Source organism: Camelus ferus, chromosome 12 (genome assembly GCF_009834535.1).
Source record: "Camelus ferus isolate YT-003-E chromosome 12, BCGSAC_Cfer_1.0, whole genome shotgun sequence".
Taxonomy (NCBI): domain Eukaryota; kingdom Metazoa; phylum Chordata; class Mammalia; order Artiodactyla; family Camelidae; genus Camelus; species Camelus ferus.
In genome coordinates, this window is record NC_045707.1 from 37,873,301 (window position 1) to 38,016,396 (window position 143,096).

General features: G+C 46.7%; 2 protein-coding genes and 1 long non-coding RNA gene across 6 annotated transcripts; all 3 read left to right on the plus strand.

Moving 5' to 3' along the window:
• The first annotated feature begins 4,698 nt into the window (after positions 1 to 4,698).
• LOC116667811 lies at positions 4,699 to 8,066 on the plus strand. Its single transcript, XR_004324889.1, has 3 exons — positions 4,699 to 4,846; positions 6,248 to 7,142; positions 8,019 to 8,066. It is a non-coding gene; the product is annotated as an uncharacterized LOC116667811 (long non-coding RNA).
• Positions 8,067 to 37,870: 29,804 nt separating this feature from the next.
• LOC116667684 (basic proline-rich protein-like) lies at positions 37,871 to 39,638 on the plus strand. Its single transcript, XM_032493433.1, has 2 exons — positions 37,871 to 38,515; positions 38,768 to 39,638. The coding sequence occupies exons 1-2, from the start codon at positions 38,485 to 38,487 to the stop codon at positions 39,577 to 39,579; spliced, it is 843 nt and encodes a 280-aa protein (XP_032349324.1). The 5' UTR covers positions 37,871 to 38,484; the 3' UTR covers positions 39,580 to 39,638.
• Positions 39,391 to 106,495, plus strand: NUAK1 (NUAK family kinase 1). Of its 4 annotated transcripts, XM_032493428.1 has the most exons (8): positions 39,391 to 39,926; positions 70,255 to 70,375; positions 85,560 to 85,613; positions 86,424 to 86,575; positions 89,108 to 89,173; positions 97,104 to 97,223; positions 99,031 to 99,163; positions 101,926 to 106,495. In XM_032493428.1, the coding sequence occupies exons 1-8, from the start codon at positions 39,672 to 39,674 to the stop codon at positions 103,077 to 103,079; spliced, it is 2,055 nt and encodes a 684-aa protein (XP_032349319.1). In that variant the 5' UTR covers positions 39,391 to 39,671; the 3' UTR covers positions 103,080 to 106,495. The 4 variants fall into 4 exon arrangements, with proteins under 4 accessions (XP_032349319.1, XP_032349320.1, XP_032349322.1 ...); XM_032493429.1 differs by lacking the exon at positions 85,560 to 85,613 and having other exon boundaries at positions 39,396 to 39,926; XM_032493431.1 differs by lacking the exons at positions 39,391 to 39,926; positions 70,255 to 70,375 and adding an exon at positions 71,237 to 71,240 and having other exon boundaries at positions 85,578 to 85,613.
• Positions 106,496 to 143,096: the final 36,601 nt, after the last annotated feature.

Genomic DNA, 143,096 nt, shown 5'->3' on the forward strand with positions numbered 1-143,096 from the left:
AGACAAATGTCCAATCTCACAAGGTGATATGATCTATCGTGAATGAAGGGTTATGGAAACATAGAGAAGAGAACAATCAGTTTTTCTGATGGAGCAAGAAGAAGTTTCATGTGAAAGGGATTTTTCAGGGGCGGGAGTCAGGAGTAGGAGGGAGTCGGGAGGGACACTCAGCAAAGGGAACAACATGAACAAAGACACAGATGTTTGGGAACTCAAGATGTGATCAAGAAGATCAAGAATACTTGAGAAGGAGTGATAGGAGGGGAGACAGGACCAGCTTGGAGGAAATAATGTGCACTCTGGAGCCAGGCAGACCTGCGTTCAAATCCCAGTTCTGCCATTTACCACCTTGATGCCTTTGGTTAAGTGACTGAAACTTTTGGGGTCCCTGCAAAAGGGTAATTCTTCTGCCTGGATTGTACAACCCATGTGTTCCAAGCCATTTCAATGCGGGAGAAAAACGACGTCACCAAGTTGTCCCAAAGGATATCTGTCTACTCCTTCCCCCTTGTATTTTGTGGAACCACAGACCAGTTCTGAGTTATCCACAATGGTTTCTGAATAGCTCGCCCCAAATCAAGCCTGTGTTCATGCAGTCCTTGCAGCTAGCTGCCCACAGATGTTCCCCATGTTCTGCTTTTCTCTCCATTCTCGGTGGCTTGTCTACTTCCGTCTGAGCTGCTGCGTCAATGCCACTGTGGACTCTCAGAGTCTTGCAATTATTTCAGTAAAACAGCTCCTTTAATGACTTTCAATGCAGCCCCCTTGTTTCTGGGGCTCAGGCATGAGTCAGAGATGGTTTGGGAATAGAAGCTAATGCTCAGAATCAACCTTCCCCCAGAACACTGGCCCATCGCCCTGGACCCTCTCTGCTGTGTTTTCACTCTGTTCTTCAGCATCGTGTGTGTGTATGTGTGTGCGTGTGTGTGTATGTGTGTGCGTGTCTGTCCGTGCGCTGACACGTGTACACGTACACACACCCTGATTCCATTTGCCAGATCTGATGGTAAGTGCATTACTGGCTCATCACATTTAACTTAGTCTTTGCCAAGTCTATGAAGCAAGTGTTCTTGTTTCCTCCTCTTTCAGAGGTGGAAACTGAGGTTCAGAGACATTAAATTATTTGTCCAAGATCACACAGTGATCAGTAATAGAGATGAGATTTGAACCCAGACACTGAGTTTTAACCACCATAATATTTTAGTTATCTATTGCTGTGTCACAAATTACCCCAAAACTTATCAGCTTAAAATGATAATGAATATTTATTATCTCACACAGTTTCTATAAGTAAGGAGTTCAGGGTGCTAAAGGTCTCTCATAAGGTCAAAGTGAAAGTTTCAGCTGGGGCTGCACTCATCTGAAGCCTTCCTGGAAGCTGGACAACTCAATTCTCAGATGGCCTGAGAACATGGCTGACAAGTTGGTGCTGGCTATTGGCAAGAGGCCTTAATTCCTTGCCATGTGGACCTCTCCCATATGCTGCTTGAGGGTCCTCACAACATGGCAGCTGACTTTCTATTGCGTGAATGTTCAAAGAGAGATCAAGGCAGAAACTGCAGTTTAAAAAGATGACTTAGCCTCAAAAGTCACACATCATTTCCACAATGTTCTTTTGGTAACATAGGTCAGCCCCACTCAGGGTGGACATGGATGGGAACTGCACAAAGGTGTGAATACCAGAAGATGAAGGTCACTGGGGACTGTCTTGGAGGCTGGCTACTACAATGTACTCTAACACACAGGGAGTACTCAATAAAATATTTTACATTTTTGGAACAGTATTGACGGAAGGGATTGATTTTTGGGTTGTACCTAGAAGGCTAGAAAATATATGAATAGTTAGAAAAGATAAAAGATATGAGCCAATCATTTCTCTTTGCTCCTTCACCCCTAATCATTATCATCATTGTTAAAGGACATAATCAATGTCACTGTTGTCATCATCATCATCATTATTCTAGTGATGTCCTAGACTATCTCATAGGTAAACTCATAGGAATTTACCATCCATGATTTTAAAGATAGGGACAGAAGTACATAGAGTCCATGTGTGTATAAAGTTAAATGCATAGCAGTGGTTATTTTGGGGAGTGAGATGGATGAATCATGAACTATAGCAAAGACCTACTCATTTGTTCTCTGGAAAGCCAGTCTCTATTGAGGCCTAGAGAAGGAGAGACTTGGTGCCTTAGCTGAGGGCTGTGAGGGAAAGATCGCAATAAACTAGTGAGCTGGCCCCAAACATCCTTGCTGTATGCCCCCTTGGCACTTTGAATTTGCAATTTCTTGTGTAACAGGATGTTAAATTTGACTTTTGGTTTTTTGGCCAAGTACTCAAGGGTTGAGACCATCTGTGTAGTACACGCTAAGAGATTGTGAAATCCAGTTTTTATTTAAAAAAACTCTTAGCTCATCACCCACATAAGCTAAGACACATGGGGGACAAACAGTGGAGTGGGAGTGGGGAGCAATCTAGAGAGACTGGAGAGTGAGTAGCCAAAGTTGGGAAAGGGAGGGGCGTGCTCCTCTCTCCTTCCTCCAAATCAGATGAGGAGGGCTTCCGAGAATCGCTTGGAAAAATCCCTGGCATTGAAGGGACTCAGTGACTGCTGCACAAGTACGCCTGGAGGACTCTAAAGAGAGTCAGACTGGAATTGCCCTGGTGAGAAAGAGAGGAAGGACCATGCTGGTCTGAAAGTTCTTCCCAATGGCAATGGGAGCCTGGATATGTTCCCCCTAGAAGGAGAAGCCAGACTTGAGTCATTTTGAGAGGGGTCCTCATCCAAGAGATATCTTGTGAGGCACAAGGTGACTGTCTGAATAGGATAGAAGGCTGGAAGCGAGGGGTTGAGAGGTCACCGGGGGAGGCATGGCCCTTATCAGGGAATGACAGGAGGCCATTTCCATCACTGGCAGAAGGGAGTAGAGAGGAAGTCCCCAGGGGAGAAAGAAGCCGTGTTTGAACATCTGCGTTAGTGAGGACATTCAGCTAGTGCAGAAGACCCTGGCTCCATAAGACCTTCTCACCTTCTTTACCTTGGCCATCTCTCCTTCCTGCTAATGAAGCAGTGGGTGGGGGAGAAGCGCAGGAATCAGCAAAGCAGCCCATACAATCCCTTTCTCCACTGCAGCCTCCGAACCTGAGCCAGTCCCAAGACGAGGCTAGGGGAGAACTTTGTAACTGGATGAAAGACTGGCACTTTGCCATTAGACTAAATGGGTCTTTACAAATTACCTTTGGAATGGTATTGATGGAAGGGATAGAAAGGTGAGGTTATTCTTTAATACCTAAGTGTGGCCAGAATAAATAGAGGATCCATCTAAGATACCTAAGCTTTCCAAGGAATAGGAAGATAGAGCAGGTCTGAAGAAGCAGCGGTGAGAAAAGAAAATTGCTACTGATTCCAGTTCATTCAGGAGCTGGTTACGTTTTAAAAGATGGTTCTTTTCTGCTGCACTTTAAGCTCTTAAGAGCACAAGGGTGCATGTTAGTCTTGCTTGCCATGGGATTCCTAGCACCAAGTACAGTGTGTAGCTCACAGCAGGTGTTCAGCAAAATTTTATTTAATGGCACTGAGTTGGGTTGAAGGGTTTGGGCAAGAGTTGGGTGAATGTGATGCCAAATCTAGTGATTTAGTGGGAGAGAAAGAAACCACCTTTCCAGCATTCAGGAGCCCGTGAGGAGTGTGTGATCGGATGGCTATATTGCAAGCCCAGCGTTCTGGTCTCGGTTTGGCTGTACATGAGGATCATTTGGGGTGCTCTGTAAACACAGATTCCTGGACCCACTCCTCTCCCTGTTCTGATTGAGGCTGGTGAATAAGGCCCCAGATTCTTAGAGTTTCCTAGATAATTCCGATGTACAAATCAGCCTTGGAACCACTGGTTAAGATAATTACTAAGGCCTGCTCAAGCTTTAACAGGCACGAATTGCTTTCCTTATCTAAAAAAACAAAGAATATTCTTAGTGCCTGCCCCATAGGTGGGTGTGAGGATTAGATGAGCTAGTACATAGGGTTGAGAGCAGCTTCTGGCACATGGTACCTACTCAGTAAATACTATCTCCTAAATTATAAACTCAGTATTTGCCAGTAGAGAAGAACTGTCAACCTCAAAATTGGTTTTAAACCCACAAATCTAATGTCAAATTTTTTCTTGTTTTCGTTTTCTTTTCTTACACATTTCTAGCCTGGGCCATACCCTTTCTCCTTCTCATGTGTTTGTAATTATTTTCTTTTTAAAATATTTTCTTATCCCATCCACCCACAACCCACGCCTGTAGCTGTGTTTCTCCTTGCACTGAAATCATGGACATTTCTTAACGAATTTTCCAGTTCTCAGGGCAAACGTCCACCAGTACCTCCACCCCAGTGTCCCTGAGAAGTAATGTCTTAGAAAGTCCCTGGCCTGCAAGACAAGCTTTCTGTAAGTTGCAGAGCAAGTTGAACAAGAACTTGGGGCACTGGCTAACTTAGCTTTCACGGTCAAGGCCTGACGGACAGAGGGGTTGCTGTCGTCCTGGTGAATGTTGATCTTCGTCGTGCTCAGCTTCCCGGCTGGTTTTCATTGCATCTTGACTTGGCCCAAGCCAGATATTTTGTGCTGGGCCAGCAGTTGTGAAATCCACAGCAGATCCAGTGGTATTGTGTATCTATTTTTAGATGCTGTATTCTCGGGGCCACAGAGAATGGGAGTTCTGTGGTATTTCGCTACTTCTCTTGGTCCTGCTGTCGGGGAGCTGACCTCATTTTTCACTCACCATCAGTAATTGACTGCAGAGCCATCTCCGGATTTCTCCAGACCCATCTCAGGCTTTCTCCTCACACCCTCCTGTTACTGAGCTGTAAGTATACGGCCTGGCTTTGTGGAGGGAAATTAATTCTCTCCTAAGGCACTGCTCCAGTACATTTTTCTATAGCTCAAAGGATAGGCCAAAGGCCAGTATGTCCTAAACCCTTGCAGGTCCTTGCTTTTGATGAGCTGCTAAGTAAGGGGATGATTAGAATTAGAGAGAGTGGGGTGAGTAGGCTTATTCCAAGGTTTGTCAAACCCAGTATGAAGCAAGTGGTAGAGAAGGTGACGCTCACTCACTACCCCTTGATTTACCATCATGGTAGCACTTAGCCAGTTGCACTGTTAGTTGCTTGGGAATTATCCACATTTGCTAGTAGTTTATAAACCATTATGGCCCAGGCACTTGGTGGGAGCTCAGACAATATCATTTGAGTGAATTTGGAATAAACTACATGAGGATGGGGTCTTGTCTACCATTTATTTCCAGTTTCACACAGGACTTGGAGATGGTAGACACACTATCCTATTTGTGAATGAATGAATCTCAGCAGCTATGGCTTTGGGGTCTGCCAGATATGGTTTCAAATGCTGGCTCCACAACCATGTGACCCAAATCGATCAGTTTCCTTTCTGAGCCTCACTTACTCATCTGCATAGTGGAGATAATAGTATCAATCACACAGAGCTTATCTTGAGGGTTCGATGAGCTAATGTACTAGTTGATGAAAAAATTCAGTAAAGAGAGACGCTCAGAGAATCGATGGTGACTCTGGGAGAAATTAAAATGAGACAACAGAACTGTAGAGGAGATACTGGGAAGAGAGGCAAAGATATGCTGAGGGCCAGTGAAGGGTACAGAATGTATCCATTTCCCTTAACTAGTAACCATTACTGGCTGCCCAGTCCCCCCTCTCTTTCCCAACTGGAGACTTAGAGGTCCAGCTGGGGAGGCTGGAGAAGGTTCCTGCCTGGCTCTAGTATTCAGTCTGGGGTACAAGGGCTCCTCAGCTCTGCTAAGGGCATCTCTGCTGGAAGTGGCTTCGGGGCCAATAGAATCCCAGGGCATGGAAGTCTCGGCACAAACCCAAATGCCCTGCCCAGACCTGGAAGACCAGTCCTGGTGGCACTGAGGTTAATGGGTGTTTCAGACTGTGACTTCTCCAAGCTCTTAATGTCTACAGTCAGTTTATACACTTAGGTGTTTGAAATATTTTATGTTGAATGTTTGTACCATGTGATGACAGGCCTTCTCTTTTATTTTGTGTATCCTCAGGAGTGCTACAAAAAGAGGGTAGGGAGAGGAGAGAGACACGTCACTTGAGAAATATTTTTAAAAATTTCTAATGACCCAGGGAAACTCATGTAATAAAGGTTACATATATATCCAGTCTCTCAGTGTCTGACACCTTCTACATGGTCAAGAGTCATCACTTTTTCTTCTCCTCTGCAGGATGAAAAAGTGGTAAAAAAAAATCCAAATCAGAATAAAAGGAAGGAGCCCCAGGCCCCCAATTCCAAATCTAAATGCATTTTAAAGTCCAAAAATGCTGCAGAATTCTATTTCCTTAGGCTCTGTTTGAGCACCCCTAACTGGCTCTCTGTTCTTACTGAATGACTGGGAGAAACCAGCTCAAATAACAATTCTGGAGAATTCTCTCTTTTGCCCTGACCATCATCCAGCAATCAGTGTGGGGAGACATACTGTGTGAGTAAATGGAAGAGGAAAAACAGAGGACCGTGAACATCTCTCCTCACTTGCCAAAGTGCAACTGCAGGGGACCAGCTGGGGCACAGGAAGAACTCTGAACTGGGAGCCAGGAAACCTGGGTCCTTGCCCTCTCCCTGCCACTGATGACCCATATGACTGTGAGCAAGTTCCTTTAACCAGGACTCAGTTTCTCCATCTGTTAAATGAAGTGCTTGAACCAGATCACCTCCAAAGTCTTGGCAGTGGATCCTGTTATCGTTCTGATTAGTTGCTGCCTTTCTCATGAGAAGATTATATATGCCTGCTCATTGCCACGTGGCTTTTGATACTTCCATCGATGTTGGGCTTGGCCAATGACTTGGTTTGGCAAATGGAATGTGGGCAGATGTGACAGAACCACCATTGTGCAGAAGCTTTAAGAGCCCCTGTGCAGTTCAGTTCCTGCTCTGTTACTTTCTGCGATGAGACTAAGGAGCAGCTCCTCAGCCTGGGTCCTGGAATGGGTAAGACATTTGGAGTGGAGCCACAGAGCCAGAGCTAACCTGCAGCCAACAAGCAGGGGGAGTGAGAAATGAATCGTTGCTGTTGGCCACTGGCAGCGTGTGGCTGTCCGTTATTGCAGCCCTACTTATGGAAGGTGGGTTAGTCCAGTCTCCAACTCTGAAGTTCTGGGGCTTCCTGCCTCCAGTGCAGGATCCCCTTGACCATGCCCCTCCCAGCAGATGGCATGCCCATCCTAAAGCCGGATCTGATCGTATCCACTAGGGCTCCCTTGGTTGCAAGTTCCAGAAAACCAACTCAACAAATGCAAGATCAAAAAAAAAATAAAAAAATAAAAATAAAAATAAATGGTGGGGGGCAGTTTAATAGTTTAACTGAAAAGTCCAGGATAAATTTGGTCCAGCTTTCCCCAGAGGTAAAGTGTTACCATCAGGGCTCTATCTCTCTCCATCTCTTGACACTGCTTTCTTGCTTTCCCATTTTATTTGCATTATTCTCAGGCTTTATATGGCTATTTTAGCCATCTTCTCTAGGCTTAAACCCTTCTAGGTCCAATCTAGCCTAAAAAAGACCCTCTTTTACCAACAGTGCTTACAAAAATCCCAAGAGTCACTCTGATTGGACCAACTTGGGTGAACATCCATTCCTGAAACAATCCCTGTGAAGTCAGAAGGATAGAGTTACTGTGATAGGCTTACTTCTAAATCAGTCACTGTGGGTTGGGGGAATTCTGTGCCCTGACTGACTGGGTGAGGGTCATACTTCCTACCCCTATCTCTACGAGATGTACAGAGGTGGTACTCCAAAAGAAATCTGAGCTACCATTGCCGGGAGAAAGGGGGTGTCTGTTGGCAGGGAAATTAGCAAATGAGCATTATACTGACTAGGTCACTTGCATGACAGTGAAAAAAAAACTTTCAAAAAAAAAAATCCTGTAATTTTCAGGATCAAGTCACAACTCTGATCTGGCCCTTGTTTACTTCACTGACCGCGTCTTCTTCTCCACCTCCAGTAAATCCTTTCCTCGTGGCCAGCCTCACTTCACAGAGGTGCATTGAAGCAAAATGAAGACATTAAAATAGGGTAAGGGAAATTGGGGTTTTAAAAAATGTTTTGGTTAACTAACACTTTTCAATACATACATGAAAAGTTCAGTGGTGATACAATCTCATCTGATGATTTGGATCAGAAGCCTGAATCTGGGGCCCTCTGTAATGGGGAGGCCCAAGGTGAACAGACTTCCAGATTCATTTCCAACCTTTGAACCCCCTCAGTTCTCCCCAGTTTAAGACACCCTCTGCAGCCTCACCTAACAGTTACAGTGCCTGAAAAGCATGCAATTTTCCAAATGCTGCTCCCCAGTCTGAAATGCCTTTCCCCTGCCCCTTTTCTTGGCCTACTTTAAACACGCCCTTTAAATTTAAGCAACAGGTCACACTTATATCCCCTAGTCCAGGGGCCATTCATCTTTTTATGCCTTGGACCCCACTGAAAAAAATGAGTTAATGGTAAAGTACTGTAAGTGCTTCTTTATTCATGCCTTAGATAACAGGATCCAGCAGCGAGTCTAATAACTACCACGGTTCTGATGCCATGATGCGTGTAAATGTTCTTTCAAGGTTTCCGCCACAAATGAAATGTGATATGAGAATATCTATGGTCATAATTTGTGGCAAAATCAGAGGTACCATTCATGCCCCTGGGGTTTGTTGCCTACACTCCCCATAGAAGGGCCTTCTTCATTTCGGTTAGAGGTTGGTGAAAATTAAGATAAAATTATTTTCTTGTCCAAGTTCAGGGAGCCCCTGGAAGATTCGATCTACTGACTGCAAGTTGATAACTCTGCCCTTGCTTGATTTAGATAGCCCTGACTTAAGCTCGGGAAGCGCTTTGCCTCTGTGTCTGTATCATGTCTCTGTATCATGTCTCTGTATCTTCTGCTTTCCAGGCTGGACTGAGACATGTGGGCAGCCTCAGCCAGCCCACATTCTGGCCTTCCATCATCTCCTTACAGGAGGGATGGGGCAATGCGGGAATGTGGAAAGGAGGTTGGACCTCTGCTGGCAGCCCTCAGCCTCAGCTCCAGCCTCCAGCTTCTTCAGTGCCAACCCAAACTGGCATACTTCACCTGATAAAGTCCCCTTCCTTCTTAGAGAGCAATCTAGTGTTTCTAAAGTACAGGTTTTTGAGCTTGACCCTTGACCCTTGACCCTCGAAGGAAGGGCTAGAAGCCGGTCTCAACAGACAATGTCTCTACTTTCCTGGTATTCATAAAATCTTCCCTAAGGAACCCAAGGCCCACCTTTCCTTCCCGACTAGGGGAGTGGATAGGGAAGGTGGGTGGTTAATAAGATGCCAAGCCAGTCACATTTTTCTTTGTTGTCTTTGTAACACATGTTTTACCACATAGAGCAAGGGCTTCGCTGCATCTCTCGCTTAATCTGAAGGTACAGTAATAACCAATTGCTTGACTAAGTTACCTGAGGATAAGGCCCAGGGCTCTGTGTCCCAGTTCTTAGTATACATTCAATATTTTTAGAAGAAAAATTTCTATGAAAAAACAATGGTTAATGAAGGTTACAATCTCAAGAATGAGAACCTCAAATACCCGATTCTCGCTCAGTTGTAAGGTTTTCATTCCCGTGTTTTTATTCATCAAACCAGTCTTTACTCTTCACGTCCTCTCCTGCTCGTCCACCCAATGCTGTGTCCTAATTTAGTGGTTTTGCTTTATAACCTGGCACCAGGAAATGACAGGAACCACAGGACCCCCCTCCCCCAAATGAACACCTGTTCCTTATATTTTTGGGCTGAACAGACTGATGGACTCTGTGGAGGGGCTGAGAATACATTCATTTAACAACCTCAGAGTGAAGAGAATACTGGTTTTCACATGTATTTTTTCTTACCACCAAAAGGTTAAAAAAGAAAAATAAAAGGGTGGTGCAGCTTGCGCATACTTTCATCACTGGGCCCTTTTACTCAGGCCCTGAGGGCCTCTAGCTTGCTTGTGTAGCCATTTGGATCAGATTTAATTTGGTGACTCCTGATGTGCCACTTTGGTTCTAGGAAATACACTGATTTTTTCCTGGAGCCACCTGGCTCACCAGGTGAGGTGGCTTTAGTTACAGACTTTGGTTTATGGAAGTTTGGGGAGTCACAGATTGTGGGATTTTCCAGAAGTCCTGGCAGGTGCTTGGGTTGACCCTCAAGATATTAAAATGTTTGGGAGTAAGAGGCCTAATTTTAAAAGTTAGAAGATTTTCATTAAAAAAAATCTGAATTTCCTGTCTCTTTTGGAAAATTGGAAGGCCTGGCGATACTGGATTTACTGTCCCACATTCCACAGCCTGGATGGTGTTGAGTAGTGGTGGCTGCTGCCTTCGGATGGCTGGGATGCTCCACTGCCCAGTCACCCTCTGCCCTCCGTGTTTAAAACCCTTCAGGCTTCCCATAGCTCTTGGGTTACAGACCAACATTCTTTCCATGGCCCACCAGGCATGCAGAGTCTGACTCCCGCCTGCCTCTCCATCTTCATCTTATGCCAGGAGAAAAACAGCAAACTTCCATACAGGGCACAACTTGTGCCAGGCTCTGCTGATACTCAACCCTGGGAGGAAGGTACTATTATCCTCACTTTACAGGTGAGGAAAGTGAGGCACAGAGAAGTCCAGTAACTTGTCTAATAGCACACAGCTGGGATTCAGACCCAGGCAGCCGGCTCCTCAGAGATTCCACTCCTAACCACTCCATCTCTTTGCATTCTAGTCACAGGGTTCCTTCCCATCACAGGCTTTTAAGGGTCTGGTTCCCCTGCTTGGTGTTCTTTCCTGCCTTTCCCCAACCTTCTTTACCACTGGATTTTTTTCATCCTTTGGTTTCAGCTCAAATGCCCCTTCTTCAGGGAAACCTCTTGGTGTCCTAACCCCTGCAACCCATAGTTCTGGTTCCTTTCCTCTCGAGCACGGCTCTCCAGTAGAAGCTTCTGTGATGATGGAAATGCTCTGTATTTGTGCTGAGCGGGAGGGTAGCCACTAGCCCTACCAGTTGCTGGGCACTTGGCTGATGTGACTGAGGAACTGAATTATTCATCTTATTTAATTTTAATTAATTCAAAATTGAATTAAAATAGCCACATGTGGCAAGTGGCTACCATTTTGGACAGCACAGCTTTGGAGCGTTCACCTCATGTAGAAATTACACTTTCTCGCCCCTGCTGGCTTGATCTGTATGTCTCAGTCACAGACCAAGAGCTCCACAAGGGTAGATGTGACTTCTGCTGCTGCCCACTGCATCCTGAACCCTGTAATCAGTGCCTGGCACATCCCAGATACTCCCCGAGTAGACAAACTTTACAGCTTTTGTCTCTTCCCGAGAAGAATGTGCTAAAGAGGGGCAGTCTGAAACCCCAGGGCAGAAGGTGACTTTGCAACGGCGTGGACGCTGGGGACAGAGCTGCATCTGAACTCAGGCTCCAAAACTTATGTGCTCTGTGAAAATGGAAATGGTAATAATTTCTCTCTCAGAGGATTGTGAGGCATAAATGAAGAATTGCTGATAGTAACAGTTGAGATTTATTGCGAGTTTATTGCCATGTCTGCTAAGTGTTTTCCATGTGTCCTTTTACTTAGTCCTTTCAGTGAGCTGAGGCACGGAGCACCTGGGTGACATGGGGATGCAGTAAGCTGGCACAGCAGTGCAGCTGTGTTTGAGGTCACCTGCTTCCCAGCACTCGCTCTTAACTGTCATGTAAAAAGCCCCAGCTCCTGGTGAAAATCCCAGCGTGTTTAACTGTTGCCCACTTCCCCACCCCCATCTCTATCCCCTCCTCCTGCTCCCCACCCGCCCCCCAGCTTCTCCCTGGTCCAGCTGCAGCAGTGAAACCCTCCCTCCCTGCCCCCGCCGTTGGTGTGAGTCCCTTCTGGAGGCAGCTCTGGGCGGCCAGCGCCTTTGTGGGGTCCAGGTGGCTGAGCCTCGCAGAGCAGGAGGGCTCCTCTCTCACAATAGCCCTGGAGCCCCCGAGGCTGGCGGACAGGCAGGTGCCAGGTGTTAGTGAATGCGTTGGCGACCCGGCCAATCTCTCTGCTGACCCTGCTGCAGCCCCCGACCTTGCGTGGCTCCACTGGTCACTGTGAGCCTGGTCCTGCTGTGAGAGGTCAGCCTTTCTATCCTCAGGCAGGGTGGTGTCCATTTAGGCTTATTGGAGACTCCTCTTTGAGGGATTCAGACTCTAAGGCTGAGAAGGGGGTGGAGGTGGAGTTGGAGGGAGTCAGGAGGAGGGAGGAGAGAAGGGGAGGAGGGAATGACCTTGGTGGGTGAGAAGTCAGCTCTGTCTAGAAACCAGGGAATTGGGGGATTTGTAAGCTCTTGGGCAGCACTTTGCAACAAGACTAATGCTAAGTATAATATCTAACACTTACCAAGGGCTTAAAATGTGCATGACATTTTTCTAATCACTTTACCCTTCAAAGCAGTTCTCTGATTTAATCCCATTTGACAGATGCGGGAACTGAGGAACAGAGAGGTTAAGTAACTTGCTCAAGGTCACACAGTAAGCGGTATAGCAAGATTCCAACCCAAGCAGGTGGACTTCAGAATCTAAGTCTTTACAAAATAATAAACCCAGATTATCTCATGTGCATGTTGATACTCAAAGATTAGCTGGCAGGAGGGTATACCCTGTTCATTGCATAGCCAGTACATCAGAAATCTAGAGAGGATAGTCTTGAGGATTTGCTCAAGGTCATACCCATGACTGGAGATGGAGCTGGGTAAGAACCTAGTCCCTGACTTCTACTTCAATCACATGTTTAAAAAATTTCAGGACTCAACTGTGCTAAAACAACCAGAATTCCCTCTCCACTGTGACTTCTAATAGAGGCTCCAATGAAATATTTCTGGAAGCATGGACCATGAGATGTTCTGTGAAAGAAGGATCCAGAGGTAGGTGAAATCTGGGCAGTGTATATTTGCTTACCAAAGGCAAACTGTCTCCATTGCTTGATCATGGAGTTTTGGTAAAATGTTTGATTTAGCAGAACTTAAAGAGAGAGAAGGGCTAGCTGCAGCTCGGGTTGGGAAGAAGGAGGTAGAAATCAGTTAGAAGTGGGAGGGCCTATGGAAACAGGGAAAGGCCACGGACTTCAGCATTGGGCAGACTTGGGTGCACATTCTTCCTATATTGCCTCTGTAATGCTGGGCAACTCCTTAGAGACTGCTGCCTCACATGGGCAACAGTGGCTCTTAGGTATGTGTGAGCGCGAAGTCATTGAAACACGTAACGCATAGGGGTCAACTTGACCAGTGATACCCATTAATACTCTTAAAATAGTTCACAACAATTCCAAAAATGTGTTAAGAAAATGCAGGGTTTTACGGGGTGGGGTGAGAGAAATAATAGGTATTACTTGACAAAAGCTTCTTGGCCAAATAAGTAAGAAAATGCTTAGTTAAGCAAGGGACACAGATTTCTTTCTACAGGACTTCTCAGTGCCTTGAGTTCTTATCCAACTCCATCTCCATTTCTGTTTCTGAGGATTACCAATTCTGATTTTTTTTTAAAAAGGAAGATGACTTTCCTATTTATTTTTTGATAACTAATTCTCCTTTGTGTCCTCTAAGTCTTAGTGTACCTGGCATCTTTTACGGTACTCTGAATGTTAACTAGTCGGGTATCCTGAGCTAAAGGATGATTGATACATGTGTCATGTGGACTAAAACCAGCATTTACCGAGCGAGGGCTTACTATATGCCGGTCACTTTATACGCATAATCTTATTTATTTCTCACAAAAGTCATGTGTAATTTTATTATCCTCATTTTATAGACTGGGAAACTGAGGCTAAGAGACTTCAAATATTCCAGGCAACCTGTAGAATTTATGACTCAGCTGGGCCTAAAACCCAACTTCAGGCTGACTCCAAAGTCCACATGCTTGGCGTGGTGGCATGAGCACAGACTTCAGGGATTTCAGGACATAAAAAGTAACCAAATAGAGAAAGGAGAAGCTCCTTGGGCAATGAAGTGTAAACAGAGGAACCCCAGTGGGAAAATAAGTTAGCTGGACCACATGCTTTTCTCTGGCTAAGTGCTGAGGCTGGGGAGATAATTGAATAAAGAACAAGGTCAAGTTTCCCAAAGGTTGACAAGCCAATAAAATGACAGTCTCCTACTTTAGGGGATGGAAAATGGGGGTAATTGAAAGAAATTGGCTATTTCTGCCTCTTTTGGCTGAGTGCTGGACCTTTCATGTGTTCAGTTTGGATCAATTGTGATTTTCCTGCCCAGTTCTTGTCTCCCCTCCCTACCCCACCAAATTTCTGAAGGACGACTTTGGAGCCAGTTTCTGAGAGATGACATTTTTATTTTTCATGGGGTTGCTTTAATAACTTGATATTACTTATTGTCATTTGCAATAATCCCTTGAATACTGGAAATAAAATCTTTCAGGAACAGAAAAGCTTGCCTTCTTTCCCATGTGGGACTAATTCTTCTTCTTCTTGGAAGAATGAAATGGAACTTGGGAGACTTAAGCCTAGAGAGGAAAAATGGAAAGGGGACAGGAAGCCAAAGCATTTGGGTTCTAGCTCTAGCAGAGCTAAGTCAGAGTTAGGACTAGAGGCACCATGTAGCTGTGTGACCCTGGGAAAGTCCTTTTACTTCTCTGGGTGTCAATTTCCTCATTCGTCAAGGAGAGAGCTGAATCAGGTCCTCTCTAAGACGACTTTTGACTCTAATATTCCGTAACTATGAGTTTACTGTGTGTGCATGGGGTAAATAAATACACAATACAAATTCAGGACTGCTGGTGAGAGTAGGCTTGGGTGCTGGGTCTGGGGTCACTGGGGGTGGGGGTCTGTGGGAAGGCAAGGTCTTCTCCATCAACCTAGAGAAGTAGAGGTGCTGCCCCAACTCTGGATGCTGTGCCATACCTTGAGAAGACCGTATGGCTTAGTGGTACAAGGTTTGAATCAGCCTGGCCACTTTGCTAGCTGAGTGACCGGGTCAAGTGATGTCACCATACTTTAAAAAAGTATCCCAGAGTTTGTGATATACAGTTAGGACTGGAAATCCCTAGTGCCAATCAACTCTTTGGTATTTTCCACCTCTAAAATGGTTTCCAATCAGTTATTTTTTTTTTCATGGAAATAATAAAACTTACAGCCTGTCAGTGAGGGTTAAGAGGTAATGTGAATTATGCCCTGTACATAGTAAATGCTTGATAAGAGAACAGTAGCATGAGGTAGGTGCCCAATTCACACCTGTCTGCTTACTCTGTGTGGTTAGTGCAGCTGCCCATTCCTGTTTAACCTCAGGTCCTTTCTGTACCGCATTTCCCAGAAAAACAGCCTTCTCCCTTGCTGCTGCTGCCTGTGTTGTCCACTGTGCTTTTTCCTTGGAGCCTTTGTCCCAGAGCAGCTCCCCCTGCCCCTCCATCACCAGCGCCTGCCTTTTGGCCTGGCCATTCAGCTGGGCCCCTTTTCCAGTTTTCCCAGTGTGCTCCATTTCCATGTCCTCATTGTCTGAGACTGGAATTCTGAAAGTCAGGTTTTCTTTAAACAAAATAAAGTGTGGTATGCCCTAAATATATACAATTTTTATTTGTAAGTTGTGCCTTAATAGATCTTGAGGGGGGAAAATTAAGTAAGGTCCTAAAAAATCAAGATGTGCACCTTGAATCTATAGAATTTTGTCAATTATATTTCAATAAAGCTGTTAAAAATAACAAAAAATTAAACAAAGTGTTTCCTCTTTATTATAAAAGCAATTAAACTTTTAACTGATCATCTGGAAAATGAGGAAAGAAGAAAAAATTAAATCTTCACTAGTCTAAAACTAACAGCCAAGTACAGTGGCTGTAATATCATATTTTCTCATGTTCTTTTTGTCTACATGAAATGTGTTTGAACATAATTGGGATCATAGAACACATAATTGTGTACCCTTATTTTTCCTATAACCTTATAATAAGCACTTAAGCTATTATCACAAACTCTCCTTAAATGCACTTAGTAAAGGGCATCTAATACTCTGTCAAGAAGGGTCCCCCATAATTTCTTTAACTATTTCCTTTTGTTCATTTGAAAGATGTTTGTTGAGGGTTTAGGCTGGGTAAGGCACGATGTGATCCATTAGACACTTAGGTTGTGCTCATTTCTCTAATAGTGTACCTAGTTCTGGGGTGAACAATTTTGTATGTAATAAATTTTTTTCCAAGTTTGAGATTATCTTCTTAGTCTAGGTCTCTAGAATTTGGAAGCAGTTGACTATAGTTAGTGGACAAAACGATAGATCTCTGAGTCAGACAACTGGGGCCGTATCCCAGTTCCACCTCTTAGTAGCTGGGTGACTGGACAAATCTCACCCCCCTCAGCACTTTGGTTTCTCACCTCTACAATAAGGGTTAGAAAGCATAAGCCATCCTTACTCTAAGGATTCAGAAGTAAGTGCTGAAATGAGGCCATTTGCATGTCTTCACTGGAGAATTGCTTGTTTATGTCTTCTGCCCATTTTTGGATTGGGTTGTTTGGTTTTTTTTGTTATTAAGTTGTCTGAGCTGTCCGTATACTCTGGAAATCAAGCTCTTGTCTGTCTCATCATTTGCAAATATTTTCTCCCATTCTGTAGGTTATCTTTTTGTATTGCTTATAGGGCAATGTCATTTTCAACAATAAATAAAAATGAGAAAAAATCATTTTACTTTTCTACGTCCAATCCTTGTTCTGTTAGATATCAGGATGAGAGGCCTAAAATGTCAGTTTTGGGGACCAGACTATCCTAGCAGGCATCACTTGGAAGAGCGGGGTTCTTAGACTAGAAGATGCTGCATGGGGCAGTGTGATATGTTCCATGGGATTAAACGTGTCCAGTGCAACCCGAGAAATGATGACATACTCAAAGTTTACAACAGGGTGGGTACTTTATATACACAGACTCATTCAATCTTTCCAGAAGACTGTGAGGAAAGTATTTCATACTCATTTTACAGAAGAGGAAGCTGAGGCTTACAGAAGTGACGAGCTATTCCAGCCTACTCTGTTAGCAAGCACAGCTGGATCTGAACCCAGGTCTGTCTGCCTTCAGCGCCCACACAGATGACCGCTGAGCGACACGGGCTGCAAACGGATCCAGGCCGACCGGCCCGGGTTCTTGTTCTCATGAGATCGAACTCCCACTTGGTGCTGTTTCCTTTTACTCACTCAGAATTCTTCTGAAAATTTCTCTCCTTAGGGCAACAATTTCCATCACAAAAGGTGATTTGTTTTGGAAAAATTTGAGTAAAAACAGCTCTGTATTTCTTGCTTTCCAGAGAATGGAAAAACACATGCTATTCACTTGTGTTTTTAATAGCTACTTTAAGAAACAACACACAGACAGTCACATAAATTATTTCTCCTTTGTTAATCACCCCAAATGCCATCCACGGTGTTTCCAAAGAACATCTGGGAACGTGAGTGAAGAAATTGAGTAATTTCTTAGCATATTTACTTTCCTTATGAAATCTGTATCCTCTGCTTTAGAAAAATAAACGTTTGTGATTTCTCAGCTTGGAGTTAACATTTTCCGAGAACCAGCAGACTTCAGGTGCTTTTGGGGGCATTCAAGTAGACATGGGATCTTCAAGTTAAAAATCTCCTAAGACAGGCACAGATACAGAAAATATGTGAATAAATAAGTGGCTAGTATTTTGCAGTGCTTTGCAGTTTAAAAAGTGTGTTCACATAGAGTATTTCATGCACACCCCTGGAGGGCTGAGGAGGAGACATTGCTATTCCCATTTCAGAGAACAGGCAGGTGGGATGCTCAGAGACTGAGTGGCTGGATTAGGTCTTGTGGCTGGTGAGGGGCTGAACTACCCTTCCACCCAAGGTCTCCTGACTCCTGGAGCCATGCTCATTCCCCAGGGAGACAGAGTGATCAGGGTTGAGTCCTGACTCTCATGCTTACGAGATGTGTGCTCTAAACTTCACGTCTTCACCTGTAGAAGGAAGACCTAGGATGCCTATAACCAGAGGGATGGGAGAAGAGTTGATGAGCTAAGGGAGACTTGAAAGAAGATGTCTTAGATCAGGCTCACCAAGAAGTCTAAGCAAAAGGGATGTTCGGTGGAAGGATTCTGGAGTGTCTCATGAAAACCAAGTATGTGCTCTCTTTCTCTCCCTACTCCTCCTTTGATTTTCCCCAAACCCCCACCCCTACCCTCTCAATGGCTTCTAGTCTCTGCTTCTCCCTCTGCTGAATCTTTTCTTCTTTCCCTCTTCCCATAGACATTCTCGGCTTCTCTGGACACGGGATGTACAGGAGCTGCCTCAGCTCTTACCTGTCTTCTTAGTTCAAACACCAACAGAGAAGGACCTGAATTTCTGAGTACCACTTACAAATTTTAAAAAGACAAAATCCAGTTGGCTTTGCTTGGGTCAGCGTTTTTGGAGAGAGATCATGGGGCCCACAGGTCAAGCGGTCAATAGCATTTAATAATCCCTTAAGTACAGGCAGTGTGCTTACTGCCATGATCTGATCAGATTTTTTAAAACCACTGTGCCTGGCACTCATTTCATTTCATCTTCACAGCAACCCTTTGAAGGAGGCATTATTACCCCCATTTTTTAAATATGAGGAGACTGAGGCTTAGAGAGATTAAACCATTTCCTCAAGACATTAGTGATAAGAGCCAGGGCCGAGATCAGACTCCGGTCTAGCTGACCCAGAGTAGGCAAGTGTAACCGCTAGGCACTATTGCCTGTAAGACATTTGTTGCCTCTCTGAATATTAAGGAATGGATGAAGGAATGAGTGATTCAATCACTGTTATTTGAAAGATGTATGAGAAGAGGGGAAGGTTATGTTTCCTTCCCCAGCTTTTATGGGGGCTAGAATGCTCTGGTTTTCATAAGGGTCATTCTTGGGTCCCACTTTAAAGCACTTTTTGAGCCTGTCTTGGAACTTCATCTGTTGGTTCTCCAACTCTCTCTTCGTTCAATCCCAGCCCCAATTCAAATGACAGCCAAACCCCTTCACCCCCAAACGCACCCTGCCCTCCAGCCTGCACTGAAGTTCCAACTTGTGTCTTTATGCCTCTCAGTACAAGAGAATCGGCAAGATCAGTCTCATCAAACAGGATTGTGCCTTTTCCAGACCCTTGTATGATGGGGAGTCTTCAGGTGAGACAGCTGTTCCCTGACCACAGGGCAGTCTAGACAGGCCTGGGTGTTCATGACACAGCCCCCTTTATGGAACTTTGCTTGGGGCAGTGGAGGTGACCTAGTTAAAATGGTAATAAAACCTGGAGAAAACTGTTGTCCTAGTGGCTGACAGGAGAAGAATTCCTTTTGGGAGGAGAACCTGTTAATTTGTGAGAACTGATGAAACTGATGGGGGTGAGACCCCTTGGATATCATACTAAGAATATTAGGAATTCACCAGACTTAAGGGTGGCTCCCTTTTCTAGGCTTGGCACGACTTTTTGATCTTTTCAAATAAGCAACAAAGAAGCTTCTGGACACTAGGAGATGTAACAACCACTCAAAGACACTTTTCCAGCCCTTTAGTATTAAATGGACCAACATTCAGCTATTACCACGCCATGTCTGTCCTCAGCTTGGGACATGTATTCCTTTTTGGTCTGTCTGAAGGGATCTCCCACCTTAGATGGGGGCATAGCTAGAGAGTTTTGTCTGCAGATGGGTATCTGCTTCAAAGAGGGAGATGACATTTTTATAAAGCCTCCTGGGGAAAATACTATTGGAGGGATGCCATCAGATCATAACTCCAAAACTTCAACTGAGGTAGCTCTAATGGGTCTCTCTGAGGTTTTTAAAATTAATATTAAACAAGAATGGCCCCATTATTGGATGACTATTACTTATAGGAATGTTCCAAGTAGTTTATGTTCCATTTGTTTTAACAATACAAATCTTTCTGAGAAACATGTACGCAGATCTTAGTGTGACTCACTGGAGGCAAAGGGAAATCGTCAAATATATTTTCATTTTTTTCCCCAAAAGATAAAGGGAAAAAAATCTTAAAATGTATGTTGAGCTTGAAGAGGTTCAGTCAGGAAATTTTTTTTATAAAATTAGGTATTTCTGATAGAGGGAATTTAATGCAGGGCATTTTTGTAAAGATCTAGAAAGGGCTTGAAAAACAAAAATGAGAAGGAGGAGGTAGTGGGGAGAACAGAAGGGAAGACAGCTGGGCACCCCGAGTTGCTGGCACCTCTGGCAGGAGCCACTGCACTGTTGGGGAGGTTGTTGCGGTGAGATATGAGTCACTTTATGAAGTGCCACCTCAGTCTGGGCTGGGACTGCTGAAATAGAGCTGCTTCTGCCAGAGTGGCTGGAGTCCAGATCACCTAACCGCTGCTGTCCCCACAGCAGGCCCCAGCAATTCCACCCTTCCCAGTGCCAGAGCCTGAAACTTCTCAATTCCTCCCACCTGCCCTCTGATTTCCCACCAGCACCTCCTATTGGTGGAACTGAGCAGGAAGCCAGCTGGCAAAGAGGCCTGGGAAATGTAGTTTGCAAACATCTCACTCCAGGTGTACAGAATGGAGAGCTGCAAGGCTAAGAATAAGACACTAAATTATGGGCCTGCCCTGTCAATGGGAGATTTGAACAGGGGTTTACTGGCTCACCAGAACTTCAAAGAAAGTGGTGGAACTTGAAAGAGAGCTAGGTGGTGAGAACATTGGGGAAAACTAAGAGATGGTCATGGAGAAGTGGTTTGTCCCTTACCCCCAGCTTCTCCAAGCTGAACATTTTACTTGCTTATGAAGGAAACAGGTGAAGGGTTTAAATCCAGTTTGATGCCAGGATGGGTCAAGACCACTCACAAAGGCCCAGGACTTCTGAGGCAGAGACAGGAGACCATGGATGAATGAATCCCTGGGAATGTGCCCACAATTTGGACAGGATTAGTGTTCTTAGCTGTGTCTGTGCCTCCCAACAGCAGTCCTATATAGAGCTCAAGGGTTGGGGCCCCAGTTCACATCCTGGGTTACAGATAAAGCCATTGCTTGGAATTGGAAGACCTAGGTTTGTGTCCCTGCTCTCCTAGTCACACTAGTTGTGTGACCTTTGCCAAGAGACCTGTCAAAGTTACTTAACCTCTCTATTTAGGCTCTCAGATTCCTCCTCTGTGACATGGAGAGAAGAGAGGCTGCTTTGCAGGGTTGTTTTGAGGATGAAATGAAGTAATGGATGTACAGTTCCTCGTACACTGCCCGCTGAGCATGCTTTCATCTTTCCTGCAATCCCCTTCTCTTCTGGCTACACTGTGTGAATGTCTTCTCTGTCCCTCAGGGCCCAGCTCCTGTGTCAGCTCCTTCAGGAAGCCTGCCCAGCTTTCAGGCAGAGTGAGGCCAAATTGCTCCTGTGCTCCCACTGTCCGTTGTTCTTTCCTTTCTTGGAGACCTTTTGGTAAGGCAGTCTAAGAGAAGTGTTTGTTTTTACGTATGGCTCCCTAAGCTCACTTGAGCTCCTTGAAGGGATTAACTTCACTTTATTTGTGGTCTAATTCTTCTTTTAATAGAGTTTTTACCTGGCACTTGGCTGTCCAGAATAAAGACTTCATTTCCCAGCTTTCCCTGCAGCAAATGTGGCCATATGATCCAGTTATGACCAATGGGATGTGACGGGATATGACAGAGGAGGTCTGCCTGCCTTCCCCTTCCTCTTTATCCTTTTCACTGGCTGAAATGTAGACATGGCGGTAAACCATTTTGGACCATGTAGATGAAGGCAACATCTCCATGTTAGTTTTCTGGGGCTGCCATAACAAGGTACCAAAAACTTAGTGGCTTGAAAAACCGAAATTTACTGCCTTGCTATTCTGGAGGCTAGAAGTCCAAAATCAAGGTGTCAGCAGAGTTAGTCTCTCCTGGGGGACATGAGAGAGGATCTGCTCCGTGCCTCCAGCCTGGATTCTGATGGTTTGCTGGCAGTCTTCAGCATTCCTTGGCTTTAGAAGCATCGCCCCAGTCTTTGCCTTAGTGGTGTTCTCCCTGTGTGCATTTCTGGGTCCAAATTCCCCCTTTTTATAAGGACACCAGTTATACTGGATTAGGGGCCCACTCTGCTTCAGGATGATCTCATCTAAACTTAACAGATTACATCTGCAATGACGCTATTTTCAAATAAAGTCACATCCTGAGGTACTGGGGGTTAGGACTTCCACATATGAATTTGTGGAGTTGGGGGAAGGGGGGCACAATTCCAACACATAACCACCTCATAGTGGATGCTGTGCTGTGATTATCTTTTCAGGACCGAGGGGCTTATTCTCATAGCTGCCAGCCCTCAGCTATCAGCCCTTGCAGAGACTTGCCCTCAGCTGAAGAGAGTCTTCTGCTCCGAAGTCACACGCCTTCCAGGGATGGAGGGGTGGGACGCACAGATCATATCCAATGACCAGTCTCTGTGTGTGTGTGTGTGCGTGTGCGTGTGCGTGTGCGTGTGTGTGTGTGTGTGTGTCTAAAGGCCCAACTCCATGACCTCAGTTTGGACAACTCCGAAAAGCCGTTGCAGCTACAGGGCACCACAAGGCATTGGCTGAGGCCTTGGCCGTGACTGCATCACAGCCTAACTCCTCCCTCTGCCCAGCTGAGCGTGTACCCTTTTCCACAAGTGTCATCCTGCCTGCTTACCTCCATTTCTGAGTCTCTTTCCAGGGAGGTCCAAACTGCCACACACCCTAAAGAACCCAAAGCAGAGAAGAATCCTGTGTCCCCGACCCCAGGGAGCTGCCCTCTCAGCCCTCTTTTGTATGCTGTGACCTGAGAAAGAAGCTCCCCCTCCACTCAAGCCCATGCTGTTTGTGGCCTCTCTCACTGCGGCAGAAGCTGTCTCCTGAGCATGTGTTGAGGTGCAGGGGGTTTTGCACTGAGCTGGTGTTTATGTTCAAGGAGCTCTGACGACCTCTCCAGCCTGGGGTTTCCAGGATCCCCAGATTCTGTGAACACTGCATAGTGTTTGTGGCAGTGGTCCCCCAAGTCTGTGCATCACTAGGGAAACTAAAAAAATACTTGTTTGGGGGTTACATCCAGGACCTCTAAGGTCTTCGTGGTGGGGCCCAGATGGTTGTGATGCTGCCAGCTGGGCAGCTGTCTGCAAATGGCATTTGGGATGCACTAGAGTGGGGGAAATTCACTGAGCTTTGCTTAGGGGCTTAGTTCCAGCTCTGAATGTCTCTTTTCCCAGCTCTGTTGTTTTTTGGGCTTCAATTTCTCTGCTGTAACACAGGACTGAGTTGTTTGCAAGTCCCTTGCTCTGCCTACTTTCAAAAGTTGCGTGAGGCCAAATTGAACCCAGATGAAGGGCTTTGAAAGGTCAGTAGTGCTGTCTAAATATGCAAGGTGCGATGATCTTGATTGGTATTGACACTAAAAGTCTGTTTTTGGTCACAGGTTGTGCGAACCAGTGCTTGACAGATGGTGTTCCCATAATGCTCCCAGGAGGCTTGTTACTGGGGGATTTTCCACTGAATGTAGTTCTCTTTCAAAAGTTTTGTTTTGAAACCAGAGAGCCAGAGAGGAGCCCTGCTTAATCCCGGAGATGGGCTGCAACGCTGAGTGTGGGGCAGGCCCTTTATCTCAGCCAGGACCTTTGGGTGACCCGGGAAGAGAAGCTCTTTCAGCCCCTAAGACAGCTGGCCAGGGCTCACCAAATGTGAGCCGCAGGCTTACTGCGGTTCCCAGAAGCCTCTCTGCCTCTGTCTTGATTTGTATTCTTTTGGGGCAGGGGTGTGTGAAGGACAGGGGGAGGGGAAGGGAGGGAAGGGAGAGGGAGATCACAGCACACTGGAGCTGGAGGGGAACTTGGAGCCATCTAATCCAGCCTCTTCCTATTGCCAGTTATGACACAAGGCTCAGAGAGATTTGTCTTGCCTAACATCACACAGCAAATCAGGAGACAGCTGGGTGCAGAACACAGGATTTTAAACTTTCAAGCCTGGGGCTGTTTACCACCCACAGAGGCTGTTGACTGCTGCTTTCTGGAAGGTTCAGCAGACTTGGGGAGTGGGGTGGAGGGTGGACTCATTTGCTGGGACCCAATTTCCCATCTAATAGCTGGTTCCTCCCTCTGAGTGTTGCTAGATCTTCTCAGAAGCAGCCATGGGCAGTGACCCGACAGGCCCTGGTTGACCCTACTTTGACATGCAGAAGAAAGTTGATTATGGTCTAGTGCAAGGGCAGGGTGACACTCGCTGCCTGACACGCCATTAAAGGCACTCTTCGGGGCTGCCTTTCTACAATGCCTCTATTTGGAATGTAAATACCCCTGGGAGCGGCAACACTTTTCCACACCTGACCTGCTGTTGTTGCCAGAGAGCGCCTCCGATGTCAGAGCAGGTCCTGAGAGAGGGGACCGAACTGGACACATGTAGGGTGGGGGTGGGGTGGCAGGGAGAATACGGAAGTGAGGACCTGGGTCATAGGAAACTCCTTTTTCTCACTGCATGACTCCAGGGAGGGCTGGTGGGCTCTGTGGGCGCAGCCCCTCCTGGCATTTGCCCTTCTTGCCCAAAGATCTTGACCTGACTCCTAGGTTGCCTGGGAAGTCCGGGCTGTCCTCAGAATTGGGTCCCTCTTTGACTCTTCTCACAGATGGGGAGCAAGAGATTTGGGGGAGGCACCACACCTGAGCTCAAGGGCTACTTGGGGGGCAAGGGCCCTGGGAGAGGGCTAGCTGGTGCTTCTGGCCATTTTGGGGGCATAGAAGGGCTCTTAAGGGCCTTTACTGTGCTCATGGCCTCATAGTAGCCTTGGTGGGAAAGGAGGGGTGGGTTCAGAGCTCCCTGATGGCCATGAGAGGGCTTGAGGAAGTGTCTTTGCAAAGGTGGGGGAGGCCCCCCTCTTGCTAGTGTGATTTCAGGGGAAAGAGAGGAAGCCTTGACTCAAGTATATCTCCCCGCCCTCATCGGCTCTGCCTTCTCACCAATGGAGTCAAGACTTGATGAGACAACAGCAAGGTTCTCATTCCCTTCTAGAAATGCTGAGTCCTTAATCACTAACCAGAAAAACAGACAAATATCCTTACCAAGATTCAAGTCACTTCCAAAGAGACTGGCTTCATTCCCTCAAGAAGAATAAGAGGCTTCCCTGGCACTTTGTTGTAGTCATTGAACACTTCTTTGAAACGTTCTAATTTGGGGATACACAGTAGTCATTTCTTGGCAGAGCATGATTTATCTCAGGGTTTGAGAGCTAGTAGGTTAAATCCCTGGGAGACTGGAATGAAATACCTGTTTGCCTATTTGGCTTATTTTCATAAAGTATTTGGAGCCATCGTGGTCTCTTCTCATCTTGCAGACCATATGACCAGTCTTTGGCATGAGAACAAAAAGGAAAAGGCAGTACTGGGGTCTTTGACTTAATTGATGAGGTTGTTGCCTCACTCTGTTCTTATGAGAGTCTGTGCATGGTTCTTGCAATTTTCACTACCATCCTATGCATGTCAGTGTTGCCAATTGTATTAGTTAGCCTTTGCTGTGTAATAAATGACTCTAAAACTTAGTGCCTTAAAACAACAGCCATTTATTTAGCTCATTACACTGTGTGTGACTGACTGTTTCTCTGATCTGGACCAGGTATGACTTATGCCTACTGGATTCATACATCTGTGGTCAGCTGCAAGATGGCTGGGTGGCTGGCTGGTCTAGGATGGCCTCATGTGGGTTGGCTTATCTCTGCTCCATGTGGCCTCCCACCCTCCAACAGGCTGACCCAGTCTAGGCTTGTTCTGTGGCAACTGTCCAAGGCCTCAAGAGACAGAGTAGAAGTAGATAAAGGTCCATTGAGGTCCAGACTTGGAACTGGTTGGATGTCACTTCCACTGCATTTTATTGGTCACACTGAGCCCAGGTTCAAAGATTGGGGAAACTGATACAAGGAGGAGAATGATGGTAGGCCATTTTTTGCACAATCTATCATTCTAACTTTACAAGTTTGCTATCATCTGGGACATCGTGTGAATGGGAGAAATAAAGAAACAGCACATAGTACAGTGCTTGCCATCAGTCATGCTCAGGAAATGTTGAATAAATAAATAAAAGCATTTTATTAGGCAGAGAACATAAAAGTAAGAATAAGATGCAGTCCTCACCCTCAAGAATCTCAGTGCCAAGAGGGAAGACAGATGCATAAACAGATCACCCTAATACAGCATGGTGAAGGTGGCCTTAGCAGTTTAGATGGAGTATTGCAGACAGTAAGAAGACACAGACTCCCCTCGTCCAGCCTAGGAGTAGGGTGGAGTGTAGGGAAGCCAAAGGCAGGAAATAAACACGATTTATTTTGGATTTATGTGTTTTAATGTATTAAAAAATAGTCTCATTCCTTTATAGTTACACACCTGGGCTTTAGCTCAGCTTAGTTCAATATTTACTTAGCACCAACTGCATCAAGCACAGTAATAGCAGTAGTGATGCACAGTGAAAAGGAGACCCAGACCCTGCCCAGTCTAGAGGGGAGAACAAATAGATGAACAGGTAACTCTGACAGGGTGCTTGTTAATGGGGACTATTCCGGATACTGCTAAAGCAGCGCGGATGTATTTTGTGGGGTCCACCGTTTCTGCAACTCTGTTGTCTGTAGGTTTCACACAGGAGGCCAGAACCACGGTGAAGGCTGGGCTCTACAAATCCAGGAAGACACCCTTAGAGCACGAGCTCACCCCGCCAACATCGCCACATGGCACGCATTTGTGAAAGTGATGGGAAGTTCTTCACATGCACTGATGTTTCTTAAGCTCATCTGGGTGTGCTTGAAATTCTATAATTAGAGTTTCATCCTTTTGACTAAAGTCAAACAATCTGTGCCTTGTTAAGTATTTTCCTTGGAGAGTGAACCTTTACACTTACTGGCTGCAAAAGTGATGTTCTCATATTCCTTCCTCTGACTGGCTGCCTTTGGTAACCCAGTGAGACAGGTTTGATGATTATAGCTGTTTAATTGATGAGGAAACAGAGGCCCAAACAGAAGCCAAAATTTAAACCCTTGGCTTAAACTCCAGATTTCTATGGGTGATGTGGGCTCTTGGGTCTCACGCTGCTCATGTGAAAACTGACAAAATATTGCAATAGCACCTCTCTTGGATGTTTTCAGGAAGACTGTATGAAGCATGCTGCTCTTTGCTTGTTAGTTCCTTCACTCACATTTAGCAAGTGGTTCTTCATAGTTCTCATCTGAAGGGCAAGGGGCTACCAAGATGTATGAGGAGAAATTACTACTCCAACAGTAAAACGTAAAAATACCTCCCTTTAATTGAGCCCTTGTTATGTGTCAGATGCAAGACATACTTCAATATAATCCTCCCCAAGTTTTATTTGTTAGGTATTGTTCCCATTTTCTAGATGCAGAAACTGAGGCCCAGAGAAATCAAGCAGTTTGCCCAAGGTCACACAGCTAGCAACAGAGGGAGCTGGGATTTAACTCAAATGCAGAGCTTTTGCTCTCCATATACGTGGCTTCTGCTATGTTGGACTTCCTCTGTGCTTTGTTCCCTTTGACTTTGGCTGGGCTTGTTTTAGGTAGATGCAGCTGGCTACTAAGGAGCTACACGGTTAAGTGAAGTGCTGAGCCAGCAGAAAGGTCCAGGACCCAAGTAATTTGGTGAGAGCTGCTGGGACATTTTAGGAGATCCAAACTCTCTGGATAATTGCTATATCTTGCTGTGGGTGCTTGTAGGTGGAGCAGGCAGCTCACTGGCTCCTGCCTCACAGCAGACCTTGTCTCTCTTCCCTAACGGCCTGGGGGACTGCCCACGGTCCATTCTTTGTCAATGTGGGGACAAGTCCCTTGGGCCAGAGTCCACTCATTACCCACCATGTCTGATGGGAGAGGCTGGCTCTGCCGCTGAAGAGAAAGCCCGCTGTTATGGGAGAAGGCTGGTGAGAAGCAGAGGGCGAGGCTGGAAGGGGGGCTGACTGCTGGGTGAAAACACCCCAGGGACATATTAATTTGCCCAAATGCCCTTCCAGCACAATGAAGATGCAGAGAATCCAGTCAGCTGCCCTTTTAAAAGAACATCGAGGTGGCTGCTCTTCTCGAAAGAGCAGGAGGCCAAGCTGAAGCCAGACCCAGGTTCCTGGTCCTGTCCTTTCTCTGGCTCCTTCTACTCCAATCTGGAGGCTGAAAGCTCCGTGCAGTCCATCCCATTATAAAAAAGGACCTCAAGACCCTGCAACTGACCACATAGGAAGTATTTTACAAGTGGCTTTCACAAACTTGCTTCCCCCCCCCAGGGCCTTTTTTTTTTTTTTCTATTTTGACAATGTATCTATGATAAAGAGTATTGTTATCTCCCATTTTACAGATCACACAGTTAGTGGCAGACCTGGTCCCCTGACTCTGTGTTCTATTCTCTTTCCATCACATCACTTCTCCCTGGGTTCCTCAAGTTCTCCGAGTCTCTGTCTTAGGAGCTGGTCATTTTTCCTGCCAGACAGTAAATATTTTAGGCTTTGATGATCATACGGTCTCTGTTAAAATTACTCAGTTCTGCTCTTGTAGCTCAAAAGCAGCCACACACATACATAAATAAATGGGCATGGCTGTGTTTCAATTAGTCTTTATGGCATTTATCAGAATTCCATATAAGTTGCAGATATCATAAAATATTATTCTTATTTGATTTTCCCAATTACTTAATAACATGGAAACCAGTCTTAGCTTGTGTAAGGCACAAAAACAGGTGGTGGGCCACAGTGTTCGGGCCCCTGCTCTACCTTTGTTTGTGAAACTGGGGAGCAGTCATGCCTCTGAGACTTGGAGTGGATTAAATGATGTCATACAGGTAATGCGCTGTGCACAGACGGCATCATCACCCTTACATCACGCTGGAAGAGTCTGGCCTTCCCTAGGCTTCAGCTTCCCTGTCTGTAACAAGGGAAGGGTTGGCCACTTGCAGCCCTTCCCATGGATTTCTGCCAACCTGCTTCTTGATAAAGAGCTTTGACTGCCTGGCTCCTCCTGGTCCTGAGGACATCCATGTCCTTGGATCTTCCCCGAATTTCTCCACGCCACTTCCATTTTTGCCATTTTTTTCCTCTCAGTCCCGGTCATCAGATATTTTGTGCCTTGGCTCGCTCGGAAGGGGACTAGATTCTTATGCCTGTTTCATAGAGATTTTAGTGGGCACAGAACCAGCCACTTGGTGGTGCTGTGAGAAAAGGCTTTTTCTCATAAAGCCACCTGGAAGCTTCTCCCAGAGAACTTCAGGTTTAAAGGGAGAAATGGCGCTTCGGGGTTGGGGGAGAAGAGGTGTGGCTCATAGCTGTGCATGTGTTTCCTCCAAATGCATGTGCATTTGTCCACGTTCTGGTAATTTCGGCACTTGGGGCTCTGAGTTCAGGGGTTTCAGGAATCCTGAGTGGGATGCTTGCATGGGAGAAGCCAGGGACAGACTTGGCGAGGCTCCCAACTCATCCAAATTTCTGGAAGTTTCCCAGATGCCCCCTTCTGTCTTGCTGGGGAGAGTCAGTCTTGCTTCTCCCCATACATAACATGCAATTCTTTTTGGAGCCATTAGACATGCAGTCAAATGGCCTTTATCTTTCAGTGAGCTGACTTTGTGACTTTCATAGAACTGCTGTTTGCGCGATGTGACGTTGCTTGGATACTAGCCGCGGTGTAGCCAGAATACCTGAGCTTGAGTCCTGGCTCCCTGTTTGTGAGCCGTGAGAGCTTAGATAAAGTACTCAATCTCTTAGGACGGCGAATGAAAGGTGGGGAAAATAAAAATCTCTAGTCCCAAGTAAAACATCATTATGAGAATGAAAAGAAACCTTTTGTGTGAAGGCATTGTGTAAACTGTAAAGCAAGATACCAGTGGAAGGTATTAGAAACTTCCTGAGGGCAGAGGACTCTATTCTGTTACTCTGTATCCCCAGTCCTGGCACAATGACTGCCTCTTATGGATGCTCAAGTAACATTTGTTGCATGAATGAATGAATCAGGTGGAGGCAGAGCATCATGAAGGGAAGGGGAGATTGGAAATCTGTCTGGTAAATTAAGTGTTTCAAAGGATGAGCCTGGGCAGGGAGTGGGAGTAGCAGACCCTTGAGAAGAATGTGGGGCGCATGCCTCATCTGGGAAGGCAGCTAATGCATCCCTCACCAGCTGGCTGCCTTGGCAGCCTGGCTCCAGTGGGGACCGGCTGCCAGGCGCTGGGCCATCTGAGGCCTGGGTGACTGCTCTAGTGCAGGTGGGCCAAATGCTTCTGTTGTCACAGGCAGGCTGGTGACACGCCTGGAATGCTCTCCCTCTTGTGCCTGCTTTTAAAGCCCAAGTCCCTGGTGACAGTAAACATAAAGGATGCAGGGGCCTGACACTGAGCTGTCCTGGATCTTGCCAGGGCAGGGTCGAGGGACCCGTATCCCATAGTTAGAAATACTAATAAAAACAGGACAGGTAAATATAGGCAATTATGTAGGATATCTAGATCTCAAGACTACTTTTCCCTGATCTAATTTTTTTGTTATTGTTGTTTGGGACAGAATTCCTTGGGAAATTGTAATTGCTTTACATGGTTGTTACAACTTATAAAATAAGTCTAATAATATTTTTTCGAGTGCCTATCACAAGCCTATGTAGGTACTATGTTAAACACTTAATAGACATTATCTTCTTTAGTCCTAGAAGGTAAGGATGAACCTTGTAGGATCATATCACACAATTCTGTAAGGTAAGTATTAATACAGTTCCCATTTTACAGATTAGAGAACTGAAGTTTAATCTCTAATTACTTACTGGGGTCAGAGACCTAGCAGATGGAAGAGCTAGAATGCAAACTACTTATCCACATATTCATTCAGCCAACAAATAATTATTGAGCACTTATTTTCTACCAGGTACTGGGGATTCATGAGTGAATAATTACAGATAAGAATCTCTGCCTTGTCCAGACAGACACAACAAAGTAGACTATCTATTACACGATAGTTAATGCAATAGTGAAGAAAAAAGGGGGTCAGGAGCACTGGTGGTGAGATGGGGGAGGAGAAGGTGGGCTGCAATTTTAAACAGGATGGTCAGGAAAGACCCCACTGGCAAGGTGACATCTGAGCAAAGAGTTAAAGGGGCTAGGTTGCTGAGCTGCATGGACATGGGGGAGAGAGTAGAACTTGAATGCTTTGAACTTTGCCCAGTGGGGCAGATTGAAAAAGTGGAGTCCAAGGAAGATTTCAATGGATTCATCTTTACCTTAAGTTCATTCTTTCTTTCCTGGAGTGTGCATTTCCAGAGTAAGAAACAGAAGGGTAAACTAGAGAGGAAGTAAAGGTAGTAAAATCCATCCATCCATCCGTCCATCCGTCCACCCGTCCATCTGTCCAATGTTTATATGGCAACCATTACAAGCCAGATCTATACTTCCATTAGAAAGAAGACTAAGCTCCATCTCTGTACGGCTGGGGACATGTGGCTGGGGAAGTAAAATTTTAATATTATGCAATAAACTGAAACTTAAATTTGAAAACCTTGGAGCAGTGGAAAATATTTTCTCGTCAAATACAACTTTATTGTTTTGCTAGGGTTGCATTTCAGTTTAACCACTGAAAACTTAGCTCCGAATTGAGATTTACTCTAAGTGTAAATTGCACAAGAGGTTTTTTGAAGACTTAGTACAAAAAGAATGTAAAATTGCTTAGCAATGAGTTTTTATATTGATTACATATTGATTGCACATTGAAATGATAATATTTTGGATATACTAGGTTAAGTAAAATACGTTATTAACATTAATTTCTCTTATTTTTTAGCTCATTTTTAATGTGGCTGCTAGAGAAATTTAAATGATATACATGGCTCACATTATATTTCTATTGGATGGTGTTGTTCTAGACTGACTATTCTGGAGCTCTCAGGGAACTGGGCAGAGCTGGGCACATAATCAAACAATTGTGATGCCACGAAGTAAGTGCTATGATAGACCCAGGAAGTGAGTGCTCTGAGGACAGAGAACTGAGCCTTTGGTTCCGTCTGGCACAGGATCAGAGGTGGGGTGATGTCATAAGCTAGGTCTCTGAGGGGAGGAGGAGTTTGCCATCTGGAGGACAGGGAAGGGGGTGTCCTGGGTATTGGGCATAGCACATGCAAAGGTGGAGAGACATGAAACAATGAGAACTGTCCCTGGCACGATGAGCCCTTAGTGGGAGGAGGTGGTGTGGATACCAATCAGAGAGTTAGACCACGCAGAGAAAGGAAAGCAGAGCCTTACTTAACAAGAGAAAGATGCATTTGCTGGGCAGCTGTGTGCCAGCCACTATGCCAGATGCTTTTCCCTCTATCAGCTCATTCGTTGACCCCACATACACTTGTCGAGTATCAACTATGTGCTGGGTATTATTCTGGGCGCTGAATATACAGAGGGAACAAGACAAAGTACCTGCCCTCAAGGAACTGACATGCAGGTAGTAATATCCAGGGCAAGAAGGAAAGAGAAGAAACCAAGTTCAGAGAGATCAAGTCACTTGGGTAAAGTCACACAGCTGGTGATCAGTAGGACCAGGATTCTAATCCAGTTCTTGCTGATGCTAATTCTCATTACCGTATCAAGCTGCTCTGTGTGTCAGGCTAAGGAGTTTAAACTTGGTTCCAAAGGCCACAGGAGATCAGTAGAATCTTGGAGGAGGGAGATACAGGGTCAGGTAGATGTATGTTTTAGGAATGAAGTATGGTGACCACGTGGAGGAAAGATGGCACTGAGACTGTAATTCTTGTAGGTGCCTCTCCTCAGCCTTTGTCAGAGACCCCTCCCCTCCCCTCCGCAGATCACTTCCCTCTTTCCTCAATTCTATTTTCAGTACGGTGGTTAGAGGGAGACTTTCAAACCAAAGTCTGATTATTCACTGCTGTAATCAGAATTGGCCAGTGATTTCCTGCCTGACTCAGAATAAAACCCACCCAATGTTCTCACATCACTCTACACAGTCCTGCAGGGTTGGGCCCCCTGTTAACTCTCTGGCCTCAACTCATACTACTCTCCTATTTCATTCCACTCACAGTGACCTCCTCATCATTTCATCAACATGCCAAGAATATTGCTGCCTCGGGGCCTTTGCACTTACTAGACCCTATGCCTTGGAGGCTCGTCCCCCAGGTATCCATATTGTCCCCCAGATTCCAGGACTGTAGATTCTCTCGCTTCCTTGGAGCCACTGCTTAAATGTCACTTTATCAGAAAGTCTTTTCCTTACCATCATTCTCCACCTCCTTAGCCTGCCTTAATCTTCCTGGAACCCTTACCATTACCTAACCTTTATTTGTCTCTCTGTAAACCTAATGAGGGTAGGAACTTTGTTTTTGTTCACTTCTGTATCTCCAGTACCTAGAATCATGATCGGTAAGCACTTAGCTAATACGACTGAGTACATTCAGCCATACAGGGAGCGAAATGTAGAGAAGAGCTCTTAATATCTCCCCCTTCCCCCTGCTGCCCAGAACCACCCCCTCCAACACTCATTTAACCTCAATGAAACCCAAAGGCTCTTCCACTGTAGCCAGCCAGAGCTATTCCCACATGACATCCCTGTACGTGACATGGGTACTCTCTCGACTTTCTGGCAGCCACTCTTTCCAGGGTGGTACGGTGTTGTTTTCTGCTTCTGGAGTCCTGCCAGTGCTCTCCCTGTTGATGGGGAATTTATCACATTTCAGTTTCTTTTCTCGATAACAGAACCTTCCAACGAATCCCCACTGTTGTATTCCCACAGGAGGAAGCTATCTTATTTTTCAGTATAAAGTTTAGGACAGAGAAAACAAAGCAAGTGGAACTGCTACCAACTGTCTGCTTGCGCCATTCACTTCACACCTGCACGAAGAAGGGAGCAAAAGAGGGAGTGTGCAGGGAACATAAAACTGAAATCCCCCAAAGGGCCTGCAAATTGTCAGTGCCAAGGAGCATCTCACCTGATGACATGATTCCACAGAGAGGCGAAGGCACCTGCCCAAAGTACCATCTCTGGGTACAGAGGGGGCTGGGAGCCCTGTCTCTTGTCCCATTTGGTTGTCCCCATACTACAGTGGATACCCAAAGTGATGCTTTTCCCAACAGGAAACTTCTGCCCCCTCAATCACCAAACAGTTGAGAAGAATTCAAAGTAGGATCTTAATCTGGGTTATTTTGCTTAAATCCTTGTAACATCAACTGATTCTATTGATAATTGTGTTTCCTGGTGTCTTCTGTCAGCCCTCATGAAAAGGACTTCTCTTGTATGCTTTTATGCACAAAATGTAACACCAATGGGAAGGTGGCAAAAATATTAACAGCCAACATTAATTGGGTGCTATCTTGTGCCATCTCGTGTTATTCTTAGTGTTTTTTTTTTTTTTGCATTAACTCAATTAATTAATCCTCAACAAAAACCCTTTGAGCTAGATATTATTAGTGTCCACATTTTAAAGATGAGGAAACTGAGAAGCAAAACAGACACAAAGATCACACAGCCTGAAAGTGGTAGAGCCAGGATTTGAATTCAGCTGGTTTTGACTCTGGAGTCTATGCTCTTAACCACTGTTTTTACTGCTTCTCTAGCCATTTATCAGGGGAAGAAATACAGCTTTCTGCTTTGATTTATGAGTAATTTTTTTTCTTTTTAGGGGGGTGTGGGGGAGGTGATTAGGTTTATTTCTTCATTTAATGGCAGTACTGGGGATTGAACCCAGGACCCTGTGCATGCTAAGTATGTGCTCTACCACTGAGCTACATCCATGAGTAATTTTAATTTATTTATGTTTATTGAAGTATAGTTGATTTACAATGTTGTATTAATTTCTGGTGTATAGCACAGTGATTCATTTGTACATATATATTTTCCTTTTCATATTCTTTTCAGATTTTTGATAAAAAACGGACTCAGATATTTTTACTTTTTAAGTATATATTACACATTCCAATAGCCTGGACTCTTCTAAGAAGTTTGGTGACTGGAGGTCAGCTGAATGCTGTAAATTGTATTTATTACCCACAGACTGGAAGATGACACCAGGCCTGTCTTGCCACAGAGCATTCTCAGCCCCAGATGCCTGGTCTGTAGTGGGAAAAAACCCAAGAAATATTGTTGATTGACTACATTTGTCTCTTACTGCTTTGTGACTACTGAATACTATTCTTGTTTGATCTCTGATACATGTAATCTAGGAAAAATTAAAGGGAAAACTCTGGCTCCAAATAATGAGCTTTCTCTTTAAATAGGCAAGTGGACAGAGAACATGAAAGTAGCATTTTCGGTTCCAGCCCTTCAGATGGCTGCTGCAGTCTTCCATCTTGCTTCTTCCATGTCAAATACAGACAGTATAAGCTGTATGTATTAGTTAGAGCACTACTAGCTGCTGTAACAAAGAAACTCTCTAATTTCAGGGGCTTAACACAAAAAAAATTTATTTCTCACTCATGGACTGGTCCAGGGTCCTGGTCAGAGGGTAGCTTTTATTCCTCAAGGTGATGCAGGGACACAGGGTTCTTTAATCTAGTGACTCCCCCATCCTCTGGGGCCTTGGTGTCCTCTGCTTCCAACTAGGCAACATGGGCAAGGCACACTCAGTTTTAAACACCCTGGTATAGAAGTCATGAACATCACTTTTGCTCATATCCTATTAGAGATCACCAGTCACATGGCCACAATAGGCTGGGAAATATATGCCCAGCTGAGCAGCTGTCTGTCAGCTCACGTGGGGAAGGAGAAGCATGAATATATTTTTTTTTGCCAGATTAAGCTGGGTTGCTTTTTATTGTAAAATGTTTACCAGACAACATACGTGAGTTAGAAAGGTCACAACCTTAGGTAATTTTCTAAAACCTCATCTAGAAAAAGGAAAGACTAGTGTCAGCCAAAGCACAGGCATTCACTTATGTGAGCTGAGATGTCAGGCAGCTTGGAGCAGGGGTCAGAGCAAAGCCTGATCACAGGCAACTCAACCTCTTTGAGACTCAGTGGTAACAGCCAAATGGGGACCATAGCACCCATCCTGCAATTTTACAATGATTAGAAGTAATACATATAAAGGTCCTGGCAGACAGTAGACAGCAGTAAACATTAACTGGCATTACTATGTTTTCCGAACAAAGATTTCTCAAGAAAGTAAACACACTTTCTTTCTTTTAAATTGCTTTCAAAATAGAAAGTGTAATAAAGAGCAAGTAATGAGCCTTGTGTAAATATAAGTTGTGGGACAGTGTAGATGTCACGCTCCCAACTGCAGATGTTACAACATCGGTCCCATATCCAGAATGAAGCCAGAAATCAGGGTCTAATCAGGAAGTATGAGTAAACTGCTCATAATTGCCTGAATTCTAGTAGGAGTCAAGGAAGATGAAAAGTAAGTATAATATTAATAGCCATGGTTTATTGAGTGTATATATTATATCTCTTAATCCTCACACCAACACCCTGGGACATATTATTACCACCGCCAAGAGCAACTATGTTATTACCATCACCATTTTGCAGATGAGAGAACTGAGGGGCAGAGAGGGAACAGAACTGGCCAAAACGGTCAATTACTAGTGGTGGAACAGGGATTTGAACCCAGGCAGTCTGACTCCAGAATTCAAACTCTTAATCAAGGAGCCTGGGATCGTGTTGGAGGAAACACTTTATCTATGTGAAAACACTTGAGCACAAGGCATGATAACATTGTGCTGAAGTATGGTTCAAACTATAAATGCTATAGGAATTCATTCTGGAGGAACTCCCTTTTCTTGGGCATGACTGTGTGCCAGGCATTGTACTGGGTGTTTCCATCTTTCCCATTTAAGGAAAGGTAGCACAGCACATGTGGAAGAAGAAGAGTACAAACTCTGGAACTAGACAGATAGGGTTTACATCCTGGTGCTGCTATTTACAACCTGTGTAACCTCAGGCAAATTACTTAACCTTTCTGATATGGTTTCCTCAATTGAAAACAGGGTTTACTGTCAAAATGGGATCAGCATATGGTAACTGCTATTCATTCAACAAATACTAATTAAGTCCCAGGCACTTGGGAGCAACACTATCAGCCAGAATAAGCTAGGTCATGCTGCTGTAACAAACAACCCCCAAATCTCCCTGGTTTAACACAAGTTTAACATTTGCTCACATGACTTTTTCAGTGTAGGTTAGCTGGGACAGTTCTGCCATCTTTACAGAGGTCCAGGCTGGATGAAGGAGGCTCTATCTCTGTATTTCATGGTTGTCAAGATATGATTGCCAATACTGAATTTTCAGGATTGACAGATATGGGCATTTGCCCATTGGCCCTAAAAAGTTTCTGCCCAAAAGCAATGCATATCACATCTGCTCTCATTCCACTGGTGTATGCAAGTCACATGGCCACATCTAATTTCAAGAGGATGGAGTAGTGGATTGCTACCATGTCCCTGGGGATGGAAAGAACCAGAAAATATTCGAACAGCTTTAATTACCACTACAAACATAACTTGTTTACTTGTAAAGTAGATCCACTAATCTATACTGTAAGAAGAGGAAACTGAAGTTCTGAGAGGTTAAGTCATTTGACCAAGGTCACACAGCCTAACCCCTGGGGGAGCCAGGCTCCACCTGCATGTTATTCACTCTGACTTTTTAATCTACACACACAATGTCTACTGATTTTGTATAAAAGTAGAATAGTTGCTTGATGAGGGCAGGGAGGCCCTGCAAGTGTGGAGGACAGAACAGGAATTGAATAAACATGGCCTTTGTGTTTGTAGAATGCAATAACCAGTGTGCTCCTGAGGAAGGTAGGAAGGGGCAGAGGCGCTTATGTCAAGCACCAGTAGAAGAGAAGTCTGGACAGAGAATGCCAAGCACAGGAGTGTGGCAGAGGCATACAAATGGGGAATATAACGACTGTGGTGTTACACGCCATTACTCTGGTAGCAGGGAGGGGGTTTACAGGGAGGACACGCTGTAGCTGGAGTCCAGGTAAGGTGATAAGGGGTAGACAGGAGTGAAGACAGCAGGAATGCAGAAGGGATGAACCTGAGAGCTGTAGAGGAGGGTGGACCCCGCGCACGGGTGAAAAAGTAAAGAACCACTAGGCGATGTGCAGAACGCACCAGACATTCTTCATACCTCACTCTTCCCATCCCAGTCTGGTATACTGCACTACTATTATTAAAAAAAAAAATTCCTTAAAGTCTCTTTTTCTCTCGCTTTCTTCCTTATTTTATCTTGCAGTTTCTTAGAAGAACCCGCGCAGCCTCGCCGCAGTGGTTGGCCCTTCCTGCCTGACCCTCGCTCGTAGGGGTAGGGTGTCTGGCATCATCTCCAGGATTTGGTCATTTCAGTTAAGGGAAAACTCCAAAGGCCCTAGAGGCCAAGAGGCTTGCACGTCGCCTCTAGCCCAGCAGGCCCCGGGCCTTGCTCCTCCCACAGTCCCTGGTTTGCCCACCTCCAAAAGCAGCCTCGGTGGGCAGGGTGGGCGCCCAGCTCCATCCTGCAGCTACTAGCGCCCCAACTCTCTTCCTCTCCCAGCGACTCCCGGGGCTGGAGTCCTGGATGGTGTCGGCAGTTGGGCGGCAGGCCCCAGGTTCAGCCTCCGGGCCTCCCTTCCTCCCGACTCGCCTTTCTTCTGGGAGGGCACCGGGCTGGGGTCAATGCGTCCCTCTTGGGGTTCTCCAGGGCCTGCAACTGCCCCAGGCGAGCAGCCCTCAGGGTGGGGGCCTGCAAGGAGCGGGTGCCAGCCCTGGCGGGGCGGGAAGGGGTGCGCACTGCGGTGGGGGTAGGGGAGCCGTGACTCACCGCCTGTAACCCAACACCCGCCCTGCTTCCCCTCCCCCAGCCTCTCCCCCGTCTCCGGCCTGGCGGCCGCGGCGAAACCCAAAAGAAAATGAAGGGGCGCTCAAGCCCGTGGCGCCCCCGGCCGGATCGCGAGCGGCCCCGGGCGGCTCTCGGCTCCGAGTGCCCTCGTCAGCCCGGCTCCGGGGTTCGGCGAGCAGCCGCCGCCCGGGCACGAGCAGGAAGGGAGGCCGAGCGGCCGGAGCAGGAGGCGGAGACCGCGGCGGCTGCGGTGGAGGGCCCGCGATAGCGGCGGCGGCGGCGGCGGCGGCGGCGGGAGAGCCCGGGGAGTGGGCACCCGGGCTAGGAACCCCGCGATCCCAGTCCCGGCTGAGTGAGGACAAAGCCCTCTGGCCTCCGCTGCGGCCTACCCTGCGCCGCACAAAGGACGAGTCGCGACACGTACCCATCCCCCTCCCAGCTCGGGGTGGCCCAGGGGCCCCAGGAGGCGGCCGGGAGGTGGGGGAAGCCCCAGTCGCGCCGCCCCTCGCCCCCTCCCCGGGGGCCGGCCAGCGCGCCGTCCCCGCCCCCGCCCCGTCTGCGCGTCCTCCCCTGGAGGGGGGCGCGGCGCCCCACGTAACACTCCCCCTCCTGCGCTCGGAGCCACCCCTCTCCCCTCCCTCCCGCGAAAACCACCGCCTCCCCTGCCACCGCCGCCACCTCGCCCGACGCGCCGCAGCTCGCCGCGGCCGGTGGGCGGTGCGCGGACTGTGCGCGCGGGGGGCGCCAGATGTGCCGTCCCCGCCGCCGCCAGTGACCCAGCCGCAGCCCGGGCGGGATTGGGCCGCCTCCCCAATGCTGCGGGGGCGACCTTGAGCGCGCCCCGGTTTCCCTCGGCGGGGACCCCGAGAACCCGAGCGCTGTGCCCGGTCTTGCCCTCTCCAGCCCGGCTCGCCCCGCGTTCAGACATGGAGGGGGCTGCTGCGCCCGCTGCCGGGGACGGCCCCGACTTGAGGCCGGGGGCGCCGGGCTCTCCCCTGGAGACGGTGGCCGGGGCGACCGCAGCCCCCTCGGCGGCGGCCCCAGAGCCCAGGAAGCCGCACGGGGTGAAGAGGCATCACCACAAGCACAACTTGAAGCACCGCTACGAGTTGCAGGAGACCCTGGGCAAAGGCACCTACGGCAAAGTCAAGAGGGCTACCGAGAGGTTTTCGGGTCGAGTGGTGAGTTGGGGAAAAACCCGGGTGGCGCAGGCTAGACGCGGCTGGGGACCGAGGGCACGGGGTCTGGGACGCGGAGGGGGTCTCTTGTTGGAGAGGGGTTCCCGGGAACCCCCGGACAGATTCCTCATTCTCCCCCCAGCTCCCCGTGGCTCAGGCGTGTCTTTCTCCCGAAACACTTGTTACATCCTGTCTGCGCATATTTTGGGGGTTTTGATCCCAGCAGCAAAGTAGTGTTTATGATTTGCAAACACTTTGCAGCGGCGGGACCGTTGGGGTCTCCCTCGCGGGCACGCATTCATGTCCTGGAATGCCTTACTGCTCTAACTCCAAACAGACCCACATCCTCAGCTGGGAGCTGGTCCCCCAAGTCCAGTGTCCTGTAGATGAATGAGACCCCCCACCCCCAACGCCGCATCCTCCCATCACCCTGATGCTACTGTCGCTGCAAGGGAGGGCCGGTTCCTGCCTGTTTTTAAGAGAGGTTAGGGGGCAAAAATAAAGGCTGCTGCATGCCTGAGGGTTGTGACAGTTTGGGTTGGCTTCTGGGAGGACTGAAATGCCCAGGGCATGGACAGCCTCACAGACACTGAGTTGCAGACTCAACTGCAGTTCAGGCCCTGGCTGCAGGGCTACTCCATTGCTTAAGGGGTCTGGCTCAGCCGACCCACTCTTTGTGACAGCTGAAAAGAAACCCTGCCAGGTTCCTAAGACCATTTACACAGCCCCAAGTAGAGCCTTTAGTGCTTTGGGGTCTCTACATTGTCCCAAACTTGGTTTGTTGTCATTTTCCTTTCTGCAGAACAGGATCTTGAAATCCACACTGCTTGTGGCTAGAAGGTTGGGTTCAAAGTGACTGACTGTTGCAGAAAGATTTTGTGTGGTGTGTGGCACAAAATTAACATGATTCTTTGATTTGAAGCATGTCAGTTGGATTTTAATCGACTCAGGGCCAAAGTCAGGAACTAATTATGTGCACTTTTGGGGATGTTTTGGGGCCCAGGGTTGCTTATAAACTTAACAAATGACCACAGGGAAAAAACAAAATGAAGTGGTAGGTTGGTGTTGGTATTTTTCTTTCGCATCTGTGTATTTGGATACCTGGATTACTCCCTTACCTAAGCTTCACCCTTTGGGTTGATACAGCTTTATCCTATAGCTTAAAAAAATCTGTTACGGGTTAATTGGAAATTTGAGACATTATACATTGTATTTTTAAGTTGTCTCCTATCAAATTCTATAGCAAGCATTTGAGAGTGCACTCTGGGGCAGGTGCTTCAGGAGGAGATGGTTGTAGAGATGTCCTTTGAGGAGCATACTTTCAGGTTTGTGGGAGAGGAGGCTGAGAAACGTGCGCTTCATTCATGCTTTTCTTCTGAGGTGATATTCCCCAGGCTGGATGTTGAATAAGCAAAATCTAAGCCTAGCTCCTTGCTCATGTTGTCTTAATAGCTGTTGAAGAATCGCACTGGGAAGTTGGAAAGCGGAATAATGAAAAACAGACGCGGTTTGAGCTGCAGGTTGAGGATGTGAGCTTGTGAGGGGTTGAGTGGTAAGGGTGTGTCTGGGATCTGTAAGAGGATACAGATCCTGAAGGCTGGGATCTGCCGCTAACTGAAAGAATGAAAGCTTGTCTCATGGGTGACATCTTTCTGAGTGTCACTGGGGCTTCAGGTATTTGTCTATCTCTCTGATCCACCGACTAGGATAGAGTGAAGGGGATTGCATCAGTAGACAGCAGCCTGCCTTTCTCTTTTTGTGGGTGTCTTTCCCTTTATTTGCAGAGACTCTGAAACATTCCGTCGGGATTTAGTCGAATGGCCACTAGAGGGCGCCCTGAGAACGGAAGAGGCTCATGTAACAGCTACAAGATTTGAGTCCGGCTGCGTTATTGTCCAGACCTAGTGCAGTTTCCCATTGTGCTATTAATTTCAGCTACATCCCTTGTTTTACTCAAAAATTATGCAAAGATTTTGAATCTGGTAGCATATCCACATCCAGAAACAGGCAATCACCAAACTGCGATCGACTTGATAGATAAGCTTAAGATGTTAGCAAAATCTGGTGAAAACCTTGCATTAAGCAGATGGGAAAACTGAGATTGGGTGAAGGGAAGGCCTCTTTGGTCTTGAGTCCTCCTCCTGCTGAGCACAGTGCTCGCAGATGGTGTTAAAACTTGAGTGAGAAACAGAATTTGTCAGGTGGAAAATTCCCTGTGCCTGACTGAACAGAAAATAAAACAAACACCCCCAAAATTGGTCAGCAAGTTGTTCTTGCCTGTACAGTACGTGGTGACTCAGAAGCTGTCAAAAGCAGCAAGAAATTTTCATCTAAAGTATGAAAAACTTGAAGTTTTCGTAGTTTTCTTTTGGTTCCAAGGATGCACTAAACATTCACAACCTGCTTTTGAGGTGCAGTTAAGGAGAATTCAGAGCATGCTGTCTCAATTCTGCCTTTTAGATCTTTGGGTAGGATTGTGAAGAGATGTTTTATTTTCATTTGTACCCACGCCTTTTAGAGCACTTCCCGAGGGGAGAGTGCCTTTTATAGCTGCTTTGCCAGTACCGGTGGCTGAAGTCGGGTGCTGGGCATCAGGCTGCATGAGATGCTGTGAAATCAGCACTCCTGAGTTGGAGAAGTGTTTAAGAATGAGAGTGCTGTGGCTTTTAATTGCACGTCTGGAAGGGCCTAGTGAATCAAACAAAACGCACCATGCAGCATCATCGCTCTGTGAAAGGCAGTTCCAAAGAGAGTTGTAGAATCAGGAACACAGAGTCAGCTGGTCCAGCCTCTGCCTGATCCAGGCATCCTCCTCTCTGAATCCTAAATGTGGTCTTGCTGCCTCTGCTTAAGCATGTCCACGAGAAAGGACTCCGATCTCCAATCTCTGGCTTCTTCCAGAGATTAACAAACCCCACAATGAGGCAGTCTTGCAGGAGGGCTAAGAGTCTTGGCTTACATCCAAGTCCTGACCAATCTCTTACTAGCTTTGTGACTTTGGGCAAGCTGTAACTTTCAGAAACTTCTGCTTCCTCATCTGTAAAATGGTACCAACTTCATGGACTTGTGAGAATTGAATAAAATAACCTATGGAAAGCCTCAAAGGGGGAAATTAGCAAATTTTTTTCCCTCTTTCAGCAGATGTTTTTTCTCTCACTTGGACTTTCATATAGATTTTAAGACCATTAGACATGATGCATTGGACAATTAACCCTGTGTCCATCCAAGAGAGGTGGGGACATAATCAACTTTGCAGGTTAATTGGGGAAGTGCACCCCTAGGAAGCCCAGAGAGCCAGCCAGATTCTGCTAGGAGCTGAGAACATTTCTAAAGCCTTGAATTTGGGCTTTGTTTATTGCACAACTTTTGCTTTAATACGGTGTTGGGCAGGGCAGTGGAGCAAGCCTCTGTGTGATAACATGGTGTTATCTTTGAGCCAAACTCCCTGGACCCTCAGGCTGCACCCAGCATTGCCAAAAAACCAAGAGCAAAAGCAAACAATGTTTTGGGGAAAGGTGTGATGCGATCACCGCCCCATCAAGGGCTAAGTTCAGCATTCCCTCTGCACCGGGTTATCTCTGGTGAACAGTGCACGGTTTGGCATGAGCAGGAAGCAGGTCTCTGGGAGGGGTCCGTCATGGGAGTGGCAGGGCTTGTGGGCACAATGGGCCCCCAATTTGTCACGGTGTTTCTGGGTGGGTGATGGGGCATCCTCACGCAGCAGTGGAACCTATTTGACCAAAAATGGGTATTTTAAACACTGGCTCAAAGTTATTCATAGCCTGGTGCTGAAAAACTACGGATCAGGGGGCAAAATAGTGAACTGCCAAGCCAGGGGTGCATGGCTGTCATCTGCACGGTGGCTGAGGTGAGGTCCACGTTGCAGCTAGGGCCCACACTTGGTTTCAGGGAGTAAGGGACCTCGGCAGACATGCGGTCCAAACTCCTTATCCTTGAAGTGGGAAAAATGAGGCACAGAAGTGTTGAGTGACTTTTTTGAGGTTGCACAGCTGGTAAGTGACTGAGTTGGGTCTAAGACACCTGATTCTTGGTTTGGTATTTTTCCATCAATCATTTAATAAATCTGTACTAGCGTAGGACATGATCCTCACTCTTAAGGAGTTTGTAATCTAGTAGCAAAGACAAAGTGTACTTACAAATATTGAACTAATTCTACTCAAGTCAGCAAACATTTATTACCATCTGCTTCTCACCATGTTAAATTCTGGTACATACACATGAATAAGACTCGAGGAACTTATAGTCTGGTGGAAGAGACCTGGGGAGCAGTCGCTAGGCCAGGGGTACCTCTTTTACCCAGAAACTGATTATTTTTGGAGATTTTCAAGTTGGAACGTAGCTCATTGAAGCTCAGTTCATTAAACTGAGCTCAGTCCTGGACAGGAGCACCTCTCCCTGTATGGCCGCCGCTGCTATTATTACTACCAGCTGATATTTTTGAGAGTTTGGGGTGTGTCACGCTGTGTTAAGTGCTTGACAGACACATTTTCTCCCACTTAATCCTCACTACAACCCTGAGAGGTGTGCACTCTCATTGGAACCATTTAACAGATGGGGAAAACAACGCTTGGGGAGGTTAAGTAACTTGCCCAGGGTCAAACAGCTAGACAGTGTCAAACAAGTCTTACCTAGCTTGAGACCCATCGCCGCTAGAGAAAGGGAGAACTTTCTTTACGATGCACAGCGGGTGACCTTGGGATTTGGGCGTGGAATTTCGCTTGTGTGCCAGAAGACTAGCTATGGGTGATTCTTCTCCTGGGGCTTTTGCGTCATTCAGGAAGGGGCTAGAGAAGGGGACGTGGCATACTGCGGGATTAGGGAGGGCAAGGGCTGTTGAAGATGGCCCCTGATTTGGGTTTCCCGAGACTGAAACATGGAGCCTTTCAGGAAGAGGGCAGAGTCCAGGGTGAGCGGGCCAGATTGCTTGGATGCAGGGCTTATGCCGGGATGCAGTGGGAGGCAAGGTTGGTCAGATGGGATAAGGGCAATAATAATAATATTTAATAGCGATAATAATAATAATAGCAGCTAATTTTCTTGAGTGCTTATAACATGCCAGGTACATTAAACTAATTTAATTCTCGTAACAAACCTGTAATCATATCATTTTCTGGATGAAGAGACTGAGTCACAGAGAGGTTCACTAGCCTGCCAAGGTCACAGGCAGCAGCAGAGCCAGGGTTTGGACCCGGGCAGTGTGAATGCAGAGACCTTGACCGTCTCCCGTCCTCTGGGTGGGCTGAGCTGGGTTCTGATTATAGTGAGGCTCTGAGCCCATCAGTCTGGGGTGCTGGCTTGGAGCGGGGAGGCCTGCTGGGAGGTTTTCGCAAGAGTTGTGGTATGAGAAGAAAAGGATCGAACAGAGTTGGGGGAGAGAGATGTCTGCTCCTCGGCCAGGAGCATGTTTTAATGAAGCAGGTCAGGGAACTCTCCACCTGGACACACACTTAGTTCTTTGTTCCTTAAGCAGCCTCAGATTCTGGAATCCCTGGGGGGGCCTCGAGAGGTGAGCAGGTTTACTTTTCTGTCTGCAGACAGATATGCACCCACCCCACTCCAGGACGTGGTCTCACTTCCTCCTGCGAAGCTGCAGGACATAAGGAATGAATTGAGGTATCTTGTCCACTGGGACGCCCCGTCTAACTGTCTTGGACCTACTTTCGGTGCCTAGCAGAGTGCCAGGCACATAGTAGTTCCTGAGCAAAGGCCTGTGGGATGGAATGGAAAGGAATACCTTGAGCGAGGGACTATTTAGGAGGCATAGAGGTTGTGGGTCACCATCCCTGACCTCAAGGAGCTTTGAGACTTGTGGACAAGAAAAGACAATGGCTGGAAATGTATGGCGGGTTACGTAGCTGAGTCTGCAAAGACAGGCAGACCTTTCCCTGCACGAATTCCCTTTCTGTTCCATTTACTCCTGCACTCCTTAGGGGGAGAGAGACTTCCTGGCCATGGCTTCCTGTCCTCAGTGGCTCTGGAGTCAGACAGCCTAAGTCTCATTTGTCTTTCCCACATGAAAGTCCTGGAGCATCTGTAAGTTATGATTTGTGAAGTATCTGCTTTAAAGCAGAATGCATTTATCATCCCGCTGGCCCAGACAACACTATACAGCCCAGGAATGAGAAGATCCCAGGCCCCGGCATAGGGGGAGGTAGGCCAGATGACCCACCCGTGAGTCGAGTCTGGCTGTATCGATAAAATTCTCTGGAAACAGCCCAGGAGTGGCCAGATGTTGATTTCACGGCGAGGCTCTTCGGTAAACTTTTAACTGCATGTTAAACTGGGGCTGGGCAAGTCTCCGCCTAGGTCTACCCAGGAGGAATGCAAACGCATGTCCACACAGAAACTTGCACACAAATGTTTGTAGCAGAATTGTTCCTAAGAGCCCCAAAGTAGAAGCAAGCCAAATGTCTATCAACTGATGGGTGGACAGACAGAGTGTGGTGTGTTCATTCCTTTTAGAGGATAACATTTATGATCAATTCCATAATTTTATTTATGGAATATTACTCAGGAATAAAAAGAAATGAAGTACTGCTACGTGCTGCAATAGGGGTGAACCTTGAAAGCAATATGCTGAGTGAAAGAAGCCAGTCACAGATCAGATGTTGGATGATTTCATTTCTCTGAAATATCCCCACGTAGGCAAATCCATAGAGACAGGAAATAAATGAGTGGTTGCCTAGGGCCGGAGTGGGTTGGAAGTAAATGAGGAGAGGCTGCTTATGGGGCCGGGGTTTCTTCCTGGGGTGATGAAAGTGTTCTAAAATTGATTGTAATGATGGTTGCACAACTCTGTGAATACGCTAGAAACCCCTGGGTTATGCATTTTTGAATGTGTGAATTGTATGATATGTGAGTTCTGTCTCCATAAAGCTATGGAAACCAACTGAGGCTTGGGGAGAGGTTGGGAAGTGGAGATGGAGGCAGAAACCTGTGTCTATCAGGCCCCCCAGATTCCAGCTTCAGAGCTCCCGTGTTCTGTAAGGAGTGGAAAGCCTTGTCCAGTGTGCCACGGTCAAGACTGCGCCCTGGGACCAGACTGCTGGGCTCCCCGATCCATCCCACCCCTTGACAGCCGTGTGGTCTCATTTCTTCTAAATCTCTGGGTTCTCACCGGGGCCTCATAGAATTCTTACTGGGGCCTCATGGAGTTCTTTATGGGTGAGAGGATTCAGTAAGGTGACATGATGTAGGTAAGCCTTTAGCCCTAAGCCTGGCATATAGTAGGTGCACAGCACAGTACACGCAGCGAGAGCCATGGCTGGTCTAGGCACATTTGTGCCTATTAGGAAAAGGCCCCTCTCTAGGTGGATGAATTTAAAAGGTTGGTCTCCTGGCCCCACAGAAGCCCCCCCGGGCTGGCGGCTCCAGGGGGTGGGAACGTGTGGGCTGGGTGCCCTGGGCGCCCATTCCGCAGCCCTGATGGCGGCTCTCACTGTTCTCCATCGCTACCACTCGTCACCACGCTGTGGCTGAAGATTCCCAGGATAAAGACGCAGCCTCTACTGGGGTTGGCACCTGTTTCCTTTCAATCTCGCAATAAAGCAGGTGTATATAATGAGGGCTTCCTCAAGTGCCCAGGACAGTGGGACATTTCAGAGCGGGTGAGGACAAGTCTGCCATCGAGGTACAGAGAAGTTAGTGGGGCCATGCAGTGAACACACCTGGAGTAATCTGAGAACGTGGAAGGGAGTGTGTGAATGAGGAGCGGAGGAAGGAGTCACAGCGTGGAATCAGCCAGACTTGGGTTCCAGGTCCTCCCTGCAATTCGGCAGCTGGATGATCCTGGGGAAGCGGCACGTTTTTTCCGAGCTTCTGTTTTCTCATCTAGAAAGTGTGGCTGCCGATAGCCTACCCAGTGGGACTGCCAAGAGAAGTAGGATTTGGCAGCTTCCAATGCAGAGCCTGTGCAGAGTAGGCCCTTGAAAACGAGAGCTAGGATTACTATTTTGGTGAGAGGTACTAGCATCAAGGAGCTGGTGGTCGTCTTGTCCCTGCTTCAAGCCCTCCCGTGGGTTGCATGGGGACCGAATTCTGGATTTGCTACATCTTTCAAGTCCTGCCTAGGTGTCCAAACTCCCACTTCCTTATTCCCCCCTCTTGGCCCTGTGTCATTTCCTTCAGAGCATGTGAACCATGTGGGTTTGATGATTTGTCTGCATCCCCTTCCTCCCTGAATAGAAGCGAGACAGGGCCCCTATCTTACTCACTACTGCATCCTGGCCTGTAGCCTGGTACCAGGAATATAGTAGGTGTTCAGTAAGAATGAAAAAATGAATGAATGAGCAGCTGCATGAAGAGGGGTGCAGCAGCAGTCCTGGGAGGGGAGAGTTCTGTGGAGGTGGGAGGCAGCAGGGAAGGCCCCTTGGGCCCCTCTCCTCCTCCTTTTCCGGGTCACCCTTCTCCTCACTGCATGGACAGCTGTGCAGAGCTCAGCATCGCCAGGTGCCTCTCCATTGCGGCTCTGCCCTGAGGCTGGAGGGAGGAGGAGGGAAGCGGATTCCCACCCTCGGTGGCTGCTCCCCACAGTTCTTTGGAGCTCTGTAGCCTCCTTAGGTCACTCCCACACTTCCGGAGACTCCAGCCCCTCATCTGAGAATCCCTGGTGACCAGCTCTGCAGAGTCGGCAAGCTTTAGATGCAAAATGCATTTGCAAGATTTTCAAAACATTTTCACCCTGGGTCGTAAATCAGGTACTTAAAGAATTGTAAACCAACTGGAGTACAGTTAATGTATGTCTGGAAAAAACACCATCGTGATTTGCCTTTTAAACATGAGAAAAGAATTCCACTTCGTTTACTTTCATTAGAGGTATTTAGAGGCAGCTTGAGGTTTCCAGTGGGAATGTGCTAAGAGGCCGCTGTGGTAGGCTCCCTCCTTCCCTGGAAGGGGAGGGAAAGGGCGGTGTCCAGGTGGCTTAGGGCACAACTTGCATCTGTGTGGCCCAAGAACGATTTCCCAGTTTGAAAAAGGAGCTGAGAATATGAAAACGAATATATGTATATTCATGTATGACTGAAGCATTGTGCTGTACACAGGAAATTGACACAACATTGTAAACTGACTATATCTCAATTGAAAAAAAAAAGAGCCGATTCTTTGTCTTGGTGATTCCTAACGGCCCCATCCCCTCCCAGTGGTGTCAAGCTCCTTGTCTTTCACGTGGCTCAACAGCCACAAAGGCAGCTTACGGGTGCAGGTTAGAAGGGGTCCTTGCTGGCTGTTGTCATGTCACTGCAAGTTGGGCTCAGTCCGTGTACGATTTGCCCCAACTGCCAAAGGATCTCATATCTCTGTCTTCTACAGGAGGGTAGAAGGGAAGTGGATGCTCCAGTCTAGGAATCCAACAGGGAGCATGAGGTGGTTTGGAGCCTGCCTCTGGAGCCAGGTGCCTGCGTTGGAGAGCCCCCCTCCCAAACTCCTGGGTACCTTTGAGACAGGCAGCTCAACTCAGTTTCTTCATCTGTGAAATGGAACTGGTTGGGAGGATAAATGAGTGGGGTGTACATGGAGTTCTTAGGAAAGTGTGTGGCCCACAGTGAGTGTTAGTCTTGGAAGGAGCCCTCTTGGGAGAGGCAGGCCTGGGACTCAGCCGTCTTTGTACCTCGGGCGGCCTGGGCACAGGGCACCACACAGAGTAGGTACCTGGTGTTGAATCTCCTTTCTTCACCTGTAAATCAAGGGGCTGAGACAAAATGCTCTCCAAGGTCCCTGCCAGCTCACAGGAAGAGGACCCTGGGATTTGCTGAATGAAATTGGTGAAATGTAGGCTTCGTTTCCTGTTGCCTGGTTTTTGGCAAAAGGTTTCTTTGTTGGGGAAAGTGGAAGTATCTTTAACTCCCAAACCCTTTTCAGATTGTTTGGTGCAGTGTAAGGAGAGTCTGAACTCCTGTTCAGCTCAAGGCAGGCCCTGCTTTTTAAGCACGTCAGTGAGGTGGGCTCTGAACTAGGCTGTGTGTGAGACAGAAGATTCTCACTTTCAAAGAACCTATCAGTTTTCTCATCTGTAAAACAGGGCGATAATAGAACCTGCCTCCTAGGTTGTCAGGGACGGTGCCAAGAACAGTGCCTGACACGTAGCCAGTTCTCAACAAATGTTAGCTGTGATTATTTGGGATTCAGAGGGAGGCAAACTCATATTCTGCTGGGCAATTTGGAGGGATCTTCATTCATCTCTTAGGTACTTAGAGTCTAGGGGGCTTTGCTTTTTGTCCAGGTGAGGCTGGAGACCTGTGGCTGCCTCTCCTCTTCGCTGTGCATTTGGGTCTCCCGGTGGCTTTAGCAGTGATGGGGGGATTCCGCACCCAGGGAGCTCCTTCGTCCTGGGGATGGGTGGGTGGAGGCAAGCCTCCGGGGATGAGGAAGAGTCTAAAGAGGGGGCTCTCTCCTGGGGGAAGGCATGTTTTTGGCAACCTCATCTAAAGGGAAGAATTGACTAATAGATTTACTACTCTTTCATCGTTCAAGATGAAATCACTCCATCAATTCACTTCCATGGAGCACTTTGTAATGGCCAGGCCTTGGGGTAGGTGTGTTACCTGCATCATCTCACTGAATGCCTTGTCATTCTTAGACCCCACTCCCCCTAGAAGAGAGATGCTGTCACAACCCCCACTTTACTGCAGAGGGACTGAGGCCCCAGGACACACTCTCTGTTACCTGATGGTGGTGGCAGGAATGAACCTCATGTCTGTCTGAGCTCTTGGCTACGACCCTAGATGGCTTCCAAGAAGAAGTAGAGATAACGTTTTTTTCTGATGGTCGATGTTCCTTCTGCCTCTCCCAGGGAGCCTGTTTAAGCATATTTATTCAGATATCTGTTGGGCTTCTCCTCTGTATTGGGCACTGTGTAGGCAGCAGGGGACAACAGGGTACAGGATATGGCCTTTCCCCCAAAGGAGCTCAACCACCTTCTGGTTCTAGAACATTCATCTACCCCTTGTCATTTCTAGATCCTCAGTCTTTGTGGTCCACACTTAACCCCTCCTTGCTGATCCATTTAAGGAGTCTGATTCCCCATTGTATTTTTTTTTTCTGTTTTACTCTGTTATAATTTCATTCCTTTACATCAAGTACATTCATTATGCAGCCTTGACGTTCTCAGTATCAATTAAAAGAGATTCCAGCAAACTTTGAGAAGCTCTTAGTGGTCCTTGATACAACATTTCTGCCTTGTATAGCGCTTGGTAAATTTGAAAATGAACTCTTTCTCCATCTAGCAGAAGCTGTGGGAGGTAAGAGGCTGATTTTTGGGTTGACCTGGAGAGCTCAGAGCCCAGCACGTGAAAGTGTTTAGATGGGAAGGCAGGGCAGTGATGCCCTGGCTCCAGGGAGAACCCCACTTTGCATCTTCCTCATGGTTAATTGGTGTCTGTTTCCCAGGCAGAATCAAATGGAATGCTCGGGGAGGGAACCAGTGTGAGTGGGTGTGCAGGCAGCTGGTGGCAGAAATCCTAGAGAGGAGAGAATGGAGTGGAAATCTCCACTGACTTGTATCCACCTCCTTGAATGTGTAGGAAGGACCAGAGCTGGAGGAGGATGCTTTCCCTAACGGTCACGATAGCAGGAAGCATTTACTGAGTGACGAGTGTGTCCTAACTACTTTACATGCTTTCTCTCCTTTCAGCCTGTATTATTAGTGCCTTCATTTTGCAGACAAGGAAGGAGAGGCTTAGAGAGGTCAGAGGACTTGCCCAAAGTCACTGAGCTGGGATCTAGGGCTGGGCTGTCTGACTTCAGGGTCAAGGTCATAACCACTGGGCTCCCTGCCTCTCACAGGTGCAGATCCTTGGAAGCTTCTGCAGCTTCCTCTTTGGTTCTTCACCCATACGCTGGGTGGTGGGCTCCCACTGAACCCAGACTTACTGCTCGGAGACGTCATCTCCAGTCTTGAGAAAATAGCAATTGGAGGAACTTTATTTCATGATCCCAATTATTCCGTGTCTTTTCTGTCATCCCGGTGCCTTGTTCTGCACCTGGTGCCCAACAAGGAGGCAGTACATGTTTGTGGAATGGCTGCGGAGTGTCAGGGGTCTGGGTATGTTGTCAGGAGACCTGGGGGCCAATCCCATCGTTGCCACAACTTGATCTGTGTGACCTTGGGCGAGGTATGTCCCTGCTATGGCTTCAACTAATTTATCTGTAAAATGAGAGTTCTGGGACTGATTTGGAGCTCACATTCCAGCCCCTTCCAGATTCTGCACTTGGTGAATCTTCGGGGATTGTCCCAAGGTTGCTTCAAAGTGGCAGTCACTGACTCCTCCCATGTTTGTCTTCCTTCACTAGAAAGAAGGCAGGCTCTACTTGGGCACGGAGTCTCATCAGTTCTGTTTATTGGTGTGTTCCAAGTGCTGAGCACGGGGCCCAGCAGACAAATACTCATGCCCTGCACGCATGCACGCCTGAACGAGTGATTGCAGTATCTCTCTTGCTGATGAAATCTCAGGATATAAACTATTGTGGGGCTAAAGCCCAAGAAGAAAATTAAGAAGCAAAAGTACCATTTTCCAGGAAAAACACCATCTTTATGAAGGCAAGATACAGCTGAGACTGGGAAAGTTTATTATCTCTGTCTGCTAGCTGAGGGATTAGGGAGTCAGGCAGGATTCTTCAGTTTTTCATCTGGTGATGCATTTTGGAAACCACAGAGAAAACAAAACAAAAACAAAAACTCTCCCCTTCCTTCCCCCACCTCCCACTCTCCCCTTTAACTTCAAGCTGAAAAAGCACTTGCTGCTTAAAACAGCTCAAGAAGGAAAAAATTATAACAAATATTTTGCATTTCTCTGGTGGCGGCAGGCACAGCCTGAATTCCTTTCAGCCCCACAATGAGTTCTAATTTTATGAAATGTTTGGATTAGCCACCAATTTTCCGGTGGAATTTAGGAGGCTTGTCTTCGTACTTAGGCTTGAAGCGAAAAAATCTCATAAAATCCGTGCAGGGCCCAGTGGGACGTTCTAGCCAAGGACAAAGTGACCATCAGCAGAATGATGCTGGCAGCTGTGGGCCGGCTTTGTGGACGGTGGTGTGTTCTTGAACTGCAGTCTCCGGGCCTTGGCTGGGCTGCATACCGCTTCCAGCTGATCATGGCCTATAAAAATTCCATCCCCAGTACAGCGCCTCGTACCTGATCTCGTTCTTTCAGTTCCCAGAGCCAGAGAACGTTAGGGCATCTGGTAATTGGGTGAGAGGCATTTGATAACACAGCGTGCTCTACCCCGCCTCCCCTCTGTAGCACCGATTGCCTTGTGTTGTAATTTCTAGTTTACTTATCTCTTTCTGCCTCTTGACCTGCACTATCTCATAGGGACACACGTGGCTATTAAAGTTATAATTAATTACAATGAAATAAAAATAAAAGCTTCAGTCCCTAAAATTAAAAACTTAAGTTCCTTGGTCATACTAGCCACATGTTAAGTGCTCGACGGCCGTACCGGGCTAGTGGCCACCATCGGGCAGTGCGGAAAAGATCATTCCATCATCATAGAAAGTTCTGAAGGAAGGCGCTGCTCTCACTGAGTTTAATGACGGCAGTGACATGCTCCACCCCTGTCCTTGCTTTACTAGCTGCGTACATAGCGATTGTCACCATCTGTAATGATCTCTGAGCAGCCTCATTCATCATCGTGTCTGCATCTCCAGTGTCTAAAACAGTGCCTGGTATATAGTAAGCACCGTGAAGATTTTTAGAATGAATGAATGATCCAGCATGGCTTTGCATGCTCCTGACACATAGCAGGCCTTCAAAAAAAAGGACTGAATATTTATAGAGCTGGGACTCTTGAATGGATTCATCTGGTATTTGTTGAGCACTTAGTATGTGTCAGGCGTGGTGCGAGGCTCTCAGGTATGATAATGAGCAAATGGACATGAGCTTATCCGATCTAATGGCGCTTAGCTTTGCGGGGATGTGTGAATCTCCTGGGTGTGCCTGTTAAAATGCACCATCCTTGGCACCCACCCCTGAGACCCTGATCCAGCAGGGCTGGGGTGGGACTTAGGGAGACCTGGGAATCTTTTGCATTTTAACCAAGCGACGTAAGGGAATGTGTCGGGGGTTGGTCCGTGGTCCATACTTGGGAAACACAGCCCTGGGAAGCTAGTTGTGTTCATCTGAGGATACACCACCCCACTTGATTCAGACCACACCTTCTCTTGTGATAACTAGAGGGCCCTAAGACCCCAGGCCTTTGTAATGGAGCTGTAGTTTGAGGTCTCTTTGCCTGTTAGTTTCCCATGGAGTGATAATATTACAAACAATGACATAGCAGGAATTGTGCCAGGTGGTAGTCTAAGCACATTGAATCCCAGACCTAATTTATCCTCGTGGCAACTTTAAGAGCACATTAAATTTAATGCACAGCATTGTCCCTGTTTTACAGCGGATAAACTGAGGCACAGAAAATTAAGCCACTTGCCCATATTTGCACTACTCATAAGTGGAACTCAAACCCTGAAATGCTGCAGTGCCGCTGCTTACAGTCACTGGACTTTGAGCTGCTGCCCCCCACCTGCACTGCCTCCCCACCCCTCATGCTGGATGTGCCTCTATATCGTTTTCTGCCAGTTGCTCAGAATCAAAAATCAGGGATATTTATGACATGCCTGTTTAGGGGATTAACACGGGTGGACATTATGAGCTCTGTTGCTCTGCAGATGCCCCTCCCTGGCCTCAAGGAGCATAATTCATTCATTTGCCAGACCTTTCCTTGGGCCTGCTAGGTGCCAGCTCTGTGCTGTGCTGCCACAGGTAAGAGGCTTGCAGCTAATGGGAGGTGGGCAGAGGCACAGGCAGGGACCTCCTGAGCTAGAGTCGCACCCCACAGAGGTCTTCCTTTAGATGGGAAAAGCAAAGCAAATCTTAAAAGCTGGGTGTTTCCTCATTTTGCTGCTTGTGACTCTCCATTTTTTATATAGTTTTGCTGTAGAACATGCCTGTTTCACCCAGTAGGGGTTCTGAGTGTGTGTATTTTGTATGTGTGGTGGGTTGGTTCAACGTAAAGAAAGTTGTGTCTCCCTCCCCAGCCTTTTTTCCCCCACTTAGCAAGGCAGGAAACCCTGTAGAGTTGGGAGATGCCCAGAACTCGGGACTCACTTGGGAGAACCTTAAAACAAGGGGAGTGAGAGGAGAGGAGGGAACATTTCTAGAATAACTGCTGAGTGTGTGCAGGACACCCTCACTGAGGCCACTTATCTGCATCATCTTGTGTCAGCAACACTGTGACGTGAAGTGACCATTATTCCCACTTTGCAGTTAAAGAAGTTGAGGCTCAGAAAGGGTAACTGATCTGCTCAAGTAATCAAGGTTGCCTGGGAGTTAAAAACTCAGGTCTGTATGATCCACTGTGGGTTCTTCCCACGACACCGCTGGTTCTCAGTCCCGGATGAGCATTAGAATAACCTAGGGACCTTTTGGAAGCTCCCTGGGGATGGGGTCTGGGCAGCACCATTTTGAAGTAGGCCCCTAGGTGCACACGGCTGGAGCTGAAACCACAGTGCAGCATGCGACTGCAGAGGCCCAATCGGCTGCACTCCTGAATGTGTCCCCATCCAGGCCTGGTCAACCTGGCACCTTGCCCACAGGAAGGTGAGGCCCCTCCCCTACCTTGTCCCCAGCGTGCTTCCTACAGGGAGGGCTGGTGCGTCCAGAGCATCCCGCTGGACGTGAGCCGGGACCTTTTGCTCTGTTGCATCAGCGGCTGCCCGTAAATCGGCAGCCGGCTTGTTTTCTTTTTAGGCCCCAGTTGTAGCGACCTTTGTGTGTCTGTTTATTTCAGAGAAATAATTCCATCCTGCAAAATTGATTCCCTGGGGGCTACAGAAGTACATTTGGAGGGACTTCTTTTACTGGGGTGACCCGAAATGTCCTCTTTCAAAAGAGGCTGCAGCTGTTCCTTTTCTCCCAAGCCCCATCTCACTTTGTCCCTCTGACATTGTCCTCTCAGACTTGTATTTTGAAGGTCTCTCTGTAGGATTCTTACTTACACACATCTCTGTATGGCCTATTTGTTCATAATAATAGTTGTAAAAAGCAGCTTTGGAGCATACACTGTATGTTGGGCACTAGTGGGCCCTGTATAGCGGTCTTCTGTATGTCTCGTTGCTTTTTGCCTTTCCTTGGCAGTGATGAGAGTAAACAAACCTGAAATCTGAGGATCTTTATCCCTGAATGGAGGAAGTTACAACTGTGCCATGAGATTTGCTGGGCTTATTGGAAGATGAGGTGTCCCAGGGACGGTAGAGGCCACCATGTTGGGGCAGTTGGCTGGGCTGGGATGGCGGTAGATTGTTGGCCAGCGGAACAGAGGGGTGTGGGAAAAGCAGAGAGCAGCCAACAGCCCTTAGTGGTCAACCTGCCATGAACCTCCGTCAAGAAAATGGAGAATTCTGGTTAATCTGATGCGTTGGTTAAGTGGAGATATTAGTAAGTTATAGGGAACTCTAAATATGTTTTTCCAGGTAATTGAAGCTCCCCCATTTACAAACCGTCTTTAAAAAATCTACAGCCATTTCTTATGGAAATCTTTCTCCAGTGGACGCACACTTTCTTGCCTTCTTAAAACAAAGTACCTTGAAGGTAGTTAAACTTTTTCTTGACATCTTTCGGGAACTTATTTTGGAGTTTTCAAACCTGCTGTTTTATAGTTTGTCTATCTGCTCCTACTCCAGCTTCCATTCCTTTTTGTGACCCTTTTAAATGATAACATTTTCTTTTCTCTATAGCATAAATAATGCATGCTCAATACTGGAAACTCACAATACACAGAAAAGGTAAAGATGAAAGGTGAACTGAGTTGTCCTCCCTTGATTCTATCAGTGAGCCTATCTCCACGGCTTTCTAGTTCCACTTTTCCACTTCCCTACAGGTTTGTCACGACCAAGCTTATTAGCACTGTGTCAGCAGGGAAGCCTTGGGTGACCATCTTCAGGGGCTTGGTGGATGGATTCCATGCCATTTCTTGGGGTGGCTTTTCTAAGAGTTGATTTCTCTAACTCATACAGTCTTCACAGATGAGTGGGGCCTGACTGGTGAATCTAGGGAAGTTCCATTTTCTCATGTAACAGAGTGAGCCATTGTCGGGGGAGGGGGCCCGGCCAGGGTCACTTGATATGTGGCCGAGCTGGGTCTCTTGACTCAAGGTCCAGTGCTTTTCCCATTTTGCCCCATCTCACCTATGGTCTGATTGTGGCTTAAGGGATAAGTGGCTTTAGAATAAAGGAGCTATTGCTACATGTGGAAATCTAAAACCAGGAAAAAAACCTACTTTCACCTCAGTCATCTAGATTGCTCAAATGACAGGTGTTTTTAACTTCTTTTCTGAGGGAGGAAGAAGCAGAATGTGGCCCCCTCTCTCCGTCATACCAGACCCACCTCTCTTTTTGAATATCCATCTTGGATTAATACTGAAACGGACTCAGAAACACACTTGAAAGCAACTTACATTATTATCTGTACATAGCTTACATTTTATGACCTGCTTAAAGATGCAGTGAGCATCAGTCTTGGGGAGAACTGTCTTATTTACTTCTTCGTCTTTTCTGCAGATGGGATGCTTGCATCAGAGCCTGGCTGGCTTCAGATGTCGGCTCCAGGATATTTTAGCTGAACTGTATGAGTCCATTAAACAAATGTAAGAGCTTGGGGGAAAGGAGGGCTGTGTCTCAAACCAAATGTTTTACATAGAGAACATCTGGGGAATATTGGTATGTGTGTGGACAGTACATCAGAAAGCAGCTTGGCGGGGTTCGGCTGGGATGTTTCTGGCCTGCGGTTGCTGGATTTGACAGTTTTGTTGTGAGAGAATGGTTCTTATGAAGTGTTGCCATAAAGGCGGGCTGGGTCCAGGAAGGGGTGTCCTCGTTTAACTGCACGCTTGAGTTCTGATTCACTCCTCGGCCAGATTGTCCACGACATTTTAACAGTTCGATTTCTGAGCTCGTTTCCCCCAAGGCAGGAGCGACAGAGGAAGGGAGCGTCACGGTGCCAGGACTTGGGGTGCTTCTTCTCTACCCTGTGGTTCTATAGATTTGATGATTCTTGGAAACAGGAGTGGCCCAGCATTGGCCCCAGAATCCAGTTACCTGGGTTGGAACTTGAGGTGTTGCCTTTATGACCTGTGGGGACTTAGGTTGTTCCTTTCCTCAGTAGAAGTTTCCCTCTCCTACAAAATAAGTCCCCTGTCTCATGGGTGAGGAGAGTAAAATAAAGTGGGATGGCATTGTATACGCGGTAGGGAGTCATATCCACACGATGGTATTGCAACCATGGGTCCGTGGTCTCACCTGCAAGTACGCCATCAGTGTGGGCCAGAGTGGAATCGGGAATCTGACTTCAACAGCCTGTTGATACTGGCCCAGGTTGGTGGCAGTGGGTGGATGGGTGAGCATTCTTATAAAAATTACGACTCTTGAGATTCATCATGTTTGATTCAATTCAGCTCAACAAATACTTATTGAATGTCTGCTATGGTACCAGACTCTTTCCTAGATGTTGGGGGACATGGGTGAGTGAGCCTGTTTGGGTTCCTGTCTCTGCTTGCTGTGCCTTGGTATTGACCATGGATGACTCCTCCCCTTGTTAGATTATGTGCTGACTGTCGTTTGGGTGGGTGAACGATGACAGGTGTGTTACTGTGCTCAGGCTGCCATAACAGTACCACTGCCTGGGGCTGAAACAGCAAAAATTAATTTTCTCACAGCCCTGGAGGCTGGAAGTCCAAGATCAGGTGCTGGGAGGGTTGGTTTCTGGCGAGACCTCCCTTCCTGGCTGCAGCTTCTCCCTATGTCCTCACATGGCCTTTCCTCAGTGAGCACAGGCTCCTGATGGCTCTTCCTCTAAGGACGCCAGTCCTGTTGGATCAGGACTCTCTACCCTTTTGACCTCATTTAACCTTAGTGACCTCATTAAAGGCCCTGTCTCCAAATACAGTCACATTGGAGGTTAGGGCTTGAACATGTGAATTTGGAGGGGGACACAATTCAGTTTATAACAACAGGTAAATATTTTACAGGTGCAAACATTATTTGGCAGAGAATATAGCTAGACTTCCTGTATCTTTCTTGCAAGATAGGTCAGAATGAGCTGACTGAACCCCCAATCAGCCAGAAAAAAAGGACAACACTCCACAATAATTTACTATGGCTTTGTTGGTGTGTGGAGGGAAATTATTGTAAAAATTACATCTGGGTGGGTCCTGACATGGTGTTTCGACTAGTACCAGTCAAGTGAAATAGTCATAGGCCCATCTCATGGAGGAGATGACAGAGTGGAAGGCACATGATGTGAGTGGGCAAAAGGGACAGGGAAGGGGAGGGCATAGCTCAGTGACAGAGCATGTGCCCAGCAAGCACGAGGTTCAATCCCCAGTGCCTTCATTAAAAAAAAAAAAAATACAACCTAATTACCTCCCCTATCCCCCCGAAGTGTACAGTGCTGTATGTCAATTATATCTCAATAAAACTGGAAGGAAAAAAATGGAAAAACAATAGTGACAGGGGAGACTCTCTCCTGGCTCTTGTCAGGGATGGGAAGATTAATACTCTGAGCAAAGTGGGGCTCAATTCTGGTCTTAGGAGCGTGAGTGAGTCTCAGGGGTGGAAGTGGGAGAGTGATACACAGAAGGACTTCTCAGCAGTTTTTGTCTGCGATCTCACAAAAGACCACTTTGCTGGGGGGCATCTCAGAGTCCTAGAAAGAACATCTCCTTGGCTAAGCTCTAGGTCATGCGTCTACCCATTGGCATAGGGAAGGTGAAGTACCTTGACTGACAGTCCCTGTAAAACTGCATCAGTGGGGAAGGCGTGGTGCCCGGAGCAGAGTCAGGGTGCTCCTAACTAGTAGAAGTGTGCATGGGTACAGGGCAGGGAGGAGCCCGCCTGTCCACTGCCCTCTCCAGTGGGATTGTAAGCAACTTGAAGGGTAGGTCCGTGTTCTGCAGGACCCAGATCAGCACTTCATGCAGAGCAGATTTCCTATCATTTTAGGGATATGCTTCCCAGACCCTCCCGCCCTATTCTGTTGTTTGGCTAACTGCACTGGCTGACCCCACAGATAGCAGCAAGGAATGCCAGTGGATGGGCTTTTGAAGATGGGAGTGACTTAAACAAAAAAAACTTAGGGTGGGGACGAGGCAGTATGGCTTTGGTGGGGCCTGGATCTCTAGAGATTCTGATTCAGCTTTTTTTTCCCCTCCTAATCAGACATCCACCAAATGCCAGGCACTGTGCTACTCGCTTTGTCAGGGTTGGTCCAGAGCTTCAGAGTCTTTGGGTTTAGCGAGACCCAGCTCTGCTACTCATTAGCTGTGTGCCCTAGGGCCAGTTACTTAACCTCCTCAGACTCAGTTTAAATTCACTGAGAAAGCAGAAATAAGAATGTTTTAGCAAGAATTTAATGAGTGAGCAGTTGAGAGGTTTAACAGGATGGTGCCCAGTGCCTGGCCCAGAGTAAGGGCTTGATAACTGGTCATTATTATGATAACTCTTGTCGTGAACGATCTCCTGGCCCTTCTGTGGTGGGCGCTGTTATGACACCATTTTAAAGATAAGCAAGTTCAGGCTCAGTGATTTGGGGACAAGTAGAGATTCATTGCTTGAGAGATTAGCAAGTTAAAAGAAGGCTCAGTGGCAGGGGTGGCTGGGGCTCAGGTTAGGTGGAATAAGATGTCCTATTATTGTTTTCTGGTCTTATAAAGGTCCTTTTTAGTACTTGGGGTCCATTTCAGCAACAGCTTTTTGGCATGTACAAAACATCAGTCACCTGCTAGGCACTGGAGATGCTGCAGTGAACAAAGCAGAAATGGTCTCTGAGTGAAGGAAGCCTCTAAGAAACTGGCAAGGAGGTTATGAAAGAGGACCTATGTGTGCGATAAGGGGGCTCATTGCAGGGGTTGGATGCAGAGGAGGTGGTCGGCTGGGGACGTTAGTTGCAAACAGTAGGGTGTGGAGGGCTCCTGGCTGAGAAAATGGCAGACACAAACGTCCAGGGGCACGAACGCACCCAGCCTGCTCCTTGGGTCCCAGTAATGACCACAGACCCCAGCCCCAATCTCCTCATGACAGGTGTTAGGTAAGGCTCATGGAGGCAACCTGCCTGATGGGGTGGCAGGAACTTCCCTCCCAGGACTGACATGCTCCTTGAGGGTCAGGCTGTCACTGCTGGGTGGGGGCTGTGCATTTGTAGCCAGAGGTGCTGCTGTGACAGTGTCCCTGGCAGGTTTGTGGGGAGGTCATTAGTGGGCTGAACAAGCATCCAGATGAATTGTGCAGAGGGGCTGAGGAACAGGGACCAGCCTGTTAATTCTCTGGGTAATGGACAATGAAAGCTTCCCCTGGAAGGGAGAAGCTGCTGCTTGTGAGGAGATGATGGATGAGACCTCAGCGGGAATGCAGCCCAGGGCTATTGTCCCTTCCCCGTCTGGTGTGTCTGTGCACACCTTAATGGCTATTAATCAGTTTCCTGACTGAAAGGGATTCTGTCAGCGTAAAAGTAACTTTTGAAGAATTTTCTTTCTCTTATCTATAAAATCACCCACGGTAAAAATGTGAAATAAAATTTAAAGCAATGCCCTTAAATTTTTGTGCGTGTTATATGTATTTTACATCTTAAGAAATTAAAAACTTTGTCTTTCCTTTGTTCTGCTCACCTGCATCAACTGAACTCAGTTGACTGATTTCCTTTCCCTTTGGAAAACTAATTTTGTTTCTTAGTGCTTTTGTGTCCCTTATTCATTGTTCTCAAGGTCAGTGATTCAGTGGCAGCCTGAAGTTAATATTTAAAAGCAATGTTTTCAGTGAATTAAGAAACAAAGGGATAAGAACCTCCTGGGTGTTCCTATTCACGTGTGATATCAAATCAGGTTTCAGATATTGGAATAAGGTTTGGACTGAATTGGACTGAAAAACAGTGTCCCCAGAGTGTCTGTGTAAAGACAGTTCCCTGGCCTTAGATGGAAATGAAATAATTCATGCTGTGAAACGGGTCCTAATTTGCCAGCACACTTAGGAGTAGCTGTCACTCCCCATCTTGGTTTATTAATAATGCAACAGTTCTGGGGACTTTGCTGCACTGGTGCCTGCCTTCCGTGTAAGTGTTAACTGTCCCCTCCCCCCTAGCAGTTTCAGTCCTGTTGCTAGCTGTGGTTTGGAATTTGGTTAGAAATCCTTGCCCAGGGTATAACACATCCCAGACTGGAGTGGGACTCAGGACTCCTGCTGCAATTCTAGTGCTGCTGTTAACTTCATGAACTCAGGCCTGCACTTTAACCTCTCTGGGACTGGGTTTCCACATCTGTAAGATGAGGAGGTTGGCGTAGGACATTCTGGGGTCCTTGCAGCTCTGACATCTGCTGGTGACAGTGATGCTGATGATGCCTTCTCCGCCCTTCCCCATATACACAGTCTGTGTGATCCCCACTGCGACCTTGTGGGGTTGCTACTCTTGTCATCCTCATTTGCAGACGAGGACGTTGAGGCTGTGACGTGCTTGCCCGAGTACCTCCCCGTGCCGGGGGAGCCAGCGCCAAGGTGCTGAGGGTGGCTTTCTGAGCAGTTCTGGCTGGGGCTTGGCTGGGCTTGGAAGTTGATAAATCAGGCTGCACAACCCTAAGCTTATCCAAGCTGTGGTATAAACAAGCGTCAGAGCGACCAGATGCTGCCACCTGAGGCCGTCCAACTTACAAGCAGCCTCAGCCCCCTGGTCTGTCCCCTTTCTCCCCAGGACGGTTGTAACCTGGAGGAAAAGCGCTTGCACTTTAGGTTTCTGAGCAGGTATTGCATCTGGCTTTCGAGAATGTGAGAGTCCAGAAAGAAACCCTTGCTGGGCCATCCGAGTCCCAGCTGAACGAGCTTTGCATTTTCTGTCTTTGTGACTCCGGCCGAGTAGCATCTCTTGGGCTACCAGCGGCCTTTTCCTGTCAAGGGCCTTGGGATTGGCTATTAGAGATTTCAAGGATCCAGGTAAGAGGAGGCTCCTTGCAGCCTCACCCAGACCCCCTCTCACAGTGCAGGCAGGACGTGGGCTCCAGAGCTTATTTCTCTCCTCTTCCAGAGACCTTCACTTTTACCAGGCATGGGAGCCCCAGGTTGCCTGCGGAGCGTGGAGTAACCCATAAGCAGCCAGCTTCTGTGACCTCAAGGCATCCATGGGCCTGCCTCAGGCTAGGACAAGCCAAATGTCCCCTGGGAACAAACCTTTTGTTTTCCAGGTGCAGATTATCCAGGTCACTGGGTCCCCTCAAGGAAGTAGTTTGTTTTAATTTCCCCTCTTCATAGATGGGCAGTTCATTAATTTTCATTAATCACCTAGCATTTAGTATGACTGCCTAATATTTAAGTTACAGAATATGTGCCATCACAGCCACACTGACTCTGCTTTCAGGTGACAGTCCTCGAATTTCAGAGTGTAGCAGAATCACCTGGGAAGGTGGTAAAAAAGATTCTGGGGCGGGCCCTGGAATCTGCATTTTGACAATCAGCATTCCCCCTTCCTCCCCAGCTAGGGTATCTCACGCAGGTGGCACACTGACCGGCCTTTGGCAAAGTGCTCTCTCCTTGAGTCTGACTGCACACTCAGGGCGGGTTTGCGGCTTGCTTTGTTGTGGCCACTGGCATGAACTTTCCATTGGCCCTTTCTTTCCCATTCTTTTGGTTCTTGCCCGGTCAGCTGTGGCCACTATCTCCTGTTTACAACTGCACTACTGTACAGAGAATGTAAATCTGCCTGTGATTTCTTAGTCATTAATTCCACTTCCCCTGTGGCACCGCCATGGGCAGTAATGACAGTCTTCACTCAGCCCTTGAAGAGGCGTGGGTGCGGGACAAGGAATGACTGTACATGTAGATAACAACTTCCCAGGCCTCTCTGAGGTCCTCTGAAGCGGGCCCTGGCCCAAATAAAAATCTGATTTGCTATTTAAATTCTGGAAATAAAACACATTTTTACATGGCAAGAGAAAAGAAAATTGGTATCATCTGAGGAAACACCATCTTTCACGGGGAGTTTTGGGAAATTGAGGATTGAGAGCTGAGTTAACAGGATTGTATTTTCTGAACCTCTTACAAGATGGTAGGATGCTGTTCTTTGAAGAAAAAGCTCTTTCTTACGCATGCCGTGCTTCCTGGCATCGAGGTGCCTCTCCTCAGAGCCTGTTGATACAATTCCTGGCTTCCAACCTGCTTCTGTCTGAAAAAACACCCCTGTATTGACAAGAATCAGCAGGCTGGAGAGGAAGAGGCCCACGGGCCTCACGGCAGAGCTGGCTTGGGTCCCTGTGGGGCTCGTTACATCGCGGCAACTTGCTAGAATGTTGTCCTGAGTTGGCCAGACTCCTCACAAAGAGCTGGGGGTCATTTAACAGATTAGGGGCTTTGGCTGCAAGGCGGTCTCCTGGCTGGCATCACCGTGGTGGTGGCCGGGTACAGCCTTTCTGAGTGAAAGCCTTTTGGTGGTCCTGGGGAGCTTTAGACCTGTGGGGCCCATTTGGAGCTGTGCCTTGCCTCGCTTGAACTCTGACTGTCAACCAACCAGACAAGAGCAGGAACCCTTACACTGGCTTCCATCTTGACTTGGCTAACCATTCCCACTGCAAGTGGCCTCCGGGCCCATCGGTTAAGAAAAGATCCCTGAGCCGCCTCTGACTCAGTGCCCTGCAGCTCCCGTGGAACGTGGCGGGGTGTGAGATCACACCTTGTGAATGGCGGGGAAGCTGCCAGCTCCTGTTGAAAGCCGGGATTAGAACGCAGACTTGTTCTCACTAAGTGATGCTAATGCTGTGTTTATGGCCCTGTTTCTTCCCTGCTGCTCAGTCCCCCAGTCCTGCCTTCTGGGACTCACATATGACCCTGTAAATGACTCATCTGCTGGGAGGAGGCCTGTCGCACTGGGCTTTGGAGACTGTTTGGGATCCTTTGAGAGATTCTGTCACCTGCCATGTTTGCTGTCCCTCCCACTGTAATCCGTGGCCTCAAGAATCAGTAGCCTCTAGGCTTAGCCCACCTGGGTTCAAGTCCTGGCTCCATCTTTTACAAGCTATGTGACTTTGGGCAGTATTTACCTTCTTGGTGCCCCTGTGCAATGGAGTTGTAGTTAGGAGTAAATGAGATAAGGTCCACTGGCACCTGGTTAACACATAATGCATATTTGCTACTGTTATTAAGAATATCGCTGCTGCTGTAAAAATGTTGGTATGTCAGGGCCAAAGACAGAGCGCTAAGATCTTGCTGCTCAAAGTATGGTCCCTGGACTGACATCCTCGGCGTCACTTGGGAGCTTGCTAGAAAGCCAGAGTCCCAGGCCCCACCTGAGACTTTTGGATTCAGAATCTTCATTTTGGCAAGACACTCAGGACCCCTTTGAGAGGCACTCACTGTTCTGGAACCCTCTCTTCAGGCTGACGTATGTCAATAAATGAGTATCATGGGAGGTGGCTGTGGAGGGAAGAGGGCAGTGATTCACTTGGTTGGATCCTCACATACACACAGTCTGCCTGGAATTTCCCCCACTCCCCAAAGCAGGCCAGGCAGGGCCCGCTCTGTGTAGGCATGAAGGCTGGATATTAATTTTAACCTGCTCTTGCTTCTGTGTAAATGCCAGGAAAGGGAGCATGTGTGGAAGGAATGGGGTGGGGGGAGAGGCCTATGGGATGATGTGCTGTGGACTCATCACCCCCTTAAATGTGGCCGAGGACCCTTTGACGGGCCTTGTTATAGTCACCGTGTAATAGTTTTCCCTCCTTACAACGGTCCAAGAGTTAGGACTTGTTGACCCCACTTTACAGATGGGGAAACTGAGACCTGTGTGGTTCAGGCTTGCTTGAGGTCACCCTGCCAGCAAAAGCGTGCACTTTCATCATACTGCTTTGTTCCCCATAACCCTGCCCAGATCCCTGAGCTATCAGCACTCACACTGTGAAAAGGACACCCAGAAGGCTGCAGAGCAGGTGTTTTTTTGTGATTATTCACAAAAGGAAAAACCACCACCACAGAAGAGAAGGCTGGGCCTCTTATATTTCACAAGGAGTAGGAATTGGCTGGGCTATTTGCCTCTTAAACAGGCAGGCACCGCAGGGCAGAATTCGCAGATCCACAGCCAGACCTGCTGCTGCATAAGGTTTAATCATTAAACGATAGGGTGGCCTTATTTAAAAGCAGACCATTTTATAAGGCACACGGTGCCGTCTAGACTTAGGAACACGTATGGAAGTGGCTGTGCAGCATGCTGGGCTCAGACACCTGAGTTCCCAGCTTCAGTCATTTTGAAGGCAGAGTGGAACCTCTCTGACTCGTGCAAGAACAAGTTAGACCCGTTTTGTTTTTTTTTGAGGGTATCTGATTTCAGACATTTGGTAATCCCTTCCTGATGGGTCCTTTCCTTCCCTCTTTCTTTGTAGATGTAGGTGAGGGCTGAGGAAAACTGGAGAGGAGGTTTTCTCCACGATACTGGGCATCTCTGTGTGTTTCTTTGGTAGCCTTTGGCCACAAGGGCAAGGATGTAATTATTTGTGTAATTTTTGCTTCTTGTCCTTGTCCTCTCATTTCTGCCCCCACCTTGATGTCTGGTGCAGGATCATGTTGGATCATGCCATCCCGGCCCTGTGATTAGTACCTGGTGGGAGCTCTAAAGGATTCAGTGTATGAACGAACAGTCAAAATCCAGAAAGGCTGAAGTGGGTATCTTGAGTCAGAATTTTGTTTCTAAGTGGGAACGTTTGATCCCCTGTTCACCTGACAACCATCAGAGGCAGGAGGGGGAAAATGGTCCTGAAGTTGCTTTTGGAGTTCCATTTGTTCATCCTCCTGTCTGGTCTCAGAATCAGGAGCCCTAATGCTCATGTGGGCCCCAGCTGCTCAGAGTTTCCTGACATTTCCGATGCGAGTACAATTTAGACCCTGGAGAGAGATTCTCCTGCCCTTTATGTCGTTGGGGGACAAATGTGGTCTCCATCAGGAGGAACTCAAGTGTGTTCCCAGGATGGAGGGAGGGAAGGAAAGCCCTATTTATGGGGTATTCTCTCTGGGTGAAACATTCTGACATTTATTGAGCACTTATCCTGGGCCTGGCATGTTCTAAGCCATTTAATCTTCCCTGGGACCCGTGAGGCAGGTACTGTATTTCCCTACTTGACAGATGAGGAAACTGGAGCACAGGGAGGTTATGCAACCTGCCCAAGGTGGCACAGCTGCTGAGTGGCGTTAGCCAGGACTCACAGCCATGTCCTTAACCATCATGCCACTCTGCTTCACTGCGTGCTAGCTCAGTTCTTCCTGCAACTTCACAAAGGAGGCCCTGTGTTATATCACAGGAGTTGCATGTGTAGAACTCATTCTTTTTTTAAAATAACGCTTCAAAAACGTGACAGCCATTCTCAGCTCTCTGGGTCCTATGGAAACATGCTGGGAACTGGACTTGGCCTCAGGCTGAATATGCAGCAGACAAAGAAGCAGGATGATTTCAAATGGTGCAGGAACGGTATAGAGAGAGTATGAGGCCTGGAGTGGCCTTATGTGCTGGAGGGGTCAGGGAGGGCCTCCCTAAGGGACCATGGAGCTGAAGCTTGAGTGATAAGGACGTAAGGTCACGGCATGTAAAGCACTTAGCACGGTGTCTGTACTACATATTAAGTGCCTCACGAATGCCTGCTGGTATTTCTAGCTTATTGTTCCCGTGGTTGGCCAGTAATTGGCTCTGTGACCTTGGGCGAGCTATCTCACCGCTCTTGGGAGTTGAATGTCTCCCTCTGGCTTTGACAGTTGCACAGTTCTAAGTGATTTCTAGCATTTGTCTCCTCCTGACTTCCCACCACCCCTTTGAAATAGGGGGCAGAATGAGCCCTCTTTTACATTTTCAATAGAAGATTCATTGTCTGAAGAGGGAAGCTTTTGTGGAAGGACAACCACCATGGTTATTAACATTTGTGGATCCCTTTCAGTTTCCTCAGTGCCGAGTGAGGTTTTATTAGAATGTGGGCACTTTCCTATTCAGACTGGGCTGCAAGCAGCCCCCTGGCAGATACACCATGGGACCGTTGGCCTCTTGCTCCACTGTGGGGGGGAACTGACAAGTGGGTTATTTTCTTACCCCCCCAAGAATGTTGCCACCCTCTCCTGAGCCCTCGATGGTGAAAAAAATTGATTTCTATTGTCACTTGACAATAAGACCTTGCCAAGGCCAAGTTCAGCTGGCTGCATAATCAAAGGGGTGGTCTCTCCCCTTGCCCATCTTTGGTTCATGGAGGAATGCAGGAGTGGGTCCAAGAGCCACCCACATCCTCCACGGCCTGTGTGTGTTCACTGTCTGCTCCCTCTAAGAACAGCCTCCCAGGATCGTAGGCCCTACTCAGAGGAAATAAAGCCTTCCAGTCATATCTTTACATTTGACGTAAGCAAAGGCAGGCTTTTCTTGCTGAGTACTGAATGGGGTTGTCATGAGGGCCTGGGGTAGCTGGGGGGCCTGGCACCCTCCTGAAAAGGGGCCTTGAGTCCGGAAGCTCATTCATCTCTGTGCAGCCTCCTTTCATCCGGCCACGTGGTCCACCCGCAGGCTGAGGGAGGATGCTGCCTGGCCCTGGGCTTACAGCAGGGCGTCCTGTGTTTCCTATCTGCCTTCTCTATTTCTCTGTTGCCCACGGAGGTAGGATGCCAGAGAAGTCTTAAGTCATCTTCCTGACGTGCCTGGCTTGGCAGTGTGGTTTGACTGCAGTGGTTCCTGTTCTTTTTGCTCCAATTCCACTGTCACTTCCTTGGTCTGGCCAATATCACCCAGTGCCATCGACCCCTCCCCTCTCGCCTTCCTTCCTGCCTTTTCTCTTTTCCTCTCCATCTACCTTCCTGCCTGCCCACACTCCATGTTTTCTCAGGCCAGCCACACACCAGGCCTTGCGTGACACACTGGAGACGAAGCAGTGAGTAAGAGCCCCACTGGTGTAGAGTTAAGGAATGATGCCAATATGGATTTAATGACAAGCGGGGAAGGTTCTGTGAAGGAGAAATACAGGGACCCGATAGTTGATTTCATCAGCAGATAGCAAAAACAAGAGTAAGAAGAACTTCCCAATTCTTGTCGAGTCATAGGTGGACAGATGGTAGTTTAGAAACATTTCCATGTATAGTGCTGCACGGGGATCTGGTGCAAGTCTGAAGTTGCAGATGCTCACAGATGGGAGTGCATTCCTGCCGGGCCGCCTGTGCTTGACCCTGTGATAGTCGAGGTGTGGCCCTGGGCTGCTGATAACAGGGACTTTTTTCTCCAGAGCACTTCAAGCCTTGGGAATCCAGAGTGGTGGTTTTTACTTCCTGTCATCCAGGAAAGGGTGCTAATGTGAGAGCTGAGGTCACAAGGAGATCAGTTTGGAGGGAACTAAGCAGGCTTTCAGAGCTGGCAGTAGACTGCTTGGCAGGCTTCCTTGTTACTCGTGGATAACTCCCCCACCAAAGGAGTTTTTGCCCTCCTTAGAGCCAAGGCGAATTAAGTTACCAACCAGCTTGTTTATGAGCAGAGATGAATCCATTGGCAAGCCTATTTTTCCCTTATTAGATTCCCATTGTCATTTAATGCCTTTTTATTTATGTCTTTCTTTTGAGTAATTGCTCTGTGCCTTGGCCCTGGTAATTCTCTGCAGTTTGGATTTGCAGACGACATTGGCACGGAGCTTTTGGAATCAACTGGGGCTGAGCAGGGGATCTAGCTGTTGCTTCCTTGTTTGACTGATTTTTCTCTAGCAGAGCCTTTCCGTCACATCACGTGCTAGCAAAGGTACCTTAGTGAAAGGAGGGATGTGGGGAGGATTTGGCTACTGAGCAATGGCATCAGCACAGCATAGGCCGGCGACTCGGAACCCAAGAGCTGGTCTCGAGATAAACCATGCAATAAAGCTTTTTCTAGCCATCGCTGTGGCAGCTGCATGGTGGGGCTGAGTGATGCTAATTTCACCTATCCATGTTTAGTCATCGACACCCTGTAAACTGAGCTCTCCTTTTTTCTTTTTTCAAAAGATCAGGATTCCTAGAGTAAATGAATCTGGCCCCATGAAGCAGCCCCCTGCTTTATGAAAAAAAAAAAAACAAAAAACAAAAAAACAAAAAAATCCCACCATCCCAAACCCCAGGCTGTTAAAACCTGATGTTTTCTGTTGTCTGGAGAAGGGTGTTTTTGCTATAAATGAAAGACGTGACGGGGTATTTCAAAGCTTTGTTTTGGTTATTGTCGGTTCTGCCAACATGTAACATCTGTATTTATTTTCCAAACTCTCCCAATGACTGATTTGCATCTGTTTAGTTCTCTGAGTAACATTTCATTTCCTGACTTTATAGGTTGCTATAAAATCCATTCGTAAGGACAAAATTAAGGATGAACAAGACATGGTTCACATCAGACGAGAGATTGAGATCATGTCATCCCTCAACCATCCTCATATCATCAGTATTTATGAAGGTCAGTGATTTTTTTTTCACCCCCGTATCCGTTACCATTTCTCATACCATGGGGCTTGCCAAGATCTTTAGGTAATTGCCCTTCTGGGCAGGAGCCAAGTATTTTTCTTCATGATGCAAAAATAGCCGGGTGTGATCTCTTATTTGGTTACGTTGAGTGCAAGCACACACGTATAGCACAGCTCACTTTGGCCATAAAATAGCTCTGCCAGGTGCCTTCCTCTGTCTTCCCAGTTCCTTGGCGGTTGCTAAGCAACCCACCTTATTGAAAGCCAGTATGTGAGACAGCCACGGTTTCTGGAAGGTGGCAGTTTGCTGAGTGACCAAGGAATGGTGGATCCACTGTCAGTGTCATTTCCGAAAGCTGAGGCTTCAGGGGTGGGGTCATAAGTTATTCAAAGTTGGCCTCTTTGAGTTAGGAATTAGCTTCCAGCAGGTCCAAGCAATACTGAGAAAGAGGGATCTGTTGGTGTGACAGATGCTTTGCAAGTGTAGTTCAAATTGTTGGTGTTTGTAGAAGGGCAGGGAAGGGAAAAGCTTGTAAAAGTGCTCATGCTTCAACTCTTTGGTCCGCCACGGGAAGAAATGGCGAGTATAAAATTCCCACAGCCTATCATTAAAAAGAATCCTTTAAAAAAATTACACAAGCAATATGTATTTATGGCAGAAATGATTGAAATATAACTGTCAAAATAAAAAAACTCTGTTCTAACACTCAGTTTGATAAATAGCTCTCTAAGCATATTTATATTTTTATCTATTCTTTATATCTGTATGTGTTTTTTATCCAAAGTTAGACCATACTGTTTATACTGGTTTTAGCTTGATTTTTTCCCCCACTTTTTATACCATGCGTCTCTTCCTATGTCAATAAATATTCCTCTATAAGGACATATTAAAAAGTTTTATAGTATTCTATTTATAGACATACCATAATTTATTGAATCTATTTCCTTTTGTCAAATATATAAATTGTCTCAAATTTCTGGTTATTATAAACAGGGCTTTAGTGACTCTCCTTGTACATCATTTTTTACATTCATTTCTGATTATTTTCTTATGAAAAATTCCTAGTCTTGAGCTTATTGAGTCAAAATGTTTCTGCAGAATATTTTTTAATATACGGTTGAGTCAGACAAGCAAACCTACTTTAAGTTTCTGGTCTGAGCGTCATGTTACACAGCAAAGGCCAAGAGGAAAGCAGATAGTAACTCTAAAATTTTTCTGATAGTTCAGGTTTTCCTTCTTCTGGTTCTCTGCTGGTTTGGCTATTCTTTTTTTCCTGCTGTTTCTATTTTTGCTCCTCATCTAGAAGTAGGTGCTGGTAATATCTTTTATCTTGATTTTTCCAAAGCTCATTAGTGGGTCCCTTGGGGATAGGATTTTTAACGGAAATTTTCATTCAGTCAGTCTTTTATTCATTCCACAAACATGTCATGCAGTGGGTCTCAAAGTGCAGTGCCTATAGCCGCAGCGTCAGCATGAACTGGGATGGTTAGACATGCAGAGTCCCAGGCCCCACCCAGGACCTGCTGTAATAGACCTGCTGTAACACAACAGAATATGTTGCGAGTGACACATTCTGTGACCGTGGTGGCCCAAGCTTAGAAGTTTCCATGGAAATACATGGCATCCAGGCTGGCCCTTGAAGGAGTCTTTTTGAGGAAGATTTGGCAAAAGTAGAATTCTAGGCTAATAAAAACAAACCTGAATATGCCTGATAATTGAGGAGAAATTCTAGGAGAAATTCTAGAAGTTAGAAGTGAGTCAAGATACCAGATAAGAGGATGAGAGTGAGTTTTATGAAGTTCAGGGTGTTTTTGCTCTCTGTGGCCCAGCGCCCCGGAAACATGAAGGTGGTTGTGCACAGCGTGGACCAGTGTGGGTCATGTGCTCTGTGAGCTCTGCTGTATTTGAGATTTCTTGGCCTCATTCAAGCAGGAGGCTTCTCTACCAGGGAGGCAGAGAGACTGTACATCCAGTGCTTTATTTGGGAGTCAGTCTGGTCACTGAAGTCTGGCATCGAGAAGCGACTTGATGAGTGAATTCCTCACTAGCATCATGCCCTCTTTGGCCCTGGGAATCCTTCAGGCCGAATGGGGAACAGGAATTTGTCTCCCACCCAAGGAAAGGCCAGAGGTGACCCTCAATGGGAAAACATTCTATTATCAAGAACAAATTGGCCTCAGTCCAGCCTTTACTGAAGGCTCAAGAAGAGAAGCCCTAGCTTATAAGTTTAAAGATGGGTACCAGCATGAATTAAAGTTCTTTGGGTGACTAGAAATGATTTCTACCAAGGCCTCAGGAGAGAGCTTGGGATTCAGTTCATAAAGCCCTTAGAACTGGGAGTCAAGAAAGAGCTTGAGTTCTCACACCAGACATGAGACTCTGGGCAAGATGGTGGGCCTTTCAGTGCCTCAATTACTGCACCTATAAATGGGGATAAACATTGTACCCCTCACCTAGGGTTGTCAGTAGGATAAAATGAGCTGATACAAGTACTGGTTAGCTCAGAAAGGTCATTGTGGTGAAGACCCCATAATCATCACAAGTGGTTCTTAACCTGGGGTCCATTGACAAGGGTATTTCATGGTTGTGCTGCAGGGGTCTGTAAATCCTTTGAAATAGTTTATAACTATGTTGCCCAATACGGAAGCCACTAACCACAGTTGGATATTTAAATTAAAATTCATTGAAATAAAATCATTAAAAATTCAGTTCCTCAGTCACACTAGCCACATTTCAAGTGGCTCAACAGCCACATGGGGCTAGTGGCAGCCATACTGCACAGTGTGGATATAGAACATTTTTGTTGTTGCAGGATGGAACTATGTTGGTGTATAATGTGTTAAGTTCATGGGTTATTTTTTTCTAGGTAGGGGGTGAATGCTTAGCTTTTAGCAGACTCTCAGAGGGATTCCTGACCTCAAACAGGTTAAAAAGAAACCCACCACCTTTAAGTGTTTTGTGACCTTAAGAGTACCATGCAAATAAAAAGGAATTGTTTTAATCCAGAAAATTCCCAGGGACTTAAATGTGGCTCTCTTTTTCTTTCAATTTCTTAGAGATTTCCAGTTTCTGTTCTGTTCTCTTTCCCTTCTCCCACGCAAGTTCTTTTCCACATCCACTAAATAACTGTGGAGGAGGGCAGCTCGCCTCCCGTCCTCTGGGGTTAGGAACAGGCAGTGACCAAGGTACTATTTCAGCTCTTACACCTTTAACTGGGACCTCACAATTGCCAGGTCTTATGACTCTTATCTGCTTCACTACCCAGGACCCCAAGATGCCACTTCCAGAGTGAAGTTAGACATCCTAACGTCATGTGTAGAACTCTGTCATTTACAAAGGTCTCCCACCTCTAGTCTCATTTGATCCCTACAGCACACACGGGAGGTGGGCAGGCCAGGTGTTCCCATTTTGTAGTTGTGGAAACTGAGGCTCTGGAGGGTTAGTGACTCACTAGGTGTGTTAGTTTGCTAGGGCTGCTACCACAGACTGGGTGGCTTAAACAATAGGAATTTATTTTGTCTCCGTTTTGGAGGCGAAGTCCAAGGCCAAGGTGTCAGTAGCGTTGGTTTCTTCTAAGCCTCTCTCCTTGGGCGGGGCCTTGGTAGAGGGCATGCCTAGCATGCACAAGGTCCTGGGTTCAATCCCCAGCACCACAATTAAAAATAAATAAAACTCTAATTACCTCCCCCCGCCCAAAGTAAATAAATAAATAAATAAAAATATGGCATCTCTCCTTGGCTTGTAGTTGGCGTCTCCTCCCTGTGTCTTCACATCTGTATGTGCCTGTGTCCACATTTCTCCTTCTTAGGATACTGGTCATATTGGATTATAGTCCAGCCTAATGACCTCATTTTAACTTACTTGCCTCTTTAAAGACCCTATCTTCAAATTGAGCTACATTCTGAGGAACTAGGTGTTAGGACCTCAACATATGATTTTTTTTAGGTGCATTCAGCTTATGCTGGCTAGTTGGTGGCCCTGGCACATAGGTCTTCTTACCTATTTTGTAAGAGGAACCTTCTCTCTGGAAGCTGGTTGATTGTTTGACAAGCCAATCAGGAGTCTTTGTGCAGAAGTGCATTAATTTGCTTGGTGAAAAATCAATGCCCAGGCATTTAAGTGACTGGACTTTAACCAAATGAAGTTTACAATTTCTTCTTCAACAAGGACCTTTGTGACTTAAAACACACACACACACACACACACACACACACACACACACACACACACACACTCTGCAGCAGCAGCAACATGACAAATCAGTGATGCACCTAACCCTGTTATGCTTCGGACCTTTGGGGTTTCATGAGGGGAAGTCACCAGTTTGGACTGTGTGATCTGGGGATAGTGAAATAGCTAGTTTCAGAGAAAAACTAATTCCCTCATTTAAAAAACCCCCTAGTTAAGTACCAACTATGTGCCAGGTCCTGTTCTAGGCGCTAGGAGGGCAAAGATGAATAAGACAAACGCTGGGCTCACGTTGCTGACATTCAGTGAGTAGGCAAGTGAAAAGATAAGTGACTTTTGAGCTAAGACCTGAATGGAGTGAGGAGTCCTTTATTCCAGGCAGAGAGAAGAGTATGTGCGAATGCTCAGAGGAGGAAAACAGCTTGTTTTGGTAGAAGTGACAAAGGGCCTGTGAGGCTGAGGGACCCAATAGGGTGGCAGGAGAGAGGAAATTGGAGAGAGGAAATTGGAGAGGGCCAGGTTTTGACCATATTGGCTAAAGGAGAGAGTGTGGATTTTATAACTGGAATAGAGGAAAGTCACTGGTTTTGAGGAGAGAAGTAACATTTTAAAATTTAAATTTAAGACACTTGAAAATAATCCTAATAATAGCTAGAAGTTATTGAATGTTTCTCCTGTGCTAGGATATGTGCACGTTATTATCTCATTTAATCTTTATATCCGTGAAGTACTAATTGTTAACATCCCTATGTTATGGTAAGGAAAATTCAGCTTAGAGGCGAAGCGCATTATCCAGGCTTACACCAACTACTAAGCAGCGGTGGATCTGAGAGTCTAACTCAGTCAGTGACACTCTGCAGCTGGTGCTCCTGTTAACTGAGCAGGTCGGTTGGTGTCTGCGGTGACCTCTGACTGGGGCAAGCATTGTCCTAGACCCTGTGATACAGAGAATTCCTGGCCTTCTTACAGGTCACTGTCTTAAATATATGAGAGCATTAAATCCCACCTTGGTGGGTATTTTAGAAGACAGTTATGCATACATCTCAGGAAGACGCTTGGGGCCTCCCATCCGGTAAACTAATAGGTCAAGTATTTTCTAAGTTGCAGTTCATGGACGTGTTAAGTTATTTGTATGTTATTCATAATACCCGCAGGCTCATAAAATCTGTGACTTCACTGAATCATTGCTTCTGTTCACCAAATCTCAAAAATAATTCCTTTCAAATATTTCTTTCTCCAACCAGACCCTGGGGTTACTCTCCTATTGACCTGTAGGTGAAGGTGATTGACCCTCAAATTTGTCAACTCTGTGTAAACACAAACCATAACTGGCTTTGAATGCTAAGTCAATGAAAGAGGATAGACATACACCTTCTAGCGTGTGATACTAAGGGTAACCTAATGAAGAGAGAAGAGGAAGAAAGAAATCTCTGGCACCATCTCGAGATGGACCCCTGTTTCCAGTCAAAGGAATTCCATCCTCTCAGCAGGGAGGTAATTGACAATATGGAAAGAACAGCTGAGAAGGAAGTGCCCGCCAGAGCTTTCAACTTGGTTGCCTCGGATGGAAGAGATAAAAACAGTTTTTGCCTGGGGTTCTGATTTCAGGACCCAAGTTCAAACATCAAAGGCGCGTTGTCTCACCCGCATTTCCCCTTTGAAAGCCTAGGAGACTCAATCTGCAAAACCACGAACAGGCATCTTGCTGCACAGCACTTTAGGGAAACAGCACCCCATCTGGTAACAGTCTGGCACGTAAACGTGAAAAGGTGGGGCGTGGGGAGATTGGGCTGGTGCCTTCACTTTTATACTCCTTTTTTTTTTTTTTTTTTTTTTTGGTCCTGGAAATCTCTCTTCTTGGCCCTGCAAGATTACATCTCTTTCTTGGCCCTTTGTGTTGTGCTATGCCGGAACTGGCCAGCCTTTCATCACAGCCTCATCTCAGGTAAGGGTGAGCCTGGCTTTCTGGAACAAAGTAGGAAAGCAGTTTGACATTTGTCAGCTATGATCTCTTGCCTTTGGGAGCATTTCTCAAACTTCAGAAACAAAATAGCAAGCAAATGTGTCTCTTTGAATAATCATGTGAGTCACATGCCCTAGCTCCACGAGCCTTAAACCTGCTGTTCATGAGAAGATGTCAAAGAGTCTGCATTCTAGGAAATTCTCTGAATTCCTATCATGAAGACATTTTGGATGAGTTTACTATCAGTTCAAAGCTCTTCCCATCCTCCTAGAAGCATGCATTACAATATACTTTTTCAAGCTACCTTTACCTCCTGAAATTTTGATAGTTCTTTCTGGAAAGGGATATAATTCTTGCCTCTTGATGAAAATCACTATTTTGACAAGCCATCCCTGCTTTCTCCTCCCTCCCAGCTTTTGGCCAGAGGCAGTGGGGCTGGTGCAGGATGCTTCCATAGAACCCAGCTGAGATCCTGGAGTCAGAAACTATTGCTCCCCAGGGAGACAGCCCCTTGGGGATGGCAGGACCCAATCAACTACGTCATAATACATTTGAGCACGGTTCTCGGAGGGGGACCCAGGACCCAGTCAGCTGCATCAGCATCACTGGGCCCCTCCCTAGACCCACTGAGCCAGAAACCCTAGGGGTGGGCCAAGTGTTCTCTGTAATAACCAGCCCTCCAGGCAACTCTGATGAACTCTCAAGTTTGAGAACCACCATATTAGAAAAACCCCTGCTCATGTAGGTTAAAAGCCAAAACAGGGCTGCATTGCGAGCATCAGTGATTTGGAAACACTTAACAGGGGAGACAGTCACACATTTTTCTTCTCTGGCTCAAGTGCCTTAATCCAGGGTTTTCAGGCAGCAAGCAGATCCCGATTTAGACCCCTTTGAAGACAGGGGACGGCTGAACTGATCTAACAGGGTCTGTGGGTCACTAATACTACCCACTGTTCTCATTCATTTGCTTAGTCATTCATCCATTTTACAAAAATGTAGTGAGCACCTATGCTCCAGGTAGTGTTCTAGCAGGACAAGTTTGTACTTACTGTCCAAATGGGCTTAGATTTGAACGAGTCAGTTGCTTTGCCAGTTGCTACCGTGTAACCTTGGGCTAGTGACAAACTCTCTGAGGCTCAGTTCCCTTAGCTCTAAAATGGGACCAATAGCCAACTACTTTATAGATAAGGTTGTGAGGATTAAACGAGATAATGAATAACATGGCTAAGCATCGTCCCGGGTACATGCTCAATAAACCACATTGACTGTTCCTGATGTGATGTTAGGGATCTGAGAGGTCCTTTCTGGCTGGAGTAGAAACTTCTATCAGGAGGTAGAAGAAGAGAAGATTGAGGCCAGATTGCCCATTCCAGTGATTCTGAACTCTGGATGCACGTCAGAATCTCATGGGGTGTTTATAAGAAAAAATGCTGACGCCTGGGTCTCACCCCTGGGGACTTCAATTTAATTGACCAGACTGAGAAAGATGGGCCTAATCCCCCAACTGAGAGGAAATGAGTCCTGCTTTAGAATCTTGTCTTGGTCTGATCATTTGTCAACAGTTAATTCCAGAGAACAACGTGTGTCTGGCAGCCGTCACCAGTGAGCCGTGGGCGATACCTCCGGGCTTGGGTTTCCTTCCTTGGCCATTTGGTTGCTGCCCTCATCAGGGACTCAGAGCCCCTTGAAACAGTTTGTTGAATTTGGCAAAGCAGTGTATTATGCTTGTGTTTACTCTTTTGAACCCATGGCGAATTGCTGAGCATTTTAACACACTCCCTCTGCTGCCAGATTCCCAAGTTCCACATGAAGTCTCTTCCGACTGGATCCAACCAAAGGCCCCCGCCTCTGCTAATCACACAGCACCAGAGGGTTCACTTATAATCATGCGAATGAGCTCTTGCAATGTGAATCCGTCCAGTCACGTTTCTAATGAGCTTCCTATGAAGTTAGCTATTTGACCTTCAAGTGTATTATTTTCATTGTTTTCATTTGATTACACCCAAGTCATTTTTCTAGAGGCTGGAGATTAGAAATAAAACAACTGAAAACGAATGCTACTCCCTGGCTGTCCTGCCTCACCCTCTTGGGTTTCCTGGAATTCAGTATTTTCCAGTGCCTCAAATAATACCACTTGTACTTGAAGGTAATTTTTAAAGGAAAAAAAAGGGAAAGAGAACTGTATTACCATGTCACACAGGGTCCTTTGAAATGAAGTGGGATGGCTCTGTTAATTTGCCAAGGCCGTCAACAGCATGCATTTAGGAAGGCTCCCGAAGTGTAGGAATGGGGTCTTTACAATGACTGTACCCTTCAGAGGGGCTTTGGAGACTGAAAGGGGGATTGGACTCGATGAACTGTAACTTTTAACTTTCAGAGCCTGGGATTTTTTTGATTTGGGAATTTGTGCTCTGCCCTCTCCCTTGATTTCTGACAGTGAGTTCATCTGGTAGGTACGGCTCTGAGTTTGACATCCATGCTCAAGAACACCACTGGGGACTGAAGAATGCTCCTTTGTTAAGAGAGCCAGGCTTGCCTCCACCTCTGGCTTTGCTGAGCCCTTCGGTGTAGTTCACTCTCTCTTCCGTGCCCCCATACCCTCCCATCCCTCAAGGGCACAAATGCAATCTCAACTGTGGGTTCTGCCAACACATATCCATACTAATTCTGAATTTGACCCAGGCTGCTTCTTCGTTTGTTCTTCTTTCTTAAATGAAGACTTGCTGCCTGACTATAACAGCTGACACTTACACGTGTGCCTACTACTGTGCACTGGGGTAATTCTCACAGTGTGGGATAGAAGCTTCATTTTCACAGGTGAAGAAATAGGCAACAGAAAGTTTAAGTAACTGGCCAAGGTCACTCAGCTGGGTAAACGGCAAAACCTGGATTTGAACCCAGGTAGCCTGGCTCCGGGAGTCAAGCTCTTAAGCTCTGCACCCTGTTGCCCAGTGAAGCAGACTAGAATTTAGGGCTGGTGAGATAGTCCTGAGCTGTACCTGGTGGGTCAAACAGTGACTAGAACCAGAGGTGTGATAACCACAAGTCTGGCTTTTCCACCCTAAGTGATAAGGGTGGGGTGAAACTGCAGCAAAGCCCCGCTGTGGGGCTTTTCAGGAGAGGGAGACTAAGGCTGTCTTCATGGAGGGTGAGATTTCTACCCCTTCGCTGCCCACATTGGGGGAACGTGCTTTTTAAAGTTCGCTGTGGAGGATGGTGGAGGCCAATGATTGGTCCAACATAGTGCCCTGATTCCTTCTCCCACACAACTCCTCCATCCTGGCCGTGTCCTCTGCCCTCCCAGCATTTGATATTGATCTTCCCAAACACTAATGAATGGGTCTCGGCTAGCCTTTTGCACCCCCTCTTCCTCAGGTAGGCTTATACACTTTCTTTCTTTCCCTTTGCCTTCTGTGGAGTCCACTGCTGGCAGTGGGTGGCCTGGTTGGCTACAGTTCTCCTTGGCTATGCCAACCAACATCCAGAAGGAGTTTTGGTTTAAGAAAAGACAGTTAGGGAACTAAAGAGCCTTTCATTGTCCAAACCAGGAAACACATTGAATCAACTTTGACCAACTCATTGACGATGGGAAGCTGCCAGTCAAGTTTAACTTTCTCACTCTCACTGCCCTGGGCTTTCAGACATAAGGGATTAGAGGACTATTTTATGAAGCTGTGAGCCCATGAGGTGTTTGAAATTTAGTTCTGGGGAGGGAACTCTTGAAGAATGAATCTTGTATTGACTAAATGACCTCATTAGGCTGCAAACATTTCTTGCAAAGGAAAGATCACTCCATTTCTGAAATGAAAAATAAAGAGACTTTCTAGGAGGGTCCTCCTGAACTTTAATAAAAGAGCACCCCTGAGGAGTGGCATGGTACTTCTGTCGGAGGTTTTAGGAAAGTAATTAAAATGCTGCCACGTGGGGAGTCAACACCACGGAAGGGGTGGCAGCATCCTGGAACTAATTTAGGAGATGAAGTTGGCAGGAGGCAGAGGCATGAAGAGAATTCTGATGGGTCCACTCCAGGCCCTTGGCCTTTTTGCTTAAAACCAACAAATGAGTCTTCCTCTCTTGAGATTACATGTAAAGCAGAAAGATAGCCTCCATTTTTTTTTTTTTTAAATAATGTGCTCCTCCTGGAGTGTCCTGTTAATTGCCCCCTACCCTCTCCTCTCCCAAGCCCATTTTCCTCCTAAATGGCCTTGTACTTGGCTCTCAAATGGCTGGTGGATGGTTCGCATCCCAAGCTCTCCTCACCCATCAGCGCTGCTCCCAGGCCAGAGCGTTGCTTTTATCATACACGTTTTCTCAAGCTATACGAGTTGTGTTATTAACCCCGAGGGCAGCAGGAGGGAATAGTTAGGAGTCGGGTAATTAGTGTGGTTGTGAAAGCCAGACAATCGGAAGACAGAACTGGACTGTCACACTAAACATCTGATGAAATTCAGAATTAATTGGGAGAAGTAGCTGTTACTATAGCAACCAATTCCCACTCTCCCTTGAAATGGAAAATAAACAGAAAACAAGAAAAGTAATTCAAGTTGGTGTCTAGGAAGAAGGCCTTTCTGCAGATCAGTAGAAGAAAGAGAGAATTTGGATATTTTAGGATATGCCGAGACAACGGTAAAACCAGCTCGTGCAGACAGCCCATGTCATTTTTGATGGTTCAGTTCCACGCCTGTTTACTCTGGGACTCTTCTCAGGACCATTCAGACTACCTCACCGATCTTCCCTTCGGATCGCCTAGGTAACAAAGTGTGTATCACACAGGTTGTATCACACAAATAAATCCACTTGATTTATTTGGTACGTACTGGTTTTATTCAACTAGGTAGCCAACTCCTTGACAGTCTTATGCTACATTGGTATCCCCTTTATCACATGGCAAAATGCTCAGATAAATGCTTCAGATAGGCTGATAAAAAAGCATTTTCAGAAAAGGTAGTGATGCTGGTTTTCTCTGATAAAGGAGACTCCTTATGAGTATTATGCAAGGAGGGTAAACAGATGATGGAGGAAGGTGGTGGAGAGTCGTGGCAAGAACATCAGCTTTTGAGTCACACATGTTTGGAGTCAAATCCTTACTGGTATCTGCCCAACAGAAATGTGTACAGAGGAGCATTGAAAGACATGCACAAGAATGTTCCTAGCAACATGCTTCGTAATACCCTCACTTGGAAACAACACCGCTGTCTCTCAGCAGTAGAATGGAAAAGTAACCATGATACATCCACAAAATGGAGTGTTCTCCAGCAAGGAGGGTGGACAGTCTTTGACTGCATGGAACAGCATGGATTATTCTTACAAATATATATGTTGAATGGATGAAGCCAGACTCAAAATAATATACTGTATACTGTACGATTTTTAGAAAACTCAAAATCCAAGACTGATCTATGATACTGGCTTATGTACATGTCCTTGGGGAGATGTTCAGTGTCAGAAGAGGACGTAGAGGGGTACTTGCAGGGCACTGGCCATGTTGCTGCTTGATCTGAGCCCTGGTTGCCTGTTTATGAAGTAGGGATACTGTGAATACCTATCCTGTATTGAATGTGACAATCCACGGCAGGAAGTAATTGTCCAATAAACGTTAACTATTAGGACTGTGAATCATCCTTCTAGGGGAGGAGAGATTATTGTCTGGGGAGGCTTTTGGGGTGGAGTGAGCCCTACACCATTTTTTGGGTCCAGGGTCCTGGGTGCTACCCTGTCCCTTGTTCCATCCATTTATGGTTCCCAGTGACATTTGGTTATGAGTCTGACCGTCATTGCCCCCCGCCCCACCCTCGCTCCTCGCCAGCTCCTTGTGGGCATTCAAGGCCTCTGCGTTTCGTCATAGTCGCTTTCTTCTTACTCTTGTCTCAGTCCCTGGCCCCTGCCCTCTGCTGGTAGCTCTGCTCACGGTGCTCTGTTTCTGCCCTCACTCATGCCGCCCCCTCTGTCGGGCTTGCCTTTCCTCTCCTTCTGACTCTGGTAAAGACTTCTTTAGTATCCCCAGTACCATCCACATAGTGAGTGCTTTATAAAAATGTGTTGCTCTACTGGAAACCTGGATCTGCACCAGACGGACCTGGCCCCGTGCTGCGGGCTGACTCAAGCTGAGCTAAGTTTCTATCTGGGGTTTAATTTGCCTGGTAGGCCTGGCACATCCAGGGCCATAGTTTTCCTTACCATTCTGGAGCCACCGGGCTTCTGGGTCAAACCGTCTGGCCAAGAGACACAGGCTTTCATTTTTCAGAAAGGAAACCCTTCCCAACTGGTGGAAAATAAGCTTTTGCTTAGTGACTAATAACATAAACACAGACAAGATTTCTGGGCTTATAAATAACCAGTTGTAAAAGTGCCCAAGGGAAGCAGCCCTTTCTGCCAGAAGAATGGCTGAGCGCATTCCTACCACCTCGCTGATAGTGACCTGACCGCAGGCGAGGAGCCGGGGCCCGAGGCTGCGGAAGCCGGTCATTCTTTGGGACCAATTCCCAAGGCCTTGCTCTTTTACATTATAAATCCTGGGCGATTCTGGAAAAATAATAGCTGATCTCTAAGGTTCTTCCTGCTCAAAAATCCCTTGATTCTGCAGCAGCCGCTGCATGTTTTAGAAGAGTGATGCCGGCAGGGAGAGGAAAGTCTTAGGGTTTTGTTTGGCCTGAGCTACAAAGAGGCAGATGAAGTAATTATGAGAATGGCTTCTATTGACTGAGCACCGGCCTGGGCACCATGCTGAGGGCGCTGGACCCATGCGCTCACGGAATCCCCCGTAAATTGTTAGCTTCATTTGACTGATGAAGAGACTGAGGTTCAGAAGGGTTAATGTGTGTGGATAATAGTATAAGGGCTAGGAGTGTGGAGTGCGCAGTCACACTGCGGGTCCAGGCCTGGTGCTTGCTTTGTGGCCATGGCTGTTATTAACCTCACTGTACCCAGCCTTTCTAGAACAGGATACTCCTAGGACCAGAGCCATATGATATAATTCATGCAAAATGCTATTGGCACAGTGCGTGCACATAGTAGGCCTTTAGTAGATACTGCTATTATTGGGAAAGGCCCAAGAAGCTTCATGTGTAACACCAAATGGCCTCCTTGATGAATCATGGATGCTCCAAGTCTATAACTGTTGTTTGCATTTAGCTAATCTGGGGTTATAGTCAGGGCCTTGACTGTAAGTCTCCAGCTGCTTCCTGCTGGAGGGCTGGGGCTGGGGTCCCAGAGCCAAGCCTGGCCACGTGGACAGTTCTCTCACCTGGCTGCCGACCCGCCTGTTTCCCCAGCTGGCTCAAAGTAAGTTCAGAGGGAGTACTGAAATGGCCAAATCATCCTGCAAAACTCAGTTAAAGAGACCAGGTTCTCCCAGGGTGATCAAGTATTAGCATTTTCTGAATATTTTACCTGTGTCTGACTGTGGAACCCTTTTTTTCCCTCCAGGATGTCTTGTGAGACTAGTGCTCTGTGAAGCATGCATTTGGAACAGTTCCCCAGCCCCTCCAAGTGCAGTCAGCAGAGGAGCAAGAGTGAGCAGGCAGGGGCAGCGGGTGGGGGTGGAGGTGGGGGTGGAGACTGTTCAGAAAAGGATGACTGGGGACATGAGACAGGTGAACAGGATTCGGATCTATTTAGAGGTAGAACCAGCAGGACTCACTGATGGAAGCTGTTTAGCAAAACATTTGGCATATTGAACTGATCTATGTTTATATCTCTTTGATACCAAGTTAGCCAAGTTAGCCAGTTAGAAAGGGACGAATCCGGTCACTGATACAGTCCTTTTGTCTGCAAGTGACCCACACCTCCTGATAGTCACCAAAGGGACCAGTGGCTTTGGCCTCCTTTAGGGATACATCAAACTTTTGAGGCGTGTGAGGCTCCTTGTTTATTTCTCTGCCAAAATACTTTCCTTCTCCTCCCCAACCCCCTGACCTTCTTTTAAAATTAGAAAACCCGCTGCCCTGTCCAGGGCCTGTCACTCTATCATTTTTACAGTCTGAGCCATGCATCCTGAGGCAGCCTTTCCAGTTTCCAAAGTTTATTGTTAATGAAAAGTGCACAAGAGGCTGAAATCCCTGGCAAGAGCCAAAGATACAGGGTACACTGAGGCCAGCAGACGCAGGAGCAGCCAATTTTATCTGGCTGTTCCCTCTCCTCTTCCTCCCTGCCCTCCTTCTCCCTTCATTTTATCAGAGAGATTTGGCTGGACTTGAAGGAGCCAAAAAGGAACTGGAGGGACCTGAGCTTCTAGCAGCCAATGACAAGGTGTGGGAGTGCAGGGGACCCAGGCCAGCAGCACGTTCCAGTTCACTGAGTGTGTCTGTGTGTCTGACTCAGTGCTAGGGCCTGGGGTCCAATCGTATAGATACCAACAATAATAACTAATATTATTGAGTGTATGTCATAAGTACAGGTCTTGTTCTGAGCATTTAATGTACCTGATACCAATAAATCCTCTCAACGATTCTAGGAAGTACTTACATATTACATTTTACGGTTGACTAAGCAGGCACAGAGAGGGCAGGCAACTCTCCCAGAGTCACACAGTAAGAGGCAAATCCAGGAATCTACTTTGGAGTGTCTGATTCCAAAACTACAGTTTTTACCTCTCAAAGTCTAGGCTTACTGTCCAGGCAGAAGAAATAAATATGCAAATCAGCAAATATACTCATGCAGGTTGAAACTGCTATGATGCGAGTATTCACTAATACGGAGAGAGGTAGAAGGGAGGCAGCATGGAAGCCGTATTTCAGTTCGTTCTTGACTGATGGAGTTTCCGACAGGTAAGACAGATAGGAGTAAAGGCAGAGGGTAGAGATGGAGGTGGGAGACAGCAATGTGTGTGTGATTGTGAGAAACAGTGAATAGGCCGGCATTGGTGGGCATGGGGGGCCTGACGGAGCAGTAGAATCTGATGAGATGGAGGGAGGTAGGTGGGGGTCCTTCAGAGAAGGAGGGTCTTGGGTACGCTATAAAGGTTTATATACCTTATCCCTTGAGAGTGATGGATTTCAACACAATTATTATTTTGTCTTTGCTCAAGGGACATCTTATGTGAAAGCCTCAAACATGAAGCAGAACAGTGGAGTGACTTTGGGTAAGGTGGAGCTGAGGACCTGAAGCCTGTCCTTTGTAGCCTCCCCTCACCTGCCCCCACTGGTATCTGCCTGGAACTCCTAGGACTCATTTGAGCATCACTGCTAGAAAACATCAAGGCTGGGGAGAGAAGCCTTTTGTGCCATGTAATTATTTCCTATAATGGTCCAGAATGCATTTCTGAAGCTTTGAGTTCCCTCATTTAATAAATATTGCCAAACAGCATTGAGTGCTGGGGATACATCCATGAATGAAACAGACCAACCCTCATTTGCATTCTAGTAGAGGAGACAGAATAAATGCACAGAATAGATGTGTAATAGGACTAAAAGGGGTCCATAGGACATGGAGGATCTGGTGGCCACATTTGGAACTTTGGGTTTTATTTTGGGCTAGATGGAAAATCTGGAAGTTTTTGAGCAAAGAGGTGATGAGGTCAGCCACCCATTTTGGGGTCTGGGTAGCTGGTTCATAATCAGATGGTTAATAATGGTAGCTGTGTTTGTTATTCTGTGTTATCCCACCTACAGGGGAGGGGCTTGTGAGAAATGAGCCTGGTAAAGAGAGTGGGGGCCTCAGAAAAGAGAGGCACGTTTTCCCTAATGTTCCAGAGGCATGTCTGGGAGCAGCAGTGATGATGTCATTGACCACCTGGCTGGGAAACTTGCCCATCTCCTCAGTGACATTGAATGGCCTGACTTGTGTGCCCCCTGCCCAGCGACATCTCCGTCGTCCCCTCTCGCGCTCTCTGGAGTCACAAATGAGCTTGTCGGGTAAACAGAGTGTTTGTGTATTGCCGTCCCCCCTGCAGTGTTTGAGAACAAAGATAAGATTGTGATCATCATGGAGTACGCCAGCAAAGGGGAGCTGTATGATTACATCAGCGAGCGGCGTCGGCTCAGCGAGCGGGAGACCAGACACTTCTTCCGGCAGATCGTCTCCGCCGTGCACTATTGTCACAAGGTACGGCCCAGCCCCGCCACAGCTTTCGCTACGGATCGCTTTTTGTGGCAGCACGTGATTCTTTTCCTATTATAAAGGTGACATTTGTCCATTGTAGTATATTTGGAGAATCTATAAACTAGAAAGAACAAAATCACCATCACCCATAATGCCAGAATCCAAGGGTAACCTGCTGTTGACATTTGTTTGTTTCTTTCCAATCTTCCTACTCCTCATATTTATTTAACTTTTAATTTTGAGTAATTTTAGATTTACAGCAAAGTTTCCAAGATCGTACAGAGTTCCCAGGTACCTCTCACTCAGTTTAACTAACCCTAACATCTTACAGGACTCTAGGACATTTCTCAAAGCCAAGACACCCACATTAGTACATTGCTGTTAGCAAAACTCCAAATTTTATTCAGATTTCACCAGTTTTTACACCAACAACCTTTCCCCCTTCCAGGATCCAGACATTTTCCTGTGTTACTAAAAATTCTCTATAGTTAATGTGATTGTTGAACGTTTAGGCTGGTTCCAATTTCTGGTTATTATAAACAGTGATTGCCATTTTTATGCCTTAACTTTTTTTCCTCTTATTTGAGTAATTTACTTAAGAGAAATTCCAGAAGTGGAATTAGCGGGCCCTTTGTTCTGAACCTCTCTTTCCCTTTCCTTGCGTAGTTACATCCATGGAGGGTACGTACATACACCTACACTTATTGCAACACAACTAAGGGGGCGTGCTCTTAACACAGCCAGTTTAGCTACCCTTCATCTCTGGAAGAGGGAATGAAGTTCACAGATCATTTGTTGAAATATGGCTTGGAATTTATTATTTATCATTTGAGTCATGACTTCCATCCCATTTATACTTTTCCCCAGAACTGTCACACCTGGAACAATCATTCATTTTGAAGACAGCAGTGACTAGAAGCCAACATAGCATCCAAAGCAGAGTCAGTTTCTTCATTCGGATGGTGGCAGCCTGGGGCCTTCCGGTTTGTTAAGTAGTCTAGTTAGATGAGACTGACTCTGGAATAATCATCTTCTCATTAATAACAGTCTAAAACCCTTAACCCATGTGGACATTATTTGACTTCTCTTTGCTGACTCAGAAGGCACTGATGACTCAGATCGCACAGTGTGTTGCATTTGTTTGGAATCTGACCATCATTGTAAGCGCTACAGCCCCGTTTGCACTATCTGAAGTGTGAGTCCTTGGGCTTTGTGTGAACGGGGCTTTATGAGACTCACTCCATCTCACTGTGAAGACGAGCAATGCAGCAGTGTAAACCAAACTGCTCCCGATACTTAAAACCAAACAAAAGCAGCTACCTTGTCTTCTGAATCTTTCCTCCAGGAGCCCTGGTTTGTGCATTTCTGAATTCAAAACATAGCCTTGAAGGTTTGGATTAGAAGGAGCACTAGAAGTACATGTTTTTTTTCTACCTCTCCAGTCAGTGCTTTTGGAGATACTAGGAACTGTCAGGTGGAAAGGAAAATAAGCAGTAAAGCACCAGCTGTACACATGCAGATTCCGAGCTAAAGAAATCTTGAATGAAAGAAAGAATTCCGAGCCAGTTGGTTTGCTTGAAAGAGCAGCTTCCTTCGCAAGCGCCCTTTGTGCTGAATGATGTTAAAAACGTCCTTCCCTGCTATTACTCGCCCGGCCCCACGTAGCTGGTTCTTTCAGTTCCTCTTCTCTTCCCGTGCCCACCCACTCCCTTAGAAGATTGTGGGGGTTTGAAAAGAACTGAGCAGGACTGTTGTTACTGCTGTACAGACTAACGGCCTATTGCTTGACGACTTCTTTTCACCATGCAGCTGGCTGCCTGCTTGTCACTGCAGCTCAGCGGACAGCCTTGTCAGAGTTGGCTTGAATGGAAGGGTCACACAGTATGGAGCGACCTGCTTTGGTCTCTTTGGCCTCTCGCACCTTCACCCTTCACCCCGCATTGTGCCCTGCCCAGCAGAGAGGGACGTTCAGAGCCTTTTCTCCCAGCTGCTTGGGAAACACCCTTGGGAGTACTTCTGTTCTCCTTGGGACTGGTCTGCATGGCTTCAGGGACCAGGATATATTGAGCTAGGCACTGGGGAGACAGGTAGACAGGCAGACAGACAAGTCGGGTGTGTGAGCCCCACATTCTGAGTTTCCAGCAGAGACATCTGCTGATTCCCTGGGAATCGCATCCTGTCTGTAGGCAGACAGTGTTTGCCACTGCCTGGGATTATACTGCTTTCACACAGTGGAATTACATTCCGACAAAGAGTCTCCCCGCTGTTTTACAGGCTCTGGGGGAGAATGGATTCCAGTCATTTTTCCCTTAACCACACAGCAAGTGACTAATGCTCTCCTGCCGCTGGTCGCTGGCGGGGAGCTTCATGACAGTGAGAGAAATCCTGAAGGATGGGGGCGAAGACCACCGGGGCTGGCGCGTTTCTTTAATCTGTCAAAGATTTCCCTTTGTTCACCCTCCTCCTTCCTCTCCCTCTCTGTCTCTCTTATCCCAACTGCTCCCATTCAATTCCCTGCCTGTCTTCTCATTTCAGAATGGTGTGGTCCACCGGGACTTGAAGCTGGAAAATATACTGCTCGATGACAACTGTAATATTAAGGTAAAGCTCTTGCCTCATTGATTGATATGCCGGACCTGGGGACTGCAGCTGGTTGGGGGCTTCTGCTGCTCTGAGCTGCAGCATACAAATAAGGCGGCCCTTCCTTCCCAGCAGGCGGGTGGGGGGAGTCACTGGGCTTGAGCCCTCTGCTCAGTTCAAACGGTTAAATTCAACAAGCATTTATCGATCTCCAGCAACGTGCTAGACATTGTCCTCAAAGATGACCAAACTACAGTCCCTGTCCTTGGGAAACTCATAGTCGACAGTTTTTACCATAAAAATACAGTAACAGTGCATTTGTATCTTGTATCACATTAGCCTGATATCACTTAAATTCAATTTTCACAACAACCGTATGAGATAGATATTATTATTTACATCATTTCACTGATAGGGAAACTGAGGCACAGAGACATTAAGTAACTTTCCCAAGGTAACACAGTGGTAAGCAGCGGAGTGGGGGTTTGAACCCATGTCTCTCTGACCCACTGAGCCCAAGTTTGGACCACTCTGCTGGATATGCCAGCAGGGTCCCCAGTTATTTTGGAGTTGGAACCCTATCCCTGCCACTTCTGTCACTCCCACCCCATGTCTCCTGCTTCTCCCTTCCACCCCTCCCACCCCCCAAAGCAGCCCTGGAACTGGGGAGCTGACTGAAAAGGTGGTGGTGATTGCTGTCGGGAAGGAGCGTGCCGTCAAGTGGCGGCGAGTATTACTGCGGGCTGCTGCCAGGGCTGGAGAAAGCTGTCCTGGCCAACGGAGTTCAAGTGCCTCCTGCAGAGCACTCCAAATGGCCTTTTGATCATGGCTGCAGAATAAGCAAATACGGTTTCAAAATAAACAGAGCTCACTGCATGGGTTTCATTATGAAATAGCCTCCGTACTCCCAGCACCAGGGGTCCCTCTCATTGGCTGCTGGTGACGTTAGTGCCTCGTCCCTGGTCCCCAGACCAAGCATGGGAATGACCTTGCATCATCCCCTTTTTTGTTGTTGTGGTTGCTCTCAGTTGAGGGAGTGCATCACAAGACTATTTCCTTGCTGGGACCAATGGGGCTGCCTTGTGTTTGGATTCTGTCCCCAGATCATGGTGGCAACCATTAGTCACCATCATCCTCTGAAAGGACCCTGGAAACCACGTTGGGGAGACCTAGTTTTTAGTGAGTGGTTGACCATGATCACATATTTCTATACAGTCCACAGAGTAAGGAGGAAAGAGTTGGTCAAAGTAGCCTTTCTAGGAACAGGAAGTGAAATCTCAGGGTCTCTGCATTTCTGGCAAAGTGGCTGGATTATTCTAGAAGGAGCAGTGGCTGCAGAGTTAGAAAATTCCATCCTGTGTGGTTTACTAGCCGCTTGACATTGGGGGAACCACTTCACCCTGTTTCCTTGACCATAAAATGGGGAGACGGCAGTGCCCACAGGCTTGTTTTGAAGACTAAAGGATATGCTCCGTGATTAGCTGTATCAAGTGCTGAGCACTGTGCTGTGAGCCAAGGTTAAGAGCAGTGGCTTTGGAGTTGGATGGTCTGGGTTTGAAATGTAACCCTGCCCCTTACTAGTGGCAGTGTTTTGGATGAATGACTCACGCATCTAAGCCTCAGTTTCTTCCACTGTCTAGTCTCCATCACTTGGGGAGGTTGTTGATCTGGTCATTTTTTAAATGAGTATTTGCTGAGCAGTTACTCCGTGCCAGCAGGCCCTGTGCTCAGTCCTGGAGAGTCGATGACAAAGGTGAGGATTTTAGACAGTATATAGTCAAAGCACTTAGCACTCAACTTTTAATACCCAAGACACCTGCTTACATGGCTGGCCACTAGGGAAGTTGAATAGGAAGCCAGCTGCTCTGACAGTGCCCGGGGCCTGAGGTGTGTGGTGGTCAGGCCACGGCTGGAGAATTGGCTTCTGGTCTGAGGGGCACATTCTGAGGGCTTGTGTCATCCACTCTGGTAACTTTCTTTGCGAACTCTTCCTGCCACCTGCCCCCAGAGCTCTCAAAATGAAGTGGAGTTCTTTACAAGGCCTGGAATGTGAGCCTCTCACTTGGGGATTGGGTTCTATGGTACAGCTTGACCTCTAGTTCCATGATGTAGTTCCAGAAGTGATAAGGCACATAGCTTCCTATGGAGTCATTGAATTCCCCAATGGAGGAGAAGAATGGTTAGCATTCTGAAAGCAATTGTGCTGGAACAATGGGCAGGAGCCCAGGAGAATGGCTTATTTGCATAAAGCAATAGGGCAGTGATGTTGGGCCTCCTGGCTCCCAGGACCAAGTCCTTCATCGGGGGCCCTGTCCATTATGGAGGGAAATAGGAGCCATGTAGAACATTATAAGAATTAAGGTTTTGGTCTTATTTTTTCCCTTAGGATTCTTTTTTTTTTTTTTTTACATTTTTTATTGATTTATAATCATTTTACAATGTTGTGTCAAATTCCAGTGTAGAGCACAATTTTTCAGTTATACGTTAACAGATATATATATATATTCATTGTCACATTTTTTTTTCTGTGAGCTACCATAAGATCTTGTTCCCTTAGGATTTTTAATCCTTAAGAATTTCTCCTCCTGGCATTTACCAAAGTAAAACACACACACACACACATCCAAACCTTCCCTTTGATGCTGTTCCTTCCTTCTGCTCGCTCAAGGAATGCTACAAGGATCGGAGAATTCTAGAGCTTGAAAGAAACTTGAGGGTCATTTTCCAACCCCTTGTTTTGATGATTATGGCTCAGAAAGTTGATGTGCCCCAGATCAGACACAGTGAACCAGCATGTCATTCTGTCTTTGTTTTCCCAGAATGTGGCACAGTGCTTGTCACACAGTAGGGTTTCTTAAGCAGTTTGATTTTGGAGTGAAGGGATGACAGCCAGGATTAGAACTCACATGGTTGACTTCCAGGCAAATTCTCTTTTCATCATCTCACACCCACTTCCAAGGTTTTGGAAAATGTGTTTCAGCTGGTGTTGATTTGTCTTCCGGCTGGATATGCTCAGCTCTTCCTGACTCAGCATTTTGATGAAAACATATTGAGAAAGGGCACTTGCAGCAAAGTCAGGCAGACACATGGCCACAAGCTGGCCTCCACGTTTGAGAGCCCATGTCGTCAGTGTCTGGACCAGGGGACCATTGCCCCTGGAGGTCTGTTACCAATCCCCAGAGTATGAGCAGTGAGATGCCTCTCCAAATGTGGGTGCATTTCCTGTATTTCCAGGGTGGAGGGCTTTTGCCCAGAAAGCCTATAAAAACGCTCCTGGTTTGAACTTGTCCTGTGTCGCTGCCGTTTTGGTGTGAGCCATGCAACATGTGCCTCTCTCCTTCCCTGCCTGATGTTGGTTTGCAAAGAGCACATCTGGCCACGGCGAGAGGGTGTGGCTTCTAAAAATATTCACACAGTCGGTTGGCAGAAAGAATGAGAACAATGTGCTTCTTTGGGTTGCATTCCGTACTCTGCGGAGAAGCATGTCTACTAAAATAGACACCCAGCACAGCATTAATTCGCAATTAATAAAAACGGGCCAGATTCACGTCCCACCCTCTGGGAGAATGGAATGCCGACAATTCCCATAGGAGGCTCCTGTAAAAAGGCCTGATGGTGAGAAGTCAGGCACCGGGGTCACCTGACCTCCACAGACAGGGCTGGGAATTTGGTGCACTCCCAGGGCTCAGGGTAGAGGGACCTGGGGGAAGCGGCCTGTGGCTCCTGATGACAATGGAAATGCCCGCTGCTGCGGAGAAGAGCAGCTTTGAATGGCCAGGGATAAGACTAGACAGAAACCCCCAAGGCTTAACAAGACCCGTGGGGCAGCTCAGGCTCTAACTGTATGAATGTGAGGTTGCTGCACTCATGCAGTAATGAGTCCATTCATCTGTTTGTTCATTTATCCATTTATGTGTGTGTGTGTGTACATGTACATCCATGAATGCCTTCTTTTTGTTATATTATTCCCATTTTACTGAGGAGGAAGTTGGTGTTAGTTCCCATCCATCACCCAGCAGGGCCAAGTCCAAGGTTAGCCCCAGGTTCTTCGGGGCTCTGACCTCTGATCTGTCCAGTGGACTGCGCTTCTTTTTAGACCCTGCACATGACTGTCAGACCATTTCTTATAGTCTCATTAGCATCCTTTCCCAGCAGTTACCCATCAGCAAGCTGACTTCCTTTGTCATTGGATGAGCTTGCAGTGATTATTCACAGTGATCTAAGGTTAATCCCTTTTGTTTAAATGGTGGTAAAATGTATGTAACATAAAGTTTACCATTTTTAGGTTTTCGGTTTAGTAGCATAAGTACATCCACATTGTTGTGTAACCATCACCACCACCCATCTCCAGAACATTTGCATCTTCCCAAATGGAAACTCTGTCCCCATTCAACACTAACTCCCCATTCCCCCCCACTCCCAGCCCCAGGCAACCACCCTTCTACCTTCTGTCTCTGAACTTGACTCCTCTAAGTACCTCATGTGAGTGGAATCATATATTTATCCTTTTGTGTCTGGCTTGTTTCACAGAGCACAATGTCTCCATAGTTCATCCATGTTGTAGTGAGGTTAATTCTTTTGACATGTGAATAATCGCTTCCCAGTTTTTCTTTCTAACTCTGATTTTCATCCAGTGGGGCCTACCTCTAGAAAGGCTTGCTGACAAAAACTTAAACTGAGGACATGAGTGTTGACATCCCAGGTTCCTTCTCAGAGTCCAGGCTGAACACAGTGCCCCAGTGTGGGGACAGAGGGGGGTTCTGAACAGAGCAGTAGAACAGTCTCTCACCAGCAAAAAAAGGTAGTTATCTTTCTCCAAAGGTTACCAGTGTGCCGGCAAAACCCGACTTTGAAAGTAAAGCTGGATGCCTCCTTGGTGGAGAGTCACCCTTGATACACAGCTGATGTTCTGTTCTAGAGAACCTGCACCGAACCTCACATTCCTGAAGCTGTTCTGTCTCTGTGACCTTCGGCAGAGCTTAAGTCCTCTGACCCTCAAGTGCCTCACTTACAGGGTGAGGTGCAGGATTAGCTCACCCCGTAAGACTCTTCCAGGTTGGAACCACTTCTCAGATTTGGTTTTTTTGTTTTAGTTATGTTTAAAAATTGTTATTTCCCAAATTTCAGCTTTCTCCAACTTCCTAAATTTCTTTTCTTTTATCTCTTCATCGATTTTGCCTTTTCCCAGTATCTTCCATCCTATTTCACTTAATTTTATTTAGTTTAATTCACTTTGAAAAATTATATGTATCTGAAAAAGAAACCTGACATAATTACCTTCAATGAAAAACCAGAATCATTGAGAATCATGACGTTAATAAAGTTACTTACGTGGATTTAAGGTGGCACACATATTGAGCCCCAACTTTGTGCCAATTACTATTTTAAGCATTTCACATACTTTCTGTCATTTAATTTTCACCATGACACGGTAGGGGTGGATACTGCTCCTACCCCCATTTTACAGATGGGAAATTGAGGCTTTGAGAAGTTTTATGACCAGTGGCCATTTCCCATCTTATAGTTCTTACAAACTCCATACGAAGTGGACTCTTAGAGCTTCAGCCCAAGTTTAAGTGGCTCAAGGATGGAGAACTGTGTGTGTGTGTGTGTGTGTGTGTGTGTGTGTGTTGATTAATATTGCTTTTCCGTTGAAGTGCCAAGCACATGGACTAATCTAGATTTCTATTAATCTTATGTCAGTGGCAATGACAGTTTTACTGGGAGAGGCTGATAAACATCAGTCTGTGAGGATGGGTGTGGGCCATAACATAAACACACTTCTCAGAAGGCCTACAAAGAAAGCAAGTGTGCCAAGACTTGGAGCACTTCCAGTGGGCATGGGTGTGTGGGGATTTGCACGTGGTGGTGCTGGGTGCCTCTCACGTGTGTGTGTGTGTGTGTGTGTAGGGTCGCGCAGTGCTCCAGATGCCGCTGACATTGCAGGGTGGGAAGGGAATGTGTTTTCCTCAGGACGTGCGCTGTGCTGTGTGAGTGCCTCCTTAGCTGTGGGCTGAGAGGACGAAGCCCAGGGCCTTCTCGGGATGTTTCAGGGCTGCAGCCGTTCCTTGCCTCTTCTGATTGACAGGGCACACTTCATAAAGCTTCCAGCCAACTTCCTGTAAGCCAGTTGGGGGCTTTGATAAGAAAATGGAATTCTGGGCAATTAAGTGCAATCTGAGCCCTGAGAATGTGTTTTCTGAGGGCGGTTGTTCACCAGCTGCTTTCAGTGCCATTCCATTCATTCAGGGACGCCTGTTACAAGATGGGCTTATTCTGGGCACCGCATTCAAAACAGCCTCAGCTGGGCATGTATGTGATTCACTCATCCTATTTAGAAGCCTCAGGTGGCAGTCGGTTTTGGGGATGGCAGAAGTCCACAGCGGCTCAGTGTGTAAGGCTGGCTCAGACTGGGTGAAATTTGCAGATCACCCCGGGGCTAGGTTGGGCAGTGGTTTGAAGCTGTAAAGACACCTGGGTTACACTGTTGCTGGCTAGTTAGTTCTCTTGAGATGAATAACCTCATTTCCCTAAACCTCAGTTTCCTTATCTGTTAGGGGTGATAAAATATCCCTAACACAGAGTTTACTGTTTTTATCGTTTTTAGGTGCTCAGTACAGTGGCATGAAGTACATTCACACTGTGTAAATGGGATTGTAGATAGGGTTAGAGACTGTAAAGTGCTTAGAACTGTACCTGGTCATTGTAGGTTGTTCAGTAAGTGGTAACTAAGTTTATCATTATTTTGTATCATTGACTAATTACCTTATGCTTTTCAAAATATAATGCCTCTTCTGATGACGAGTGTTTCTTGGGTGAGGGCAGGTGCTAAGCAGTGGATGTTGCAAAGATGAGGGGCAGATGTGGAACCTGCCACCTGCCTCAGGGGACTCAGTCTAGAAGGCAAGGTGAATATACATTTGTATATACATAGGTACATATATATGTGATGTGATATGTATGTGCATATGTAATATATACATTACATGTGTATATGATAATAAGCATATACATGTATAATATATACCTTACATGTATATATGAATAGGTGCGCACACACACGCACATGCTGAAGAATGCTGCCTTAAAGGATTATAAAACACTTCAAGAAACCAAAGAGAGTGATTCCAAAGGGTTTGTGATACAAGAGAAGCAAGGTCAGGTAGAACATTTGCATGGAACTTGAAGACTTGAACGTTACAAAGCACTTTTGCATCCATGGACTCATCTTGATTAATTTTTTCTTCTCATTCTCCCAATAATCCTGTGATCTCAAACAGGATAGGGATCATGGGTTTCTGTTTTCTGGTGGGTAAACTGAGGCTCAGAGTAGCTAAGTCGTCTGCTCTGTGCCACACAGGGTTTGGGCTGCAATATGATTTCTCCAAACCCAGTGCTCAGGGTCCATTTTCTCTAGTGTCACGAGGTGGCCAAAATACAGTTCCGATGAGTTTGTGGGCGGATAAAAGGCGGTGATGTCTATTGCACAGGTAGGTCAGGGTTTTCCAGGGTGTGGTGCACACACCACTGTGGGTGGATGCAGTGTGATTTTAGGTAGGCTGCAGAGGAACAGTTTTCAGATGAATAGTTTATATACAGTGTTCATTTGACCATCACAAATGTGATTCTGTGGCTATTTCTCAGGGCAGGTCTACACTGAAGTGAAAACAGAGGTTATGTATGGAGTGATTTTAAGTGAGTAATAGAGCATGCTGTGTGCAGATACAGCAGAACTTGTGATGATGCCAAGGACTGCAGTCAGGAATCAGTGGCCCGGTTGTGTCGACTGGTCATTTTGTGAAGACTCAGGGCTGGAGAGAGAAGGGGGACCCAGCTGGCAGAGCTGCCCCAGGGCGCCTCAGCTACTTTAGTCTGGGTGGTGTAAGCTGAGCCAGTGCAGACACTGACCTCCATGCTGACAGGCCTCCCTGGGTCTTGTGTCTTTTTGTAGATTGCCGACTTTGGGCTTTCCAACCTGTACCAGAAGGACAAGTTCTTGCAAACGTTTTGCGGGAGCCCGCTCTATGCCTCTCCTGAAATTGTCAATGGGAGACCTTACCGAGGCCCAGAGGTGAGCAGCTTGCCTGGTGTATGGGGGTGGTGGGGGGGCGCTTGGTGGGGGAGAAAAGAACTGGACCTAGGAATACCTTAAAAAAAAACCCACAAAAGCAAGCAAATAAAAAACTTTTCCTTATATGATTATAAAAACCATAATATACATACCTGGGGCACCTGAAAGAAAATTGGAAAAATCCAGAAAAATCTAAAAGAGAAAATAAAGTTGCCTGCAGTCTCCCCCCATGAGAGATAACCACTTAATATTTATGTGACTTTAGACATTTTTCCAATGTAGATCTTTGTATTTCAAAAATAATTGAGATCACTATATATGTATGTGTATATCTGCCTTTTATTAACTTAAAGTTATATTGTTAGATTTTCTGAATTCGGTATTATTAAAAACATGGTCTTTAATGATGACGTAACTTTTTATTGTATGAATGTACTGTACTTAGTCATTTCCCTAGATTTAGGTAGATTGTTTTCAGTTTTTCGTATTATAATAAAACAGGCAACACAGAAAGCGAGCAACCTAACTCTGCAGTAAATATCTTCTGAGTATATTTTTGACAGCATGCATCTTTGATTAAGGAAATACATTAATTGCATCTTCTGATTCATGAGAAATTCATTTCTCTATATGCCCAGAGCTTTCAGGGCCACTGTTAGAGATGTGTATGTGAAAATGTCATTTTGAAAATGAGTGAGTTGTGCGTGATTATTCATTTTAAAAAAGATAGTTCTATTTACGGAGAGATTCATCCACTCAAGATCCTTTAAATGCAGCCTCTCAGTGGATTAAAATGTTTCCTTCCAAATATTTATCTATTTAAGAGTGTTTGGGAGCAGGGCTGGAGGGTAAAGAGAAAGATGCCAAGAGCCTCTATCAACTACAGTGAAGAGGAAGTCTTCCTAAAATAAGAATGTAGGGGAGGAGCCTAAGATTCAGTTTACAAAGTTGCAGAAACTCGACACTGTAAATTTGTCATGGATAATGAAGGCTGCCTTGGTCTCTGATGATCTGTTTCCGAGGTTACAAGCTGGCAGCCTATGATCTGGCCAACAAGCATGCTTCATTTTGGCCACATTAGTCCTTCTAGAAAAATTTAACAAACATTTAATAAGTGGGAGCTGTCACATAAAACCCTGGTTTCTGACTTCTCCTGAAAAACCAAAGATGCTCGCAGTGCTGGGCCTATATTCCTGTGTGGCAGCAACTTGCCGGAGGAGGCAACGGGTGACTGCCCTCTACAGTTTGTCTGCATCCCCAGCACTCCTCGTTGTAGCCCACCTTCTCTCTTTGTTCATGTTTGTGGTCTACCTGGCTCTTGTAAGCATTCGGATTGGCAACCCCTGATCCATTTGAAGAAGGTGCAGGAAGGAACTGATTCCTGGATTAGGAGTCAAGAGCCTTAGTGTCCCAGTCTTAGTTCCATCACTGGGGTGGGAGCTTCCAGAGAAACCATTTAGCTTCCTTAGGCCTCAGTTTTCTCATCTGTCAGATGGGGCTGAAAATAACCCAGGCCCTACATGTTTAACAAAATTATAGTGAGGATCAAAGAAGATAATCTATTCAAGAAAGTTCTTCTCCAGGTTGGAACTGTTGGTCTTGTTTTGAAACAGAAAGGTCAGGCCCTGAAGCAGGCTGCAGGTGCATTGCATCTCAGGTGTCAGACTGCGGTGGGACCTGTCTGCCAGGTGCTGCACTCAGTTCCTGGGGTCGTTGAGGGTGGCTGCTCATGGTCTGTGAGACTAATGGTTTGAAAGGCATCCCGGAATCTGCTTCCCAGCTCCTGTATGTCCTGTCTCTGCTGCAGGTGGACAGCTGGGCCCTGGGAGTCTTGCTTTACACCCTCGTCTATGGAACCATGCCCTTTGATGGTTTCGATCACAAAAACCTCATACGGCAGATCAGCAGCGGAGAGTACCGGGAGCCCACGCAGCCCTCAGGTGTGTGCCCGCGCGGGGCCAGCGGTTGAGCCGGGAGAGGTCAGCTCACCTGCCCAGCTCACACTTTCTGCTTGTGTCCTTGTCTGTCCGTAAGGAGCTGCCTGCTTTTTCTCTTTCGTCTCCCCAGATCTTTGCCTTCTGGCAGAGCTGCTTGTTCGGCTGCTCTCCCTAAACCTTCCCAAGTGACATTTTCAGAACAGTTGTTCCACGCGGTGGACTGGGAGTGCTGTTTGCTTGCTGTGTGAACTTGGGCAAGTCCCTTACCCTGTTTGGATTCAGCTTCTCCACTATAAATTCCCATTTTGGAAAGAGAATTACGTGAAGTCCCTTCTGGTCCATGTAGGCTCAAATCCCTGCCACTAGACTGTCAGTGCATGAGGATGGCGGCTGCTCTTCTCCATCCTGGTGCCCCACCGGGGGGTATAGCGCGTGGGCGCTGTTTCATTACTTCCTGCTGCAGAACAACTCCATCCCATCCCCTGCCTGCCTTCTCCAAACTCAGTGGTTTAAACATCCATTAACTGTATCTCTCGATTCCCTGGGTTGGTTAGAGCTCTTCAGGCCTTGCTTGGGGCTTCTCCTACAGTTGCAATCAGTGGGTACTGGGGCCAATGGTGGATACCTCTGTGCGAGCTCTCTCCCATGAGCTGCCTCCTCAGGTCTCTCTCTCCAGGAGGGAGCCTGGACTTCTTACGTAGCAGCTCAGGGCTCCAAGACAGAGGAGGAAGAAGCTGCCCGGCCTTCTTACTGTCTGCTTGGAAGCCAGATGATATCACTGCCGCCATGTTCTATTGGTCAAAGCAGCCAAGGCCGTAAGCTCCATCTCCTGATGGGAGGGCATCATGTGGGTACAGAAGAGGTCTGCACAGGGGACCATCTTCAGAATGTACCTCATGTACGTGCATGCTACGCATGTGCATAGACACACGCACACACTGTTGATTCTCATTATCTGCAGTAGTTATGTTCTATAAGGTTGCTATAAACACCGAGTCAGTGAATATGGAAGCACTACTCCTAGGGAAATACAGGGCTGGATTCTGTGAGCCTCTGGGCACATTTTTTGTCAACCAATCAATACATATCCTTGCTTTATGTATATTTCTGCTTAAAGATACCTCATTTAAAATACAGTGTTGATTCATGAACATCGAACTCATGGCCAACAGGACTGTAACTCGTGCCCGAACGAAGCTTATCTGACACACATTTTCTCTGTAAGGCACATCACTGCCCTCTTGCCCTTAGAATCACCAGTGTCACACTGGGGCTTATTTGAAACAGCCACATCACCAACAGAAAGTGCAAATAGATGAAAAGCATGGACAAAACAGACTGAAAAGGACACATGTTTACAGTATGAGAGGAGAAACAAGAAGGAGGTGCCGAGGTTCTCCCTCAGCTGAGAACACACGTGGGGGCAACTCACATTTTTTCCCCACTCTGTGGAAGAAGATATATGCAAGTGACTGGGAAAGCACCCTGAGTATTGATTTTGGGGTTACAAATATATTTTACTAAGGAGGCAAATATACAGCTACAAAATCTAAATAATAAAGATGGACTGTTTTATATGTGTAAACTGTAGACATAGGTATATGCAGATTTCTATGTCTATTTTTTTTTTCAATAAGCTAACCAGGGTTTTTCTTTTTTGAGGAATTTCAGGGTGACCTCTATGGCAGTCTTTTTGTCTCACCAGCTAACTGGTGCCAGCATAGTATCTGGCACATTACAGGGGTTCAGGAAATCTTTATTGACTGAATGAATGAACATCCTGTTACTTTTCAGGGGTGTAGTTCACCCCTGGTGCCGTTGCCAGACTCTTGCCAGCTACTCATTAGCCTGCGTAAGTGGCTGAGGGGAGGTGGCGCCTTCCCAGGGTATAATTCAACCCCCTTTGGGGGAGCACAGTTTGATCTTAAAAGGCAGTTTATAAGCTGTGAGAGTCAGTTGGTTCCTGTGGCCTCCTCAACATCCCTTTGGGGCTTTCCCCTAATTCTTTGGCAGCAGAAATTTGCAAATGGAGTTTTTCAGACAGGCTGTAAATGGATAGCAGGTAGAGATCAGCTCTTGGATTTGACAGCTCGGTAGGCTACGGCTTATGTCAGAGTGGGGAGAGGTGGTGAGCTCTGGGTGTGGGTGTGAGCCTGGCCAAGGCCTGAGTCAGGCCAGCCTTGGGGACGGCCTCTCTCACTGCCCAGGTATGCGCTCCTCTCCATCCTTCTCTGCCTCTCCCTCTCTGATGAGAAGCCTTTTTCTCACCATCTCAGACCCAGATTTCCTTTTTGTGCTGACATGCTTTTCTGGGGACCTGAGTGCTGTGTGTTTATACAAACCTACCTTTGGAGGATGAAGAAAGCCATTGTAGCCCACACCTGTTTTCCCTCTTGGTGAAATGATATCCACCAAAGGAATGGTGGGGCCCTGCTTGGGGTCGGGTCTGGATTCTTTCCCGGTTCCCTGGCCTTCCCCATTTTATAAAGATCTGAGTTGACGGAAGGCTTGGCGGTTCGTGACATTTCTTCACTCACATGGAGAAACACGCCAGGCTGTGACAGTGCAGTGGCCTGTGGCTCGGAGTCTTCATGATGCTTTTTGATGTACAGTCTGACAGGCAATGGCTTCCTGGTCAAAAGTGGCTGGACCATTTGGATTTTTCCTAAAGTGAGCACATCTCCTTAGCCCTTTCTGGAGCCTCAGCCCTGTCACAAAGCCCAAAGCTCCTGTATGATGTACTGTTCCTTTTGCTTGTCCCATAGATGCTCGAGGACTCATTCGGTGGATGCTGATGGTGAACCCCGATCGCCGGGCCACCATTGAGGACATCGCCAACCACTGGTGGGTGAACTGGGGCTACAAGAGCAGTGTCTGCGACTGTGATGCCCTTCACAACTCTGAGTCCCCTCTCTTGGCCCGCATTATCGACTGGCACCACCGTTCCACAGGGCTGCAGGCTGAGGCTGAAGCCAAAATTAAGGGCTTGGCCAAACCTGGGGCCACTGAGGTCATGCTGGAGCGGCAGCGGTCACTGAAGAAGTCCAAGAAAGAGAATGACTTTGCTCAGTCCGGCCAGGACTCGGCGCCTGAAAGCCCATCCAAGCTGAGTTCCAAGCGGCCCAAAGGGATCCTGAAGAAGCGGAGCAACAGCGAGCATCGCTCTCACAGCACTGGCTTCATTGAGGGCGTTGTCAGTCCTGCCTTACCCCCTGCTCTCAAGATGGAGCAGGACTTGTGCCGGACTGCTGTGCCCCTCCCGAGCTCCCCCGAGGCAGAGGTGCCAGGTAAACTCAGCCCCAAACAGTCGGCCACGATGCCTAAGAAAGGCATCTTGAAGAAGACCCAGCAGAGAGAATCGGGTTACTACTCGTCCCCGGAGCGCAGCGAGTCTTCGGAGCTGTTGGACAGTAACGAAGGGCTGGGTGGCAGCATCCCCTCCCCGAGCCCCCCGGACCCGGCCAGGGTGACTTCCCACAGCCTCTCCTGCCGCAGGAAGGGCATCTTGAAACATAGCAGCAAGTACTCGGCAGGCACTACAGACCCGGCCCTGGCCAGCCCTGAAATGCCCACACTGGAGTCCTTGCTGGAGCCCGGTGTCCCCGCCGAGGGCCTCTCCCGGAGCTACAGCCGGCCTTCCAGCGTCATTAGCGATGACAGTGTCCTTTCCAGCGACTCCTTTGACTTGCTTGATCTGCAGGAGAACCGCCCCGCCCGCCAGCGCATCCGCAGCTGTGTCTCTGCCGAAAACTTCCTCCAGATCCAGGACTTTGAGGGGCTCCAGAACCGGCCCCGGCCCCAGTACCTGAAGCGGTACCGGAACCGGCTGGGAGACAGCAGCTTCTCCCTCCTCACAGACATGGACGACGTGACTCAGGTCTACAAGAAAGCGCTGGAGATCTGCAACAAACTCAACTAGCTCCCCAAGGCACAGGGGCGGGTTGGGGTGGGTACGAGGGAGGAGTGGGGGCAGTGACTGCTAAGGAGCTGGCCATGACAAGAGACTGAAAGATGATTGGTGCTGTCTTGCTTTGGCCAAGTTTGCAACCTTGGGCCAGCAGCTAAAAGGGAGAAGTGGGCTCTCTGCCAGTCCTGCCAACTGCCAGTCAGAATTCGGATCCTAATTGGCATTTGCTTTATAGCATCCCTAGAGGACCAGCTGTCCAGGGGAGGTGGTGTTGGCCAGCACTTAAAGCGTGGGGGGAAGCATATGGGAGAGGGAGCATTTCCCTAGAAGTCATCCACATGCTTCTGGAGGAGTGGCAAGAGAGACTGGGGCCATCTGCTTTGAGTGAACTCAGAGCTTGCTCCTTCTCTCCTCACATTAGCAGGCTTAGTCTGACTGCATGGGGTTGGCAAGTAGGTTTCAGCTACATGAGCTTGAATCGGTGATTGATTGATACTGGCTGCTGGGTGTGCTGGTTTAAGTAGCCCAGACACACCAGAAGGAGTGCTGTGATTGAATAGTAATGGCTGCCGTGGGGATGGGAAGCGGGGCAGTAGCACTCATGCCACGTAGTTGCCATCCTTGACCTGGCTAAGCCCTGGGAGTGTTAGTGTAGATCCTGTGGGATCTGTGTTATCTCTTTCATGCCACCAGTGTGGCATTTGTTCATTTGCTATTCTACCTTGAATGGAGACAGGGCCTTGGTCAGAGAGAGAATGCTCTGAACACTGCTAAGGACTTAGAGTCAGCCCATGGTGATTTTTTGGCTTCTTGTTGTCTACCTCTTCTTTCCTGGTGTCTGCCTTGCTCTTCAGCACAACCTCCTGAGGGTGGACAGGGGAAAAGATGGTGGTGTCTGAGGTCAAAACTTTGGCATATAACAGAGCTTGAGGCCCTCTGTGGTCTTTGTGCAGTTGAATGGAAATCGATCCACACCAGCAAGGGGGCAACTTTTCGATTTCTTTAACGTCTCAATATTAACTGGAATGCTGCCTTGTGGGCTCTCACCTGCATGAATGCTTTGAATTGGACATGATGCTGTGGTTTCCAAAGGAGTAACTGGCTCAACCATTTATCCTGCTTACTCACAGTAAACGATTTCCCCATCCACCAAGTGTAGACTCCTCAGAGGTAGATGAGTTTGCTTCTAGCGTGTAGTTAGTGTGTAGGTGGGATATTTGGATGAGGAAAGTCAGGCAGAAGGTGTTCTCCCCAAATCAAGGTATTGTGTGTCATGGGTTTAAACTCCTAGGCTTTGGGGAAGAAGTTCCATCCATTCAAATGAATAAGGTACTAGAGAGCAAAGTGGGTTGGTAGGAAGCGTACAGGAGAGGGAACACTTCCCTGGATTCATCCACGTGGTTCTGGAGGAGGCAGAAAAGAGGTGTGACAGGACTCTTATCTTAAAAAGTAACATAACTAGCTATTTAACTCGTAGACATCCAGATTACAGGTGATAAACCGTCACTCCCACAATGGAACATCTTGAGATACTGAGTTTGGAATTTATGGTTTTATTTGGGACTTTGGGATGACTTCAGATTCTACTGGCCCCAGCCAATTGAAACTCTTGTTTCGAGAATGGCTGACTTCTGATAGCCACCTGGATATTTCAGGAGAGCTAGTCTTGTGGGTATCCTGGGGAAAACCAACAGATAATAGTTCATAGGGAGATGAGAAAGAATTCACCTTCAGGCACCAAGAACATTAACTAGAATGAAATTGCCCTTTCCCTGAGGGGATGGCCCCATTTCTCCCCTTGCCACCAGCTCTGGGGTTTTGGCTTCTGCATTCCTTCAGGCTGAGCTGAGTAGTGTAACATGGGAAGCTTCTTGATTTCTTTTCATCCAATTCCACTTCTTTCCTGAACGCCAACATAGGTTCAAAGGGAAAAAAATCTGTAGATAGCAAATTGTATATGGGGTATGTGGGTGCAGGGAGTATGCTCTGCAACCTCTAAGCCCCCTACTCCCTATCTCATTTTCTGCGGCCTTTTCTGAACAGCCTATACTGCTGCACTGCTGGCCCCTCGTGCATGGCAGCCGGCCTAGTTGGTAGCTGTCAGTAGGACTTATGTATAACATCAACCTAGTGGTTGACGTGTTTTCTTTTTGCCCAAGTGATTGTGTCTGTTCAGTGATTTTCCATCCTTCTAGTCTTTAAGTAAAAATAATACTATTAAGGAAAATCATCCTACTCCTCCCCCACTCCCAAAACACATGTATGTTCTCTTTTGTCAGTAGACCCAGACAGTGGATCGTGGCAAAGACGGTCCTCCACTCAGAGGCAGAGACTCTGAGTCCTGGTGTGCTGCTAGCCAGCTGGTGGCCTTAGGCACCTGCGGTGTTTTGGGGACTGTGGTTTCCCTTCAGTGGGGGCTGGAGGGGTGGATTAGCTGGTCTCTCAGGCCCTGCCTAGTTCTGACCTTCTGCTAACATCCTCTGATTCTAGATGTGTCCTTTCAAGGAAAAACTTAGAATAGAGGGAAAAACCCTCAAAGCAGCTCCCTTGCTTCCTGATTAAGTCCTATCATCCCTACCAGCAATCCCATCCAAGGAAGGCATGCTTGATTCATTTCCATGGAATTACAAGTGAGAGACACTTTGATGACCTGGTGGACCAAGCAGGAGGTTCGAGGTCAGCCCTCCTGGTCCTTTCCTTGCCTCCGTGGGCCTTTCAGTGTCTTAGTTTACACATCTGCCAAAGGAGTAGAGTTATACTTCTTTTTACAGGTAAATTTCAAGGCATGATCAGTTTTCAGGAAGTGCATCAAGACCCCAGGTGAAATGAAAATGCTAAGTACTCTCTGAATTCCCGTCCCTGTTATAAGGTGCTGCTTCTGCAGATGACAAGGAGCACCTTTCAGGGTGAAACTCAGGTGAGTGTTGGCCAGGCCTGCTGTCTTGAGTACAAATGTGAATGACTGACTGATTGCTTATTGCCAAACTGGAAATGTTCTGTAGGGATTTACTGGCATGGTATCATTCCTAGAAGAAAAAAAGAGAAACTTGACTGCACATTTTTTTTTAATCCATGTTGTGACTTTTATTTAATTTCTATTTTTTTGGTAATAAAAAGTTGACTTTTTTATTTGAATTTGTCTTTTTTTATTTATTGGTCTGAAAGGCATTTCAAAGGTATTATAATAATATATTGGTATAATTTAATTGGTGCAACATGCTTTATGGTTCCAGTCAAAATTGGTTTTCATTCATTTGATTGGTTTGAGCCCAGAACAGCCTATAGGGGAAAAAGAAAAAAGCTGGATAACCACCCAAAGTGTTTGTATTTTCATTGGAAACTGATTTGTTTTGTTTTCTGTTTTTTGTTTGTTTGTTTGTTTCTGTTTTTATTTTTAAATTAAATAAATTGCCATGAACTGACCTGAACTGGGACCTTGCTTCTTTACTTGGTTGTTATTCTCTTAGTTCAGTAAATGACAGAGTGGTTGTAAGTAACAGAAATACACTCAAGCTGGCCTAGGCACAAAAGGGGAATTTCTTTGATGTTCTCAGAAAAGTAAGTGCAGGTGGCACCAGGAACTGGAACAGTAGGTCCAGGAGGATGGCGGGCCCTCTTTTCTGCCCCGCTTTGCATGCCAGTTGTGCTCTGTTCCTTTTGTAGCCTTGCTTTCTCCTCCCTGGTTTTATGACCCACTGTGGCTCTCCCTACAGCTTCCAAGCTGACACGTTCTCAGTTCTGGTTTCCGAAAGCGATCTTGACCCAGTTTCTGCAGTCTGGACTAGAGTCAGCACTAAAGGTTAACCCTCAGCCACACCTGCCCCCCCCCCCCCCTTCAGCCTCCTCGGCCTGCCCCAGCGCTCCCTCTATCCCAGAGGCAGACAGTGTGCTCATATGACTGCTCTAAGATCACTGGGCTGTGTTTCCTAATGAGGAAGGCCACCCCTGCCCTGCCTATAATAAAATGCCATCCTGCGTCCCATTTGCCATTGTTTCTGTGTGAACAGCCCCTCCAGGAAGCTCTTGGAAAAAGGGATGAATAATAGGGTAAGACTGAGGAGTTCCCGGGTCCTGGTCACAATATCAAATGACATCAAATCCCACCCCTAGTCTCAAACATGAAAGAATCATGCTGTGCACTGCATAGCAGTGTTACGGATCCATGCAAGGAAGTCTGACTTTCCAAAGAAACTGCAACTTGCCTGTCTGGACTTGGACAATTGCTATTGAGTCAAATTACTTTGCCTCTTTGGGCCTTGGGTTTCTCATCTGCTTCATAGGTATGTTAATTGCTATCTTTTCCCAACTCTTAATAGGGCTATGAAGAAGGAGAGAATTTCTACGAAGTTACTCTAAGAGTAAAACTCATTATGAGTGGGAAACCATAGTCCTTTCTTCACAGGGCAGTATTCACTTTAAAGGCAACCTGCGTGGTCTGGAGGCTCTTAATTCTTGCTGTGGTCCCTGCTGCTGTTAGCAAACTAGCCAGCAAGTCATTTGCGGGGTAAGGGACTAGGGAAGTTCACTTAAACGTGAACCCCTTTGGAAAGAAATAATTTGGCAGCCAGATAGAATAGCATGTGCCTGTTCTAGGAGCTGGACCAAATGTGACATAGAAGAGGTAGTGAGGAAGTAGGGGTGGCTGGATCAGCATAGTTGATATGTCAACTGATATGTAGGTGAGATTAATGGGAGTAGTCCCTTTAAAAGAGGAAAATTGAGAACTAATATTGATCGAGCTCCTGCATGGTGCTCACTTCATCCTATTCAGCGGCAAGTAGTATAAACCCAGCTCAGACCACGTTAAGTAATAAGACGAATTTATTGCTTTTTGCAAGTGAGAAGCCCAAGATGTATATCTCAAGTACAGCTGGATCCAGGAATTCAAGTGATGCCATCGGCCTCCTTTTCATTCACTCTTGCTGGATGTGGGCTTCATTCTTAGGCAAGCTTTCTCTGCATGGCAGCAAGGGAGCTCCTGGTAGTAACAGGGTTATGAGGTCCTTTTAGTGTATGGTCCTAGAGCCAGAGAGATTCTTACTAGCCTAGCATTTACGTGCCAAGAGGACTGTGATTGGCTTGCTGAGGTCACGTATCTCTCTCTGGCCCTGTCACAGAGTCCAGTCACAGAGATGCTCTGATTGGCCTGCCAGGATCACATGTCTACCCTTGTGTGGTACACTTGAATGACAGCTCCCTCAGAATCAGAGTTGGGGAGGGCAGCTCTCCTAAAGGAAGGGATGCAGACTTAACAAAAAGTAACCCATGTTAGTTACAACTCTGGGACAGTAATTTCCTTACCTGTAAGGTAGCATTAAGTGATTCCTAACATTCAGAGTTATTGTGAAGATTAAAATGAAATAAATCACCCAATACAAGACCTGACACATAGAAGATTTATGTAGAAAATATAGGAAAGACAACTAATATAACACTACAGAGAGAAAATACATTTGTTAGGAAAATTTTAGCTGTAAAATCGGGTATAAGATCAGAAAATACAGCTGAAACTGGTTTAAACACTGCAGGGGCTTTATTAGCACATATATTTGGAATTTTAGAGTTAGGGTATATTTCATGGTTAGTTAGGCTAGTGGGAGAAATGGATGACAAACCAAGTCAACAAACAAAATCCCCCCAAATAACAGATTTTAATAAGACCTATGAAGGAGTCAGAATTAAGGGAGGGAGTACCTCTTACAGAAAGAGTAGTCAGGGAAGGCATCTCTGAAGAGGTGACTGTTAGGTAGAGGTTTGAAGACGAAGAACCAGCTATGTGATGAGTGAGCATTCCAGGCAGAGGGAACAGCATGTACAAAGATGATGGTGTCTTCAAAACAGAACTTTATGGGGTTAATTTCTGGTCCTTTGGCATAGGAAAGCCATGATCCAGGGAGTCTGGTGTTTTGCTAAACATATGTGGCTATGTTCTAGCATGAACTGGCTGTGATCATTTATGATTTTGAGTACCATTAATTACAAATGCCTGCTTCCTTTGACAGGTGGTCCCCAGACGAGACATGCCAAGACATGCAATTTTAAAGGAGAATATTTCCACCGACTGCCAGTTTATTGAAATTTATCAACAGACTGAAACGGAATCAGATGGACATATAACAATGTCTCTGACACAGCTTCTGTCTGCTTATCATGGATGAGGGGGTCCCAGCATAAACAAAAAAATCATCATTGTTAGTAGGAGCCAAGTGCTGACTGAGCTGCAGGCAGGCCTACCCTTTAATAAATCACCTTTTAATGTTCCTTATGTTCCCTTATCTCCATTTTTAGAGATGAGGAGACAGTTGGAAACAGTTGCCCAGGTCATTCAACAGTTAAATGTGGAGCTGGATTCAAATGCAGGCCAGGCTGACCAGCTTCTGAGTCCAAGACAATTGTTCTGTTGTGGGCCTGGGATGGTCTTTCCTCAAGTCAGGCTCCTTGACTGTATGCCCCATCCTGTTGCCATCCCGTAAATGGCATTTTCTTGCAGAGGCTAAGCAGATACCGTCAGGAATGAAGATCCTGGCCCAAGCCCACGCACTCTCCAAACACACACAGACTGAAGAGTAACAGTCCTCTAACACTGGCGTCAGGTTCTTGAAGACCCAATCTCAGCAGACGGAGCTAATAGAATTGACTGATTCCTTAATTGCTCTAGGTGGAATGGGGCAGAACCTGCTGTGTCTTAGTGCTCAGTAGAGGGGACAGTCAAGCCTTCTGTGGCTGGGTCCCTTCTGCCCAAAAGCTGTGTATTCACATGCACCCCCACAAAGAGCTCCACACATTCTTTCCTGTGCTGCTGTGTCTCAGGGGATGCTGCTTCTAGAGGGCTGAGAGCTCAAAGCGACTTCTTGGAACCACATGGAAACATGGGATGCCGGGCTGGGCTGCCTGGGGTCAGGCACTGCGAAAGCAACTTCCATCACTCACCCAAAAAAGCAGACCATCGCCATGTCTTCAGAGCCTAGAGCAGGCAATCACACAGGCCTGGCCCCAAACTGGGCTTCCAGAGGAACACCTCACTGTGCGGTGAAACTGAGGGTGGGGAACAGTTCATTTTGGAGGCAGCCGGAGAAAAGGAGCTCCCTAAAAATAGCCATCCTGAGAAAGTTCTGTAAATGGGAATTTGTGAATCACTGAAGCTGAAAAACTTCTGATTCAGCAGTACCTAGGGCGTTCCAGAAGCTTCAGCCATTAGGCTTTGGAGCCCAAACAAAAGGATGTGTGCAAAGCAGAAAGCCAGATGCAGAGCGCTGAACGAGGCCTGCTGGTTCGCTCCGGAGAGGCTGTGGTTGTGGGTTTAATCCCTGTGAAGTCCAGATGGTCCCTGGTGGTGGGTACCACTTAGGCTGAGTCCTCATAAACACCATTTGGGGCACCAGGATGATGAGCTAAGAGACATGAACGGTTTGGGGAAAGCTGCCTCCCCGTTTAGAGAAACAACTCATTATTGCACGCTCAGGTCCTTTTGGGATCCAGAATAGTAGTGGGTGGAGGAGACAGGCAATAAACAAACAGAAATATGATGAACGGTGATGAGTCCAAGAAATAAAGCAGGACAATGAGACAGGGGTGCAAAGATTCTAAGTTTTCTTCTGGGAGCGTTGAGTTTTTACATTTAGATGCACGATACGCTTTAAGGTAACTTTTGTTTACCGTATGGGGAAAGAGTGGAGTTGCATTTCAACGTTTTCATTCTCCCAAACCTTGACTGTGATCATGTGGAAAAGGCCATGATGGTGACATTTTTGGGATGTCTCCCTGGACTCTGTGAAGCTTGTAGTGACCAGGAGAAGTTAGGTCCTCCTTCCCTATTAAATGTCAATACCCCTGGGAGGAATCACACAGTAAGCCGCTAAACCCTAGCCAGGCATCAGTGTTTCAGGAGGGATATATTAAGTGCTGAGAGTAAGAATGGAGAACATAGGCCCCTTGGGAAATGGGACAGGATGAGAAAGCAAGGGAATTCTCCCAGGAAAAGTGGGAGGGATGCTCCGAAATTTTGCCTCAAGCTGAGCCACTTAATTATGTGTCCCTTGCCTTCTTGGGTCTGGGTCTCATAATAAGTGATGTCTGGTAGGTTACAGGCCCCCCTCCCCCCATACTCATTTTTAACTTGTAGCTGCCTCTCAATCGTCCCTGGAGGTAAACACTCTAGGGTAAATATTGCTGAGGAGATGGAAGCTTGGAGAAGGGAAGTCATAGGTTCGAGCCATCCCGCTGGTACGTGCGTGGCCTGAATCTGGACTCAGGCCATCTAACCCTAGGGCTCCCCATCCTAAATTCGGCTGTCATCCAAGCGTGCAAAGTTGCTTGCTATGACCGAATGATCCCTGTCATCATTTCTCATGCAATCAATTGAGCATTTTTCATGTGCAACCCCTCCACAGAGCACCAAGTTTTGTGCCAAAGGTCTTTCGGGCTCTTGCGTGTCATCCAGATGTTTGTTGCCGATCTTGGGAGTGAGTTCTTCCCCTTTTGGGACTGGTTGAATGGAATGGAAGTGAAAAGCAAGTCTGGCCAACACTGCCCAGGAGACCAAGAAATGATGAACAAAAACATTCAAAGATGGTCTCATCTTAAATCTCTGCACTCCATCTGGGCTACTAAATGGGAAAGAAAGGACTTTGGAGGAGAAGCAGGAATTAAATGGTAGTCTCTCATCAGATTCGTTGATGCTAGAAAACAAAATGCAGTGTATTTGCAGGGTGAGGTTGCAAAGCTATTCCTAAGAGAGGCTTAAGCAGGCCTTTTAAACGAAGGCTAGAGGGGTTAATGAAATAAACGCATTTCCTGCTTCTCCATGATTTCTATTTCTAAGGCTGCACTACGTAGTAATTCAATAAAGCTGAAATGGCAAGAATGTCTGGCAGATATTTGGGGAATATGATCCTTGGCTCATGGTGGTGGTTCAATTTCAGTATCTGGGTGAGAGTGAGATACAAAAGGACATCAGAAACAAGGTTTTCTCTTTCAGGCCCTCCTGCCTCAGCACAGCCCACCGCTTCTCAACTTTATTCATGTCAGTATAATAGGATATTTACTGACGGCTTCCTGAAGCTTATGGTCTATTTGAGAGTGAGAAGGAGGTATTCACTGCCTGCCAATCATGGTCCTCACGATTAGGAAGTTTATGCTTCAGTTCGTGGTTTTCCTTTTCCTCCTGACGTAACAGGAGACTTTAGCTTTGTCCCCTGAGTAATAGTGGGATTGACCCTCTGCCCCAGGGCTGCTTGAATCCTCTTCCTTGTGTGTGTACGTGGGATAGCGAGACAGGAAGGAGAGAAATGTATTAATCTTAGAAGACTTAGTTGCCATTCTAGTAGCTTTTATTGAACACAGACTCTGTGCCGCTTATGGTTCTGGGGTGGAAATCTGCTGTTTTGGTCATTTCTGCATGTTCTGCATCACTTCTTTCGGGGGAACAGTCCTCCCTGTGCACTGTGACACCAGGGCATCACCCAGCTCTAATTACCTTCTACAATACAGGGGTGAGCTCTTCATCCACTCTAACTGGTTGCCATTCTCTTTCTTCTGGACCCAATGATTGGCCCGAGGTTTACTCCCAAACCCAAAGGCCAGTCAGTGCCATTTGGGTGCTCAGGTGTGTACATTGGTGGAAAAGGGTTTGTGCTCTTTTTCCTTTTCTTTTTGGTATTACCATGAGAATGATATAGATCTAGACATATGAATGGTGGCACTTTTATAACCAAGTGAGAAGAAAGATGGCCTGAGAGTAAAGCCAAGTGAGAAAAAGGAAAAAAAAAAAAACAAAAAAACTAAGAAAGCAGATGAACTGTGCACTGTAGCAGTTTGAACTTCTGGGTCCAGCTGTCCCTAGAGCCAACACTAACTCAAACTTCAGTTATGAGAGTTAGTCCCTTTTTTTGGCTTAATTAATTTGATTTGAATTTTTGTCACTTGAAACCAAAGAATTCTTGACTGATACAGTTTTTGAGCATAACCTGGGACAAAAAGCCAAAGGAAACTCTCAGTGATACAGTGGTGATTAGGATAAACTTGGCCTCTGCCCTCATGCTGTTCACAGTCCAAGGGGCTGTCATTTCAATGGCTGTATCAGTCAGAGTTCTTAGCATCAAACATTAGAAACAAGTTTTGGTTCTTTTATGCAAAAATGGAAATTAAAGGCTATTTGGTAAACACAGAACCTTCAGGAGGGCCAGACTTTGAGACTGCAGGTGCAGAAACAGAATTCTGTCGTATAATTGGTCTGGTGGAGACTCCCTGGGCCAGCCCCAGTGGTCACAGACATTGCCCCTTGCCCTGCCAACATCTAACAGGGTGATGCTGGGAACAGACCACTAACGATACAATATTTGTCACAAATACCTCTGAAAATTGGAGGTAGCTGCCACCTCCCTTCCTAGAATAGACTATGTGGGGTCTGCACCTGGATCAAAGCTCGGCCTGGATTTGTCTAATTGCTGGGGACTGGGTCTCGTGCCTGTACCCAATGGCAAGGGAAGAGATTATCTGGTTTCTATAGTAACTCCTCCCTTGCACCAAGCCTCATAAGAGGGGGACTTCTTTGGACAAAGGATGAACGTTCAAAGATGTTAGGCAGCCAGGTAGGATGACAAATATCCATAGTGTTGACCATATTAGGGAAGGTTAAGTTTGAACACACAGCCTCTTCGGTTCCCACCTGCATGGGAAGCCCCAGGCTGGACAGGTTCTGCCAAAGAGGCTCCTATGGCCTATTTCCTCAAAAAGCCAAGCAATGAATGCAGCTTCTCTTTTGTTTGCAATTTCTCTCTTAGTAGGCTAATAACGATACCAAATAAACTTCTAGTTGAAAAGGTAACAAGTAATTTTAATTTTTCTGCTCCAGGTTCTGATTCTATTGGGAAACTGACCCAGGTGTTAGCTTTATTGATGATCAAGCAAAATTAGAGACTCCGGCTTGGCCCTTAGATCATATGGGGCTTCTTGCTTCTTCTCATTCAGGTAAACTTGTCTAGCAGTGAGAGACAGAGAAGCTGGATGAACACAGCCCGCCCACTACCGTCCCCCCAGTGTGCCTCATCTGGGACCGAGGGAAGAGCCTGGGACTCTGGTGGGCAGATGCCGAGCAAGAGAGTGACTCCAAAATGGCCTCGGGTGAGCTTGCCCTATGCCCCTTTTGTGGTCTCACCAACTAAATAATCATTCTTTGCCGCAGGACAGAAAGGGGTAAAGAGAAAGATGAAATGGGTCCCTCTTACTATTATTCCCTTCTGTTAAGTAGAAAAGTTCCCTCCCCTTTGTCAAAACAAGAGGAATAAACATTCCCCTCGTACAGTTGTTAATTGTGGTGTCAGACACACCACTAAGCACTTGACAAAAGTGATCTCATTGAATTTTCATGAGAAACCCTATGAAATAAACATAAGAGCTAACGCTTATGTAACACTTAGTGTTTATACCAGAAAAATTTCTAAGCTTTTGCACGTAGTAATCAATTCATTTCTTATCAGCTTGGGGCAGGGTCCTGGCATGAAACGAGATAACTTGAGATGTTTAATCAAAGGCTAATTTCCAAAGTACCTGGGGATAGCGAGGACGGTGTGAAGAATGGAGTAGGTCCCCAGCTCTGGAAAGACAGGAGCTGTCACCAGGGGAAGCAGCCAGCTGGAGGTGACGATTGGGAAAGTCAGTCTCTGGCCCAGTCTTTTAACCTCCACTCAGCTGCATAAGACAGGCCCCCTTGGGCCTGGAAGGTTTCCTGACCAAGAGATAAGTGCCCTTCCCAGCTGTGCTGGGCCCGTGGCGGCTTTGTGCGGGATTATCATCCCCGCCTTCAGGCGCAGTGAGTGCTTTTCTGTCTAAAGCATGTGCGTCACACAAAATTGGCCAACCCCACTGTTGGACCTGTCCTCCACAGGGAGGGAACAGGTTCCTTCCGCGGTGGCAGAGGGGTGCCCATAGGCCAATTGCCCTGCTTTAGCCACCGGGACAGCCCTGCTGGCCAGGAGGGACCCACACCCACCCTTGGAAGCTGATCTTGCCCTGACTCTTTTCTGTGTTTAAGTAAAGCCTTGTGCATCCAGTTCTTGACTGTGCTGTGTTCTTCTTGGCCATGCTGATACCAAGCAGTGGGCCGAAGTGTTCAGAGCCCTCCCCTGGGTGCGGCAGCTGGTGCATGGTACTCTGCTCAGTGGTGACGCTGCAGGGAAGGACCTGGGAAACTATGTGGCTCTTCTTCCTTCCTCTGATCTGCCAGTGCCCCCCACCTCCCCCAGCTAAACTTCAACGAGAGCCAGAGGGCAGTTCTTTTGATGTTACTGACACCTTCCAAGAGCTCAAAGCAGACGGCACAGGTGAAGAGTGTATTTGGAGGGGCACACAGGAAAGCCTAAGAAGTACATGCCATCACTGCCTATTCTCTAGCCCAAAGCTCAGAGAGGGTAGATAGATAATGAGCCCAAGGGCCTATCAACGAGAAGTGGCAGAGACAGACGGCAACTCAATCCCTTCCACTGTAAAGCTTGTGCTTGCCCTCGTCATTCTGGCCCCAGGGCCCTTTGGCTGTGCCCTTTTGCCTGAGAAGAGATCCACAGGCTTGTGTGCCAGGCTGGAAGCTGGGGATTGACCCTGATCGGATTTCCACTTTGCACTGTACACTAGGCAACTGACTTGCGATAGGTCTATTGAGACAGGTTATTTCTGATTTCAGTCTATGAGTGAAGGAGCTGAGCCTCAGAAATGAAGATTTGCTTAAGACCACACAGCTGGTTAAGATTCTTACCTAAGTCTGTTGAATTTCAGAGCCTGTGATCTTTCTACTGTATTACGAGGCAGGGGCATGAGGAAGGAGAGGAAGAGGGGAAATGAGAGAGATAAGGAAGGGGCTGTTGCAGAGGACGTTTGGAGATGGTTGGCAGGAACAGAGGAGAATTCAGGCTGTGGTAGCCCTCTTGGGCCCAGGAAGCATAAGGCACGTGGGCAGGCATTCCAGAGTGCCATCTGGAGTTCCATAAAACCCCAAAGCAGCCTTTATCTCTGCAAAATCAGGACAGCAGGCCCGTGCAGGGCTGCAGCTTTACAGGGAAGCTTAGGAGCCCCGTGCTTTGGAAGCAGAGATTACACAGCAGATGGGAACTTTAAGTCACGTGCAGGAGTGGGCACAGCCAGCAGAACCTGACTCCCCAGCAGTGCCGGCTGTATGTTTGAGACGCTTCTTATCCTCCCTCCCTTGACTGTGTTTCTCACTCCCTCCGAGATCCTCCTCCCTCCCTTTCTCTCCCTTGCTTTCACCATTTCTGGCTTTAGCTTTTGTTTTCTCAAGGTCCCTCTGCCTCCTCCTGGGGCCTGGGGATGCATTTTCCTGGTAATATGTTTCAGACCTCTCAAATGCAAAATGCACTCAAATTAAAGCCCACTTTTCTTCCTTGTTTCCCGCCTCCCCCCCGTCCCCCCCACTTTTATGCTTCCTATTCACTTAGTGGCACCAGATGAGAAGAACAGAAACTGGGAAGAGCTGGTCTTGCTTTCTCCTTCCCCCTTCTTTCCCCCACCTCCCCCTCCATCTCCAGTTGGGTTCCCCATCACTCTCCATGCCACGTCTGTTTCTACTGCCAGTGCCCTGGTTTTCACCCTCATTGTCTCTCATGCTAGCCGATTTCCCTGACTGCTTTTTTCCTTTTCCCTCACTCCCTCCTGCATGTAGCCACCTGAGTTGTCTTTCTAAAACGCAGATCAGGCTTTGCTTCAAAACATTTTCTGGGAGATATCAACAGTCTTAGTGTCACCTAGCAAGGGCTCCCTGCCTGACATGCACAGAAGCCAACATCATGGCACCATCTCTTGAGAAAAGAAGGAGCTAAGGAGCTGTATTGTGAGACAGGAGGCAAAGTTCCCAAGTGTATCTCCCCGAGCCAGCTGAGCCAGCATCTAGGGTGAAATTTAAGGGGTTGGGGCAGTGCAAACTTGGAAGCTGATTGGCTATCCGTGAATCAGTCCTTATTAGCTACTCGGGCTGCGGGAAGCCAGATTTTCTTTATTGAAGCACTTCTCGCTTCGTAAAGGGCTCTTGTGGCACTATTTCTATTCTTTGAGTTCTGTAGACTGAAGATTCTTGGTTCTGGGTCATCCTGGAGACCTGGGTTCCCTTCCTGCCACGTGCAGTGCTGTCCCTATAAAATAACTCAAGGTTTGACTTACCCATCAACCTATTTAAGGAGGTAAAACCAGATTAAGCTTGTCCATGTTTTATATGCTGTTTCATTAGAAAGGAGAGAAATTTGAGGCATGGCAGAGTGGCTTAGGGGAGGAGGGTGTGGTGGGCAGAAATACAGCCACCAGTAAGGTTCCAGCCCTAAAGGCAAAGGGACTTTGCAGATGCGATTCAAGTTAGTTTAGAATTTAAGGTACAGAGATGGGCCCAGGTGGGCCCTGTATAAATCACATGAACCCTTAACAGCAGAAAGAGAAAGCAGAAGGGAAATCAAATCAGAGAGATTTGAACTATGAAAATTCAACAGCTGTTGCTGGCTTGCAGGTAGAGGAGACCACAGGTCAAGGAAATGGGTACCTTAGTCCTAGAGCAGCAAGGAATTGAATACTGTCAACACTCTGATTGAGCTCACAAGGGGGCTCTTTCCCAGAACTTCCAGAAAGGAATGCACCTCCAGTAATACCCTGATTTCAGCCTCCTGAGTCCCTGAGAAGAGTTTGGCCACATAAACCAGACATCTGAATTACAGAGCTATGAGATAACAACTGGGCATCGGGGTTGCACCTAACAAAGGAGTGTTGTACTTGACTTTGGGGTACTTTGTTATGGCAGCCCTTGCAAACTAATATGACCAGATGACTGACTGTGAGGGAAGTGAGCCTGTGCTACGTACGTGCAGCTGACCAGGCACCTGGCAAGTCCTTGCCACTGTTGTGGCAAACAGGGCTGTTGCATAGAACAGAAAGGAACTCCAGCTCATCTGAACAGAAAAGGAATTGAAAGAATATGGGGCAGCTCCCATAATCTCCAGAAAGTCTAGGAGATGAGGCTTGGAAAACTGGAGGCTTGGGAACATAAGGGATACGGGGTAGCCAGAACTCAGCCAAAAGCAGGCCATGGAGCCTGTTTACTGAGAAGACTGCCACAGCCATGACTGGGCACTGCCCTCACATTGGCTTTGCCACCACACCAGGTCTGCCCTGTGGCCACTGGGCACTGCTGCCCTGGAAGATGAGATGGCCTTGGTCAGAGCTGCCAAAATGAATTCTCCCCCTTCCCTGCTTCTGTGGATCCTCACTTGGAGATTTGAAATCCTGGGCAGGTGTGTCTGATTGTTCTGGCGTGGGTCATAGGCCTAGAAATTTCAGAGGCTGGGAAGCCAGAAAGTGACCCACAACAAGTGACAAATCACCCTACCTCATCTCATTTCATCCACCTCATAATCCAGCAGGGGCTACAAAGGTCTCCATTTAACAGGTGAGGAAACTGAGGCCCTGGGGAGGTGAAGCTACTTTCTTGAGTCCTGAGCTTGCACTGGGCAGAGATAAAACTTGAAGCCAGGACACCTAAGTCTTGAGCATATGACTCGGGCTCTCCCCACTGTGACTTCAGCTGGGTCAAAGTCAAGGTTCAGATCCCTTCCAAGGAAAGAGGCAGGTGGATCCCATGTGGTCCTTGGTTGAGATGACCCTGGGTAGATGGATTGAATGGGGGCAGCGGCCGGCCAGACGCAGTTCTGACCCATTTGCATATTGTATCCCATGCTATATGGCCATGGAACAGGCGTGCAAAATCTGTTAAAACAGCTAGCACACGGTTTTTGCTCAAAAAGCCTACTTTCCTTTTCCCATGGCAGACAACGCTAGCTGTCCACCCAGCTTCTGTTAGGAATTCCTCCTCATTACGAAACCCTGACTTCCAGCTGGGCACCTCATCCTGAATGAAAGATGATGTCTCCCAGCTTCTCTTACTGGGCCTTTGCATCTAGGTGTGACCAAGCGACCAGCTATATCAAATGAGGTGTAATCACAAGTGTTGTTTGATGCTGCTGGAAAGTTTCCTTAAAAGGGAGGGGACAAACCGTTTTTCCTTCCCTCTGGTCTTTCACATTTCCCCCTTCATCTGGCCTATACAGATGCAGATGAAATGGCAGGCATTCTGGCATTTATACTGGACCATGAAGTGACCTTGAGGATGAAAGCCATCGGATGAGCAAGATGAGAGAGCAGAAAGACAGATAGATGCCCGTGTCCCCAGTGACCATGGGTTCACCATATTTACCCTGGACTGCCTACCTCTAGACATCTTTTGTGTGTGAGGGAAATAAACTTCTTTCTTTTGAAGGTCCATCTGTGTTAGTGGCAACTGAATGCAATTCATAAGTAATCTGTATCCATTCAGTCAACATTTAAGGATGATGAGGAGGAGGAGGAGGATGACGATGACTTTGGAAGCTTTGTTTCAATTTTTACCCATGTTACGGCCTTCACCAATATCCTGTGTCCTCGGCAATGTTGGGGTTTGAGGCTGCACATTTTACCACCAAGTTTTACTTGCTGGATTGAACATTCATGGCTTTGGTCTAGATCAGTGATTTTCAACTGGGATGACTTTTTCCCCTCCAGGGGACATTTGTCAAGGTCTGGAGACATTTTTGGTTGTCACAGCTCTGGGGGTGCTACTGGCATAATGAGAGGAGGCCACGGATGTTGCTAAACTCCTACAATGCATAGGAATGCTGCTACAATAAAGAATCATTTGGTCCAAAATGTCAATTGTGCCAAGGTTAAGAAATCCTGGCTTAGATACAATGGGGGAGAAAGTCCCTGGATCTGTTTGTGGGCGGGAAAAGGGTGTGCTAATACTCACCCTGCAACAGAAGGCTCCACTAGCCAGGGGCAGCTCCGGACCACCTACCCCAGTGCGGTCCGAGCCTGCCAGGAGGTAGGAGAGCAGAATGGATGTTCCATGTGGGCCACATGGTCCCAAGAGGAAGGGAAGGGGAAGAGCAGTGGGAGGAAGGGAGGGGAAAACGGCTTCCTTTCAACCTCACCAATCAGATTAATTTCCCCCTTCTTCCCTGGGGGGGAGGTGAAGGAGGGGGACAGAGAGGAAGGTTCCCCTTTGGTCGTCAGAACTGCTGGTTGATGCTGAGTTCGGGGCAGCAAGATTCATGTAAAGTTCTAGGGAGGCTGTTTCGCCCTGGCCCTCAGATTGTTCACATACCATAGATGTTTGAGGGAAAGAGTAGGGTGGGGGGATGGGGAGGGACCGGCAGCTGTGGGGTGTGAAGAGGAGGGAGGAGAGGGGAAAACACAGAGGCCCTGTAACCACTAAAATCCTATCCTTTTACCCAGCGTGATGTAGTGGTTAGCTGCACGGGCTTTGGTGTCCAACACATGTGGATTTAAATTCCAGCTCTGCTGTTTACTGTGGGATTCAGTTACATCTTGTAACCTCTCTAAGTCGTATTGTCCTCATCTATGACAAGGCGGTCATCACACCAACTTTGTGTGGTTACTGTGAGATTTAAAGAGAGACTGTCTGTAAAATGCCCGGAACATAATAGGTGCCGATAAGACCATGAACAAAGTCCAACCTCCTCCTGGTCTCCAAGCCCCACGTGCTCTGGCCCCTCGCACCTCTCGTGTGGTCATGTGACTGAGTTCAAGCCCAGGGCACTCCCACTCGCCCAGGACTTGATGCTCTTTCTTCACTATGGTCACCGTAGAAGCCACATATTGAAGATGGTGGAACCAAAAGTTGGAAGGAGCCTGAATCCTGAATCATTACTTGCAGGCCAGCTACCCACTGGTCAGGAACACCTGTCTGGGCTTTTATATATTGTCTTAGTCTGCCTGGGCTGCTACAACAGAACAGCACAGACTGGGTGGCTTTAACAAGAGACATTTATTTCTCACACTTCTGCAGGCTGGAAAATCCAAGATCAGGGGCCAGCTCTCTTGCAGATGGCTGCCTTCTTGCTGTACCCTCTCATGGCAGAGAGGGGTGAGGGGGGTGGGGGAGAGAGAGAGAGAGAGAGAGAGAGAGAGAGAGAGAGAGAGAGAGAGAGAGAGAGAGAAAGAGGCAGAGAGGACTCTAGTCTCTTCTTAGCAGGACAGTGATTCCATCACAGGGGCTCCACCCTCATGATCTCATCTAAAACTGATTACCTCTCAAAGGCCCACCTCCAAGCACCATCCCATTGATGATTAGGGCTTCAACATATGAATTTGGGTGGATGGGTGGGTGGGGACACAAACCTTCAGCCATAGCATATATGCAAGAATTAAACTTCTATTGGGTTTGGCCACTGAGATTTGGGTGTTTGCTTGATACAGCTGCTAGTATTGCCTTAACACTTGGATAAGGAGCATGGAGGGTTTTGTTTGTTTGTTTGTTTTTGTTTTTTTTAAAGTGCATGGAAGGCCATTAGAAGATTTTCAGCAGGAGCACAATATGATTCAACTTAGGCTGTGGCTGATTTAATATTTTGGATGTAGTTTGTTAGCTGAGGGACTAGGGTTAATGAAGCAAGTGAGAATTTCATTTATCAGTGCATCTGTGGGTTTCATCCTATTTTTGCATCCAGAATGTTATCTGGCTACTTATGGAGGGACGTGGGGGCAGACAGTGGGTGACCATCTTTCTTACTGGGCAAACGATCCCAAGTGTCCGGTCTCCTGAAGGTCAGTCCCTATTGTCTCCATTGGCAGAACTTTTGACTCCACCTCACAATCATCCCAAACCTATTCTTTTCCCCTCCCACTTCTCCATCGTAGTAAATGGTTCCCTTTCTACTTACTTTCTAAGGTCCCCAAACTTAGGAGTCATTCAGATGCCTTGCCATGGTCCACAAAGCCCCACATTGTCTGATCACTTTCTACTCTTCCACTTTCCAAACTTGTCTCCGGCTCTCTCCTCCTCACTCACTTAGCTCCAGACACACTGGGCTTCTTTCTGTTCCTAAGACAAAAGCCAACCTGGCCTCAGGGTCTTTGCACAACCTCTTCCTTCTATGAGGAGCACTCTTTCTCCAAGCACTTTGCATGGCTGTTCCTCTCATCCTTCAGGCAGGTCTAAGCTCCAAACTTGTTCCTCAGAGAAGACGTCATGTCCGTCATGTCCATGTGACTCAAGTTGCCCTCCTTTTGCCCTCAAGTCACACGCTTAGCATCTTCCTGTTTCATCATCTTCCTAACACTCATCACAGTCTAAGGCAGGGCCCTAGAGAGAGGACGTGGTAACAAAATAGTGGGAAATGTTAAGGAAACCATGTCAGTAACTATCGTCAGACCCCAGGGACTCAAGGCAGCTCAGCGCTGTAGCCTTTGTGAGAGGGGCTGGAACAAAGAGCGAATCAGGCTGTGAGCTGCTCCAGCGGGCCACGCAGTCAGAGAAGAAGGAGAGGATGTGATGTCCCCAGACATCAGGAGGGCCAGATGTCATTGCGGGAGCAGGAGAAAGAGAGTGGCCATTGCTACCTGGTGGCTGGGAGGGGACATTGGTGAGCACACTTGAGACCTCGCTGAGGACTCTGGCAACTCACTGCGTGGAATCTGTTGGTGGTTGGAGCTCCCCTGACTGTGTAGGGATGGAGCCAGAGAAATTCTGTTTGTTACTGGTACTGGCTAGAGGGGAAGACTGTGGCTAAAATGACCAATCCTCTTCTTTAAGGGAAGTGGGGTCTGGTGAACTGGACTGAGGCAGAGAGCACTGTAAGGAATGTTGATTTCACTCAGCCCTCCGCAGTGGGGAAAGGCCAACGCCACAGGACATTTTTGTGGGCCAGTTGATTTCAAAGCAAATCACACTCTCTTAGCCATGTCGAGGGACTTTTGGACTTATTGGTCTTCTGGCTGCATCAGTCCGAGGAGCGTTTGGGGTGTGGAAGTGTTGGGTATGTGGGCTGAGGGGTGGAATCTCACTGTGGCCAACTAGCAGCTGAATGCTTTAAGCCATGAAGCCCTTCAGGAGAAACTTTTTCTTCTGTCCTCATGTTTCTTTCCATGGGGAACTTTTGCCCCACTTTTCCGGAGGAGAAAGTATTTGGAAATGAATTTCCTATCTTTTGCTCACTGAATCTTCCCCCAAGGGGTGAAGGATCTAATCTGTTTGGGCAGACCAGGAGAAGGAAGTGACTGTGTACGCTCACCTCTTCCTCTCTTTCTCCTTTCACATGCAGGATGGAAGCTTTCTCCCAGCGCCTCCACATGTAGCTGCTCATGTTGTACACTGCAAAACTCCATGCGGTCCTTTATAAAGGGGGGAAAAGGCACTCCCTAGAGTTGAGCAGGGTGCTAGCCCTGCATTCTCCTTCAACTCCAGCTGCCATTGGAGTAAACAGCCCTGGAGTAGGGTTCAGAGACAGCTTTTAGAGGCAGGTCTGGAAGTCCATCTCTTGCTATACCAGTACAGGACTCTGTTCACGGCCAGAATGATGGCTGCCCACTCCCAAAGATGTCCATGTCCTAATCCCCAGGATCTCTGAATTTGTTACCTTATATGGCAAAAGGAACTCTGCAGATGTGATTAAGTTAAAGATCTTGAGATGAGAAGCTTGTCCTGGATTATTTGGTTTGGCCCGATGTCATCACAGGGTCCTTATAAGACGAAAAGTGATGTGATGAGGAAAGAGAGACTTGAAGATGCTATGCTGGTGGTTTTGAAGATAGAGGAAGGGGTTGTGAGCCAAGGAAAGCAGGACAGATTCTGGAGCCTCCAGAAAGGAACGCAGCCCTGTGACAACATGATTTTAGTCCAATAAAATAAATACATGTTGGGTTTCTGACATCCAGGGCTGTAAGATAAATTTGCGTGCCTTTAAAGGCACAACGTTTTGGCAATTTGTTCCAGCAGCAGTAAGATACTAATACAGACTCGATTGGTCTTAGGCAGCAATTCCCATTCTTTCCGCCGTGGTGTCTGGCTCTTCTTCATGGGTTGTGCTCCAAGGTCTAGAGCTGTGTTATCCACAGAGTAGCCACTAGCCGAATGTAGCTATTAAAATTAAAATTAAGTACAAATTGGACATTTACTTCCTCCGTTGTACTAGCCGCATTTCAACTGCTCAATAGCCACATGTGGCTTGTGGTGACCTCTTGGACAGTGCAGATTCGGGACATTTTCATCATCATAAAAACTTCGATCAGATAGCACCAGGCTGGCCAGAGGGGGAAGTCATAGGAATCCCATTAGCCAAGGAGGATCAGCCATGTTCTCCAACTGGACAATATCAGTAACACAGTTGGCAGTCTAGTCTCCACCTGACTTCTATATTAACAGTTCTAGATGTATTTTGCCCTGGGAGCAATGGAGCAGAAGTGAGGTGGATCCCTTCGAATCCTAACACAGCCAAGCAAAGACAACGGTATAATAGAAGTGGGAGCTAAAAGGGGAACTGGGAGGGACGGGTCCAGCTGCCAAGGATGAGAGGATGCCAGGACCCGAGCATGTTAGGAATTCTTGACCCCGAAAGACACCTGGGGGATAGAAAGTGGTAAAGCCCTCCAGAAACATAACTCAGACAACACCTAGGTTTCTGGAATAAGATCCAGACAGGATCAGTTTGAAACCTCATTCCATTCCCTGGGGAGTCCAACTCTCTTCTGACTCCTGAATATTTTTAACACCCTCAAGGGCATTTTTGCCTTGAGACTAACTTCCCTGAGCTACATAAACTTTCAGCTCCTACTGACTTTCAGCTCCTACTCTGATTTCAGTGCAGAGCACACCCCCTCCCCACACGCATGCCAAGTGTTTGAGAGGCAGTGTGGCCTGGCGGTGAGAGCACGGACTCTGAAGTCAGACTGCCCAGGTCTGTCACTTACTAACTTAGGGAACTTGGATGACTTTCTTAACTCTTCTGTGCCTCAGTTTCCTCACCTGGAAAATTGAGATAACAATGAAGTTGTTGTGGGGATTAGATGGATTAATTTGTGGAAATTCCTAGAACAGTTCCTGGCAGATAATAAGGGGTTAGTTAATATGTGTAGGTCTACTGAAAATTTTGGGGTCATGGAGGGAAATCTGTACCCTGCCGTAGACCATTCAAGTATCCAATTAGCCATTCCCGGCTAATTACCTCTGTTCAGCTTCTGCCACTAAAGGTTCTAATTAGCCCTGGTTCTGTCTGGGGTCTCCATCTCCAGCTCTTCCTCTTCTTTCTTTGGCAGTGGGTCTCCAGAGTAGGGGTCCCAGCTGGCTGTAGCAGGGTAAGGGGGTTTGCACTGCAAGTCCCTGACTGCTATTTTACAAGTTTTTTTCAGTCCGGGTTTATCATTCCGTGTGTCTGTGCCAGGGGCCTTCTGGGCTAAAATAGCTGTCATTATCTGTTTCAGAGGAAGTGGGAGATGGGGGCTTCCAGACACTGCCTATGAGCAATAGACTGCGACTGTGAGTCAGTAATTCCTGGTCCTCTTCCTGCAGGGTCTAGGCTGGGGGCTGTCCTGGAGCTGGGCTGAGATTTATTCTAGAGTGTTGCCTAAGCCCAGCGCAAGCACCACCCCGCTGAGAGAGAAGACAAAAGGGCCCGGAGTGGCGAAAATGAGAGGAAATGGCATTGATTTTAGAGCTGAAAAGATCTAGGTTTCCCCAGAAGTCCGCTGCTTAAGGGCTCTGTGACCTTGGGCGAATTACTTCACCTCTCTGGGCCTCAGTTTCCTTATATGCAGAACAATAGCTATGAGGCTGTTAATACAGTTCAGTGTGATACTGTATTTTAAAGGCAATAGTGCATTTAATAAGCATGGTATGCAGTAGGTGCTCAATAACCAATAGTTATAACTTATCCAGTGCTCAGAACATTATCATGAGGGAGGTGTTCTTACCCCATTTTGACTGGGCCCATTGCCCGAGCTCACAAAGCCGATACACGCTGGAGCTGGGATGACTGATTCCACACGTTGTGATTTTCTTTGTCTCTTACGTATTACATGAGATGCATGAATGCATTCTTTTTGTAGAAACTCAGTAATTCAGAAGCATATGGAGTGAAAAATGAAATTTATCTCTTACCTGTTGACCCCACTCTCTTCTTCAGACATAAACAACTGTTAACATTAAGTTCATTATGAGTGAGTGTTGTCCATTTCCTATGGAGTTCCGTATTAATTTTCACCACACTTAAAAAATGTGAATGGGATCTGTCATCTCTCTATCTCTTTATCCATCTAGCCAGTTCTGTGACTCATTTTTGACACAGCCCGATGTCTTGGAAATTTTTCCATACTTGTATATAAATAACTTTGCATCATTTTTTTGGTAAGCACTAGTAAGATTCTATAAAATGACTGTATGATAAATTATGTAATCAAATTTATTAGTGATTTCTCCATTGAAAATGTCTGGATTATCTGTAGCTCTTTGCCTTTGAACTTCACTTGGCGTTAATGTAACAGGACTTTAAATTCTAATGTACTCATATCTGTCAGTCTTTCCTTTAGAGCTTCTGTGTTCTGTGTTTTATTTATGAAGTTCTTCTCCCCCAACTCAAGGTTGTAAAAATATTCTCCTGTGTTCTGTTCTGCTATACTTAAACCCCATGATCCTGGAAACGGGGCCCAAAACTTTGTGACTTAAGATGTGGGGTTGGTGTTGGTGGGCTGAAGATGAGGATTAATTGCCAATCACTGGCTGTGCTACATCTAAATTCATTTGTTCTGGGGCATACTCTGTAGTTTTGGTTTTTATGTTGACGTCTAAAGCATCTGGGATCTATTACTTTGAATGGCATTGAGTAGGATCTAATTTTATTTTTTCCGTTGTAAATGAGCAATTGTGTCAATACCATGTATTGGATAGTCTTTTTCCTTTCTGATTTGAATTGTCACCTTTATCTAAAAAGTATGTATATTTCTATATATGGGTCTGTCTCTGGAGTCTCCTGATCCAGTAATATATTTGTAGGCTTGATCGTATTCCTCCATCTATTTTGTGCTATTGCTCTCTTCTTGAGCCAATTGGCAAAGAGTAAGTGTTCAAATAATACAATAAGTAGTTTTGAATGAGTTCATGTAATGAATTTCAATAATAGACATCTTACTTCATGATTCTTGTATTTCTTTTATTATAGAGCTAAATCTGATCTGTTAATGTTTATTTGTTATTTATCATCTATTTTGGTGAATATGGACCATGGGTTTTGATTCACATCCTCTTCTTGTCTGGTTTTGGCACAAGTGAATGAGGTCCTGGTCTTTCCACTGGATCACACCTCCTCTCCATTGCATTTCCACACATGTTAGTGACACATTTTGTTCCGTCTGTTGTGACGGAACTATAGCCCCGGAGCCTCAGGGAGAGACTCTAAGTAAAGAACAGCTCAGATCTTAATCCCAGATGAAATCACTGGACTTTGAGGGTGGAGGGGAGGGGGTCACAGGCTGGAAGACACAGCTCACTGGAGGAAAGCAGGCATCAGTTCCAGGGGTCCGTGTTGTGAAGTTGCCTAAGGCGGCGTGCCAGGGGACTAACTCCACCAGAGGTGAATGTGTGTATCTTTTGTTGTGTATCTGCATGGGTGTTTGCATATGTGTCTGTGATAAGCCCAGGTGCATGAATGCATGTGTATATGTGCACGCATATGGACGTGGAATGAGTTTATACCTGTGTGTGCATGTGTGTGGGTATTTGTGTGTTGAAAAAGTTCCTGCCTCATGCCAAGCTGGTCAGGCAGGACACTGCAGGGATTGCTCAAGCCTTCATGGGTTTCGGGGTGGTTGGATCAGTGGGCCAAGATAAGGTACAGTTGGGAAGGGCTGAGGCGAGGAAATTGAGGCACGGGCCTGGCAGTGTGGCTTTTAATCTCTTGTAACCTCAGTCTTCCCACGTAAAACATGGAAGAGACTTACCCCTGCCCAGTCCCCTCCTCCTGTTCTTAAGCTTGGCGGGGGGACACAGTTGAGCTGACATCTGTGAAAGCCTCTCACAGGTTAAAAGGGCAGGAAATGCCATCCAGTTCTGCTTTCTTGTTTCCCAGATGTGCCGTCACCAACAAGGCTGGGGTGGTGACGCGGGGGGCCAGCAGTGGCTCTGTTTCATTTGCACTGGGCCGTCAAACAAACACGTGGGAATGTGTTTCCCCCAGGAGCCAGTGCCCTCTGGCCCCAAGTCAGAGGGCTTGGACAGTCTTCAAATCAAGCTGACTTCACTTCTCTGTGTCCTGTGAATAGAGGTGCTGGCTCCTCCCCCCCAACCACCCCTCAGCACAGAGGAGCCAAGACAGACGAACTGCGTCTCTCTCCAGAGCAAACCCTAGACATGCAGTACCAGCTTTGGAAGCCAGCTATGGGGGTGGCAGGAACTCTTCAACCACTCCCTCTTGCTGAACCTGTTCAGCTGGCAGACTCCCTCAGGTAACTACCTTTGCAAGTTTAAAGGTGCCTGGAATAGACTGAAGAAGAGTAGCCTCAACTTGGCTTTTCCTGCTTTAAACGCTGTGGTGTGGGCAGTGTACTTCACAGAGGGCTGTAGGTGTGATGCCACCCATGCCACTTGGCAGCCGAGGACTGGACAACCAGGGAGAATGACCACTTTTGAGTATGGAGCAATGTGGGAGAATGCTGCCCAATGGTGACCCATCTGCCCAAATGATGCCAAAAATGTTCAGTCAAGAGTGTATATTATGGCAAGTGTATTAGGACTCTTTTTGATAAAAGTGACAAAAAACCCCCACCTAAGTCAAATTAGCTTAAGGAAAAAGTAAAAGTTGCTGGCCCACATAACTGGGAAGTCCAATTAGGTTTCAGGCATAGTTGGATCCAGGCCTCACTCATCTTCTTTTTCTTCAACCCTTTGCTCTTTTCTCTCTGCATTGGCCTTGTTTTCTCCTCCTACAGACAGGTTAACTCCCTGTGATGGAGGAAGATGGCTGCTGGAAGCCGTAAGTACACATCCTCCCAAGAACCCTCAGAAAAGGAAGTTATTTTAGCTGCAGTGGGCTAAATCTGCAGGCTCTTTCCACCCCGCATCCCCTCCCTCACACTTCTTGGGTTGGGTAGGGTTGGGGTGACCACTCTTTCCTTCCAGGTGGTATTGGATGGACGAGCATATATTGTAGACATGGTTTTGTTTGACTTTTCTCAAAGAGAGCCCCCAACTGTGTAAGCTGCAGGCTCCCCAAACTGACCTCTTTCCCTCTCTCTCATGACTGGTTCCATGACTCAGAATCCTCTTTCCAAGTAGCAAAGCACCCATGGGCAGTCAGTGGGACAGAGATCACGGTGCCTCTGCCTTCATGTCACCCGGGGGTTCCTTTCAGCTCCAAGAGCAGAGTCAACAGCCAGCAGGCCCCAAGTGACCGCTTGACCCAGGTACCTCTCAGGAATGAGCCTACTATTCGTTAACAAGCCTGGTTATTTTATGGGACAGTTAACTTGGGAGGCCATGGAGGGGAGATGCCAACATTGTGTAAGACCACGCCTCCCCCTCCTCATCTCTCTTTCCCCCTCTCTGTAGTTTGGGTCTCTGCCGCTGCTTCAATTTAAGCCGATTTGCTATCCCTGCCTCTGTAGTTTGATTATTTGACTGTTGCCTGGCTCTTGGTCAAACCACTGTGGAGCTCACTAGCCAGTGATTAAATCTGGGCCGTGATTATAATGGTTTTATTTTAGTTGGGCCTCTGTTTATGGGCCCACTGGTATTAGAGTGCAGTGTTATTGTAATGAGGTATTAGCCTCATGGAAATAATCATGTGAAGCAACTGGGCTGAGAAATGCAGACAAACGCAGTTGATTATTTGGCCAATACATCTTCACTTAATCTTTTGATCTATTGTGCAAGAGAGAGTGTATGGAAGAGATGAGAGGAGGCTAATCATTACTGAGCACCTACTGTGTGTGTCAGCCATGACTTAGGCCCTTTTCCACGTTATATGCTTTATTTTGAAATCATCCAGCAAGGTAGCATTATGAGCTTACGTCTACTTGCAGGGGAGGCACAGAGATGTTAGGAAAATTGTCCTGAGTCACACAGTAGCAGATGGAGAAGGCATATGCAGAGCAGAGTCTGTGATTTCAAGTGATCCGTTTCTTCCACTTTAAGCTGCCTGATGTGGATATACTTGTAGGGGCCCTCCCAGCTCCCCCAAGTCTTTTTTTTTGGTTTGTTTTGGTCTGATAGCCTCAGTATCAGAAATGCTCTGAGGTGGGTAAGGAGTAAGCCATGAGGAGTAAAAATTCAGGTGAGATCATTGCAGGAAGAATCACCAAGTTCATTTTGGAGACAATCTGGTGTTGGTGATTTTGCCTCTGATTTCTTAGTGAACACAACGCAGCCTAGTAAAATGGACAGACCCGCCATCCCGGGAGTGCCATCTAATTCCTGGGTCGCGACTTCTGTGTGTCCTTAGGCAAGTCTGCACCTCTCTGTCTCTCTGGCCCCTGTCTACTTTTCCAGCATTGCTATAATAGGAAGAACAAATCTGACCCCAGACTAGATCCGTTTCTTTAGCTCTAACCCTGTGCTCTGTTTCTGGTGCTTAGTCATGCTGGTTCTGCACCTTTTGTAAAAGAATGTTGCCTATAACCTGAAATATACAGGAGAGCCCATTCTCAAGGCTCTGACCTTTAAGGGTATCACACCTTTCCATTCATATAAAGAGTTACAGAACAGAGAATAATATGTATCTTGTTGGAGGTTTATAGGAACATCATGACCTGACCTACGTGGACAGCTGCAAGAACAAAGGATTCTGACACCAAGATGTTTGTTACAACCAACCACACCCCCTCCCCTTTTAAAAAAGTATAAAAGGAGCCTGAATTCTAACCTGGGGAAGATGGACATTAATCTGCCATCTTCTTGGTCTGCTGGCTTTCTGAGTCAAGTTGTTATTTCTTGCTCCAACACTTTGTCTCCCAATTTATTGGCCTGTCCTGGGGTGAGCAGAACAAGTTTAGACTCGGTAACATTGCCACCTACTATTCTCTGTCTTGCTCAGGCTATTTTAGAATGCAAGTGTTTTATTCAGCAAGTGATCCCAGGAAACGCAGACAAGGGAGATGGCGCTTGAGACAAGGAGGAGATAAAAAGTAAGTTATTAAGTACGATCTCTTTGGGCACCTGGAACTTAGTCCTGCTGGGGGACTGCGTGAGCCTATGTGGAACACGCACTTCTCAACCCACACAAGGGCAGAGTGACTGACCACCCGCAACTTTGGAGAAAGCCCTCAAAGAGTTGCACGTTCCAGCTTCTGGGAGACTGGCCGGTGTGCACAGTGCCGAGAAGATATGGCAGTGTCACAAGATTCTGATGCAATGAGAAGAAAAAAACCACAGTTTGGCTTAACCACAGTTAAGCCACTAGAGTGGGGTTGTCTGTTATTTGCAGCTGAAGGGATTCCCAAGGTGAGCATTTGTTTAAAGACACCTCACTTTCTTTCAGTCCCCGGAGCATGCCACTCTTTCTTGCACTAGATAGGAACTCCTCTCCTACGCCTGCCTCTACCTGGCCCACTTTCCCCTCCCGATCCTTGCTCAAGGCCTCTCCTGGCCCTTTCAACGCTCTGCAGTTTCCAAAAGAGGCTATGTCTGACCAACCAGTCAAAAGTGCTTTCCCTTCTGCTCTTTGAACCCAGGTCTGCCCAAATCCAGACAAAACACAAATGTTATTTTTTTTTAATGATTAGATTCAACAAACATAAAATCACCCTGTGATTAAACACTTACTCTGAATTTCAGCACTGATCAGTAACACACAGTTCACTGTCCAGCCCTCGGCCAGGGACCACACTTTGAGTAGCTCTGCTTCACACTGTTCTGGCCGCTGTGTGCCCACTGAATGGGGTTCCGGCTAGCTATTGCGGCAACAAAAAGTCATTCCCCAAACTTCCTGGCTTAAAACAATTATTTTTCATGATTTTTTTCTGTTAGGAATTTTGGAGGGGCATGGCTGATCAGTTCTGGTTTGGAGTCTCTCATGCAGTTGCCGGCAGAGGCTGGCTGGAGTTGTGCAGCGTGGAAGCAGCTAGGGGCTGGTCAGACATCTCTCTTCCTTTGTGTAGTTTCAGGGTCTCTCTGTGTGGGTTAATTTGGGCTTCCTCCCAGCATGGTGGTCTCTGGGCAGTTGACTGCCAGTGTGAAGGCACAGATGGAGACTGAAGGCATCAAGAGTGAGTGTCACAGTGAGCAAAGTGTTATCTGAGTCACCTTTAGGAACTAGCCTCGGAAGTCATGTATTATCTCTTCTGCATACTCTATTGATTGAAATAATCATAGAAGCACACCCATATTCAAGAGACAGGATATTAAACCCTACCTCTTGATGGAGTAGTGGCAAGATTCTAGAAGAACATATGAGATGGGAGATATTATAATCATCTTTGGACTGTACAATCTGCCTCCAATGGGATGGGGGCAAAGGATGAAGGCAGAAAGCCTTGTTTGCAAGCTGATCTGGGTGAAAAGTGGAGTAGAATGTCCTATAGGCAGTAAGAAAGAAGAGACGAAGCGGAGGGCCTGATTTGTATCATGCAGGAGGTAGAAATCACGGGGAAATGGTGATCAGGAAATGAGTGAGGGAGAAAGTGGAGCAAGGATGTGCCAAGGATTCCTGTTTGGGCGGCTGGTGGGTCATCTGCCGAGCTGGAGAACGTAGAGGGGAGAGCAGGAAGCAGGAGTGGGGCTGCTGATGCCTTGCTGAGTTGGCCTGATTCATTCAAATTCTTCCAAGTGGAAGACTGAGCAAGAGTATGGAGGTTGGAAAAGACTATATCCAGCTCTTAGAAACTCTGCAGAGGAATGTGTCAGGTCCCCATACAAAAACTGGGCAGCAGAAGGGCTGGGTTCTGGGGCCGATGGACACCCCTGAGTGAGGAGCTGGTAACTGCAGCACAGAGCAGTGTTTGCCAAACTTGCCTGACTTTCAGAGTCACCTGGGGAGCTGTTAAAAATAAAAATTCCCAGGCTCCACCCCAAACTTACTTAATCAGAGTCATCAAAGGGAGGGGCTGGGAATCCCTGTTTTATAAACGCCCCAGGTGATTCTGATGATCAGGCGAGCCTGGCCAACACAGGGGAAGCGTTGTTGTGCAATACACAGGAGGACTGTCTGCGTAAACAAACTGTAAGTGGTACCCCCAGCATTGTGCCAAACTGTCACCCAGACTTAGAGCTCAGGCTCTGGAGATAGATCTGAGTGTAAATTTGGGCTCTACGGCTTCCTACTACATGATCATGGCAATGTGAAACCACTCTCTGCCTCAGTTTCTCATCTCTAAAATGGGGATGATTCACACACACACACATATGTATACATATATACATATATATATACACACATTTATATATATAATAAATTATATATATATGCATGTATATAAAATAACTGTATAATGATTAACTGAATGTATTCTAACACCAGTTCTCTAACAAGTGGGTGTCTTACAATTCGATTTTGACACTAACTACCTGGAGTTAGCGTCAGATCCCACAAGTTAAAGCATGAGGTTCCCAACAAGACTGTTCTTACTTCAGATGTCAGAAGCAAGTGGTGGTACCCAGGCTGCCTACATCCTGTCTGCCTTGGCTACAATTCAGGAGGTCCCATGATTCCCATGTCCCAGGTCTGAAAAATTGCTAGAACAACCTAACAGAAAATTACTATACCTATGATTACTATTTAAAGGATAAAGGATACCAAAGAACAGCCAGATGAAGGGGTACATAGGGCAAAATCTGCTTGGGTCCCAAGCACAGAAGCTTCTGTCCCCAGGTGACAATGGTACGTGTTGAAGTTGGAGAAGCGCTGCCCTAGAGCCGTGGTGTGTGCTCAGGTTTTCTGAGCTGTGAGAGGAGAAGGCACTGGATCAGGACGTGCCAGGCACTGGCGGTTTCCTACCCAACAGCTATTCTTCCCCCTCTGTACTTGCTACCAGGACAACAATTTAGTTTTAGGTAATGAGTGGCTGTGCTGATAGTGATATATGTGGATTCCTTTGTTTTTTGTGTCTACCTATGATAGATTTTTAGTTTGTGATTGCCATGAGGTTCATATATAACTATGTATATATACACCTCTATCTATCTATCTATCTATCTATCTATCTATCTATCTATCTATCTATCTATCATTTTAAGTTGATGATCTCTTAAACTTGATTGCATTCTAACAACCAAGCATTTTTACTTCCCCCAACACTCAGGGTTTTTGACATCATATTTTACATCTTTTGTTTTGTACATCCTTTAACTACTTATTGTGGGTATAGATGATTTTATTACTTTTGTCTTTTAACCTTCCTACTAGCTTTATTAGTGGTTAATCTACTGTCTTGACTGTATGTTTGCCTTTACCAATGAGATTTTTGCTTTTATAATTTTCGTATTTCTAGTTGTGGCCTTTTCTTTCCCACTTAGAGAAGCCCCTGCAATGTTCCTTGTAGAGCTGGTTTAGAGGTGCTGAATTCTTGCTTTTGCTTGTCTGTAAAACTCTTTATCTCTTCTTCAAATCTGGATGATAACCTTGCCAGGTAGCGTATTCTTGGTTGTATGTTTTCTCCTTTTCTCACTTTGAACATACCACGCAACTCCCTTCTAGCCTGCAAAATTTCTGCTGAAAAGTCAGCTGATGGTCTTATGGGACTTCTTTTGTATGTAAGAGTTGTTTTTCTCTTGCTGCTTATACTATTCTTTCTTTATCTTTAATTTTCTGTCATTTTAATTATAATTTGTCTTGGTGTAGTCCCCTTTAGTTTGATCTTGTTTGGGACTCTCTGTGCTTCCTGGATCTGGATGTCTGTATCCTTTCCCAGGTTAAGGAAGTTTTCAGCTATTATTTCTTCAAATAAATTTTCTACCCCTTTCTCTCTGTCTTCTCTTCCTGGGACCCATATAATGCAAATGTTAGGATATCTGTTGTTGTCCCAGAGACCTCATAAATTATCTTCATTTTAAAAAATTCTTTTTGTTCTGTTCAGCTTGTGCGATTTCCACCACTATTTCAGTTAACTGATCTGTTCCTCTGTATCACCTAATCTACTGTAGATTAGATTTAAAATACACCCCTTCTAGTGTATTTTAAATTCTAGTTATTAAATTCTTCATTTCTGTTTGGTTCTTCTTTGTATTTTCAAACTCTTTGTTAAACTTCTCACTGGGTTCATCCATTCTTCTCCCAAGTTTGCCGTATATCTTTATAATTCTTACCTTGAACTTGGGAAGATTGCTTATCTCTACTCTGCTTTGCTTAGGTTTTCTGGAATTTTGTCTTGTTCCTTTGTTTGAGACATATTCCTCTATCTCTTCATTTTGCTTAATTCTCTGTGTTGATTTCTATGTATTGAGTAGATTGGTTATGTTGCCCAATCTTGGAGAAGTGGCCTTGTATAGGAGGTGTCCTATGGGGCTCAGGCACACACTCCCCTCTGCTTACCAGAGCTATATGCCTCAGGGGTGCCCCCTAGGTGGGCTTCACAGGCCCTTCTGTTGTGGTGCTGTTGACTACTGCGGGCGTGCCTATAGGTGGGGCTGGCCACTGGCCAGGTTGGTGCCTGGCCCTGCCTCACGTGGTGGCTGCCAGTCTGCTGATGGGTGTGCAAGCAATGGGTGTGCAAGCCCTGGGCGCTGATAGGCTAGAGGGTGGACCCCAGAATGGTGACTGCCAGCACCAGTGTCCTTTTGGTAGAGTGAGCTCCCCAAATGGCTGTCATCACTGTCTAAACCCCAGAGTGAGTCTGGGGTTTAGACACTGATGTCTAAGCTGATTTGCCTCCTGCCTCTCTAGGAGGCTCCCCAAGATCAGCAAGTACGTCTGACCTGGGCTTCTTTCAGATTACTGCTTCTGAGCTGGGACTTGGAGCAGGTGAGATTTTGCACACACTCTTTACGAGTGGAATCTCGGAAAAAAAAAAAAAGGGGGACTCTCTTTCCTACGGCCATCTGGCTCTCCCATATGCAAGCCCCACTGGCCTTCAAAGCCAAATGTTCCAGGGGCTCATCTTCTTAGTGCAGGACCCCAAGGCTGGGGAGCCCCATGTGGGGCTCAAACCACTTGATGTTTGGGGAGGACCTCTGCAGTTGTGATTCTCCTCTGGTTTGTAGGTCACCTACCCTACCCAGGCTGTGGGTCTTGACTATACCCGTCTTACCTGTCTCAGTGTACTTTTTCATTTTATCTTTAATTGGCCACTGATACTTATACACCACATTTTACTTATCTATTCATCCACTGATGGGCTGTTAGGTTGCTTCTACCTCTTGGCTATTACAAATAATGTTGCTAAGAACATGAGTGTGCAAGTACCTTTTCAAGACCTTGCTTTCAATTCTTTTGGATATACATAAAGAAATGAAATAGCTGGATCACGTGGTAATTCCATTTTGAATGTTTTGAAAAATCTCCATTCTGTTTTCCGTAACTGTTGCACCAATTTTACAATCCCACCAACAGTGCTGTTTTGTTTTGCCTTAAGAAAGTATGAATGTTTATTTTTATTAGTGCAAAGCATTCTCTTTCCTCCCCGCTCCCCACCTAACTCCCTCTGATCCAGCTAACATGTGGTCATCCCTCAGGCGTAAGACTTCCCTTGACCTGGGCAGAGTAAGTTGGCTCCCTTCCTCCATGCCCTGCCAGCACCCTGTACCTCCCCTTCTGAGGCTCTCTCCACACTTTGGTTAGCAGTTCCCTCTTCCCTTCCCCAGTGCAAGCTCTATGAGGGCAGGTCAGGCTCGCCTCCTTCCCTGCTGGGTCCCTGGCCCTGTCGGCAGCATACAGTAGGTGCGTCACTACACGAATACTTGCTGACTGAATGAACTGCAGTCTCCCCCCAAGCCCTTGCCGTTCCTCCCCTCACCCTCTGGTTCTGTTTTTAAGTGGCCTATTGGAGAAAAGGGCGTGGATGATGAAAGCGAGGATGGAAAAAGGAGTTGAGGAATTTTGTGCAAATGAACCACATTCAGCAACAGCAAATTCACTGCATTCTTTAGGAGCCTGTGAAAATCTGGCAGACAAAAAAGGGTTTTGTGAGTGGGTGTCAAATGATGAGCATAGCCATGGACATATTTTTAGGAGTGGGGAAAGGGATGAGAAATTGCTACATCCTCTCGGACAAGAGAGAACACTGCCTTCTAATTTTACAAGTCTCTCTTTAATTTAAACGGCCCAATGGTTGATTGAGGAGTATTTTCCCTCTCTTGGAAAAGCAAACCCACTGTCTTAATATCAACAGGGAAGCCTTCTCTGGAGTCAGGCTGTGTCTATAGGCGAGACCATAGAGAAAGTGCACCCCACAGTTCGTGTGCTCCGAGGCAGCCATGGGCAGGCAAAAGACTGATTCTTTGTCTTTCTTTTTCTAAGACATTTTATTTTGGAGTAATTCCAGATCTGTAGAAGAGCTGCAAGGATAGTGCAAAGATCCACAAATGTTCTTCACTTAGATTTCCCAAAAGTTTCCATTTCACCACATTCATTTTATCATTCCCCCGCTCTCTACATCTCATCATTTCTTTTTCTGACCTTTCTGAGAATAAGTTGCAGACATGACATCCCTTTACCCTTAAGTGCTTCAGTGTGTATTTCACCCTCAAACAAGGACGATCTCTTACAATGATCAAAATCGGGCAATTTACATCAATTCTAACTTGCAGACCTTTTTCAGTTTTGCCAGTTGACCTAATAATGTCCTTTATCGCAAAAGAAAAACCTTTTTTCTGGTTCTGGTTCTAATCGAGGCTCACGTGTTGAGTGTAATTGTTATGTCTCTTTAGTTTCTTTCAACATGGAATCGTCCTCAGGCTTTGTCTTTCGTGACCTTGACATTTGTCAGGAGTATGGGCCAGTTATTTTTTAGAACAGCCCTCAATTTGGAGGACCATTCTATTTCCTTATAGTAGGTGCAGCTTGGCATTTTGCGCAGGAATATCACAGGAAAGTTGCAGTGTTGTAAAGACTGACTTTGGAAAGGCGATTATTTCAGAGGGCTTGGCATTTGAGAAAGATTGGCAGCATCACAGAGTGGTTATGACTCCAGGCCTTAGAATCACTTGCTAGAGTGCAGTTTAGAAGTGTGACCTTGAGAGAGTCACTTTACCTCTCTGAGGCTTTGTGTTCTAATCTGCAAAGTGGGTACAGTGGTCCTGGCTTGCCTTTCCTGGACACTTAACTATTGCCGGAGGTTGCTCCACATGTCTTACATGCAGTGGCTTGCTTAATCCTCATGACAATCCTATAACAGATATTTATTTAAACATTATTAAATAACAATGTAAAGAATGTAAAAGGAGAATTATTTTACAGATGAAGAAACTGAGGCACAGAGAGGTTAGACAACTTGTCCAAAGTCACACAGCTGGTATGTAGCTGAGAAGGGCTTCCAATCAGGTTACTCTGTCTCTAGAGGTTGCCTGTTTAATTCCCACATCATACAGATTCCTTGAAGGGATACTTCAGAAGCCTGCTTATGAGGATTAAAGAAGGATATGGAGGGCAAGCATCTAACCCAGTGCCTGGCATGTAATCATAATTAATACGAAGTGATCATTGTTAATATCTTCCTTTACTCCATTTGTTTCTCATAAAGGACTGGATCAAGGAGATGTTCCAACTTGATAATACTGAAGTGATCAGGAACTTAGGGCTATCCTCAGACCAGCTGACATTTATGAGGCTCTAGGGCCTCATGAAGTAATGAAGTCAACCTTGGGCTGTGTTAAGGGATGAGGGAAAGGAGGGCATCCCAGGATCTGCACTTGGCCATGGCTCTCGGGCATTCTCATATGGCCAATGCCCAGTGGTGGCTGAAGCTGCGGAATGAAGCCTAGGGGAGGAGACCAGTGCCACATGTACTGGGCTTTGGAAAGATTTGCAGGTGCCTTATGTTAATAGCATTTTCTCAGACTGTCATAAAGTGTGTTCCCATTTCCTAACTGCTGGCTAGCTAGTCAGGGGAATACAGGGAGAGGCAGGCGCACTGATGCTTTGGGATTAGAATGTGTAATGTTGGGGCTGGGTGGAGGAGATAGTTTGAAGTGAGCTGAGTTCATCAAATTTTTGCAAGGATAACCACCCCATGGCCATTTTTTTTTTCCTGGCCTGGATGAGAGACAGCTCAAACTAAGGGGATGTTACCTGTGTGTAGGAAAGGGTTATTAACTGGGTTTCATGGGTAGGTTTCAGGGGTGCTATAAACTCCTTGAATTGTATACACAGAAGTGTGAGTGAGGATGGGCATATTTACGTGTGTTTTTTTCAGGAGAGATTTGCAGTTTTTATCAAACCCTCAATGCGTTCTGTTATGTAAAACAGAGAAAGAATCCTCAGTGGTCAGGGAGAAAACATGAGAGAAGGGGAAGGAGGGAGGGAGGGAGGGAGAGAGAGAGAGAGAGCACGTGCAAAAGAATATTATTTCATAACAGTTATACAAGAAGTTGCTAGGAAACCATTCACTGACTTTGTGAATTATAAACATTTTCTTCTTAACCTCAAATAAATAGACTTCATATCATTTCAGTCATGAGAACACAGCTGTTTGTTGGGAGGAGTGGGGCTGGGTTGTGTGTGTGTGTGTATGTGTATGTTTGTGTGTGTATTGAGGGACGGAGGGTGGAGGGGAGAAGGGGAGGGAGGGTGGGTAGGGGGAACAGAGAAGAAGAATGTGAGCTTCTTCCTGTCCTTAAGAAGGAGCCCAAATGCTCCTGCAGCCTGTCCTCCATGGATGCCCCAAGATCATGATCTTGGATGGCAATGATGGTGGCCCCAAGGTGACAGAACTTGTCCTTATTTACCCAGTGGATCCTTGAGGTTTCTGCTTCTCTTCAAATTTGCAGGTCTCACAAATGATTCATGTCCCCTGAAGGGAAAAATGAAAGTGAAATAGGCTGTTTGGCTTTCTTGCTTCTCCACTGGGGCCCTTTGAACTTCTGCAGCCTCATTCTGGGTATGCTTTGGTCTGTCCCACGTGGGTTATGGGGACAAGTGACAAGAATTCCTGGATTTTTACAGTATCCTGATTTCAAATACTTGGTTCATTCACTGGACCTTTCTCGCTTGTCTCCATCCCTTTGAAGGTCTGTCCTGTCCTTGGAAGATTCCTGGGAGCCAAGGAGCAACAGAAGACTCATAGAACACTCAGCTACTGACTCTCCCCCTTGTCCTGATGGGGTCTTGCTCCATTTCTTTCCTCCTGTTGAAGCTCTTTACTAGTTCTCTGTCCTCGCCTCTCCCAAGTGGTTCACTTCTCTTTCTTTTTCTTCCTTCCTTCCTTCCTCCCTCCCTCCCTCCCTCTTTCCCTGCCCCCCATCCGTCTCTATCTCTCTCATTCACTCTAAGACGTTTCTGAAGGCCTAGCAGGTGCTGGGTGCTGAGCGTTCAGCAGTAACAGTATAAGGTATAAGTCCTGCTATCACAGGCCTGACTCTTACAGATTGCATTTACAAGTCTTGTTCTGGCTTCCATAGGGAGAGGGGATTAGAGAGGGGCAGGAGGGAAGGTAGGGAGGCCAGCTGGGAGGCTGTCCCAATACAAATAGAAATGCGAGGGACAGAGATAATGCAGTGGCAGTTTTCACTTTATGAATATTGATGCTCTGTCACTGGGTCCAAAAAAATCAGTGATTTCATTGTAGTGGAGTTTACCTTGTATCAGTTAAAAATGATCCTCTTTGTCCCATATACAGTGCACTTTTGCTTTGCTTTCTGCATCCTCTGGTGTGGCTATTGGCACCCCTGCTTTCTCTTTGTTCATGTCTGCCTTTGTATCTAAGGACCCAGGGGTTCTGGGTTGGACAATGTATTTAAAAGTTTGATTTGTAGGGGAAAAAACGAGGTTGGACAACTCCCACGTACTTCATTGCTCTTTTGTGGCAGAAAGAGAACACTAGTAGGACAAGAGGATGGCCTTGTACAAGGAAGAACTTGTGCCTAGTTCTAAGTCAAAGAGCTTCGACTGCAACCTTAGCTGTAGGACAGCGTGCCCAGGTGGGCCAGGGTCCCGGGGGCAGGCAGGAGGTACACGGGCAGAAGGAGGCAAAGAAAGGAGCCGAGGGGAGAGGGAAAGATTAGCAGTGACTGTGGTAGTTTGATTTCACTGGGTCTGGTTATGATTCTCTCTGGAGTTAGTTGCTGTGGGGTCAAACTGAGAGTTCGTGGATCGATTCTCCCGCCTGCCCTAGTCCAGGCGCCCCAGGTCGGTTGTCAACAATCTGTTCACCCATCTTTTCATTTTTAGCCATTTTAGGCCATTTTCTTCTAGGCAAAAATGTTATAAGCATCATATAGTTCAACTTTTCCCTCTTTTATGCACCTTAAAAGTCTTTGTCTTTTAATATGGTTAATTAACACATTTAGTTTATTTATGTAACTGATGTTATTGGTGTTACGGGTATAATTTTATATACACTCTCTGAGTTTTACATACTCCTGTCTCCCCCTTCCTCATCTTTTCCAGGTGATACATAGATGATTTTATTTGCTACTTATCTTCAGTAATGATTTGGAGGCTAAGAGTTCTGTTTTATATTCCATGACTAGTTTTGTTGTCTTTAAGATTATAAAACATGTCTTGAAATCTATATTTCTCCAATTATCAGATTCAAGGGCCAAACAATGACTTACAATCCCTGAATATCTGAGGATTTTCGTTTGCTTTTTCATCTTCTGCGTCCCTTCACCACTCATTTCCTAGTCTTTCAAACCTTTAAGCCGAGTTACAGATTCAGCTGCTTCTTCTTATTCCTACCATTGTTTTATTGTACATATTTTTGTAAAACCATGTACATCTTATTTTTCATTATAGTTTTGGGCTTTGAATTAAAATGTGCACAACAGTTATTCATAGGTACTTTGACACATTTAGCTAGTGTCCATGTTCACAGCTAGTCTTTCATTTTGTGACAGTTCTGCCTCCCGTCCGTGCCGCACCAGCGTCCGGGCCCACCTTCTCTGCCTGCCCTCTTTTTACTATAAATGTGCTACTCTGGCTTCAGTCTAAAACCAGCCACTCAAGGATATCTCCAGCAGCTCTCCCTTCTCTCCTACATCAGCAGTCTTTCTCTTTGCTAGCCCTAAGCCGCAAACACACGCACGTGCTGTTATCCCTTCCATCTTAAGAACAGATGAACTTCCTGTGACCTGACTTTCCCAAAGACGTTCTATTCTTTACTTTTCTCTGTAGCAAAGTTCCTTCAGAGAATAGCCTGTACTCTGTCTGCACGCCCCCTCCTCCCATTCTCTCTTAAACCCACTCCAATCTGCCCCATCATTCCACTGAAGCTGCTGTGGTCAGGGTCCCCAAAGCCCAACCTGAGATATTATCCATGGCCGCTTCTTAATTCTTATGTTACCTGGCCTGTTCACTGCACGTTGCACAGCTGATCACTGTACTTCCTCATTTGGCTTCCAGGGTGTCACATCCCTCCCCTGTTTCCTCTGCTGGCCTCTCCTCGCCTGCTGTTGCGGAGCCCTAAAAATTGGACTTCTTCTTTATTACACTCATTCCCTTGATAATCCCTTCCAGCCTCATGGCTTTAAATGCCATTCGTATACTGAAGACTCTGAAAGTTAAATTTCCACCCCAGACTTCTCATCTGAACTTTGCACTCAGATAGCCAGCTTTATACCTGACATCCCTGCTTGGTATGTTGAATGGACTTCTCAAACTCAACATGTCAAAATTGAACCACATTTTTGGCTTCTAAACCTGCTCTCTCAAGATCTTCCAAAGCTTAGTCATTTGATAGCAATTCCATCCTTCCATCCTGATTGCTCAGGCCAAAAACTGTGTAGTCATCCTCGACTCCTCTCTCACACCCGTAAGCAATCTCTCAGGAAATCGTATTGATCTTCCTTCATGATATGTCAAGCCTATGTCCATTCTTCCCATCTCCACTGCTGCCATCGTGGTCTGAACTGCTGTCTTCTCTCACTTGGATTACCGTGATAGCCCCCAAACTGGTTCCCTGCTTCCATCCTTGACCCCTTTGGTTAAGTATCCAGAGTGATCCTTTCAAAGAGTCAGTCATATCATTGCCACTCATCTCCTAAAACTCTAGAAGCTCCAGTTTCCCGCAGAGAAAGAGTGAAGGGCCTCCAAGGCCGCTGTAGGATGGTCCCTCCTTCCCCTCTGTGCTCATCACCTCCCC

Coding starts and splice junctions, on each gene's coding strand:
- LOC116667684 (XM_032493433.1), top strand. CDS start 38,485: ATGGTGTCGGCAGTTGGGCGGCAGGCCCCAG. Junction 38,516..38,767: donor AGTTGGGCGGCAGGCCCCAG/GTTCAGCCTCCG, acceptor CCCCTCCCCCAG/CCTCTCCCCCGTCTCCGGCC.
- NUAK1 (XM_032493428.1), top strand. CDS start 39,672: ATGGAGGGGGCTGCTGCGCCCGCTGCCGGGGACGGCCCCGACTTGAGG. Junction 85,614..86,423: donor GAACAGTGGAGTGACTTTGG/GTAAGGTGGAGC, acceptor TCCCCCCTGCAG/TGTTTGAGAACAAAGATAAG. Junction 89,174..97,103: donor ATGACAACTGTAATATTAAG/GTAAAGCTCTTG, acceptor GTCTTTTTGTAG/ATTGCCGACTTTGGGCTTTC.